The sequence below is a fragment of the Nomascus leucogenys genome, chromosome 12, assembly GCF_006542625.1.
Source record: "Nomascus leucogenys isolate Asia chromosome 12, Asia_NLE_v1, whole genome shotgun sequence".
Lineage (NCBI taxonomy): Eukaryota > Metazoa > Chordata > Mammalia > Primates > Hylobatidae > Nomascus > Nomascus leucogenys.
Genome location: NC_044392.1, coordinates 41,549,027 through 41,688,254, shown reverse-complemented (window position 1 = coordinate 41,688,254; position 139,228 = coordinate 41,549,027). Strand labels below are relative to the sequence as shown.

The window sequence follows — 139,228 nt, the reverse complement described above, 5'->3', positions numbered from 1 at the left end:
TCATTCAAACCAATACTTAGTGCTGTTAGAAAAAGCAGTAGTGGAAGCAAGACTTGCCGTTCAATAATGCGGTGAGCATCATTACTTCCAGGGTGAGGAGAGTGGGTCCTAAGGATCCAGAAGATCCAGGCAAGAGCAGGATGTGCTGGGGCTCCCTAACTGTTACTCCTCATTAGTCTCAGGCCATCAGGCCTGCTCTGAAGGCTGTCTGGGAATGGGGGTATCTGGCTTATCAAAGAGATTATACAGCCTGGGGACAGATACAGACTGGGGACAGGCTCAGCCTGCCCTGCAGGTGATGGTGGATCCCTGGGAGCTCTTCTCCTGCTCACATCAGTGCACAGAATACATTTTGGGAATAGAGACAAAAAGAACAGGTCCCCTCCATGAGAGTGGTGGAAGATGAAATGCCCTGCTGAGGGTAGAGATGGAGGCTGGGCCTGAGGAAGCCCAATGAGGAAGGCAGGAGGGAGAGAACTCAGGCTGTGGCACCTCCAACACGCCCCACCAGCTGCTTTCTGGTGGACACAGATGCTGCTATTATCTGAAGTGAAGGCTGCAGAAAGTGTCACATTAGGTAGACACAGGAGGAGAAGCCAATCTAGGCTGGAGGGAATTGAGTCAGGAGGAATGAGGCAAGACAATGAACAGAATGAATGCAATTAAGCCAAGCTTGGCAAGGCAGACAGGAAAGTGCAATATAAAAGAAGACAAGGAGGGTGGATGGGAGCAAAGCCAGAGAGAAGACACAGGGAGAGGAGAGAAGGGGAGGAGAAGGGAAAAGAATAAAGAGAAAGAGGGAAGAGGAAGGAGAGAAGAAGGAAAGGAAGGAGGAGTAAAGGAAGTCCAGGTCCTGCCCTTCTCTGGTCAGCATGAAGGACTGGAGACAGTGACACCGTACCAGTGCCACCCAAGGGCCTCCATCCCCAGCAGGAGGCCTTAGGCTGGGGGACAGAGGGAGAGAAGTGACTGATGGGACCTGCAGCTCCAGGGCTGCCCTGTTCCTCTGTCTCGCAGCCTGGCTGAACCTCCAAGCCTGGCCAAACCCTGTGTTTGAAGGAGATGCCCTGACTCTGCGATGTCAGGGACGGAAGAATACATCACTGTCTCAGGTGAGGTTCTACAGAGATGGAAAATTCCTTCATTTATCTAAGGAAAACCAGACTCTGTCCATGGGAGCAGCAACAGTACAGAGCCGTGGCCAGTACAGCTGCTCTGGGCAGGTGATGTATATTCCACAGACACCCACACAAACTTCAGAGACAGTCATGGTTCAAGTCCAAGGTGAGTCACCAGCTTGGGAGTTTGTGGGGCAGGAGGTGCTGCTTAAGGGTCCCGTCTCTAGAAGCCAGTAGCTCTCTGGGCAGGACCCCTGTCTCTGGCTGCCCCTCATGCTGGGCCAATGTGTGGGGCCCCGAGGTTTCCCAAGATGTTGTCTCAATACCCCCCTCTCCCCACCATGGGGCACATCCGGAGCCAGGGGAAGGAGTGGGGAGATTCTTGGGAGGGGGGCACTGGGAAGAGCCTGGACCAGTCCAGGCTCACTCTTCCCCTCTGTGGACTAGAGGACTTCGAAGGCCCCCTCTGCCTCTGACTTCCAAGATTCCAGAAGGGCCTGGCTATGTGGGAGTCATTTCAGAGTTTGTGGGTGAGGGTAAGAGGACAGGTCCTGGGGATGAAACTGCCTCCCATCGGGTTCCCCAGGCTGCAGCCTGGGATGAGTAGAAGCTCAGGCCTCAGCCTCCTGGGGCTTCATCATCCAGGACTCCCCTCCTGAGTCCTGGACCTGCATCTCCCCAGAGCTGTTCCCATCTCCTGTGCTGAGTGCCATCCCCTCTCCTGAGCCCCGAGTGGGTAGCCTGGTGATCCTGAGATGTCAGACAAAGCTACACCCCCTGAGGTCAGCCTCGAGGCTCCTTTTCTCCTTCCACAAGGATGGCCACACCTTGCAGGACAGGGGCCCTCACTCAGAACTCTGCATCCCAGGAGTCAAGGAGGGAGACTCTGGGCTTTACTGGTGTGAGGCGGCCCCCGAGGGTGGCCAGGTCCGGAAGCAGAGCCCCCAGCTGGAGGTCAGAGTGCAGGGTAAGTGCACGAGAGAGTGAAGATGCCCCCAGGGCCCTGGGCATCAGGTAGTGGGATCCCCTGGGGGTAAAGGATTTGGGGGAAGGGTCCCCAGGAGAGGAGGGAGCCAGGGTCCTGGGTGGTCAGGCTGAGCCTCCCACCCCATGTGTGTCCCAGCTCCTGTGTCCCCTCCTGTGCTCACTCTGCACCATGGGCCCGCTGACCCTGCTGTGGGGGACATGGTGCAGCTCCTCTGTGAGACACAGAGGGGCTCCCCTCCGATCCTGTATTCCTTCTACCTTGATGAGAAGATTGTGGGGAACCACTCAGCTCCCTATGGTGGAACCGCCTCCCTCCTCTTCCCAGTGAAGTCAGAGCAGGATGCTGGGAACTACTCCTGCGAGGCTGAGAACAGTGTCTCCAGAGAGAGGAGTGAGCCCAAGAAGCTGTCTCTGAATGGTGTGTTTTGTCCTCCAACAGAGCTTTGAGCCCCAGCAAGCTGACAGGGGTCAGATCTCACCCTCTGTGTACCTCCCATCACACCTGGCATAGTGCTGGACCCATGGCAGCCACTGCATGACCAAGCATGGACCCTAATTGGTCCATCTGTCTACTGAGCCTGGCAGAGAAATATTGAAGTCCATGGAGAGTGGGGAGCATCATGGGGGGAGCAGTCATGTGGTCACTCATGGTGTCACCATCATCCTTGCTGCCATCCCCTGAGCCATCCTTCATGCCCATCTAAGAAGCTCCCCCATGCCAGATAATTCCCCTAATATCAGTCATTCTGCCTGCTCCGTGCCAGGCTGGAATGCATTTCTGAATTTTATCCTCAATGCTCATGGCCACCTTCTTCTCCCTGCTCCCAGGTTCTCAAGTCTTGTCCACTCCCACCAGCAGCAACTGGCTGGTTCCTTGGCTGCCTGCGAGCCTGCTTGGCCTGATGGTCATTGCTGCTACACTTCTGGTTTATTTGAGACCCTGGAGAAAAGCTGGTCAGTAACTCTTCTTGGCCTTCTTAACTGCTGAATCCCTGTGCCAGGCCCTGCCCAGCCTTTGGAAAGCCAGAGTCTGACAGGACCAGCCACTCTCTTCTCCTGGGTGTGGGGAGGAAGTGGGGACTTCTCTTCCTGTGTCACACAGAGGGGCATATGGAAGGACAGTTAATGCTTCAGAAACATATACACACATGCACTTGCTCACATGCTCACAGTCATCCAGAGATGCACACAAACACACAACCGCACACTCAGGCATGAATAGAACATAAACCAAGGAATTATTACAAGGCGAACGTGATGTATGTCAGTATCCTTTACATTTGGAAGACAATCTGTGGCTAGGAATATGACAAAAAAAAAAAAAGGCCTCCACCTCTCTCTCTCATTGAGCTCAGCAGAGCTCTGATCTGCTTAGCAGCGGAGAAAGAAGACAGAACTACAGTGCGTATGCACAGGCTCACTCACACACACTCATCTTGTACAGTACTTTACTGTAGCAGAGTGTGCAAAGGATATTAACTATCAGAAAAGAAATATGATAGACAGGACTTAGCAATGGCCTGTCCCCAACGCTACCATTAGTTCCATAGCCTTGAGCCGGTTCACTGTAAGACTCACTAAATCAGCTTCCTTTCCAGGGATGTTGTAAGGGTTTAAGTTAATGAGATAACATTTATGTAATACCTCATGTATTAGACTGGCACATAGGGGGTGCTCAGTAAATTCTCATTCTAATATGAGCAGATCACCCCAGCAGGTTCCCAGGCTGCCCTTTCTCCTCTGTGCATTCTCTAATGCTTCTAATCAAAGTCACTGAAAATAAAAAGGTTGGTTAAAATTCTGATGTAGATAAATGACATTTCAGGTTATCTATTTATTTTGATATTCCAGACTCTCTTCTTCTCCCTTTCTCAGTCGCGATAATTAAGAATGAATGTTGGCTCTCAAAGCAATTAGTTTGGGGGGCCACGCATTTATTCCAACTCTAACCTTTGCTCGCCTCAGGCCACATGTAAGGAATGGCTACCAGTGCCAAAGCTGATTCCTAGGGCTTCGAATACACCTACAGAGGTTCAAATCAACCCCACTTCTTCCTCCTCTGCCGGGGCAATGTTTTTATTTTCTGCTTGTCTAGGACAAAACTGATTGCTCTCATCGACCTCCAAAGCTAGATGTACTTATTTAAGTTTGCAGCTCCCTCTGTTGAGAAATTTGGGATGAGTTTTCCAGGAGCTGGGCCAGCCTGATAATTAAGGAAGACCACCCAGTCATATGTTCAAAGCATTCCTTCCTGCATCCACCAGGGTACCTGAAAAGGTCTCTCCCCAGCCCTAGTCCCAACACCCTGCCTCACCATGTGCCTAGTTAGGATTTGGACCAGACTTCAACTTCCTCTCCCCTATTGAATTTGTAGTCTTTGTCCATACAACTTCCCATCCCCACCCTTCTCACTAGTCTTGAGTCTGGATTCAATACAGGCTAGCCTTGCTTTAAGGTATCCCTTCATAGTGGGGGAAAAGGAGAGGAGGCCCAGAGCTATTGGGGAGGCAGCTGGAGTAGGGAACCACAAACCAAAGATCTGTGAGTTATGCTGTCATTGTGTCTAATAAAGCCTCCTCCAAAGGGCCTAGCCTGGCCTCGGTAATACAAGTGTTTCTGTTTCAGTCCACTCACCTCTGAGTCAAAGCATTAAAGGCAGTGTAATGGCAGAGTAATGTAGCACAACCTCCTCCCTCCCCAGCCCCAGACAAGATGGTGAAAGAGTGGTCACTAGTGAAAGATCCTCGGCCGGGCGCAGTGACTCACGCTTGTAATCCCAGCACTTTGGGAGGCCGAGGCAGGCGGATCACGAGGTCAGGAGATCAAGACCACGGTGAAACCCCATCTCTACTAAAAATACAAAAAAAAATTAGCCGGGCATGGTGGCAGGCGCCTGTAGTCCCAGCTACTCGGAGAGGCTGAGGCAGGAGAATGGCGTGAACCCGGGAGGCGGAGCTTGCAGTGAGCCGAGATTGTGCCACTGCACTCCAGCCTGGGCGACAGAGCAAGACTCCGTCTCAAAAAAAAAAAAAGAAAGATCCTCAAGAACAAGATACCTTTCACAGGGAACGAAAGAGTATCCTCTTAATGTAGAGATTATAAACCATCACCACCACACCCACTGCCAACCTTGGAGCAGGTGGGCTTCATTTTACTAAGGAACCTGTATCTCATGCAATCAGGACTGCTGGTGGTGATCTTAATATCTCAGAATCTCAGAGGCACAAAATATTCTTTAGAATATTGCTCAGAAAGTCACTTTCAGGACCAATTCCGTAGCTACGCAGGAAAAACAACCAGATCAATAGCCTTATTCTCCACACCCAGCTCTGGGAGACTCACAACCATTTCCAAATAGCATAGCTGTTCTTCAGCAAACAGAAATATGCCACCACCAAAGACAGTCAACAGATGTAATGTCCAAAGTCAATTTTTAGAACATTTGCCGATGATGGTGTTACTGGAACAAGGATATGGTCATGCAAGGGGTCCACTTCAAAGCAGCACTCACCTGCATGTACAGGTTCTGCTATGCTTGTTTAAAAGTGTTCTTTTTACTACCAGTTTTCACACATCCCATAAAACAAAGTTCTGTCGAACTCATGGAACTCTTCATTGAATGGAGACTCAGAAACTGAGGCTCATTTCTCAGCCCTGACGAATGAGCATTGGAGAATGCTTAATCACTGGGGATCTGTCTAAGTCTCCATAAATCCCCTCTTGATTTTACAGAAGGAGCCATTTCCACACATCCTACCCGGTGATTCTGATGCTTTCTAGCTGTTAGAGTAATGAGTATTTCTTGGGCACCAGGCATGAACCAAGTGTTCTAAAATCTACATGTGACCCAATTCCTATCCCAAGAGTTACCTTTAAAGTTCTGGAAGCACCTGCCGTTCCAGAGGCAGCGTGCTAGTGGAGAAAAGGCATGCAAACCTGGATTAAGATTCTGTCTCCACCACTTACTGTGACCTTATAGAAGTCGCCTCTCCCAGCTCCAGTCACCTCATCTATGAAATGGAGATAAAAGTATCAACCCTTGCAAGACGATTGTGAAAAACATTAGACACCAAAGAATTAGGAAGAGAGGTGTTTTTGAAATCCAACTGTGTGCTGGTCACTGGTTAGGTGCTTTACTAGGAAGACTATATTTTATTTGGATTGCCTGGCCCAGTGTCTGGCATATAGTGTACGGTCAAAGTTATTAGCTTTTCTTCCTTCTGAAAAGCGACTTGACTGGTAAGCCTAGGCCCTCTCCATGCAAAAATGTGATCCATTCTTGCTGACCTTACTTCCTCGTAGTTTGTGATTCCCATGGAGCCATCTAGGGTATTTTTCAAAGGAGACATCCCATAAAAATCAACCATGTCCAGACCTGTGAATTAGCCCTCCTAACCAAACCAGCCTCAAACCTCCAGCGGCCTCCTTGTCATTCTTGCTCATGGCTTTCCTGTCCTCTGTTCCACCTGCCCTCTAAGGGACACCCAGTGAATCTTGCCTTTGTATCTCCTAGGGCCCCTTCCATCCCAGATACCACCCACATCTCCAGGTGGAGAGCAGTGCCCACTATATGCCAATGGTAAGGACTTCCAGCAGGACGGTGGTCTGCCCATGTGGGTCAAAAAGAGGTTCTTAAGGGAAGTAAGAAGGGAGCTCTCCTGAGCCCTGTGTCTCAGGAATTGGAGTCATCTGGGGAAGCAAAACAAACAGCTTCTAGAAAGGGCATGAAGAGGGAGTGCTGTGGAGCTGGTGGTTGGAGAAGGAGGTGGGAAGGGAGCCAGGGCTGCAGGAGATGGGGCAGGGAAGGTTTGGATCAAGGGTTGGCAAACTTATGGCCCATGAGCCAAACCCAGCACACTGCCTGTTTTTGTAGATAAAGTTTTACTGTAACAGAGACCTGCTCATTTGTTTATTTTGTTCGAGAGCTTTCATATTATAGAGTTGAATAGTTGTGACAGAGATTATACAGCTCACAAAGCCAAAAATATGTACTACCTTTTTTACAGAAAAAGTTTGTCAACCTCTGGTTTAAGCAGTGTCCGGGCTAGGGAAGCTGCAAAAAAAAAATGCTAAGGGGGCCTGACTCCTCTTGCCATGATGGCTATCCCCACATTAGTGACCAACCCTCATTGCCACTTGTCACCATAACAGAGCCCCTGATGGGCTTCTGAGTTCTGAGTCTCAGAACTGAGTTTGAAACCTGACTCTATGTGCTTACTCACTGTGGACTTGGCACGTCAAGTGTCCTCTCTGGGCCTAATCTATAAAGGGGAGACAATGCCTGCTTTGCAGGACTACTATAAGTTGTTAGGAATGGAACCTAGGTTCTAGAAACAAACCTTTAAAATTGTCTACATGTAATAGGTGTTCAAAACAGGGAGTTCTGTTGTTGCTGTCGTTTTAATGTCTTACCTGCCCTGCTAGTTCACTTCCTAACCTGCAAAAATGGGTTTGAATTGGCGTAGGGTTTCTGCTCCTTCCCATAAATGGCAGTAGGGGAAATGAATCAAGGAGTCTCTTAACTGAAGGGCAGTTCCCCCAGGACTTGAGGTCACACAGCTAGTGTGTAGTCCAACTGGAACTAGAACCCAGGTCTCCCAATTTCAGATTGAGGAGGAGTGAAAGGGATCTCCCCCCGCTGGCTTCCCTGGCTCTCTAGAGGAAGACAGCCAGCCAGGAGGGGTGGGAAGGAGATGTACTTGCCGTGGAGCACAGAGACCTGACCTGAGCTCATTCTTTCCCCACAGCCAGGCCTGCTGAGTTCACCGCGGGGAGAAAGGTGAGCTGGGATCCCTGCTCCTTTCTCACCCTCTGTCTTACATTTGCTTCCTCATCCTGAGCCCAACTCTTCCACAGGACAGTTCTATCATCTATGCAGAGGTGAGATGCCTGCAGCCCAGTGAGGTTTCATCCGAGGAGGTGAATATAAGAAGCAGGACTCCCCAAGAACCCCTTGGCGACTGTGAGGAGGTTCTGTGCTAGTGATGGTGTTTTCCTACCAACACACACCCACCCGCAGTCTCCAGTGCTCCTCAGGAGGACAGTGCGCTCCTCAGCTCTTTCTGTGGGTCCTTCAGTTCCCAAGCCCAGCATCACGGAGCCCCTGAGCCCTTGTCCTGGTCAGAAGCACCTGAACCCTGAGTTCTCTTCTTAGCAGAAGACCAACCAATGGAATGGGAAGGGAGATGATCCCACCAACACACACACTTAGGTTCAATCAGTGACACTGGACACATAAGCCACAGATGTTTTCTTTCCATACAAGCATGTTAGTTCCCCCAACATATATATATATATGAAATAGTCATGTGCCGCATAACAACATTTCAGTCAGCGATAGGCTGCATATACAACAGTGGTCCCATAAGACTATAATGGAGTTTAAAAATTCCTACTGTTAGTGATATCATAGCTGCTTTAACATCATAACACATTTCTCACGCGTTTGTGGTGATGCTGGTACAAACAAGCTACAGTGCTGCTAGTCATATAAAAAGACAGCACATACAATTATGTACAGTACACTATACTTGATAATGATAATAAACAACTATGTTACTGGTTTATGTATTTACTATAACTTTTTCTTTTTGAGACAGAGTTTTTCTCTGTCGCCCAGTCTGGATGCAATGGCACAATCTCGGCTCACTGTAACCTCTGTCTCCCGAGTTCAAGTGATTCTCTTGCTTCAGCGTCCTGAGTAGCTGGGACTACAGGCGTGCACCACCACACCCGGCTAATTTTTGTATTTATTAGTAGAGATGGGGTTTCACCATGTTGGCCAGACTGGTCTCAAACTCCTGACCTCAAGTGATCCACCCTCCTCGGCCTCCCAAAGTGCTGGGATTACAGGTGTAAGCCACCGCACCCAGCCCTGTATTTACTATAACTTTTTATTGTTATTTTGGAGTATATTCCTTCTACTTATTTTTTTTTAAGTTAACTATAAAACAGCCTCAAGCAGTTCCTTCAGGAAGTATCCAGAAGGAGGCCTTGTTATGATAGGAGATGACAGCTCCGTGTGTGTTATTGCCCCTGAAGACTTTCCAGTGGGACAAGATGAGGTGGTGGAAGACAGTGATATTGACGATCCTGACCCTGTGTAGACCTAGGCTAATGTGTGTGTTTATTTATGTCTTAGTTTTTAACAAAAAAGTTTAAAAAGTAAAAAAATAACAATTTTAAAAATAGAAAAAAGGTTATATAAAAATATTTTGTATAGTTGTACAATGTGTTTGTTTCAAGCTAAGGTTTATTACAGAAGTCAAAAAGTTTTAAAAACCTAAAAAGTGTATAAAGTAAAAATGTTACACTGAGCTAAGGTTCATTTATCACTGAAGAAATTTTTTTTTTTTTTTTTTTTTTTTGAGACAGAGTCTCACTCTGTCACCCAGGCTGAAGTGCAATGGTACGATCTCAGGTCACTGCAACCTTTGCCTCCCGGGTTCAAGCGATTCTCCTGCCTCAGCCTCCCAAGTAGCTGGGATTACAGGCATGCACCACCACGCCTGGCTAATTTTTGTATATTTAGTAGAGACGGGGTTTCGCCATGTTGGCCAGGCTGGTCTCGAACCCCTGACCTCAAGTAATCTGCCCGCCTCAGCCTCCCAAAGTACTGGGATTACAGCCATGAGCCACAGTGCCCGACCTGAAGAAAATACTTTCATGAATTTAGTGTAGTCTAAGCATACAGTGTTGATGAAGCCTGCAGTAGTGTACAGTAATGTCCTAGGCCTTCACATTCACTCACCACTCACTCACTGACTCACCCAGAGCAACCCCAGTCCTGCAAGCTCCATTCATAGTAAATGTCCTGTACAGGTATAATTTTTTCATCTTTATATTGTTTTTTACTGCGTTTTACCTTTTCTGCATTTAGATATGTTAACTACAAAAATACCATTGTGTCATAGCTGCCTACTATATTCAGGTTTGTAGCCTAGGAGCGATAGGCTATACCAAAAAAAGAAAATGAAAAAAAAAAAAAGAAAAGAAAAGAATAGGCTATACCATGTAACCTAGGGGTGTAATAGGCTATACCATCTGGCTTCGTGTAAGTACACACTATGATGTTTGTACAGTGATGAAATTTCCTGACAACGCATTTCTCAGAATGCGTCCCTGTCATTAAGTGACTCATGCGTGACTTTGTATGTGTGTGTGTCCACGTGTGCTTCTATTATGGTCCTCAGTCCCTTTGAATATGCTTACCTTGACCCTGAAAAGAAAGAGCATCTGCTGCCCTTTCAGAGCACTTGGCAAGTCAGAAATGCTTCCAGATGTATTTGCATGCACTTATTTTAAAAAGAAAAAAAAAAGGCCAGGCGCGCCTGTAATCCCAGCACTTTGGGAGGCCAAGGAGGGTGGATCACAAGGTCAGGAGATCGAGACCATCCTGGCTAACATGGTGAAACCCCGTCTCTACTAAAAATACAAAAATTAGCCCGGCGTGGTGATGGGCACCTGTAGTCCCAGCTACTCAGAGGCTGAGGCAGGAGAATGGCGTGAACCCAGGAGGCGGAGCTTTCAGTGAGCCGAGATCACACCACTGCACTCCAGCCTGGGCGACAGAGCAAGACTCTGTCTCAAAAAAAAAAAAAGAAAGAAAGAAAAAAAAGCCAAGTACATTTTCTCACATTGTAATTTTGCCTTACTGTCTGTTATTTCTCATTGCTGGCCCCTTTCTCAGTCCAAACGCCAATTGGTGGTGAGGGAAAAGAAATGAATGAAAGGGTCACTGTTGTCGAGTGGCTATGCCAGTAGGAACCAGGTTTATCCCGAAACATTGTTCTCTCAGAGGAATAGGAAAACATTTCGAATCTCTCTCTATTTTGTTCTTAAAGGTTGGTTCTTGGGATATTGACGACTACTGTCTGAGAGGTGCTGTGGGGAGATTTTCAGGATTGTGTGGTCTTTGAGGGGGGTGTTTTTTTAAGACAACATTGACCACTGTTCACTGTCCACATGATCATTGTAAAATTGCAATGCCGCGTGCTAGTTGGTTACATAAGACACAATTCCAGTGATTGAAGGTGGTTACACTGTATGGTGGTGTGTTCAAGATGGCACTGGCATCTTTGAGCGAAGCCTGGCTATGCAGCATCATTTGAGTTTTTTAAACACCCTAGAGGTCTGGTTGTTGCTGCTGTTGTCCTTTTCTGTGAAAGTCACAAGAGAAGTTGCAGTCCAGGTGAACCTAGAGTTTATAGGGTTGGTTTTGTTTCTGTTATATATATATACATTTTTTAACATTTACCTGTAGTGCTATAGTTGTCAATACTATCGCCTGCATGCTATTTCTAGTGAGTGCTAAATACAGTATGGTCCAATGACAATAACAGCCCATGGTACTGCCAGGACTGTCTGTGAGCTTATCAGCGAAAGCCCCCATGTGGGTGGAAGAAACCTGTCATTTCCTTCTTACATGTGTTTGAAATACTAAATGAATAATTTGTTCTTCTTAGGAAAAAATGATACCACAGTAAAATTTTTTTTTAATTAAGGGTTTTATATACTGGATATGCCTCACCTCTCAAACTAAAAGAAGAAAAGAAAGAGCATCACCCCACACCCCAGAGGGCTAAGCCCAGGGCAGCTCTGAATGCATTTCCAGCTTCCAAGCTGCTGCTGAGCCCATGAGTGACCACAGGGCTGAGGAGTCTCTCAGAGGTTCAGCAAGACCAAGGTCAGCCAGAAAAGCGCCTGGCCCAGACAATGTCATAGAATCCTTGACACCAGAGCCAGAGCCCCACAGGCACTGAGAGCTCTGCCTTTCCACACAGCCCCATTCCTGTTCAAATTTCTTCCAGTTTACCAAAGACAGAACTGAGGCTTGCCAAAGCCCTGGTTTGTGGAGTACATCAGAAAACTCAGTTACCCCTTCCTTGTTTAAACAGTTATATGATTATAGCATCTAGTTTTTAGTTAATAGAGGTCTATCAATTGGTTTCATATTGTTCATCAATATCAACGATTTGCAGTACCTGATCGTTTGATTTGGTTTGTTCAAGGAGTCCATACTCTTTGATGACTAAGGGTGGTCAATAAAGGATTGGTTATACTTGTTCCTATGAGGCCCTGGCTCCAGCTTCATAGGTCCCTGCTCCGGAAGCAGAGAAAGTAAGGTTCAGCTTACAGATGCTGGAGTGCATCAGACCCCACCCACCTGGCTGATGAAGGAGACATTAGTGTTATCGGGGATCTCCTGGCACCATGGAGCTGCAGGCATCTAGCATCTCCCCTGGACCAGCTGTGTTGACATCACCTTGGAGCTTGTTAGAAATGCAGACGCTCAAACTCAACTCCAGACCTGCTGAATCAGAACCTGCATCTCCAGGCAACGTGTATACTCATTAAAGTTTAAAGTTTAAAAAGCAGTGGTCTACCTATAAGAGACAAACTTCGTCGGAGTACATCCAACCCCTCCCCATCCTCATCTTTCTCTTACTCATCCTCCTCTTCATCTCTCTCATAGACGTCCGGTCCATGTGCAGAATACCCCAGGACCCCTCCCATTTGTCAATAATCAGAGACCCTCCTGGGAGGACTGAGAAGCACAAGCCAGGTAATCTAGAAGCTCAACGTTCTCACTGGTCACTCGGGGTGTACCAGCAGAACGCAAGGCCTTGCCACTCCCTCTATAAAATAATGCCCCCTTGTAAAAAGTGAAAACATAGACAAGACAGCTCATGAAGGAAAACTGATGATGGAGACTTGGGAGGAACCAGCCCTTCCAGATGTCCCCATAGTCCACCTCCTTCTTGAGTTTTCCTGTCTTTCCCCCTCCTGCCCCACACCAGTGATACTCAATGCGTTGTCCACAGCTTCGTGCCAGCCTGTGAATTGATTTTTACTAGTCCATGACAAGTTAAGTAGAAAAATTGAAGCAAGAATTTAGAAACTTTTAAAGCAATCTGACAAAGTAATTTTATGTTTGTTTAATATAATCATAAAAATCAGGGCTTGTATTTTGTATGTCTTCTTAATTTCATTTTTCTAGTAGTTTTATTCTATTGTCTCTACAAAAGTATAGGCCTGCAATGAATTGGAAATTAAAAAGAAAAACAGGTCCTTCAAGACAGATACGTGAGAAGTCCTGTCCTACACACAGACACACACACACACACACACACACACACACACATACACTATTGGCCTGGCCTCTCAGGCACTTTTCTCTCTGCCTAGAACACCTCTTCTCTCCACCCAGCTCTATTTGCATGGCTGAAAACATCCTTTTCCCTTTGTTTAGAAAAGAATGAGCCGGGATTTTTCCAAATGACCAATTTCTAAGAAAATTGAAGAAAAATAAAATCTCAAAAAACAACATAAAGTAGAGATTTCAAAGGAGGCCCTGCCCTTCAGCCCAGATTCACTGGTTTCCCTGATGTCAGCCCACGGAGTCCCAAAGCCCCATTTCCAGTCCTCAGTTGTCACAGCAGGAACCTGCTTCTGCTCTGCAGGACACTGGTGGGCTGGGGCCATCTCCAAGAAAGAATGGGGACTTCCACCGTTCTCTAGAGACAGACCCTGCAGACACTGAGGAGGGGTTCCCTGGGGACACCAGAGAGCTGCTTCCCTACTTCCCCTTTTCCATGGCCCTCCTGGCCTGCCACAGGCACTGGCCACGCTAGCCACAGGACTGCCTGCCAGTAGCCTCCTCACAGTCTCAAGGCTCTGCCCTGTGAAACATTGCTTCTCGCTTCAAGTCAAAGCTAAATGCAAACACTTATTCAGCCACAGTGACTTGTCTGTGCCTCCTCTTAGGGACCTGGATTCTATGGGGTCACATTACCTACAGGGTAAAGAGAGAGAAAAGAACTCTAGCTGGGTTGAAGGCGGAGAGGCAACCTGGAGCTGCTCCTTAAGGGAGAGAGCAGGAAAGAAGTCTCCATCTGGGAGGGAGCCTTGTGGCTGCCCTCTGGTGGCACTCTCAGGTATTTGAGGTCTTGCGCTCGCTTAGACTGTGATCTGACCCGTTCACTGGACAACTTCAGTGTGAGATATGATTAGACACCGGTCCTTGTTTTGTACGTGAATACACAATCTAAATACAAGCAATGACATTGAAACGTGGCCCTTCTCTAAACCTGGAAGGTTGAACACATGGGGACTTCTTTCAATTCCAGGTTTGTTCTTTTCGATTTGGCTAAGAAGTAAGGCTTTATTTAAATAAGCATCCATCCACCAAAGAGCTCTGTGTCCGTCATCTTCATATCAACCGTGATAACAGTGACTACTGACAGAGTGTACAAGATGAGAAAGACCCAGGCTTTTCCCTCCAGTACTGGGATCTTTTGTGTCCGGCCACCTGTTCACATCTCCCTCTGCACTGCTGAACAGGCTACAGTTGGCAGGACCTGCAGCCGACAGCACGTCTGCTCCTTCAGCATTCATCACTTGCTGTGCCTTTGCTCAGAGGGGCCCTTCTCTCAGGTTCTTTGGAAGAAGAACCCAGGTTGTACTTGTTCTGGAATTCTTTCCCACATGGGGCACAGATTCATATTGTGACTGAACCTCTCAGGAGTATCATGATTACTGGGACCATCAGCTTGAGTTCTTGACCCCATGAGGCTTACACATGCTCGATGCTCTTTAGTGTTTGTTGGATGCATTAGTGTGCACAAGATGGGAACCAGGTGTTCGATGAGTGAGTGGAGTGAATGCCTGCATGAGCTTCCAGTATCCCCCTCTCTACCTCAGGAGAGCGCAGTGTGGTTTTGTCTCTGTTTTATGCAGGCTTCCTTCAAATCTCTGGGAATGTGTGTCTTTGCCTCAAAAGCAGACAGACCTAAACCAAAGACCCCTTCCATCCAGACTCCTGCAGGCTGTTCCATCCCACTCCCTTTCTCTTCTCTTTTCTCTCCTCAGTTTCTCCCTCTCCAGCTGTGTGCACCATGCCTCTAGTTCATCTGAGACTCCACTCCCTCTACTTATCCCCAGCAGGGCCAGGACCAGGGTGAGACTAGAGAGGCACCTCAGGCACAAAAGTTAAGGAAGCACTCAGGCTCACAGCGGTGCCAGTGCCATCTCATGAGAAGTAAGGCCATTTCACATCCATTTCCCATCTGCACAGGCTAAGCAACAGTGGGCATTTCTAGGAAGTGACAGAGACAGGCTCCTTCCAGGGTCTCCTCCCTCTAGGCCAGTCTTCCTGCCATGTCATGGCACTGCTGCCTAAGCTGGCTAGCCAGGGAGGGGTGCACACCGGCTCCCCTGCCCCAGGCAGCCTCTTGGTCTGTGAATCCTCGTGGCATTGTGCCTGCTGACAGATTAAATGAAAGCAGACACAAAGACAGGGCTTAGGTGGGGTCCTACCTTCCCCTTTCAGTCCCCATCCCACACCCCTCAAAGCAGTGCCCAGAGGCCTCCCCACTCCCTAGTAACACCCTTCCTCTTTGGCTCCCACCTTTGGCTCCCAAAAAGCCTGCTGAATGCCTGCCCCTTCCTGCCGGCTGCTTTGCCTCTGCCTCCTTTCCTGCCTGGCTCCCCTTCTCTCCCAGCTCCTCAGGCACCCCACCTTTCTTTCCCTTCTCCCACACTTCTCCATCTCTCCTCCTGGGAGAAGTGTGGCCCCATTCTGCCCCCAGGCACAAAGCTTCACCCAAATTCCACCCCACCCTGGATCTCCACACCAAGTGGCTCAAGGTTAATGGTTGAGTTCAGGAAGCTTATGTGGCCTTGGTCAACACCTGCTCCCTCACCCCCAGCCCGAAGTGAAGGTGGGCTAATGATGGGTGCAGGCTCTTCCACATGGCAGATGGAGCTACTATGCCTGCCTGAGCGACCAATGCAGCAGATGCAGCCGAGAAAGGCCCCAGAGAGTGGAGAAAGGCCCCAGGGAGTGGAGTCGCAGCACCGGCTGCCAGCTGCTCTCTTAATTAAGGAATGTGGGGAGTGGCCCCTTTGAACTCACCAGCTAATTTACTCCTGTGCACTCCCCTCTGTGGCTGGGTAATTAATATGGTATGAACCAGTGATTAGCAAGTAGAGAGAACCTGCCTGCCGCAGACTTAACCCTTCCCTGCATCTGGGAAGAATCGCTGCCTTCTTATTTCCTCTTTCTCCAGTGGTCACATGGGCAGAGAGTTTTTCCCTTTGGGGAGGTGGGATATTTTTCAGTCTTCACTCAACCTCCTCCTACCCCCTTTCTCAGCTTCCCCAAAACTCCCCTGAAGGAAAAGGGCTTCAGGTGGGGGAAGGGCTGCAATTCATTCCTTTGCTTGGATGGACCACTATGGGTGACCAACTCTGCTGAATGGGAATATAACTGCCCATTGTCTTCTCCAAAGGAATTCAGGATCTGGCTCCACGTTGACCCCATACCTGCATCCCACAGCCCTCCCAGTCCTAGGCTTTGACATTTTAGAATCATTCAATTCAATCCAACAGACGCATGGAGGGCTTTGCCTCATTGAAAGCCTGTCCTTGGCAATATACAGGGTGCAGAAACGAAGGAGATCCCTCCCCTCATGGAGCTCCCAGTCTGGGAGCAGAGAGTCAGAACAGGGGACTGCCCAGCCTGAAACATACCTTTATCTGATTTACCCAGGTTTCCCCGCTTCCCTCTCCCTGGCCATTTAGTAGCAATAGTTAGTATTTGAGTGCTAACTGCACCCGACCCCAATTTAAACCTTCACATGTGTTCATTGGCAATACTAAGAGGTGGGCATTGTTATTGATCCCCATTTCACAGATGAGGATACTGAAGCACAGGGAAGTTACTTTGCTCAAGGTTTCACAGCCAAGATTTGAACTCAAGAAGTCTGAATCATGCTTGAGTTCTGAACTCCTACCCTCATCTGATTGTATTCTTAAGTCTCACCTCAAACACCACCCCCTCCACAGAGCTCTCCCCAGACCCCCACCTGCCCTGGCAGGGTCAAAGCTATTCTCCAGCTCTCACAGCCTCCAGGGCACACATCTGACATTGCTCTTGCTACACTGGTTATAATTATTGGCTTATATATCCCATCTTCTGTGAACTCCTTAAGGTCAGGGGCTAAGCCTTTCATCTCTGTGTCCGTAGGTCCTGGCACCTAAGTAGATGCTCAATAAATGCCTGATGAATGAATGACGAAATTGGCAATGGAGTCGTAAATGAGTTCCCTCCCTTGCCCTCTCCACCCCCATGCCAGGCAGCTTCCCAGTTCTGCCCTTTTCTCGGTACTCTAGACATTTCCCTCATATGCAGGCCCTTCTCCTTCTCACAGGACCATCGTAACAGACAACAGCTGTTGTTCAGGTTCCCTGACCCCTTTGTTCTCTCCAACCTGCCCTGCCTGCTGTCCTCCCACTCCTACTTAAAACATGCAGCAGCCCCTCTCTTCAAGCAGTGCTTCCAGTGCGGTCCCCCAGTCCACCAGCCACAGACTCACGCTGAGTGGGGTGCTTGTTACAACCACAGATTCCTGGGCCCTAGCTCACCCTGATGGCATCTCTGAGAATCCAAGTGCTGAACGCAGTTGAGAGCTACTAGTCTCCAGAGGAACTTAACCCAGTTTTCAAGGCCTCCACAATTCTGCCCCCAACCTCCTTTTCCATTCTTCCCACCCAGCCCTAAAGGACTCCTGTCTGCTGTCCCTTGTCCTCTGTGGAGCCTATTTGGTATTTTCCCACAGCCACATCCCTGCATGCTCTGCTCTCACCTCCTGTCCAGAGCCCACCCCCAACCTCTGGTTCTCTCCTTTACTCATCCTATCTAAACCATGCCCATTTTCAAGGCACAGCTCAAATTCCACCTTCTCAAGAAGCGTCCCCTGCCCAGATCCGCGAAGCCCTCTTTCCCACCCACTTCTGAGGGCTGACTACCTGTTTGCACAAAGTGGTGTCTGTCTGCAGATAAGCCTTCACTTTCCCTGGTGTACCTATCTCTAAATTTTGGTTGTGAGTACCTGGAGGGCAAAAACCTTACCCCAAAATCCTCCTGCTCACCACCCACCCCCACCCCATCCTATATGCCTACTTCCTGGCTGAGTCCAAAGCTCAGTGTCCAGTTTGATTGACAGGCGAGAGGCTGTGCAGGACCAGATACAATGAGCCACACTCCAGACTAGCAGGAATTTTCCTCAGGGGCAACACGTCCTCTAAAAACCTTCACTGACAAGAAACCATGAAACTTGAAGTGAGAAGAGAAACAGGATGAGGAGGGGGTAACTGTGGCAAAATAGACCACACTTCAAGTGTTGAGGTTCAAGTTCCAGCTCTGCCTCTCTGTGACCTCCGCAAGGGGCGTAACCTCACTCTGGTTTTCACATTTTCCCATTTCTAACCGGGTAACAAGATGATCCTCTCAGAGGAGAGTTGCAAGGCTTACATAAAGCCAGATGTGGAGCCATGTTTAGAATGTACTCACTCACTTAACAAATACTCATGAAACTTCTGTAATGTGCCAAGCACTGAGGGTGACACAGAAAGGAACAAAGGACTGTGCTGGCTAAACAGTCTGCAAAGACCAGAAAACTGTCATCAACAACACACCAAGAGTAAAGAGGGAGGTGTGGGCATGCACAGGGCACAAGGAGAGGGCCTCTCACCTGCCTGTGGTCAGGAAGCCTGAAAGGACATCCTCGCCGACTGCACAGCCATGCTCTGTTTGCAAAGATAAAGGGAGCAGCAAGCCTAGTCGGAGTGGTGGGGGGAAAGTACAACACAGGGAAGTGTGAAATCAGTAGTTCTGAGAAGGAGGCCTTCTGGCTTGGGATGGCTGGAGGGCAGAATGCCTGTGGGCGACCAGCCTGGAGAAGAAGGTCTGACTCAGGAGGGCCTGCATGCAGAGCAGAGAGTTAGTCCTCATCCTCAGGTCCACGGGAGGCCATAGAAGGATTTTAAGCTAGAATGAGGAGGACAGATAGCAGTGAGGCAGGCTGAGATGCAGGAAGGCCAGCGAGATCCAGCAAGGAGGATGTGGCTTGTGTGGGGGCTGTTGTCGCCATGTGTTAGCCAACCATGTGCATGTGAAAGAGGCTGATTTACAGGAATCTGCTCCTGAAAGCCCAGAGAGGCCCAGGGACAACTTCCACTTTATTCTGGATGTTTTCACTTTTGGGGCATCCTGTTCTGAGTCAAGATTCCTCCTTCTGAACATGGGACTTTCCAGAAGGACCACAGCTCCTCCTGTGCATCCACTCGGCCTGGGAGGTTCTGGATTTTGGTTGTCGAGGGAGTTTGCCTGCCTCTCCAGAGAAGGATGGTCTTGAGGCCCCTGTGGAGTCTGCTTCTCTGGGAAGGTAAGTGGGGCAGGCAGATAGCCTGTCCTTGGAGAGCTGAAGGCCCCTCCCCAGCTGCCTACGCCAGACGTCTGGGCAGGGCTGCCTCAATCCGGTGACAACCCAGAAGCTGAGGGTGGGTAGGAAAGACTAGAACAAGCTCTTGGGAAACATTTTAAGCTAGGCAGATACAAAGAGATGCAAGGTCCCGGGAGGGAGGAGATGGCAGCTTGAGGGGTATTCTTATTTGTGAGACATGAGCAGTTTTGTGGCCCAGGGCAGTAAAAACGGAGCCAGCGGGTGATACTGCCGGTTTGGAGAGAAAGTCGGCTGTGAGAATGGTGAGGACCCGGCAGTGTTAGCATGCAGAAATTCTACGGAGTTTGAGGAGAGAAGCAGAGGGCAGGCCAGAGCAGGGTTCCCCACAATCAGCAGAGTGTGTTTTCAGCAGCCTGCGGGGGAGCTGAGGTCCATCCCTACAGGCCTTTATAGGGGGAGGTAAGTATTAAGTAGGGATGAGAGAGGCTAAATACAGCCCATGTGGACTTGGGGGTGGCCGATGGTGGTGTGATGTTGGGATGGCTGATACATGGGGTCTTCTCCCCACTGGGCAATCCCTCTATCCATCTGATGCCTGAGTTCCCTTCCTTGGTCAACAAGCAGCCAACATGACATGGGTCAGCACTGCCGGGCCATGGATGAGGGTTTATGGGGTGCAGCAAAGATGTAGATGCCATTGTTTACATCAGAGGCTCATAGGGACTTTGGGTTGCTTTGTCTCATCTCCTTGCCTGGGTTCCTGGCCCTGAGAGCTCCAAAGCCTGCAGATTTCTTCAACATTTCTAAATATGTGCAGGAAATCACACCTTAACCTCAAAAAAGGCCTTGGTCTGTTTGGTGAGGCAAAAATAATTTGCCTTTTTTATTTTATTTTATTTTATTTTATTTTATTTTATTTTATTTTATTTTATTTTATTTTTGAGATGGAATCTTGCTCTGTCACCCAGGCTGGAATGCAATGGCACATCTCAGCTCACTGTAACCTCTGCCTCCTGGGTTCAAGCAATTCTCCTGTCTCAGCCTCCTGAGTAGCTGGGATTACAGGTCCCTGCCACTAAACCCGGCTAATGTTTGTATTTTTAGTAGAGACAGGGTTTCATCATGTTGACCAGGCTGGTCTCAAACTCTTGACCTCAAGTGATCAGCCCTCCTCAGCCTCCCAAAGTGGTGGAATTGCAGGCGTGAGCCACCACACCCAGCCCAAAAATAATTTTTCAAATGGCCCTTAATGATAAAAGATCTGTGTGACTGACCTGGTACAGACCCCTTATTTTTCAGTGGTACTGAAGCCTGGGGTAGGAGTGATGTGTGGAAGGACACACAGCTGATCTGTGGCAGCACCAGGAGGAGCAGGTAGAAGCTAGGTCTTGGCTGACATCCAGTGCAATTCTCTTTGTGTGTTACATTCCTATTCTGCATTAACACTGAAGTCATCTCCAGTGTGAGAGGAGGTTTTTGGGCCTGGAGGACAGTGAGGCGGAGGAGGGACTGGAATTATCATGGCCGACTGAGCAACCATCCAGAACGTGTCTCATTGACAAAACTTCATCACCTCTTATTCTTCCCTACACCCTGTGCCAGTGACAGGCATAGGGTCAGTCCTCAGCAGGGTAGGTCATTTATTCAATACCATTTACTAGGCTTCTCCCACAGTCTGTTCCTAAACAGTGGTGGGCACTGGAAGCAAACGATGAGGAGAAAGAGCTCACAGTCTAGTGGGAGATGCTGACTCATGAACAGGCAATAATAATAGAGAGATAAGGGTAGTCAGCATGGTGACCCCAGGCCACTGTGAGAACACAAGAGAAAATATGTAACCTCTCTTGGTTACATTACCTATGAGGGATAGGGGAGGTTGGAGGAGGCAGCGATGCTACAACAGTGGGCAGAAATTAGCAAAGGAGTCAGGGGGGCACTTCAAGGAGAAGTGTCTCCCATACACCTCTGACTCAAATATAGTCCCCCAAAACAGCATCTTGCTTTCTCGCCCCCTGTCTGTTTCTCCTCCTGTTCTGGATCACAGAGAATAACATCCAGTGGATCCCAAGGAACTGGGAGCCATCCTCGACTCCTTTTTCTTCTTCCCTCCCCAGAGCTAATCTATTACCAAATCCTACTGACTACACCATCTTCACGTTTCTCAATTCCTCCCACTTCTTCCCATCCTGGTTGCTCCCTTCCTCAATTCAAGTTGCCATCACTTCTCCATTGGACTAATGTGAACAGCCTCAGTCCTGCCGACCTCCAGTGCATTCTCCACATCTCTGCTGGAGTGATCTTTCTAACCATCCATCTAATCCTGTTAAGCTCCTGCTTAAAACCTACCTGAGGCCCCCCATTGCTCTACAGATGAAGCCCAGACTCCAGTATTGCTTTCAGGGCCCTGCATGATCTGACTCCCACTGACTCTGCGGTGTAATTTCCTACTCCTCACACAGAGCACTACTCTCAGTTCCCCTGGGCACCAACTCTCCCCCTCCAGGCCTTTGTCAGTACTGTGCCCTCTGCCGGTGACACTTCCCTATCCTGCTTCAAGCCGCCCTTGGCTTGGCCTGGCTGATTCCCATTCCTCTTCAAGGCTCAGCTTAACAATTTGTTTTCTGAGCCCATCAAGGCTGGGTGAGGTCCCCTGTCACCCTACCTGTGTTCTCCCAGGGCATCTCATTTTTCCCTTCATGGTATTTAACAGAATTCATTTTTATTGATTTCTTGAATGTCTGGCTTCCTCTGTAAGCTCCATGAATGCAGAGACTGGGGTTATCTTCCATATATTTTATCCCCGGTACCTGGCACAGTGCACCCTCAACTTGAGTGGAGGGAATGTCAGTGGAGGGGACCCAATTCACCCCATAGCAGCTCAGATGCATGCAAAAGAAGGATGAGGAGTGTGGGGCAGGCAGAGTGACCAGGGGCTCTGTTCTTTCAGCCCTACTTCCCATTGCAGTTACTGGTGCCCAAGTGCTGAGCAAAGTCGGGGACTCAGTGCTGCTGGTGGCAGCACGTCCCCCTGGCTTCCAAGTCCGTGAGGCTATCTGGCGATCTCTCTGGCCTTCGGAAGAGCTCCTGGCCACGTTTTTCCGAGGCTCCCTGGAGACTCTGTACCACTCCCGCTTCCTGGGCCGAGCCCAGCTACACAGCAACCTCAGCCTGGAGCTCGGGCCACTGGAGTCTGGAGACAGCGGCAACTTCTCCGTGTTGATGGTGGACACAAGGGGCCACCCCTGGACCCAGACCCTCCAGCTCAAGGTGTACGGTGAGTGTGTCTGACACTGGCTGCCTGGCTCTCTTCTCCCACAAAGCACCAGACGAGCATCCTGAGTCATAGCAGCCAGGGAGAGCTGGGTTCCAGAAAGCTCTGGTCTCTGACCCTGTTGCTGACTCAGGGAACAGCTGCTTCCTGGCAGTCACGTCTAAGAAAATTCCTCCTGGCTGCAGCAGTCAGGCTTTGCCATTTCACAGTGCTTGCCTGAACTCTAGCTCAGTCTTTTCTTGGCTCAGTGGCCTTGGACAAAATGCTTAACCTCCCTGGACTTCACCTTTCTCCTTTGTAAATGGGCATTGTAATATTACCATGTAGAGAACCCACAGGATGAAATGCAGTGGCATTTGCAGTGGCATCCAGGACAGAGCCTGGCCTGTGCTTCCTCAGTTCTAAAGGATCATCATAGACTATAAGATGTGCCACTAGTCTATGTGCCACAATAAAGGAAAAAAAAGATGTACCATACTAAACTATGACATAATGGGTTTGTTTAAAAATCAAATTATAATGAAACTATAATTAAAAGTATAGAATTTACACATTTCTTAAAAGGGCTTCTTAGAGAGATTTTAACTATATATGATTCATGGGTTCTCTCAGTCATTCGTCATTGCAAAACAAACCATCCCAAAACTTACTGACTGAAAACAACAACGATGTTTACTTCTCATAATTCCGTGGGTTGGCAGGCCCAGCTGGGTGCAACTTCTGCTTCACATGGGTCTGCAGAGCCATTCGCGCAGCTACATTCAGCACCTCAGTTGGCTGCATGGACTGGGGGCTGTGTGGGCTTTGTTTCCCAACAACTCCACCTCCACCTCCACCGCAGCCACCTCCACCACCTTCATCATCTGTCTTCTGGTCAAGAAAGAGTGGCTTTCAGCTCTCATTTATCTACCTAATGGGTTAGAAAAGAGGCATGGGTGACCCTAAATCACTGTTTCAATAAAACCTTAGAAATTTACATAGAGTGGAAGATGGGGGGAGTCCAGATTTAAGAATGGAAAGCAGAGGTAGCAGCTGGGAAGAGGGTAGCCATGAGGGAGATAAAGGTTGTAAGCAAATTGGGGAGATGTCTTGAATCCCCCCGAGACAGCTAACTGGCTGTCCTTGGGCGAGCCACACAGGTGCCGGTGCAATTGCAAGGTGCCTTTCTGGATGCACGCAGCCCTGAGCCTCATCTTGGCAAGCAGAGTGCTGGCTGGATTTCAGCACCCCCCACCCCCTGCCACCTGTTACCCTGTGACCCCCTTAGCCCAATGTCCTTGTGCAGTGAATAACCTACCCCACCATACAGGCAGCCCTGAAGCCCCTCCTCTGATCTGAGTCTCAGCTGCTGCACATGTGAAATGAGGACATTGAATGTGATAATACATGCAGCACCCACACCACTAAGCTCTAAAATGCCTTGTTCTCAGCAGCTGAATTACAGATTTTAAGGAAATTGCTGTTTTATTGCTTCCAAATACATAGCGTGATTAGAACTAATTGCACGAAGCTGCCAAGCAGCAGTCCTTAGGAGTTCTGCTTTGACAATAGATAAGAATGATTTGAATTAGCAGATCAGTTACTAGAAATGTCAATGGGTGTTTCTACTGTGCTTGATCGTGTTTGGAAGCAGCTTGTCCTCTTAAGTGATGTAAATATCCCCCCTGTAATCTTTGTTTATACTATTAGTGTGCCCAGCAAATCATTTCTCTTTCATATCACAAATCCCACCAGACTGAACTGGCATTAACGAGGTTTTTCTCTGCTTGACTTTGGAATGCTGTCAGAGACCGATCCCTCCCATTGTCACCAGAATGCTCTCCCACTGGCCTCATTTCCACTGAGACTCAGGATTTACTCATCAACCTGTATAGAAAGGGGAATCCGTAGCCCAGGACACCAGGATATCAGTTTGTTCAGTGACCAGGTATCGAGCACCCACTATTTGCCAGCATTAGAGAGCTAAGGTTACTGAGCTAACAAGACAGAGCCCCCACCTCTGGGCCTCTCCTTCACAGCATTTTGCACCCTCATAGTTACTTAATTATTCATAATCATTTGTCAGTATTTGTCTTTCTCACCAAACTGTAAGCTCCAGAAAGCTAGGAATGTGTTTGTTTTCTTGCCTGACTTAATAAATGCTTGTCATCTCTTGTTGACTGACATATTGTGAGAGAAATACTACAAAAAGAGATAGAGTGCTTGGAGAGCTCAGAGCCATGCCTGGGAAGGCTTCACAGTCAAGGCATTAAGCAATGTGTTCAAGCTGGGCCTTGAAGGATGGGTAGAAGTTTTCCAGGAGGACAAGAAGGGAAAGGCAACTGTGTGCACAGATGAACTGTGTGAAAGCATGAAAGATATTCAAGAGCATGACATGTTTGGGAAAACTGCAAATTAATTAGGATGAGCAGGCAGAAGCAGCAGGAGGTACAGCTGGAGAGATGGGCATGAATCATTTCCTGAAAGGTTTTGAATATCAAGCTAAGGAATTCAGCTTTTGTCCTGTGGGCAGTGGAAAGCCAGACAAGATTTTGGAACAAGAGGCCTAGTCAGAGGTGGCATCTAACCCTAGGTAGATCCCAGAGCCAGAGATGTGGGCCCTGCCCAGCATCCCTGAGACCCATACCGACTGTACTTTTCTTTCCCAGATGCAGTGCCCAGGCCCGTGGTACAAGTGTTCATTGCTGTAGGAGGGGATGCTCAGCCCTCCAAGACCTGCCAGGTTTTCTTGTCCTGTTGGGCCCCCAACATCAGCGAAATAACCTATAGCTGGCGACGAGAGACAACCATGGACTTTGGTATGGAACCACACAGCCTCTTCACAGATGGACAGGTGCTGAGCGTTTCCCTGGGACCAGGAGACAGAGATGTGGCCTATTCCTGCATTGTCTCCAACCCTGTCAGCTGGGACTTGGCCACAGTCACGCCCTGGTACAGCTGTCATTATAAGGCAGGTATGCTAAGGGCCAGCAGTCAATGGTTGAGGGCTTATGAAGCATCAAGTCCACCTCTAACCCCACCCCTCCATGTTCAGCACCAGGGAAGGCCTCCTACAAAGATGTGCTGCTGGTGGTGGTGCCTGTCTCGCTGCTCCTGATGCTGGTTACTCTCTTCTCTGCCTGGCACTGCGGCCCTTGCTCAGGTAGGAGTCCTGCAGGTGCAGGAGGTAGGTGGAGGAGGTGGAGTTCCTGGGGAGGAGGGGGTCTTGGACCTCCTCCTATTTAGGCTTCTTCTGCCCCTTCTTACCTCTCCCACCTCATCTCTTGGCCTTCTCTAGCTCGTATCTTGGTTTACAACCAGACTCAACTACTTGAAGTTTCTTATGTGGTTCTCCAAATGAACTGTTCTCTCACATCCATCTGCAGATCTTTGTACATTGTATTCCCTCTGCCTGGAACACACTTTCCATGATTTCCCACCCAGCCTCCCCCCTTCATGTGGCTATCTCATACTCAGTCTTCAAGGTGTGCTTGCTCCAGAAAGCCTTCCCTGATCGCCCCAACACTCAGGCTGATTAACATCCTTTCTTCAATCTCCATTGCTTACCCCAATCAGAGAACTACTTACATTTACTTCCCCACTGAATTCTGAGCCCTTAAAAGGAGGATGCTGGGTCACCACTGGGCATGTCAGTGGTTCCCAGAACACAACTGTTCCTGAAACATAGCTGGTATCGACAAACATTGCTGAGTGGGAGTCTAGATGACTCCCAACGCCTTCTTGCCTGAGATTTCTACAAAATGGCTCCCTAAGATAAGCTACTCCCTGGCCAGTTGCTGATAGGGCTGCCTTCTTGAGAAAAGGAAGGCAGGGGAAACTCCGAGATCAGACCAGGTTCTAAGCTCTACATCCAGCTCAGTCCCTTCCTCTGCCGCAAGATGCCCTGCCCCTGGAAGAACTACCTGACTGACCAGGGCTCCGTGATCATTTCCATGCCAGGCTCTCGGAGCTGGCTTGTCCCAAGGTGGAGAAAGGGAGTCAGCAAGGAGGAGGCACTGAGCCCTCATTATGGTGGGTGTGTCCCAGAAGGCAGGGTCTGGGTCCAGCCTCTAAGCATGGGGACAGGCAGTGCTGATTCCTGTTCATTCTCTCCAGCAGAGAGGAGGGCAAGAGGGATCAGCTGAGGCTGCACTCCACCTGAAGTCCCCATCTGCTGTGGGAGGGTATGGCCCTGGCCCCTGCCCCAAGGGTCCCCAGGATTTGTGATAAGAAAGTGGAAGCCAGGAAAAGAGCAGGGAAAAAAATAGCTTTATTGAGATAAAATTCACATAGCATACAATTCACCTATTTAAAATATACAATTCAATGCCTTTTAGTGTATTCACAGAGTTGTGCATCCATCTCCACAACCAATTTTAAAACATTTCCATTACCTCCCCCAAAACCCCATAACCCCTTAGCCATCACCTCCCAATTCCCCCATTCCTCCCACAGCACTAGTCTACTTTCTGCCTCTATGCTTTTGTCTTTCCTGGACATTTCATATAAATAGAACTATACATTATGTGGCCCTTTGGCAGACTTTTTTCACTTAGTGTCATGTCCTCAAGGCTCATAAAATAGCATCTTTGGCCACTGAGAAGGGACCCAACAACTTGGGATAGTAGGAAGCTCCATGCAGGGAGTCCAGAAGCTGGTTCTGGCTCTACCTCATGGCTTCTGTCCAGTGATTTAACTGGGTCCACCACAGCCCTAACTTTCCATACCTTCTACAATTAAATGTATGGCATAGTTGCAGGCCAAGGTTAGACACTAGGAAGAATTTCCTATTCTTGAACAGCCTCCCTTTCCAGGGTGTTGGAAGACCAGGAGAAATGTTCCTTTCCCTAAGGTGACCTTGGGCTAACAACCTGAGGATTCAGAGGCCTGCGGGCAGGCCAAGGATGCCAGGACTCCAAACACTGGAGGGGTAACTTTCTTTCTGATGTCCTTATCAGGGAAAAAGAAAAAGGATGTCCGTGCTGACAGAGTGGGTCCAGAGACAGAGAACCCCCTTGTGCAGGATCTGCCATAAAGGACAATATGAACTGCTGCCTGGACTATCAGTAACCCCACTGCACAGGCACACGATGCTGTGGGACATAACTGGTGCCTGAAATCACCATGGTCCTCATACCTCCCATGGGAATCCTGTCCTGCCTCGAAGGAGCAGCCCGGGCAGCCATCACACCACAAGGACAGGAAGCACCAGCACGTTTCACACCTCCCCCTTCTCTCTCCCATCTTCTCATATCCTGGCTCTTCTCTGGGCAAGAGGAGCCAAGCTGAACATTCCCTCCAGGACACTGGAAGTTCTCCAGGATCCAGATCCACGAGGACATTAATAGTCCAAGGTATTCCCTCCCCCACCACTACTCATAAAGTATTAACCAACTGGCACCAAAGAATTGCCTCCAGCCTGAGACCTAGGCTCTAAAAGATATTACATATTTGAACTAATAGAGGAACTCTGAGTCACCCATGCCAGCATCAGCTTCAGCCCCAGACCCTGCAGTCTGAGATCTGATGCTTCCTGAGGGCCAAGGCATTGCTATAAGAAAAGGTCTAGAAACAGGTGAAAGTGAGAGGTGGGGGACAGCGGTTTCTCTTTCTGGCCTAAGGACTTTCAGGTAATCAGAGTTCATGGCCCCTCAAAGGTAAATTGCAGTTGTAGACACCGAGGATGGTTGACAACCCATGGTTGAGATGGGCACCGTTTTGCAGGAAACACCATATTAATAGACATCCTCACCATCTCCATCTGCTCTCACGCCTCCTGCAGGATCTGGGAGTGAGGGTGGAGAGTCTTTCCTCAGGCTCCAGCACAGTGACCAGAAAAAGAAATACTGAATTTGCCCCAGCCAACAGGACGTTCTTGCACAACTTCAAGACGTTCTTGCACAACTTGCTCAGCTCAGGATGAGTCTTCCTGCCTGAAACTGAGAGAGTGAAGAGCCATAAAACGCTATGCAGAAGGAACATTATGGAGAGAAAGGATACTGAGGCACTCTAGAATCTGCCACATTCATTTTCAAATGCAAATGCAGAAGACCTACCTTAGTTCAAGGGGAGAGGACAAAGACCCCACAGCCCAACAGGAGGACTGTAGAGGTCACTGACTCCATCGAACTTTTTTATTGTGGCCATCTTAGGAAAATACATTTTGCCCCTGAGTGATTCTGTCTAGAAAAGCTCTGGAGTATTGATCACTACTGGAAAAACACTTAAGGAGCTAAACTTACCTTCGGGGATTACTAGCTGATAAGGTTCACAGTTTCTCTCACCCAGGTGTAACTGGATTTTTTCTGGGGCCTCACTCCAGTCTTGATAACAGCGAGGAAGGAGGTATTGAAGAAACAGAGGTGGGTTTGAAGTACTATTTTCCCTGGGTGGCTTCAATCTCCCCACCTAGGATGTCAGCCCTGTCCAAGGACCTTCCCTCTTCTCCCCAGTTCCTGGGCAATCACTTCACCTTGGACAAAGGATCAGCACAGCTGGCCTCCAGATCCACATCACCACTCCTCCACTCCATTGTTCCCAAATCCTCCCTGCCTGGCCTGCTCAGAGGTTCCCTGTTGGTAACGTGGCTTTATCAAATTCTCATCCCTTTCCCATACCCACTTCTCTCCTATCACCTTCCCCCAAGATTACCTGAACAGGGTCCATGGCCACTCAACCTGTCAGCTTGCACCGTCCCCACCTGCCACCTACAGTCAGGCCACATGCCTGGTCACTGAATCATGCAAAACTGGCCTCAGTCCCTAAAAATGATGTGGAAAGGAAAGCCCAGGATCTGACAATGAGCCCTGGTGGGTTTGTGGGGGAAAAATACACAGCACTCCCCACCTTTCTTCTGTTCATCTCCAGGGCCCCACCTCAGATCAAAGCAGCTCTGGATGAGATGGGACCTGCAGCTGTCCCTCCACAAGGTGACTCTTAGCAACCTCATTTTGACAGTGGTTTGTAGTGTGGTGCACCAGGGCCTTGTTGAACAGATCCACACTGCTCTAATAAAGTTCCCATCCTCAATGACTCGCTTGTCAACTAGTGGACTAATTAACCCTCCACCAAAACAACACAAAGTGCTTCCATGAGACCAATTTTGTGCTAATAAGAGTTGAGACTGATGCTTTATAAGTCACACCACAACAAATATTGATTGAGGGCACTGCATGTGCTGGGTACATTTCTTGGCACTTGGGAATCAGTAGTGAAGCAAAACCCTTGCCTTTGAGAATTTATGGTCTGGATAATATAAATAAACTAGTAAGCGTATGTCAGATGTTGTTAGTTTCTGTTAAAGATAAGGCAGAGTAAAGGGCTAGAGAACAATGTGTTGGGGAGACAGGGTCTGTCTTAGATAAAGCAATCAGATGACACCCTCAACGGGGTGACATTTGAACAGAGGCCCAGTGAAGTGGAGGAGTGAGCGTGCAGTGGCAGAGTGTTCCAGACAAAGAGACCAGAAAATGCAAAGGCCCTAAAAGTGGCAGCATGGTTGGTGTTTGCAAAGAAGAGCGTGGAGGCCAGAGGGGCTGGATCCAAACAAGGGATAGAGAGGGGAAGGGCAAGAGTCCAGAGAGATGGCCTGGGGCCGCATCATATGGGACTTTGTTGGAATGCCCCTTTGTTGGAGTTACAATGACAGAAAGAACCTCTCAAGAGTCCAGATATCAGACTCCTCCCAGAACACCCTCAACCTCATTGCTCCAGGATGCTTGTGGTCAGGTCAGAGCCCTCTCCAGATCTTCTTTTGCTTTTTCTTGTTTTCATTTTATTTTCCTTGAGCAATAGTTTTTGTGTCTGTTCTCCTGTACAAAAGACAAATACAAGAGCTGCTAGGGCAAAGGGCTCATGAGACATGATATCAGAGAGAATGGGAAAGGGGCATAGCAAAAGAAAAGGGTTAGAGAGGACATTTTTCTCATCAATGGAGACATGAACATTCAGTGCCTCATTTTTTAAAAAACTGCTGCGTGAGCTGAGATTGTGCCACTGCACTTCAGCCCGGGCAACAGAGCGAGACTCCGTCTCAATTTAAAAAAAAAAAAAAAAAAAAAAAACTGCTACCAACATTAATGACACCTGCAGCAAATTTTTCCTCCATGTGTATTAAGAACTAGCACCTGTTCAGTTAATCATTCTTGGTTACTTACTGGTCTCCAGAGGAAGCACCATCTCCTTCCAGATTTGGCTCCATGGCTACCTGCATCTGTTCTGCATACAGCCTGAAGGAAGGGTCTCTAAAATGACAAAAAATAACTATCCCTAGATCTAGGAAAGTTGTAGTGGCTGCCTCCCCTTGGGCTGTGCCTTGGTCAACATTATCTGCCAGGAGGGGCAGGCTGAGCACACGGGTAAGTAGTGGGGAGACTCCCACAGCATGACTAGTCCGGGTCCAGGTCTTGAAGCCACACTTCCAGGCAGACACTGAAAAACTGGAGTGTCTCGAAGAGAATGACCAGAATGGTGAAAAGTCTAAAAACCTTACCATATGAGAAATGATTACAGAAACTGGTTATGTTGAGCCTAGAACAAAACACTCGCAGGAGCATAGGTTCTCAAATATTTGAAGTGTTATCACATAAGCCCAGACCGTGTAACTGGGGCCAATGGAACATGTCACTAAAAGGTAGATATTGACTCATATGAATAATAGGATCTTAAAGCTGGAAGGAAATTTGTGGTTACTCAGTTCAAGTTTTTTTATTTCTCATGTGGAAACTGAAATCCAAAGAGAATGTTACTCCTCTGAAATTACATAGTTAGTGGCACAGTCAGAATTACCTTTAGATTATCTAAATCAGTCCAGTCCTTTCTACTGCACCACACTACCAAGGAAGAATGTTCTGACAAATGGAAAAATCCAAATATGAAGTAAACTGTTTCAATGAATCTGCTTAAGCAGAAACCATCTCAGAGCAATATTTTAGAAGATTTAAAAATAATAGGAAAACACTTACATCAGTCAGGGTTCTTTGGAGGCAAGCAACAGAAACCAACTCTGGTTTTAACTAAAGTAAAAGAGGAAATGTATTAGAAAGATGTGAGTAACTCAGAGAACCAAGGAAAATGTTGACCGAGCCTCAGAAAAGACAAAGCCAAGTAGCCTTGAGGATGCGGGCCTCAGGGCCTCCGAAAATAGTTCTGTTCTGTTTTCTCTTCCCCAGCTGCTCACTGAAGATTCAACTCCCCACCAACAGAGCCTGATTGGCCTATTTGAGGCCAAGGGCCCTCCTCTTTGTTGGGGTGGGGAGGAGCTGTAGGACATCTTGTCAGAAGCATTAACTGGGTTAACAAAATAAAGTACAAAACAAAGTTTGAACAGGTATCTGTAGAACAGGAAATGCACCCATCCGTTCATTCAGTAAGCACTTACTATGCACCTACTATGTGTCAGCACCAACTGGGATACAGGAATTACTAAACAGTAGCATCACAAGCCCCGCCCTCAAAGAGCTCACAGACTGGTAAGAAAGCAATGTGTCAACAAAGGATTCCAGTGAGTTCACAGACACACAGCCCCTAGCACGAGCTCAAAGGCACCTCCTGGCCTGTAAGACCTCGGTCCCCAAAGAGAGCCAGTCAGGTCCCCACGGGAAATGGTAAAAGGAGAAAGCATTGCCTAGGAATAAAACTTCAGCTGACAGGAACTGAAGACAGCACGGTGTGGTGGTGTCCTGGGGCAGGCCTTCCCACAGCAGCATCACACTTTTGTTTAACTGTGTTCCCTGAACACCAGGACATCTCATGCTGGTAGCTTGTCTTCAGATTTCCCTTGAGATAGTGCAGAAAATGGAGAGCCGCTCACAAGGGCTAGGGGCTGGTTCCATCCTCCTGGTGGTGGTTGGGGTGGTCCTGGCTGGGACGCCTGGACTGAGATGCTGATGGTGTCTTGTCTGCCAGCCCACCCTGTTGGTCTTCAAGCCTGTACCCACTGGCTGGACCTGCTTAGACTCCTCAGGAGTCTTCCAAAGTCATGTAAAGCCGTTTAAACTCTGTCTAACCAGACAGAAAATGAAGAGGTCGGAGCTCTATCTGCTGGCTGACCCACTCAACCATACGCCCACCTTCAGTTGGCTTAACTGCAGGAGCTCAGAGCTCCAGCATACTCACTGCAGTCCTGCTCCCAGGCCAGGGAGCCACTACCCCCTCTCCCACCCCTCAGCAAAGCAGACACAACCAGCTGGTAGCCTGGACCTCTCTCTTCCCTGCTCAGAAATACCCTGGGATACCTCCTGCCCCTCATTGATAACAACCTGACAGCCTAACAGTCCCAGAAAATCCCTAACAATCCACACACACCCAGGGTGCTGGATGCCTCCTGAGCACTGAGCACAGATCCCCACACGTAGGGATGCCTCCGCATGAGGACACGAGAGAGGCAGATGGCAGAAGGACTTACTGCAGGCCTGGCCACTCCCAGGAGAAGGACAAGAAGTGCAGGGGAAGGCCTGAGCCTCTTGGCTTACCTGTTGTCCTGAGGCCTAGGCAGTCAGGAGAAGGTAGAGCTCTCATCCATGCACTCACCTGAGGGAAGCCTACACCAGAGGCCAGAGTCACCAACCAGAGCCTCAGCCAGCTTCAGCCAGCTGTTAATGGAGCATTTATTCTTCTGGAGGCTGCGTCTAGAAAGGACAAGCCTAATAGTATGCCTGTCGGTCCATTCCCTACCTAATTACCCCAGGAAGCCACGAGCACAGACAATATCATGCCTACACCAAGGCAAGAAGGCTGCTGCCCTGGCCTGTACTACAGAAAGGCAGCTCTGGCTCTCCTCCATAGGCAAGGAGACAACGGTGCATTCACCTGTAGCTCCCTCTCCCCCTTTTAGATCACACTTCAGAAATACAGACGGGAATTCTGAAGATGGATTAAAATGCCTACATGTACCCTGGGTCTGAAGGTAGCTGAGGGGCAATTTATGGACAAGGTGTGGAGGAAGCCCAGGATGTGCATAGCTGTGGGCACAAGGCTCTTCACAGCATGGGCTGGAGCTGCAGGTGAGAAGAGAAAGGATCTGATTTAAGGCCTGGGCAAGGGAGCCAGTGCTTCCTATGCTGGGAGTTCTGGTATGAAACCCCAAAGAGTCCAAGATTTCTGAATCCAAACCTGGCCTTCCAGGTCATTGTGAAGGTATATTTGTCAAGCTAGGAGACTAGAACATATTTTGCGTAATAATGTGTTAGTTCAACTTATAATTACAAATGTTATGGGTGGGCCTCAATATGGGGACCCCTCCCCCTGGACTTTTTCCATCATAATTCCCTCCCACTTCCTGAAACTGATACCTCCCCCATGACTAAGAGCAAATCCCCAGCTCTCACTGCAGCTCAGAAGGAGCACAGCAGTGTGGATCTGGAGTCACACTTGGGACGGCGGACTCTGATTTCCTGGAGGACTGATTCGCGGGTCCACAGCACTCATTCTCTCAGCACATCTTTAGTAAGTACCCACTCCATGCCAGACACACTAGGACTAGAGCTGTGGGCACGACAGGCGAGTCTCTGCATTCATGAAGCTTGCAGACTAGTCAGGCAGAGACAGACACTGTACAAATGTACACAAATGTTTAATTAAAACTGTGCTAATCTCTATAGAAGAAAATAGCTGAAAACCAAGAGCCAGAATAACAAGGGATCAAAATATAGCTGGCGGGAGTACAGAGGGAAGGGCCTCCCTGAGGAAGGAGAGTGAAGCTGAGGCCAGTGGGGAGAGGAGGAGTCAGCAAAGCAAAGAGTGGAGGAGCTGCCATGCTGGGAATGAGCATCCACGAAAACCCTTCCAGAAAGATCTCTGCCCGTGTAAGCATCTGAGGGAAGGTCCCCAGGGCCAGAGGGCAATGAGCAGGAGGGACTCTGGGAGGAGAGGATGGCAGATGTCAGATCATGCAGGGTCTGATAGGACATGGAGAAATTTAAAAGTTAATTATAAATGTAAAAGCAGACCGCTGAAGAGCTTTAAGACAGGAAATGACATGATCAGACTCGCATTTTAAAAGATCACGCTGGCAGCTGCGTGGAGAATGGATTGAAGGTGCCGAGAGTGAAGGCAGGAAAATGAAGTTATTGCAGGAATCCTAGGAAGAAACCATCGTAGCTTGGAATGAAGGTGGGGAGAGAGAGGGAGAGAAGTGGGTGGCTTCAGTGCATATTTAGGAGCTAGAATAGAATAGACAAGACTTAGTATCCTTGGTTGAGGGAGGGGTCAGCGATGACACTGAGGTCTCTGACATGAGTAACCAGGCAGATGGAGGTACCACTTACCAAACCTGGAAATACAGAAAGAATTAGTTTTGGCTGGGCGTGGTGGCTTACACCTGTAATCCCAGCACTTTGGGAGGCCGAGGCAGGTGGATAACCTGAGGTCAGGAGTTTGAGACCAGCCTGACCAACCTGGAGAAACCCCATCTCTACTGAAAATACAAAATTAGCCAGGCATGGTGGCGCATGCCTGTAATCCCAGCTACTTGGGAGGTTGAGGCAGGAGAACCACTTGAACCCAGGAGGCGGAGGTTGTGTTGAGCCAAGATCACGCCATTGCACTCCAGCCTGGGCAACAAGAGTGAAACTCCATCTCAAAAAAAAAAAAGAAATAGTTTTAGGGTGAAGTCAGAAGTTAATTGGTCCTTAATTATCAGGGAAGAGGGGCTTTAAAAGGAACAAATTCTTGGAGGCTGAGCAATATATTGGGTTGAATCATATGAAAATTGTCATTTTTTAAGTTTAAAAATAGTCAAATACAGGTAATTTCATACGATTCAATCTAATAATTTAAATGTAAGATGACTTGAGGAAGAAAAGTCATCTCTTCTGCTGCCCTGATTCCACCTCCTATAAGGACAACTGGGACATGCCTGTAGCCTAGTAGATGCTGGCAGAGCTCCTTCAACATGAACCTGGGCATGGAGGGACTGCAAGACAAGAGGGCCTCCCACAGCACTCTCAGCCCACACTGGTCGGGGACCATGGTGTCCTGGTCAGCTTCTCTACCACCTGGACTGAATCCTGCCTGCCCAGCTCCAGAAAGTCCTGAAACATTCAGGAGCCAAGGTTCAGAATGGCAGGGAGTGATGGAACTGCTTCCGTAACCATGGAGAACTGTCCTTGACCCCAACCCCTCTGAATCCAACCCACCTGATGCCTAGTCCTGCAGCATTCAGAGCCCCATATAGATTGTGGAGGTGAGGCCCCTGATGCTGTCTGAGGAGCCTTTCCAAGCAACAGGGGCAGTGACTTGGCCAGGCAGGCATGGTCAGACACAGAAGGGCAGTGCATCAGCCATTCCAAAGTTGCTGGCTTTATAGATACCGTGATTGTCCCTATGCCCATCCCTGCTGGGGAGCATAGCAGCTGGAAGACTTCTTTCCCTCTCAGCCAACCTGGGCCCTCAGAGGCCTTAAGATGGAGATGACTCAGCTATTGGCAGCCCCAACTCAGCACCCTCGATTCCAGACAGACTCAGCTCTTCTCTGTCCCTTGCACCTGACATACTTATGTACTCTGCCCCTTTAACCAGGCTTTCCCCCCTGCCTCCCAGATGAGAATATCCTTCTTTATCCATCTTGGTCTCCAGCCAACACTTTCAGGCTCAGCCCCAGGCACTCCTCCTCTCAGAAGCTTTTCCCTCAAGTGGTCTCATAGCATCAACTCTCTCAGCTTTGCATGAGCCTGAATCAACAGTTGTGTGCATTGCTCTTTAATTTTTCTAAATGAGATTAATCATCTCACTTGGAAGGCTCCATGTTCCTAGAAGGATCAGGTTTAACACACAGTCCTTCTGGTGACACTCAGTAAGCACATCACCAAAACACACTCTTTAATGAAGTGGTTAACTCAGAAGGTGGGGAACATGCAGCTAGACAAAATGGGCATTCTCCAGATATCCCTTCCACTGAGGAAGGCAAAACTCTCAGGCCAAGAGATTCCACATCTGCATCTCCCCTTCCAGGCAGTATAATCAGTCGGCTGGGTTCAGACAAACTTCTGCACCTCTTAGGGACCTCTTAGCCACCCAGGAGGAGATAGGCAGCTCCTTACTAAAGTCTCACCTCCTGGAGATGGGGGTTAGCTCTTCCTGCTGCAGTTTGCCTGTCTCCTCCATCCCCTTTCTTTCTTGGAAACAATATTTATTGAGTGTGTGCCATATGCCTGGCACTTTTTAGGAGCTTAAATACATTAGTGAATAAAGCAGACAAAGACCCTTGCCTTGTGCCCCTCCTTGTGGAGCTTGCAGTGTGGGGAAAGGTGAGGACAAGTCAATTAGCAATCATCATAACAAATAAATGTTATAGCATGTTGGAAGAGGATAAGTGCTACAGATTAAAGGGAAAAAAGCAGTGTAGGAGGGGGATAAGGGCGATGAGGAGTGCAGGCAGGAGGGTGCTGCAATCTTAAACGAGGTGGCCATGGTAGACCTCACTGAGAGGGAGAAAACTGAGCAAAGATTTGAAGGACGCGAGAATTAAGCCATTGGGAAATCCAGAGGAGAGCCATTCTGGGCAAACAGAACAGCCAGAACAAGGACCCTAAGGTGTTCAAGGAACAATGAAGTGCCAGTGATGCTCAGGGGAGACAGCCAGGAAGAAGAGTGATCGATTAGGTCAGAGAGGTGACATGGATGGCCTGGAGCACTAGTGTAAGGAACTCGATCTTGGGAAGCCATTTCAGGGGTTCGAGCAGAAGAATGATTTAACTATCCCTCTGTTCTCCGCTGAGAATGAACTGAAGGTGGGAGGGAGGAAGCAGGGAAATCAGTCAGGACACTGCTGCTGTAACCCAGGCAAGAGATGAGGGTGGCTGTGAGCTGGGAGGTAACAGGAGACGAGGGTTTGCTTCTGGATTTGCACTCAAGACAAAGCCAATAGATACAATCATGGTGTCTATGAAACCAGCAACTTTGGAATGACTGGTGCACTGCCCTTCTGTGTCTGACCATGCCCGCCTGGCCAAGTCACTGCCCCTGTTGCTTGGAAAGGCTCCTCAGACAGCATCAGGGGCCTCACCTCCACAATCTATATGGGGCTCTGAATGCTGCAGGACTAGGCATCAGGTGGGTTGGATTCAGAGGGGTTGGGGTCAAGGACAGTTCTCCATGGTTACAGAAGCAGTTCCATCACTCCCTGCCATTCTGAACCTTGGCTCCTGAATGTTTCAGGACTTTCTGGAGCTGGGCAGGCAGGATTCAGTCCAGGTGGTAGAGAAGCTGACCAGGACACCATGGTCCCCGACCAGTGTGGGCTGAGAGTGCTGTGGGAGGCCCTCTTGTCTTGCAGTCCCTCCATGCCCAGGTTCATGTTGAAGGAGCTCTGCCAGCATCTACTAGGTTACAGGCATGTCCCAGTTGTCCTTATAGGAGGTGGAGTCAGGGCAGCAGAAGAGATGACTTTTCTTCCTCAAGTCATCTTACATTTAAATTATTAGATTGAATCGTATGAAATTACCTATATTTGACTATTTTTAAGCTTAAAAAATGACAATTTTCATAAGATTCAACCCAATATGTTGCTCAGCCTCGTGACCCAGTGGATGTGGTGGGGGAGTTGAGTGGTGAAAGAGAAAAGGGAGTTAAACAAGAATGGAGTCTCCATCAGCTGAGACAGGGAAGACAATAGGTGGGGTAGAGGCAGTATGTGCGACATGCTACATTTGAGACATCTGTTAAACATCTAAGCAGGTATGTGAGTGTGGAATGCAGGAGAGAGGGCTGGCCTGGCTGTATAAATTTTGGGTATTATTGGCATGCAGGTCTTAGGTGAATAGGTAGAGAGGTGGTGGGGGGCTGGGGAGGAGATTATTCCCATCCTCATTCCTCACTTTCTCAGACTGTGTGCTGCAGTCTCAGGAGGGCTAATGTTTATTGAAAAGACAGAAGCAGATTTCCCCACAAGAACAACGTTGTAATAGCAGGTTAGGCTCCTGACCGAGGATCTGTTGCTCAATGTGTTCATGGCAGTGATCACGAACATGGCCTACCTTTAAGTCCTTAGTAAACTGTGAGTGAGAAGCCTGCATGCGGGACAGGAAAGAGCTTTCAGCAGAGTCTGTTAAATCGTGACCTGTCCTGCAGAGCTGAGCCTGACATGGCCCATGCCCTACACCTGGGAGGCCCAGAGCACCTGTGAGGCTGTTCCCCAGGCCCTGGCTGACTCTGCTCACCAGGTAATGAGTGCGCTTGGGGAGGGCAATATTCACATGCACCTCTGAGAAGGATCTGGGAGAATACACATGGCATTTTCCACCTCATGTCCTGGAGGAAACCACAGGCATTAGCTATTGTCATTAGACTCCTCCCTAAGCTGAGGGAGCAGTCTCTAATACAAACTGTCTGCCACATTAATTTCAAGACAGGTCAGCGCAGAGAGGCATTCTGAGTTCTCAAGAAAGTAGTAGATGTTGAGAAGGGAAGAGACGCAGCCTCTGCCCTCAGGGGAAGCCTAGTCTGATGGAGATGGGAGGATAACAGGATACTCCCAAGACAGGGTGAGGATAACAAACACTGGCTGGGAGCAGGCAAGAGACTGGGATAAGAGGACAGGGTAAGGCCAGTCTGCCTTTCTGAAGAAAGAGGACAAGGAGAGAGAGGTAGGGGAGTTTCACAGACCAGCCTTGGCAAAGGGCTGAGGAGAGGTGGGGATGGGGCTGGGACAGGGACTTGGAGCCACAACCCCAGCGTTTGGGGAGGCACAGGAGCCAGTTCAGGTGAGTGACTGCAGGGAAGAGCCACAAGGCTGCAGATGGCATCTGGGCAGAAGAAGGGGGCAGACCAGGGGGCGTCTGAGGGGACTGACAGGAGGAGGCTTCCCAGGCCAGAGTCAAGCCAGAAGTGGGGCCTGGATTGGGCTGAAGGAGTTCACTTCCAAGGCTGAATGAATTCTCCCAAAAACGGTGAAGAAAATCTATGTGCCCTCCCACCCACACACCTGCCAGGAAGGTCCCTCCTGGGCTCTGGGAAAGCTGTGTGGCAACTTTTCAGGAGGGACCCTCCACCTGGGAGGGGTTGTCAAAGTCAGGGCTACAGACGGCACCACAGTGAGCCCTGGGCCCAGAGGGAGACCGCCAGGGGCCCGAGTGCCAGGAACTGAGGGCAGGCAGATGGGAAAGGGCACAGGAGGGCACACCCTGGCCCAGGGGGGCCACCTTGAGGGTTCTGGCAGCTTATCCCCAGACTGACTCTGGGACCCTGCCGAGCTTGTGTTTCAGGTGCTTCCTGTTATCATTAGGATTATTATTACTAATGAGGATTCTTGCCAATATTCACACCTGCATGTGGATTCCAGGACTCAGAGGCAAGTTGTGGTTCTCCTCCTTCTCTACTGGTGGCTTTCTGGACTCCTTGCCTCTTTCCCCCAGATGGTGAGCCATCTCCAAATTCAATCCCAAGGCTTCATTCTTTGTGCTCCGTCCCCCTCCCTGTGGACCTCCCACTCCCCCAGCCTCTGCCGTTGACCTCTCTGTGGTTAGATCCGTGCCTCCAGGCCTGTCCTCTTGTGGGAGATGAAATTACTTTCTAGGGATGTGGAGGGTTGAAGATCAACCATTTGCTGAGCCGTATGTTCCAGGCTCTGTAATATACCTGTCACACAAAACAGCCCTATTACTATTCCATTTTACAGACAAAGAAACTGAAGCTTTGGAAGCTTATTAAATAACTATAAATCCACATCTGTCTGGTTCCAAAACTGAAGCTTTTTTTCTTTGCAGATGGGAACATGGCTAACTCACAAACATGTATTACAAGTTTTCTTCCTCCTCCCTTCTTTAATTCCTCAAGAAACCTACACAGGAGTCTGCTATCACCTCAAACTCAGCCTCTGTGACAATGCGATCAGCAGTTTCATCCCATCCCCCTCTGCTCAATTTCCTGCCTTTGTCAAGGCTTCAGTCTCCTCCTTGGTGCTCAGTGTCCCATCCTGCCCATCCTGCTGAAATGCATCTAAGAAGACTGGGGAGGGCAATGGCCACAGAGGGGTGGCAGAAGGCCATCCTGTCCACTCCCCACCGGCAGGCACAATGACCACGCCCAGCTCCTCCAGATTCCCCAAAGCAGCCACTATCCCCACCTTGTCTGCAAGTTCCCATGTCCTCCACGCACCCCTCTGCTGCGCATTCTTCCCAACCTGACTACAAAGAACTGAATGGAATCAGTTTTGTTTCCATACACCAGGAATAAATAAAATGGTTACTCCAGATGGGCTGAATAAACATTGAGTTAACTCCAGAATGTTAACTGTTAACTCCAGAGCAGGGGTTTCCCAGGTTCCCACCAAATCAGGGAAATGAGCCATGAGGAGACTCCCTGGGCAGCTTAGTGGACAGGGCTACAGATTCAGTCCCCTGCCTCCAGGCAGGCCCCAACCTAAACCCATAGGAGTGAAGTTGTTTTTGTAACTCTGGAAGGATCATGATTGGGTAATTCCCAAAACTTCCTTGTCCCCAGTGAGGCAAAATAATAATAATTATTATTATTAACCCCTCCCCAGCGTCACCACAGTCTGACTGGGCCTAGAGTAGCTGAAATGTAATTGAGCAGCATGCATGGTAATAGTTACTCAAAAAGGAGCACATGGGCCGGCGTGGTGGCTCACGCCTGTAATCCCAGCACTTTAGGAGGCCGAGGCGGGCGGATCACGAGGTCAGGAGATCGAGACCATCCTGGCTAACACGGTGAAACCCCGTCTCTACTAAAAATACAAAAAACTAGCCGGGCGTGGTGGCAGGCGCCTGTAGTCCCAGCTACTCGGAAGGCTGAGGCAGGAGAATGGCGTGAACCTGGGAGGCGGAGCTTGCAGTGAGCCAAGATTGCGCCACTGCACTCCAGCCTGGGCGACAGAGCGAGACTCCATCTCAAAAAAAAAAGAGAGCACACAGAAGAAAATTCCTTGGGACTCCATATGACTCATGGTCTTGGGAATTAGGGGCTTAAGAGAAGATGACTAGAGGATGACTTCCTAGAGCCTGGGGAGAGAGTCAGAGAAGGAACTGAGACAATGAGGACTCACAGGCATCTCTTGAATAGATTTCCCATGGCTGGATGCCCTGGGAGACACATGTATGCAAATTCTGTGGATGCCAACGCAGGTTTCTGATGGCTACCGAAAGGGTAACCTGGAACCAAGGGGATATAAATTCTCTCAATAATTTTTCAGTGACCTGAGGAACCAGAATTCAGCTCCAGCAAGGCAGGGGAGAGATGGAAAAGGTGGAATTAGGAAGTAGGATGAAGACAATGTATGTAGTATTTAATAGAAGTAGCATAACTTTGTGCTGTTTGCATCTCTCTAGAAAAATAGAGAAAAATCAAGATGTACTTGAGATTTCCATTCTTGAGGCAACACTTGTGTGCCCAGCGTTCTGCTTGCCTGGGGTGACATGGTCCACCTAACCTTCCCAAGCCAGTTGTTAAATGCAGCCATTATTAAAAAGTAAATTACATGCATTTATAATTAAATTATATTAAAACAAAGGTGATAAGTACTCAACTTCACCACTTCCTGATGACTTTACTACAGTTCACTATTACCTAAGCTCTTAAAGTTATTTACTTCCTCCATTGTATCTGTATCATGGAAATACTATACAATTATGTGCTACTAAACATTTCTCCCAATTCCATGCCAGTCACATCATGTTGGTAGCTTGAATTCAGCCATAGTGGAAGCATTGACATCATAGAAATCACAAAGGCTACAAATCAGGGCTTCCCAGTCCCTACCCCACCCTACACCCTACTCCCAAAGCTACTGTTGAACAAATGTCACCACAAGTGTTCTCCTCCAGCACTGAACAAGGTTTCATGCAGGAGAAATGAACAAAAAACACCAAGGCATCCCTGAAACAAAACTGTTCAAACAGAAACTTCCCTCCGTCGTTCTCCTGGGGTGGTAAGTACAGTGACGACTGTGATCTCTCAGCATTGGATTTAGGAACTCTCTACCTTCCCTGTTGATTCACCTTAACAGGAAGCTGTTCTCAGAGTCTCTCTAAAATCTCTCTTGCTGCTTTTTAGTGAGCCTTTCTTGCCAGTGCCTCACTGGTCCCACCCCCCAAATGGAGGCCAAGTCTGATCATGGCTCCCTTGCTCCTGGAATGGGGAAGATTATATCATTCAACAACCTGCACAGCCAGCTGGCTGCCTCTGTCCCTCAGCACCTTTCAGGAAGCTAAGCTGGAGGCTCCTCAGACTGGGAGCACCCTCCCCAAGTCGTCCTATACCATCCCCTGCCTTAGGGCAAAAGTATGCCAGGCACAGTGCCCTGCCGAAGATCTCTTCATCTATGACAAGTCGTCTTACAGGTGCTCATAAATATGACCAAATAAATGAGGGATGGATGGCTCCTGGAGTTCTCTGCTCTCCTCCTTATTTAACATCCTTTCCCTATAACCCTTCCCATTCCCAAGAAATCCCTACCTTCCCACCCCCAAGACAGTTGTCTCTGGTTCCTTTTGCCTCATTACTATCTCTCACATCTCCCAGCAAGCTCTATAAAAGCAGAGCTGGCAATGCCATCACCCCTTTGCAAATACCCAAGGCATCTTGAGGGTTTCCTAGTTATGTGTTACTAAGAAGTGTTTAGGGGCTTCCTAAAGACACTTTGAGGCCCATGCACACCCCACACCTCCTGTGGCCCTAGAATAGGAGCAGGAAAAATGAGGAAGACTAGCTTCTCCTCAAGAGAAAAGAGTCAAAGAGAGAAGAAAGAGGCTGGGCTCTCAACAAGCAGGCAGCTGGGGAAAGGAAAGTAGAACGAAGTGACCTTGAAGTACTGTGCTCTTCTGAACACCTCCTACCAACTAGACCAGACAAGTGTCCAGTGTGTCCCTGTTGCAGCCATCCTGCATGGAGTGCAACCACTTTGTCCACTAGAGGCAGCTGAATTAGAAATACAATGCTCTGGGGTCCCTAAGAGTGGAACTTGGATCAAGGGATAAAAGCTATATGGGGACAAAAACCGGGTTCCACAGAAATGTTCTGTTGAATATTGACAGTCAGAGGCCAAGTGGCCTGCCTTGGAAGGTAGTGAGCTGCCATTGGAGGTTGTCAAGAAGAGGTTGCATACCTTTTGTCAGGAATGCTATAGAAGGAATTCAAATACCAGAGAAACAGCCTGCTGTCCTGGAATCAAACATGCCTAGATCAAATCCTGAATTATCTTTATTATCTTTGTTGTCTTGGTCAAGAAACCTAATCCCTCTGAGCCTCAGTTTATTCATCTGTATAATGGGGATAATACACAACCTCATAGGACTAAAGTAAGGAATAAATAAGACAAAAAATCGAAAAGCACCTAACACTTAATAGGTGCTCAATAAATGCCAATCCCCTTCCCACCAAAAGGGGGAGCTGGGTTAGTTGGCCTTGAAGGTCTTTCTACACCAGAGAGTATGACTCTGAAACACTTCCTGGCTATTAAGAAAGAAGGCATACATCTGAAAGAGATAAAAGAAGTCAGGATTAGGTCAATGAGGGGAAGAGAAAGAAGGATGCTAAGAATGGTCAGGGATCATTTAGAGGTCATCCATGACACAGCCATGTTTCCTCTCATCTGACCTTCTAGAATAAAATTGAAAAGTAGGATTGGGGATTTAAAGTCCAGCCTGAGGGGCCTCAGTTTCCCTATCTGTATAGTGAAGGAGTAGGATTTTTTTCGGCCAGACTTCAGAGTAATCATATTGAACTTTACTTCATAATGCTCAGTAAACACAGCTCATTATAAATTCAGCCAAGGCCTTTCCCAGCAACTCATGCAGCTATGTAAAACCACTAATACCTGCAGAGTGCACGTCCCTTCCCAAGGACAGGGGGCCTGGGAGAATGAGATGACTAGTTTTATGTGACAATGGATGTGAAACAGCAACAGTATTGACTGACACCGAATTAAGGGGAAAATATGAAGGAAAAAAATCAAAGACAGAGAGACAGACAGACACACACACACACACACACACACACACACACACACAAGCAGCAACCTGCCAAAAGAATAATATTGAGATCCTGGTTTTGGTAGAACTAAATATAACATCTTATATTTCCACAAGCAAATTGCCCAACAAATTGAAATGGAAATATTCTAATGTTACTACAGACAGATATAATGGCAACAACTTGCTATTCTCCTCAATAATTCATTATAAACCAATTTAAAGACCTAGAGTACATGGAAAACAACCACCAAAATATTCCAGAGTTAAGTGTAAACAAATAGTATGAAAGAATCAAGAAGGATGACCAAATAAAATCAAGGCAGGCCAAACAAATGAAACACAAAGTCCAAAAGGATTCTGAGGAAGGTCTAAGCTAAGTTCTAACATCCCTGAAACAAGGGACCAAAGTGGTAAGGTAACACCATCCAAGTTGTAGCATGGAAATAATAGAACCCACACTACTTTTCCTGATACATGTCTCCTAGCAGACATGAAACTGCTGATTTCAGGAACTTACCCTTTCAAATATATTTTTGCTACCAAAGCACAAATAATCTAACATAAAATGAACTCTTTAAATACAAATAAATTACATATAAAATGAGAAACAGACAGCCCAAACAATTCAGATGTACAAACACCTACCTCTCTGCATCACTATGTTGTCCTCATCAGCTCATCAAATACAAAATCATTCACATTCATCAAATACCCAGTTGAACTATGAGGTTCCTTCTTAAATCTTGGGCATTTAGGATGGACCTAACTGGTTTTTTTTTTTAAGTTTAATTTTGCTCAGCACAGGAAATTAATCCAGCCAATCTTCTCCTATTAATCATTTCTATTCCATATTAGAAATTCTTAAATTATAGGCAAGTGGGCATTGCATTAGCAAAGTAGATTCCAATGCCCAACAGAGATGACGTCGAACAAAGAAGGATTAGTAGAGCTTGTCTACTTGTCTGCATCCCCCTCCTTGCTGTGTGACCACCTGGTCCCTTTATCAACAAAGGAACATCTATAACACTGCCCACTTTACTTACTGTTTGCTTAGCAAATATATCCTTGGAACTTTATCTCAAACATTACTCTTCAATTAAGCACTCCCCATCTCACTAAACAAGAGAGGACATCTCGCGCCTATTAACAAAAACAGTGCTTATTGATTTCCACTTTTGAACCAAAAATGACTAAAACATCCCCCAAAATACATTGTAAATATCATGACAAGGTGTTTAACAAAACAAGTGCCGGTAAATACTATATAGCTCAATTAATCCCTATCCAGGAGTGGCTGACTACTTCAGGGTGTAAGAGCGTGGAGCTGGATCTCAGAAAGGCCTAGATTGTCACCACAGAATATTCCATCATAAGGCAGTAACTGTAAAATATCTAAAAACTTTTTTTCTAGCATAAAGTAATGCTGCCGCATTCATTCACTTGGTATTTCTCAAACATCTCCTGCAGAATGGGCTCTGCACAAGTTGACCAACTGCAGACAAGTGAAAAAAAAAAAAGGACCACAAAAATAATTGTTCTAAAACACCAGCAGCATCTAGGTGAAGGGATTTACCATACTCTCCGAGTTCCATAATATATGCTACATAAATATTATTCCCCCTCCTTCCTGCACTTCACCCAGCACCCTAAAACTGTGGCACTTAGTTTTTTTAATATAAGAGATGGTAGTCTTCTTTTCACATGTCCTTGTTTCTGTCTCACCGGATGCCTGTGCCTTCTGTGCTCCAAAGATTAGTTTCCTTTTAGCTTTCAACAACATACAAAGACTCCCTAGACCTTCACAGCACATTATTCTCAATAGAAAATCTTGACGTGAAAACTTTGAATATTTAGAAATGGCAAGTGTATTGCACTTTGTCAGTTCCTCAGTTTATTTTACGGTCATAGATATTCTGAGCTAATTCTTTTTGCCTTTGTTTTCCTTTTATCTGCACTTTGTGTGTTGTTCAAAGGAGTAGCCCTGGATGGCCCCTTCCAGCTCTGACTGCCAGGGATCTAAGCAGAAGGAGGGAGGAGAGGGGGCGGGGTCGAAGCGAGCGACAGAAGCAACCCTCCCGGCCCTGGGCAGGGCTCGCCACCCCGTGCCCAACCTCCGTGGAACGCGGACAGCCATTTCGGACTCACGTCTCAATGTTTCTTTATTGTGCTAACACTGCTGCCTCAGAGCTCAGACCTCACACACAGAACAATTCGTCCAGACAGACCCCCACCCACCCGGCCCCCGGGGCCCTCTGCTTAGGCTGGGGACACCAGGCCTCCGGCCTCAGCCGCTCTAGGACACCAGCCTCCTCCTCCCTCCCTCTCCCCCAAGCCTTCGGTCCCGGGGGTGCGGAGAAGGTTCAGGATCGCCTTCCTCCGCCCTCGCCCGCCCCTTCCCACTTTTGGGGAGGAGGCTCTGCCTCCCTACGCACTTCCTTAGGGAAATGCCTTCACCCCCAGCCGCCCGGCAGCCTGGGGAGAGCGAGGTCGACCCCAGCCCCGACGTGTCCCCAGCTGCGGACAGAGAGCCCCACGCCCTCCTCCCGGCTGGGGCGCAGCCCGGCCCGGCGCGCGCGCTCACACCAAGAGGCCGTTCTTGCACTGCACCGGCCCCTCGGCGCAGTCTGCCGGCTCCGCGCTCTTGACCTTGACGTAGACCGGGGAGGGGCCCGCTTCGCAGGCGGCGACGGCGGTGCAGGGCGCCAGGGCCAAGTCCTCGGGGCCACCGCAGGGCGGAGGCGCGTACTTGCGGCGCAGGGAGCGGCTGACGTTCTGCGTCGGGTACCCCAGGAGGTGAGTGACGCGGCTGCCGCGCCCGCTGGCCTTGCACCCGGGCGCCACGGCGTCCTCTCTGTGGAAAACAACAGGCGGGCGGGTGAGCGGGCTGCTCCGCGGCGCGGCGTGGGCACGGCCTGGGCAGAGCCGGGGGCTCTTGGCAACCTCTTGTCTCCCGCGCCTCCCTCCACCTGCCCTCGTCTTTCTCCCTCGGCCTCGACCTACTCTCCTTTGTGACCCTTCCTGGGCCGGCGACCCTGCAGCGGTCCCGGGGCCAGCATCCCCATCCTTCAGACAGGGCTTGTCCACGCGTATCTGGACAGCCCCGCAGACAGCCCTCTCCAGGCCCCTTCAATCCCTTTCTGATGTTTCGCAGGCCGACCGCCTCTAATAGAGATCCAGAAGGAGCTGTTTTTCCTCTTCTTCTTTCCTTAGCTAACCCTGACCTTGCACGAGCAATCTCTCTCTCTCACCTCCTGCCGCTCAGTCTTCTCCATCTTTCCCTCCATCCCCGAGGCATTGCAATCATTAGCACTACTAGACTTGTTCTATTTTTATTTCTAGTTTGCTTCTAATATAAGTTATTAGCACTATTCTTATTATTAGCTCTTCTTAAACAATCATGTCAGAGTTCTCACCGGCGCAGTACACGGGAAACGTGAAAAAACATAGGCCCTGCCCTCCAGGAGCTTACAGTCTAGACAAGACAGACAGGTGCGTAGGCAGGAGGGAAATGGAAGGCAGGGAGCAGAGGTGAAGACTGGGGTGGCAGGGGAGGGGAAAGCCATGCGTTGGGTGGCAGGTCGACATGCCGCAGTCCCAGCACTCCGTGGCGATGGCGGGCAGGGTTGGGGTGGGGGGCCCAGCCGGCCGGTGGCAGGCAGGAGTGAGGTGGGCAGGGCGCCGGTTCCCTGCCGCACAGCAGCATGCAGCATGCATCAGGTTTTACCTGATCTCACTAGCCAAGTCGCCGCAGGCCCCTCCGCCGACCCTGCCGCCGTTGCTGTAGCCGAAGGCACCGCGGGCGCCGCCAGCCCCGGAGCCCCCGCAGCAGCAGCAGACGAGCCCCCAGATGCCTACGGCCAGGCAGCCAAGCGCGAGCAGAGAGCCCAGGACGGCGCCGATGATCATGCCTATACGCCGGGAGTCTGTGGAGAGAAGTGGAGGCAGGTCAGGCTTTCTCACAGCCTGGCAGGTGCCTGAGGGACCAGCACCAGGAGGTGCCAGGTCAGGGGTTAGTGGGAAAGAGGGAGAGGGACCCAGGGGGTCTCTTAGCCCTGGAACACCCAGTGGGGAAGATATGGGGAGATGCAAGTTAACCCCTTGTGTCAGCATGCTTCTCCCAGGGCTTCCAGCTGCTCTGGGCTCTAGAGCTCAGAGTGGAAGCTGTGCTGGGCGAGGTAACACCAAGTTCAATAGGGGTAATTGTACCCACTGATCTTGGCCCACTTGTAGGAGAGGGGCTGGGAGCCCCCACTGGCAACTGGAAGACAGTGGAAAGGCAGAAGCAGCTGAAGCTCCAAACCAGAGCTCAGCCTCCTCCAGTTCAACCCTCCCAACCACCCAGCTCTCAAGACTGCTGCACCTACCTGAGACCTTCACCTCCACCACACAAACACTGTAGCCCACGTTGTTGGCCACTGTGCACTGATACAGCCCATCATCTGCTCTGGAGATATCCTTCAACACCAGGTCCCCATTGTTCAGGCCTGAAAGTGAAGTGGAGAGAGGCCTGGTCTCTGAGAGCTCCCACCCCAACCTCAGTCCCTGTGGGGTGGGGGATGGGACACCCACTCCAGAAGAAGGGAAGGCTTATGCATGTGTGTACACACACACACACACACACACACACACTCCACTCTCCAGGTGAGTCACCTTCCCCCTGCTGTGAAAGAGATGCAAGAAAGGACCTCTCTCCCAGCAGCAAGACAGAGACACCATTAATTCACTCTGTGACCTTAGGGAAATATGTACCCTCTCTGAGCCTTGGTCTCCTTTGTACAGTGAGGACAGGAGAAGCCAGGGGAAGAGGAACTCTAAGGTCCCTCCTAGCTCTATTATTCTTTGTTTGACTGAATATTTTCAGCTTCTTTATGTACTAGGAGCTTTACACACCTCCCCCATTTAATCCTTGCATGCCCATGAAAGGTATATATTAGTATTCCCTTTCCATATATGAAGAAATTAAGGCACAGGGAGGGTAAGCCACTTGCCTTAGACTTGGAGCCAGTCAGTGTCCCAGCCAGGATTCAAGCCCAGCTCTGTCTGAGACCAGGCTCCCTCCAAATTCACCATAGTACTTTTGATTGACTCTCCACATTTGCCTTATCATCTGCTCTCAATAGCAGCTGCTGGGCCAGGCACAGTGGCTCACGCCTGTAATCCTAGCGCTTTGGGAGGCCAAGGCGGGTGGATCGCCTAAGGTCAGGAGTTTGAGACCAGCCTGGCTAACATGGTGAAACCCTGTTTCTACTAAAAATACAAAAAATTAGCCGGGTGTGGCGGCGCATGCCTGTAATCCCAGCTACTCAGGAGGCTGAGGCAGGAGAATCGCTTGAACCTGGGAGGCAGAGGTTGTAGTGAGCCGAGATCATGCCATTGCCCTCCAGCTTGGGCAACAAGAGCAAAACTCTGTCTCAAAAAAAAAAAAATAGCAGCTGCTGGGGCAGGCACAGAGGGAGGGTCTCCCACAGGGGTTCCAGGTTTGATTTGATGGCACTGATAACCCAAGGAAACCCCAACAGGTCCCAGAGTCCCTGATCTTCCACTCACCCCCCACTGCCCTCGCCCAGGGCCCTGTCACCTTGGTTTATGGAGCTGTGGAAGGACTCCTGGTAGGACAGCTCTGAGTGGTAGCTGTGCTGGGAGGTGTAAGACCCAGCTCGATAGGGGTAATGGTGCCCACTGATCTTGGCCCACTTGTAGGAGAGGGGCTGGGAGCCCCCATTGGCATAGCACTTCAGCACCACATCGTTGCCATATGTCATGTGGCCCTCTGTCCAGCACATGGGCACTGCAGGTCGTGCTGCAAGGAGGCAGACAATTGTAAGCCAGGGCCCAGCCAAGAGACAGAGCCAGGCTCAAAGTGGCCAAGCTGCCCTTGGCTCTTAAGCCAGGGGGAGAGGAGCTCAGAGGAGTCTGGCCATACCTTGGACAGTGACAATGACCTTCCGGGTGGCCATGGTGGTCTTCTTCACCCGGCACTCATAAGTGGCTGTGTCAGATACCTGCAGGTTCATGAGGTTGATGGAGGCATCATACTGGCTTGGGTCTGAGGCTGCAAAGCGGACCCTCTGCTGCAGATGGGGAAGGTTGCCATGGTTGATCCTCTTGTCCTGGTAACTAAGGAACTGTGAAGAGGAGAGGAAAACAGGTGGTGAAACAGGCAGAGCCAAGGAGGGCCATGTGGGTTGGCTGCTTTGGGCAATTCACTGAACTTCTCTGAGACTCTTTTCTCAGCTGAAAAAATGAGAATAATGATGCCTGAGCCACTGACCTCTTACAGAACTGGTGAGATGAGGTGAGATCAAGCACTTGGAAAAATACATGGTCAGACTGGGAACTTTTTGAAGGCAAAGACTACACCTTATCTTCCCTTTAGAATGCGATGGGAGGAGGTAGACTGACTGGCTAGCTTAATTCACAATTGCAGAGCTCTCATCCCCATTGCCTCATTCCCTGAAAGGCCTTGGGGAAGGTTCAAAGTCAGTCTTCTCTCTTTGGGATGTCGGCTGTCCAACAGGTAGACATCATGAAGCCTAGAGGAAGGAGATCCCTGTGCCCAGCACTCACCACATTCTCTCGGTGGTGGGCGGGGTCTGAGTTGACCTGCATCCACTCGATGTCCAGCCCATTGGGACCATAGTCCTCAGGGTCCAGGACGTAGGGGCAGCCCAGCCTCACATTATCACCTTCTGCCAGGTACAGGACCTCCTGTCCATCCCCGTTGATCCGCACAGCAGACAGCAGTGCTAGGGGGAGGGCAGAGAAGATGGGGTGGTAGGAGCAGAAGCAGGGCTTCAGGAGGAGTCAGTGTCAGCCTTTCCCTTCATATTCTCTGTCCACGGCACCCAGAGGTCAGCAGTGCTTTCATAAAAAGGAGGGCTGCTCTTAGTGGGTGTGTATGTGTGTGTGCATGAATTGTTATAGGCATATAACAGCTATACATATAGCTGCTATATATGTAGCTGTTATGTATGCTTGTATGTATATATGATTATGTGTAGGCACACATGAATATGTACACATATGTACATTGTATGCTTATGAGTATTTGTGGCTGCTTATGTGTACTGTGAGGATAGTCATGTACATGACCATGTAGTGTGTCTGCTTATATATTTATATGATAATGTGGATGTGTTTGTGTGTGTGTGTGTGTGTGTGTGTGTGTGAAGGCATGTGGTACACACAGAGTTGTTAAATGCTCTGATGGAAGAGCCTGGCTGATTAAATGTCACCTATCTGGGCTCTGTCTGGGCTGAGTGAAGTCCTACTGTCCAGAGGCAGCAGGGTGGTTACAATGGCTTCTGGGACTCCTCTCCAGCCTGAGAAGCCGAAGACTAAGTGTGTCTATGTGTGTCTGTGTATGACAGTGTGTGTCTGTGGCTGTATGCCTCTGTGTGGTTTTGTACAGTGATGTGTGACCATGTGAGCTATGTAAGTGCTTAAAAGTGACAGTGTGTGCTTGTGCATGACAGTGGACAGCTGTGACCAGGAGCCTGGCTGTGTTCGTGTGTGATAGTGAGTGACGGTGTGTGCCTAGGACTATGGCCACAGGTATCTGTGGGACATTGTGAGTCTTTCTTGACTACACAGCATTGTGTACTGTGTGTGTTTCCTCTTGTGTGATTGTGTGGCTCGCATGCAGCCGCCCCCACAAGCTGGCTTCCAGTGAGGCCCCTCCTGCCACTGAGTCAGTGGGAGGCAATCCTGGGTGAGGAGCTGGGATCCCAGGACCCAGGAGCTCGGGACTGAGCTCTTGTCCCTCCCTACCCTTAAGCCCCAGGCAGGCCTATCCCCAACCGGTTGGACCTAGAGAGGGATAAGACCGGGGGGCGTAGCCAGGGCCCCACCCTGGACACTCTGCACTCCACCTCCCAGTCTCCAGCAACCCTGCCTCTGCAGGCCCCTCACCAGGCCTCACACACTCTCCGTCTGCGTTCTTTTTTGAGTCAATATGTCTTCTGGAGTCACAGCCCCAGGTCTCAGCAATCATTCTGTTCTATCATTCTGTGGCTCAGGACCACATTTACACATAGAGATCTCACACATGCACACACACAATTACACCATCACAGGCAAACAAATCGACACGTGGCCCACTCTTACAAGGCTTCAAAATGCAGATACATACCTATGTGGCCCCACCTTCCTACACACACAGACACTATTAGATTCATTCAGACACAGACACAATCTGCACACAAACACAGAACATATTAATTCAAAAGACACACCCACCGTGTGTTCATATAGTCCCTCTATGTGTTCATTCAAGACCAGACATATCCATGGAAGCCCTGCCAGGAAGGCTTAGCCTGGCTCCAGAGAGGCCAGCAAGGGCCCTTTCAACACCCTCAACAGCTCAGGGATCGCTGAACTTCCCCCCTAAGAACACTGGCTGGGCCATCAGCTCTGTCATAACCCAGCTAGACTCCAAGGTGACCCAGAGCAGGCAGGCTGACTGCTGGGGCTCTAACGGGACCTAGCGATGTCTCTTCCAGCTCCAGGCCAAGAGAACGACAGCTCATTCCTGAGATAAGGATCCTGCTGCCATCTGCCAGATCCTGAGGCTGCTCAAGGCAAGCCAGGAATGAGCCAGAACTCGGCTGAGAGCAGAGGCTCCACCCTGGAGAAGCACCGCTGGAAGCACCCACACAGGAAGGACTCTCTCCATGCCATAGGAGCCTGCCAGGCAGAAGGGTAAGCATTCAGGGAGAGGGGCTTGGGAAGGAGCCACAGGCTGCAGAAAAAGCACCTCCAGCCTGCACCAGGCTGAGAGCTTCTTCAATTGTCCCAGACCAGGGAGCCTCACCCAGCTTTTCTATCTCCTTAGAAGTCTTCTCAACCTCCTCCCAAGGGTTCCAGCCTTTCCGCATCCCTCCCTCTCCTTGGAAAGTTGTCCCTAATGTCTCGCCTTGATTCCTCTTGCTGTAGCACTAAAGAAGTACTACAGGGAATGTGAGAGGAGAGGCTGGAGAGAGGGAAGAAAGGCAAAGTGGAAGAGAGAGCTGGATGGGAGACTTGAGGAGAGACAGGAATGGAGGAATCACATGGGCTCTCCAAGGAAGAGGACAGTGGTGATTCTTTGCCCCCCAAAAGCACCAGAAGCTGGCCACGCTTTACGGGGTCTCATCTCAATAGTGGTGCCTACTCTCTGCTTGTAAATTCTTTCTGAATCTTCAAGGTGCTTCCAGAACTTCTGGCCCTCCCTCTGGAGGTAAGGGAGGGGAGAAATGGCGGCTCCAGCTGAGGGTATTGATGTGTTAATGCAGCCAGCGCTGAGTTGTCCTCACACACCCATTGACACACCACACAGGGGGAAGTCCAGGTCCCCACAGCACAGCTGGAGCCTCCCGAGTGGACTCTGCCAGCCCTGCTCTCATCAGACAGAGAGGGGCTGCAGCTATCCTGCCAGAAATGTCATCATTCCCACACAGGCGCACGCACCCACACTCTCACATACACATTCAGGCTCACACAAAGGCTGAAAATGTCACCCCACCTTCCCAAATTCCTCCCTCATGCCCCTTCATCCCAAATCCGGACTGCAAGAGGGACTCGGAGCCCTTTCCAGTGATGTCGGCATAGAATGCCCCTTGGTGGAACTTGCCCCAACCTGGGCAGGAAGCCACAATGTCCAAACTTGAGCCCTGCCCTGTGGACCTGTCCTGGTGGGGTGAGAAGTCTCTGGAGTTGCCATCCCTGCCTCCCTCAGGCCTCATCCTGGAGTGGGGCACTGCCCTCTCATAGCACAGGGGGCCCAGGGCTGAGGTCTCAGGCCTGAGCTCTCACTGGCCATGATGGAAGCAACCACTCAGACTTACACCAGCCTTAGTCTCTTGCCCTTTCAAGGCAAGTGACTTCCCTGCCCCTTGGCCCTGGCCTTGGGAGAGAAGGAGTAGCGCTGCGAATAGCACACAGTCTGATGAAAATTGATCCTTCCCAAGCTCCTCCTGAGCCCTCACCCAATGCCCGTGCTTACCTCTCTCCTACCCCATCTCCAGCTCCTGCAGAGCAATCAATCCCTCTCCTCCTAGTCATAGCACGAGCTTGCAGGGCACCTGCACACACGTGTGAGCCCGACAGGGGACACATAAAGATCCACTCAAAGACCTCCGCACCACAGACACACACCCTGAACATCAGGCACAGGGTCTCCTGGGGAAAGGTCCCCTGGCAATACCCACACCCGGCTGCAGCAGGGCAAGGGTGGGCAGCACCCTGCCAGGCAACTCAGGCAGCCCCAGGCTCCACTGTGGGCCCTCACTGCCCCTTTCTTGCCCACCTGGCCTCATGCTGGCTATCCATGCCCCCTGCCCAGCCCCGTACCTGGGCTCAGGCACACGAGTAGAAGGTGGAATGCTCCTCCAACTCCCATGTCTCTAGGCTCGGTGTTTCCTCCGCCTGGGCTGGGTATCCCGTGGGGTTGTAGTGGTGGGTGTGAGGGGGTGGGTGGAGGGAGGGGGAGCTGAGGGCCCAGACACTGCCTGGGGTGGCAGGAAGGTGCAATGAGTGCCCAGCTGGGCAGCAGCTGGAGTTATTTCTATGGGAGGGAGGGGGCCTGGTCCCCGCCTTGGGGAGGAGTCCCAGGAACCCTAATTAGCGGGGTGACAGGGTAGCCTACCCGGGCATTACCCAGCCCTTACCCAAGCTCTTCCCTGTCTTAAGAGTGGCACAGGACAGCCAGCGGGACTTGTAATTAGGCACCTGTTAAACTTCACTTCCTCCTGGCCACATCCTCAGGGTGACAACAGTCACCTCATTTACAGCTTCCAAGGGCTCCCCTCACCATTCATTTGCTGCCTCCTTCCCTGGGGGAAGTGGGGAAGAGGAAGGAGAAGCCAGGCTTGGGAGAAAGAGTGGCCAGGCCCTGAAGAGTTAATCCTGATCCCAGGGCATAGGGTTCCCCAGGAGTGTCCAGCCCACCTTTCCCCAGGCTTCAGGCCTTTCAAAGGGACTCATGCCTCCTGAGCTGAAAGAGGAGAGAAGGGGTGTGTGCAGGAACAGAGTCTCCTCCTGGCTGTCCCCTCAGGAACTGTCCTCCACACCCATACCTGACTCAAGGCCATCCCCAAGCGTAGGGGACCCCTGGGAGCAGGGGTGCTATGGGGGATCCAGGGTGTGTGGTAGGAGTAAGGTGACTGATGGGCTAGTGAGGGAGTGTTGGAGAGAACAGTGCCAAGAGGACCAGGGAAGGGGGTGCCTCTGTAAGCGTGTGCACCCCCCAGCAATGTCTGTGGGAGGGAGGCAGGATGTCTGTGTCAGGGTGTCTCTGTGAGGATGGCTAAGCCCCTCTGAGTGAACTTCTTGAGGGATCGCTTGGTGTCCTGGCTTCTCTGCCCAGGAAGAGTAGCCAGGTCTTGAGGGTTAATGCAGTCCCAGTATTAACTGGGTCCTTGAGACCAAGGACCCTCATAACCTGGACTGGTCATCAGGCTGACTAAACCAGCACAGTTCTGGGTAAGTTGGTGCTGGGGTGGGGAGGGTCCTGGTAGGCATGGGGAGCAAGTGAAGGGCCCCCCTTGTTGGCTTGTCTAAGGGGGACAGAATAGGCATGTGCCTCGCTGGACTCCATGGTGGGAGTCAGGACATGAGTGACCCCATTCAATAGCTCAACTCCCTCAAAGGAGTCAGGGACTGCCCCCATCCCTACCATGGGGCACAGAAAGGGCAGAGGAGGAAGAGTGTTGGGGAGAGTTATGGGGCTCAGGGATGCTGCCAGGGCCCACCCCTCTGGGGAAAAATAAGACAGAACATTAAGGAAACATAAGGAGTCCACGCGTCTCTGCATTCCAAGCCCTTGCACCCGAACTCCCAACAATAACAGGGCGCTCTGAGACCTACCAGATGTACACAATGAATATCTTTATTTCCTTATTTATTTTTAGGTTTATGGGATTGTCCTGCTCCCTTTGAAGAGCAGGGATCATTATCCCCATTTTACAGATGGGGAAACAGAGGCCTGGAGAAACATGGGGATTCAGCCAATGCAGCTGGTGCCTAAGCTGGGATACCCAGGTACCCAGGGTGTCAGTCCAGAGAGGTCCAAAAAATGGTCTTGGTGATCCTGTGGATTACTAGACCCACTCACGAACAAGAACCATGGAAGGTCAGGGTGAGTGGGAGGGAAAACAGGTCAGACCACGAATAGAGAGATTGAGGAGAAAGCAGTAAGGTTGTGGTTCCACTAAACTACAGTGCAGGCTTGGGATTTAATTGGGTTCTGGATGTGGGCTAATGTTAGAGCTGGGGTTAAGTTTGGGGTTAGTTGAATTATGAATGAGGTTGAGGTCAGATTTGAGGTTGGGATTAGGGTTAGAAATACAGCTAGAATTGAGGTTCGGGTTTATGGCTGGGATTTGTGTTACGATAAGGAATAGAGTTTTAGTTTCATTTACAGCTCTGCCTGGGAATACAGTTAAGGCTAAATCAAAGGCTGGGTTTAGATTGATTTAGTATTGGGGTCATAATTGGGTTAGAACTAAGTTTGAGATTCACGTTGAAATAAGCTGTGGTTAGGTCTGGAACATGGTTTAAAGACACGTAAACAGCGGGAGTTGATAGGGATCAAAGATGAGGTTTTATTTCTAATATAGAAAGACTTCAGCCTCCATCTGCTAAATCCAGGTTTGGCTAGAATTTTCAGCCCTTAGTGTGGGGAGACTACTAGTGGCACATCTTGATTGGGGTCCCAAGACTTGGAGGAGGAAGCCAAATGTACACGAGCCCATCTAAGGGGTATGAGGCAACTAAATCCCATAGAGAATGGACCCTCTGAAGTCCTGCTCCACTACTAAAGCTCACCACCTGGCCAAGCTCCAGGAAAAACATCTGGGGAGGAGACGCAGGAAGCTACTGACAATGAGTGGGGCTCTGACACCAAACCAAACTAGAAGATGGGGTCCATCAGAGGGAGTCTTACTGAGTGGGGAGGAGGGCTGGTCTGGATTTGGAGTCCTTAGGAGATGGGAGTTGGGAGAAACTGAGGGCCTACATGCTCCTAGAATAGCCGCTTTATGGGGCACCACATGGGGGGTCTTTCAAAGCCTGAAAGGGCAGAGTGCCATTGTTGTTCCCCCTTGACCCTCTGAGGCTTAATTGCTACCTCCTTGCAATTTGAGTCCTATAAAAGAAGCCGTGAGCCTTCCAGCCCTATACCCAGAGCCCTGCAGGATTTTCGGTGAGGGCAGCGGTGGAGAGGCTGTGGATGGGGTGAAGGCACTGGGGTGTCAGCATAGTTTCCAAAGCATATGTCGCAGTCCCACAGTCCCCTCCCTCTGGGACCAGCTCACAGTCCGTGTAAGTCTCTGGGCCTTATCCTCAGCAGTGGAAGAGGGCCCCACTCCTAGGAAGACCCCTACCCCAACTCCTCCCTCTCATTTTTCCCCAACCACTCTCCACCCCAAACATCTCATTTCCCCACCCACTTCCTTTTCAGGTTTTATAAAGGTCTGGTCCAGGAGACTACTGGGGTTCCCCCTGTGACCTCAGAGAGAGAGAAGAAAGAGATTGGGAGAGATAGTGATGAGTTAAGGGGCAAAGACACAGATTGGGACAGAGGCAGACAGAAAGACACATGGTCTAAATGGCCCCTCCAGAGACTCAGAGGGAGACAGAGGAGGCAGAGGGCCCAGGCCACGAGCTGGGAACCAACACAAATTTCTGAAAGGGCCCCTTGCTTTTTCCTAAGAAATCCATGACTCTCCAGGGAAGAATGGCCCTGGTTTGACTGGTATTTGCTTCTATTCTAAGACAATAACAGAAAATCAAAGACAGGCCTAGAAAGGAGTAAACAGGGAGATACAGGAGGTAGGAAGAGGCTGGACAAAAACTCAGAGAAGGCCACAGATTGCTTCCTGGATGAAGTGCAGCCCAGCCCCAGAACCTTTCTGGGAAGGACAGGCAGAGGGCTTGGGCTGCCTACTCTTCCTCCAAAGCCTATTCTTCCTCCAAAGTCCCTTTCATGGCAACTCCACCCCACTCCTCTAAGCCCTGCCCTCCCCTGCCTGGACTTGCCCACCCCAACCCCTCTCAGTGGCCGCCAGACTTCCTGGGCTCAGGCTCAATCAAGCTCTCCACAGCCCCTGCCTTGGCTGGCACTGCAATTTGACTCTTTCTAAACTCCTCCCCACACAGTCAGCAAGCTCCTCAGCTCTCTCTCCCAAGTCCCCATGTAGCCCAGGGCTCTCCCTGCAGCACCCAGGGAGGAGTTGTCCTGCAGAGGAAACCTCTGAGGTAAGACTCTGGGAGCAGAAGCTGTGACAATGGATAGGCAAAGAGTCACAGAGAAGCCAAGGAGCCTTGCAGCTGCTGTCTGTCCACCCAGCTTTCAGTGACGATTTGGAGGTGGAGGTCTGCCAGGTGAGGCCATGGTTGCATGAGAAGGGCAGGGGGCTCAGAGGTTGCATGGGTGGTGATGGGACAACATTGGGTTCTCGTTACAGAGAGGCATGAGATCGACATGTGGGGTTAAGTTTGAGGGTGTGGGTTGGGTTCGAGACTAAGGCTCAAATCAAAGCTGGCAGGGAAGAGCCGTGAACACAGGTGACATAGGGACTCCCCAAGCCCCTGCTCAGGTTTCCCAAACCTCAGTGGTTCTGACTGGTACACTTCAGAAGAAGCGGGATTCTAGGAGGAGCCTGGATATGCCCACATCTCTCCCATTAAGCAATGTCCTGAAGCTGACAGACTCAGAAGAGCAAGCAGCACACACATAGTCCCCATCAATTAAAGGAGTGGCTGGAGTTGTCACTACATCAACAAAGCACAAGAGCAAAGGGAGACAATTGAATGCCACCAACTGAACTGTTAGCAAGAGAATGAGTGGAGGCAAGAAGAAATCGCTTGTAAAGGGTATGTGATTTCCTGATGACAGATCTGAGGAAGAATGAAGAGACTTTGAAGATAAAGGTATCCTCACCTCTCCAAGATCAACCACATCCTGCAGAACCTTCATTCATTCAGCAAACAGCCGGGCTTTATGCTAGGCCCTGGGGAAATGGCAATTAAGGAGACTCAGTCTCTATCCTTACAGAGCACCCCATCTGATAGGGAAATAGCTTCTGGCCCACAATGTGATAAGCCGCAGTAATACGCGCAAGGCCCCTGAGCTAGTGGCAATGATGTTTAAGCCGAGATCTGAAGGATAACTAACAACGGCGTGCCAGAGAAAAGAGTAGGGGGTGGAGAGAGGGGGCCAGGGGAATATTTCTGGGCTTGGTAAGTAAGCCAGGTCCCTGCCAGACATGGACTGAGAAGAGCAAAGCCAGGAGTGACAGCCAATGATTATTTTTTAACTGAGGAAGGAAGATCCTTGAGAACGGAGCCCCTTGGGACCTTCTACCCAGAACACCAGAGCACCTCAGTGGGATCAGAGCCAGGCCATCGGGTGGATTAAGCAACTAAAATTGATCGTCCTGAACCATGAGTCTGTCTGTTTATGGGGAGAGAAACTTTGTGATGAATTAATCCACAGGTCCAATGGGACTTTGACCTTTTAATTTGTAGAAATAAAACTTGCCTTTGATTTTGCCATCTGGATTCCCCAAACACGTATCCACAGAGCGGAACTGTGGTCCCCCTCGACCTGCAGGGTGGCCCCAGGCCTGCTTTGTCCCACTGGCAGTTGCAGGAAGGTGTGTAGGAGCTGGCAGGCGTCAGTACGAAGCTGCAGCTGGTGTGTGTCTCGTTCAGAGCCTTTCTCACTAAGTCCATCCTGACCAATCCTTGCTCTGCCCTCTGTGTTTGTTTCCTGTTGCCTGGACACTGGGATAGAAGGAGTCAAGGGGAAGGTGGTGCCACAGGGGTGGGGCTCAGAGGCAACAGAGCCCTGCTAGGGCTGCAGCGACAGCGGAAGTATTACCTGGCAGGAGAGCAGCAGGCCCAGCCCAAGGGATAAAGTTGAAGATTCCCCACTTCTCCCAGTTTCCTCCCCTCCCTGAAATGCTCAGAAGAGCCCTGTGTTTCTAGAATGACAGGAACTTCCCCTCAAAGTCAGGCTGCACAGCAGCCAGGGTAGGAGATATCTGAAGAAATGTCATGTAAAAGGAGCCTGGCCCTGCCTTGTGTGGTCCCAAAGAGCAGAACTCGGTCCACACATTGGATACACAGGAAGACATATTGACTCAATATTAAGAAACTTCTGGGCATCAGGGCGAATCTGAGATGGTTTGGGTTGCCTTTTGAGGTAGTGAGCGCCCTGTCTCTCAGGATGTACAAGCTCAGATTGTCCAACCATTTGACTAGAGTTTACAAAGGATATTTGAGCATCAGAGGGTCTTTGGGGTCCCTTTCTGCTTTGAGATTCTAAGATTTGGTGTCCATCCCCACTACCCAGGGACAGTCTTTCCCAGGGACCATGCAGAAAACTCATTGGCTCTGGACAGGCTCTTCCAGGCCCAGCCCTTCTGCTCCCCACTTCCATTCACCCCCTTCTGACTCTTCTTTCTGGGTGTCTTCTGAGAAAGCCCTCTAAAATCTCAACGCTGCTCCTGTCCAGCCTCAAAGTCATCAAAAGGTATTGAGATGATGACTACCCCTTTCTTAAGAGGACATGGGTGAGAATGCAAAAAGAAACACGGAGCTTGCACCTCAAGGAGAATGTCCCAACTGGGAGGGATGTGAGGTTTGGGGCCAGGACAGAAGGAAGGTCTGAGCTAGTTAAAGCCAGACAAATCAAGAATAACTCAAGAATAACTCAGCAGTGTCGGAAATGAGGACGTTCCAGGTAACCTGGGCATGATTTCCCCTGACATATCTCAGAGTCTGGTAGAGGAGGCAGGTTGCCATAGGCAGCAGCCCAGGAGGGGAAGAGACCTGTGGTCTGCAGTGAGCCATCTGCTTCTTCCACAGTTCTCCGCCAGGCTCCTACTCTTTGCAGAAGCAGCAGTTAGGAGGAGAGAGAGTGAGAGATAGAGTGAGGAGCTCACTGTCCCTGAGTCTCCACAGCCCACAAATCCAGACTTCTTGTCTGAGGTTCCAGCATCTCCTTCCACAATTACCTAAATCATGGCCACCCGTCCTCACCCTGAAAGCCCTGTCTGTCTTTGAACTCTCTCAGCCCCTTTCATCCAAGCCTAATCCAAATGCTTTTACTGAGACCAAGTAATGTCCAGCTGTGACTCAAGTCACAGGTGGGGGTGCTGAGGCTTTCAGGGGTAGTAAAGGACATCCCAGCACCCCACTGAGTCAGGGACAGCATGGCTTAGCTACCAGGGCAGCTGCTGTGTCACATCCAGCTGGAGCTGCTTCTGCAGCAGATGCAAAATTACTGAGACTGCCTCCAACCCACAACAGGCACATGTGGGCAGGTAGGACACAGGGCCCAGCCAGGAGCCAGGAGGCACGTGCCTGGGAGGCAGCTGCCTGCAGATCTGACTCAGTGCCCCAGAAGGGAGCCCAACCCCTGGATTCTCTAGAGTGGACTAGTTCAGTCTGACATTATAAGGGCTGGAAGACCCCCAAGGCAGAAGACAGGGGGCTGGGAAGTCCACGGGAAGTTAATATGTACCTTTATACGTAAAATAATGTAAAAGTAGATATGAAAAGATCAGATGCCCATATAACAATGTCAATAATAGTGCTGGCAATTAAGAAAAAAGGCTTTATATTAACAAAGATGATGCAGCAAACTGCACTTCCTACTTATCTCTTACAGCCTCTCACACAGCCCTGTGTTGATTCAGTGGCTTAGAGGAGTACACAGAGCTCACCATCTCCGCCTTTGAGCATGAGAAGGGGAAAGCTTAAACCTCCTCAGCAGAAAGCACCTCCACTGAAGGTCCAACCTCTAGCAGCAAGACTGAGCCTAGGAACCCAGTAGAGTCCTCAAAAGAATGCCCATTTTCTCTTTGTCTCCAGGCCCTAGCCTTAGTCTGCAGGCTCAGCTCACACAGTGTCCTGCTGAGTCTGCCACTACTATCATGCAGCCTAACCCCACCAGCCCCCACTTAACACTGGGAGATTTCTCTGTAATTATCCCCACTGCCATTTCTGAGTGAGATTGATAGAGGGTTTATAAAAGACTGCCCAGATGTAGTTGACTGGCCTCAGATCCCAACTGCCTGCCTGGCTCTCAAGAGTGTCACACATCTTAGAACTAGATTCTTACTTGTTCAGACTAGTTCTGGAGCCCATGAAAGCCTGGGTGTGACTTCTTAGGAATCCCAAGAGAAGAAACTGAACCTCTCTTCCACTTCATGGGCCAATGCCAAGATGGAGAACTCCTGATGAGAGTGAAAGGGTCAACCCTGGTGCAAAGCCCTGAGATTCTCTCCCAAACCATCTTCACTTGCTCAGAAGTGGCTATATTCTCTCTTCTCCAAAGCCAGGCCTTTATTCATGTAACCTATAACTGCCCCTGTGTCCAGGCCCAGTCAAGGCAGTCTCACTCACTTTTAGTAAGGCTTTGGGATCTTCCCAGACCCAAAGACCTACATTTTCACCAGCAGTAGCTCTGGTCAAATGCTGGCTTTACTTTCAACCTGTGGTGCTGGCCCATTTTTGTCTAAGTGGGCTCAGAAGTTAGCAGTGGGTGTGGAACCTCCTTTCTCCTCAATCCTTTCTCCACAGTGGCCCATTTTTTCCAGCCCTGAGATGGATGACTTAGGTGTGAGCCTAGGCAAACTCTTAAGCACCCAGGCTCTTTCTAGCTTTCCTGGGAAAGAGTGTCTCCTGAACTAGGCAAAGCCTTGTTCCCTGGTCCCTGCAGGCATCAGCTAAGCAACAGGTGATACTCAGAGAGAACCTTTGCCAGTGCCCCAACTGCAGATGAGTCCCAGAATCCTCAGTGGCATTGCCATGTCTTCTCTCCCATCCGAGGCTGGGTACCACATCTTCCCAAGACCCCTAGGGAGGAAGGCATCAGCTTCCCTAGGAAGGAGGGTTGCAGTTAGGGGTGCCAAGCAGGGACGGTGAGAAAGCCTCTTTCCCAGTTGGTTGGGCGGGGCAACAATCTTTCCTGGTGGGAAAGGTGGAGAAGGCGCCTGGGGAAGCTGTGGCTGTCCTGAGGAAAAGGAAGCACAGGAAACAGCTTACTGACTCTCCCTGGGCCCTATGAAAAGAGGACTCTTGCCTGAGGCCCTCGTAACCTGGAGTTGTAAACATCCAGGACGCACCCAGCAGATTCCTCACCTCCTCTAGTGCAGGGCCCATCAAGGAAGGCAAGACTGGGCTCTGGATTTGAGAGATGAATCCATCCCCAGAGGTAGAGAGGGACCTCATTGTCACAGCAGCTGGAGGAAAGCCCTTTCCCCTAGGCATACAAAAACAGGGGACATGGCTCCATCCCTAGAAGCTAGCAGTCCAGCCCCAAAGGGGCACCTGACAACCAGGTGAGAGGCCAAAAAGGCAGAGATGATTCCAAAGGTACAAGACCAGCTCAGGGGAGAAAACAGGAGCAGACCGGCATAAATGAGCGGCTTCTGAGGGGGCAGCAAGGTCTGTTGTGCTCAGTGGGTGCCTGGAATGTACCTGGCATGTGGTAGGCACTCAGTCAGTATCTGAATAAGTGAATGAATGATTAAAGTATAGTTTGGGGCAAAGTGAGACAAGTTAAAAACAGATGAAAATGGCTTGGGAGCCCCACCTATGGGAGTGAGGTGGACTGAGGAGATCCCAGCCACAGGAGGGGCACAGCTTGGGTGAGGGGACTGGACTGGCAGGGTGGGGAGTGCAGGACTGGCAGGGTGGGGAGTGGAGGGCTCTCGGTGTGCCCTAGTGGGGGATGGGCCGGTGTCTGTGTTGCAGCATTGCCTGGAATTGAAAGGGTTCTGGCGGGAGAGAGCTGAGACAGGCAGAGTGAGCCCCGGGTTCAAACTTCACTCCCTCCACAGATGTGATCTGAGTCATGGGTGTGATCCCAGTAAGAGCCTTGCCTCACCTGGTCCTGTGCCTCCTTCATCAGCTCCGCCTGGCCAAGCCTTGCCCCAGCCCCCACTGAGAGTCATCTGTAGCTCTGCCTCAATGCCTTGAAATGCTTCTGAACTGGGCGTCAGGGTGGAGCAGAGACAAGATCGTGCTGAAGGTTCACATCCCAAGGAATCACAAAAAGGCCAGGAGACACCAGGACAAACGGACCTCCTGCCTTAGGAGAAACCATCATAAAAGAGCATCTTCCCATTCCCTTACCCTCAGCACCACACCACCCCCACTCGGGTCCCCCACAACCTATTTTACTCCACCTTCAGTACCCTGTAGCAGCCACATTCCCACAAGAAAGCCAAGCTGTTCCTTAAAGTCAAGTAGATTTAATCTGTAACTATGAAATGTCTAGGTTAGCAGCAATTATGGACACCCAGAGACTGGGCAGAATCTGTCCCTCGAAGGCAGCCTGAGGGCCACGAAGGCTCCCCTCAGTTCACAGAGGTAGCTGGCAGGATGTTAGCTTTGCGCTCAGCTTCAATGCAGTACTTCTCGGGAAGGCCAGTGGCTCTGCCGGGGAAACGCAGGCAGGTATAAGGAAAGGTACTGGCCCAGACAGGAGGCGGGAGGAAGCAGGCTCTGGGTGGGGTTTACTGAACCTGGGGGCCTGCACCCCCCAACCCTGCTCTCACAATCCACCCCCCAAACACACATTCATGCCAAGGCTCCAGCATCCTGCCAAGGAGTTCCCAGAGAGCCAGCAAGACCCCATCCCAGGACTTTCTGCTGGAGCCCCCTTCGGAGGGATGAGCCCTGGGTGGGGAGAAGGCCCTCTCCCTGAGCATCTCTGCCATGGCCCTTCACCCCCAAATCCCCATGCTTTCCAGCCTGTGGTGTCACCTCTTTAGGTGGGGGGAAGAGGATTTGGGAAAGGAGGAGGTTCCAGCGCACCTCAGCTCTTCAAGCTTTTTCCTCTTGATGTCATCGATGCGCTCACGGCGTTTCTGGGCCTCCTCTTTGAGGCGCCGGCCCTCCTCAAAGGTGGCAATCCGGTTCTGCACTTCCTTCTGCTGGTTCTCGCGCACCTGGCGCCGGAGCTCATTGGCATGCTGTAAGCGCCCTGTGGCCTTTTTCTCCTCCTCCAGCCGCTCCTTCTCAATCTGTTCTCTCTGAGCCCTGGGAGAGGGAAACAGGAATGGAATGAACTCAGCCGAGCTGGCCCAGGCCAGGAAAGGTGGTGGGGGCGCCTCCTGCATGGGCTCCTCCAGTAGACATGCCTCAGAGACCACAGCTCTCTGGGCTCCAGCCCCATTTTGTAACTCAAAGATCAGCCCCAAAAGCTGCTGCCCATGCATGCCCCCTTCTCCTACCCAGCCAGGACTAGCTCCAGGGTCGCATGACTGTATGTCATGGGCATGCTTAGAAGGGCCCCCAAGTAGGTCTGATGCTCTGCTTTCACTGTTTTGAAATTCTTAATAATTTTTGAACAAGGGAGTCCACACTCTCTTGCTCTGTCACCCAGGCTGGAATGCAGTGGTGCTATCATAGCTCACCACAGCCTCAACCACCTGGGCTCAAGTGATTCTCCCACCTCAGCCTCCCGAGTAGCTGACACCACAAGACAGTGCCACCACACCCAGCTAATTTTTTGTTTATTATTTTTAGAGATGAAGTCTCATTATGTTGCCCAAGCTACACATTCTCAATTTTCACTGGGCCCTGAAAATCATGTAGCCAGTCTTACACCCAGGGTTTCACCCACTGGGAACTATTGTTCCTACTTCTCCCAGATAACAATGTACAACTCCTTTCCAGCTTATCCTGAGATTTCTTCTCCTTCCTGCCTTCCTTCCTTACTTACTTCCTCCCTCCCTCCCTTCCTTCCTTCTTCCTTGCTTCCTTCCTTCCTTTCCTGCCTCATTCCCTCCCTCCCTCGATGCTTGGAAATGTAAAGGATGCAGTGTCATGCTAGCTCCACCCTGGTTACTGGAAGAAGGAAAGAGCTCAGCCTGATATCTCTCAGTTCTCTTCCTGATCCATCTCTCCAAATTTCCCTTAGAAACTTCTTCCACAAAAATACTTCATGGACCCTGATATCAGGGAGAAAATCACTAGTGGCAACAGGAAAGGCTCAGAAACACTCAAATGAAATGCATTCGCATCTCAGAAAAAAAAATGCATTTATAGGCCTTCTTAAGCTAACATCTAATTTTGTTCTCAACATAATTTAAAAAATGAAATGTAAAATCATCTTAGGCAGGAATTTCTCACCTGCTCTCCTCCCCTTGAGTCACTGATACCCCAACAAAAAGGTACCTACAACACTGCTTCATTTCCTCATTTCCCTCTAGCTTTCTTCCAAGATCCACCATACACGCAGCATCCTCTCCACTCCCAGAAACTCTTTCCATCATGCAAACATCCCAAAATTCTATGCCTTCTACAGAGACTTCCCAGTTTACCCGAAGAGTACTGTTGGCTTCCTCAGCCTTCTGTGTTTAGACACCAAATCCTGACTTCCCAGACACATCTCTGATAGCAGAAGGACTCTCCTCTTTGCCTTGCCATTGTTTTCCTGTATTTAGAACAGTTTTCTATTGTTTCACCCCCTTCTGAGTGAAGGGGTAAGTGTGGAAAAGGGGGACTTGTATGTGTCACTAGAGAGTCCCGGTGGTGCCAGGCAGTTGAAAATCCAAATGAGGACGAACCTGGTCATTCCATCGGGTTACGGCAGTGATCACAGAGCCTAGCTACATTTTAGAATCACCTGGGAGCTTTTGAAACATACTCACGCATGGGCCTAATCCCAGACCATTTAAATCACAATCCAGGAAGTGAAGCCTTGTCATCATATTTTTCAAAAGCTCCAAGACATTTCTAAAAACCACTTGGTAGGGAAAGTCAGCTATCTCTGCTTAGTCAACAGGCTGAGAAGTATGGACATCCCTCTGTTCAGAAACAAAAGTCCACATATAGGCCATACAGGAGGCTGTGCTTTTGAAGCAGAGAAAGTTGGATTTGGGCGGTGGCAGAGATGCTTCTGAGTAAAGATACCCATCATGGTGGTCACATGGCCCTGGAGACACTAGGCCTAGACACTAACCTACAACAACAGGTGAAGTTGAACTTCTCCACAAAGGCTGGTCTAGCTTTAATAACTGGCTAGTGCATATGCTTCAGGCAAATGATGCAAAGGAAAGACAAATGGGTCGGCAGCAAAAGTAGGACTTAAATTTTATTTCATTAATATTTATTAGTGCCTGTTAACAGCAACACATATGTCCAAGGGCATAGAGGCCAGGGAGGAGAGAGGAGACATCTGGAAGGCAGTCTGTAGCCCAAGGGCAGAATCTTGGGGGGCATTTAGGAAGCTACTTTCTTCACTAGGTGTCCAGTGACCATGGCACAACCCTGGGGGCAGAGAAAGTTACAGAGCCAAAGGGCATCACACCAGAGGTGGCATGCTGGGGCCTGGAGTCCAATAAAAGGCCAAAAATCTGGCTCTGGTAAGGACAGAGGCTCCTGAAGACCTGCTTTGCCTCTAACTAGGGGTCTGGGTAGCCTGGTCTGGCATGTAACTAACTACCCATTGCCAAGAGGAAGGACCTAGAGCATATGAACCAAGAAAGTGAAGCTATATTGTTTAATCTCTACTTATCTGAGCATAATGTCTATAATTTTGTATCTCTTCAATTCAATTTTTGCTTGGCTTGTTTCCTTTTGAAAAATTCTGATGTTGTAGGGTCTGAACCAGAGCAAAAAGAGAGTCATTTCCAGTTAGACCAGGAGAACACCCCCAGGGACCAGGTCTGGGGGTGGCAGATCTGACTGGTGGAAAATAGAGCAGAGAGGGAAACCAATGGCAGCTGTGACTGTTGACTGCTTTGAGGGAGGGAGCAGAACAGTGAGAGATGTGAACATTTAGCTTCCACTTATGTGTTGAAATTATCATTGAGCCAAAAGGGAAAACAAAAGTAAAAGGATAAAGAGCTATCAAGGAAGAAAGATGGATTGATGTAGGTGCGGTCCATCCAAACACAAATCTCTAATACCTTTCCTGTGGAATGGGCAAGAGCAGTGTTTTGTTAATTTCTAATGTCCTCCATAGCATCCAGAGCAGAGCCCTGCATTTCTGTGCTTAATATATATTTGTCAAATGAATGGCAAACAGCTCCCTTAAAGTCCTGCTCCAATGACTCACAACCCTTAGTGTCTGAAGTTCTTCTCTCTATCTTTCCTAAACCACTCCTCTTGCAGTTTCATCCCTAATTCGCAGGGGCACATGGATCAGAGGGCAGCAGAAGGGACCAGATTTTTACCTTTATTTATACTTTTACTGCTCCAGGGTAAATAATCCCAGTCATTGCCAATTCCTTAAGCAATTCCAGGTGCTATCTCCCAATTCTCTAATCACAAAATTCTTGGCTCAAGTGATTTTTAAAAGTTTCAATCGTCCATCTAGTTATAATGATCCCACCAACCCAGACAAGATGGACGAGCGTCTGTTAACATGCCAGAAAGCTTCTCTCTATCCAATACGGATCATCCCTGCTACAGTACAAGGAAAGGAATCCAAGGTTCCCAGGCCCCTCCTACCGAAGAATCCTCTCGAACTCATCCCGGTCCCGTTGCACCTGAACAGCCAGAGCGTGCTCCTTGAAAGCCACCTGTTCGAGCCGACTTTTTCGCAGCTCGGCCTCTGTTTCCATCTTCTTCTGCGCATTTTCCTTTTCCTTTCTGCGCCACTCTCTGTCTGCAACCTCCTGGTTGCGCTTGGCCCGCAAGGCATCCTGGGAAAGTTGGCAGGGGACCAGTGAGGGCACAACATACCTGGAAGTACAGACCAAGTGCCTTTAAGAAGACACCTACTTACAGACTCTGACAGTCTGCTTTGAAAAGCACCATGAATTTCTCTGGCAGCTAGTTATTCTAGGAAAGGATAAATGGAATCCTGTCATCAAACTTTTGGGTTAGAAGATAACCTGAGGGGTCATCTTGTCCTTCCAACCCACTCATCCCAGTTCTTTCCCTGTACCTCAGACATCTCCAGGCAGTCTTGAAACTGCTTCTAATTTTAAAAACTGCTAATGGTGGAGATACCACAGTTTCCCTGGTGACACATTTCATTGGTTGGTTAAGGTTGAAAGTTCTTTATGGAGCAGCGAAAAACTTTCTCTTGAACCTTAAGCACATGCTGCACTGCTCAATCCCTGCTGACACAGACCCTGGGAGCAGGCCACCCCTTCCTTCTCAGACTACTGAAGTCTAGGTAACTTGCATCCTTTCCTCCACATCTCCACCCTCAAGGCCATTCTACAGCCTGTCAAAGGGATGGGTAGGCAAGCAAGTGGGAAAAGTAGAGGGAAGTCGAGACTAAGCAGGTACCTGTTCTGCCTGGTAATCCTGGGCCTTCTCCTGCGTGGCCCTCAGGCGGGCGATCTCCTTCTCTTTCTCCCTCCGGATTCTCTCCTGCTCAGCCTCAAACTCTGCTTCTCGAGCCTGCCGGAAGGAAAGGCCTTGTAGAACAGTTGCCATTGCCCCAGCCTTGCAGAGAGAAACAAAATCCCTACAACAGACTTTCCAATATCTCCCCTACCACTTCCTGACTCCTTTTAAAATAGGACAAAATGAGGCCAGGTGCCGTGGCTTATGCCTATAATCCCAGCACTTTGGGAGGCTGAGGCAGGAGGACCGCTTGAACCCAGGAGTTCCTGACCAGACTAGACCACAGAGAAAGACTCTGTCTCTACTAGAAATCTAAAAATTAGCCAGGCATGGTGGCATGTGCCTATAGTCCCAGCTACTCAGGAAGCTGAGGTAGGAGGATTGCTTGAACCTGGGAAGTCGAGGATGCAATGAATCATGATTGCATTACTGCATCCCCCTGGGCAACAGAGTAAGACCTTGTCTCAAAATAAATAAATAAATAGGGTAAAATGAATTTGGCAATGCATGAACATAAAAACAATTAGCATTTATAAAATGCTTTATTGTTTACAAAACACTTTCCTATGTGTTATCCTGGAGAGCCCTCACAACATTTGCTGAGACAGATATTATAGATGAGGAAACTGATGGTCAGAAAGATCAAGGGTCTTGCCCAAGATTGCACAGGAAGTAACCTACCTAACAGGATTTGAACACAGGTATTCTGACCCTGGCTTTCACACTCCTTCCACTATGTCATAGACTATTTTCAAGTTGCAAGGCTACTGGGCCAAGAAACAACTGTGGTTCTTTGCCTGTCTTGTAAAGTACAGCAGGTGGAGGTTATCTCATTAGGCCCTGGGCAAAGAGCCAACCATGCTTTGGGCAGTCCCACAGTGGTTACCAGATACTTAAAGAATGAACCATCAAAATTAGCTCCCTTTCCACCTCTCTGAAAATACAGGCATATCCTTAAAAGCTTCCCAAGCCCAGCTTCCCAACTGCCATTCTTGAGCAATCATAAGCTGAATGGTGCAGGTTGGAGGGAAATGTGACATTTATAAAGAATTTTCCCAGCCAGGCATGGTGGCTCACGCCTGTAATCCCAGCACTTTGGGAGGCTGAGGCAGGCAGATCATGAGGTAAAGAGATCAAACCAATCCAGGCCAACATGGTGAAACAGCGTCTCTACTAAAAATACAAAAATTAGCTGAGCACGGTGGCGCATGCCTGTAGTCCCAGCCACTCGGGAGGCTGAGGCAGGAGAATCTCTTGAACCCGAGAGGCAGAGGTTGCTGCAGTGAGCTGAGATCATACCACTGCACTCCAGCCTAGTGACAGAGCAAGACTACATCAAAAAAAAAACAAAAAACAAAAACAAAAAAAAAAACACCTTCCTTGCCCTCATTCTACCTGCCCAGAGTTCTGTGAAACCCAGTGAGTTGTCCCCGTAAGTTGTACAGGGCTGTTGTCAAGCTGCTTCCTCTGTCCACCCTGCCCTAGATAGCAGGACAGGGAACTCTGGGTGTTTCTACAACCAATTTCTGCTTTTAGCTCTGCAGGGGCAGCCCTGTCTGCAAAAATAGATACCACCGTGAGGTCGGTAAGGGCTTGTGATATACGTAGATACTTACAGTGGACTGTGGACATGCCCAAGTGCCTGATTCCGTGGCCAGTCTCCAGCCTCTCCCAGCTATACCTTGACAATGTCCTTTCCATGATAAAGACAAGATATACTCCTCTCTTGCTTAGAAATTCATGGCAACTCCTTATCATTCCACCCTTCCAGCTCCACTCAAGGTCCAAGACACCCCAACAACTGCTCTTAGCTGTCTGTCATCTCACCACCCTCATTTCTTATTATGTCCACTACCAACTCTCTGCTGCAGCCAGAAAATATGTGCACTAACTCCTACACAGAATTAGCTCATTATCCCCACCTTCATCCACTTAGGAAAACAGTGGTTGAGTTCCAATGGTACAGCATTTTTCTGGGTATTTTCAGCCTAGTCTGACTGGACACATATTGAAACATCCAGTATATTTTGAATCATCAATGACTATTTCACAGGATTATTGTAAAGATTAAAAGAGATAACACATGTAAAACACTTAGCACAGAGCCTATGCACAGTCTAGGTGCTCACTAAATGATAGTCATGTGATTGTTATTATGTAGGAATGATCTATGTCCCCAAACCTGCATTCTCACTCTATTGCTTGCATAGAGTGTCCCCAGCATCCAATAAGAATACTAAACCCAATAAGTGAGCTTCGCTGAGCTTCATTTTCTGTGGTTTGTATTCAGAACATATAGGTGTACCAAACATGCCATTCAAATTATACTCACACCCTCCCCCTGGCCTTCTTTAAAAATAACTACTATAGAGGAGCATAGAGAAGTACAATGTGTTTTTGTCATCATGGAATTTCAAAACTAGCAGGGCAGACAGACCAACACATGAAGAATTTAATAACTTTCCTGCCACCTTGAGTACTTCCTCCTCTTTTTACATAAATCCATGTTCACTTTATCTAAACCAGTCTTAAAAGCCTTCTTCTACTCTCCAATCCCCATAGACCTCAATCATTTTATTACTCAATTTTGCCCCAGAATGAGCTGACACATTCATGAGCTACATCCATCTGCAACTGTCTTCAGGTATGGCTCGCTCCTCCACTGTGCATTTGCTCTGTCGTATAGGTTCTTTGGTGGGAGATGGGGGAAGACTATTTTCTGAGTCTAGCACCCAATACAGGATGCCCAATATAGGCATTTGCACAAGAAATTTATGTAACCGCTGACTCATGATTATCATGATTATTGTATAATTATGCAAGTCATGACAAATCCACAAAAAACTCACTTTCACCAATAGTTTCAGTTTTCTTTTCTGCCCGCACATGGCCCTCATCCCAACTTCTAATCAAAGGTGTTAATGAGGATAAAGCTAATTTGGGTATCCTTTCTAGGCTGTCTCTGTTAATGAACAAGTGGACTGGCTAAGATGAAGAGACAAAGAAGCCAGGCCCTTGAACTAAGGATGTGCATCTTTTTTCTTTTTTTTTTTGAGACAGAGTCTCGCTCTGTCGCCCAGGCTGGAGTGCAGTGGCGTGATCTCGGCTCACTGCAAGCTCCGCCTCCTGGGTTCACGCCATTCTCCTGCCTCAGCCTCCCGAGTAGCTGGGACTACAGGTGCCCGCCACCACGCCCAGCTAATTTTTTGTATTTTTAGTAGAGAGGGGGTTTCACTGTGGTCTCAATCTCCTGACCTCGTGATCCACCCGCCTCGGCCTCCCAAAGTGCTGGGATTACAGGCGTGAGCCACCGTGCCCGGCTGGATGTGCATCTTAGAATGAAGGTGCAGCTGCCTTCCGCTGGAGTTCCCTTAGTTCTCAGGCCCTCCTCTCCCTGTGACAGACATTCCATTCCTAGCCAAAGGTCCCAGAAACCAAGTCCCTACCATCTTCTTCTTGGTAAACTCCATCACCATCTGGTCTGCCAGCTTCTCCTGAGCCAGCAGCTCTGCTTTCTGTTTCTGGTTTTCATCATTGATGCGCTTAATCTCAGCTTGCATCTTCAGTTTTTGCTGCTGCCTTCGTTCCATGTCCTGCCAGCAAAAGAAAGAGAGCCTCAGAGTACAAAGAGGTAAGACAAGAAGCCACTGGCATCCAGGGATAGAGAGGTACAGACAGAGGAGGGGGACAAATGCATTGCCTGCAGTCTAGTGTCCACAACTATCCTTTGTTAAACCTTTTTTTCAAGGGTCATCAATGCCCTCTTCAACCAAATGGCCTCTTTACAGTCTTCATCCAACTTGACTTTGTGGCAGCCCCTGATGCTATTGATCTCTATATTTTCAGGAAGCAGAAGCTCTTAAAGTTCCACACAATTGCCTCTCACATGTTTTGCTAAATCCTACCCCTGCGGCTTTGCTCATGGTGCTTCTCCTCCCTTCAGTGTCCCTCTCCCATTTAAACCCAACTTTCACTCTCCAGTCAATAGTGATGACTGAAATAATACATATTGCCTTAATTGAGTACTTTCTGTTTCTTGAGCACTGTACACAGACTATCTCTAATATCTAAATATGTCCAAAAGTCCTAAAAGGTAGGTAGGCCTCGTTATCTCTCTTGCTCCAATAAACTGAGGCCCAGCATTGAAGTGACTTCCCCACCGGCCACACAGCTTATAATCTCCAGAGCTAAAATTTTGGAACCTGTTCTGTCTAAATTAAAGTATCAACCTTCTCTGGAAATCTTGCTTGATTGCCTCAACTTTCAGTTCTCTCTCCATTTCTAAATTCTCTCTGCACTTAAGGTGGCGCCACACCTCTTGCAAGGTGATCATACACTGCCTTGCAGGTCCCCACTCACTTCATATGTGTTCGCTCTGCTCCAGTTACAGGACAAGGGACCTTGTGTCACACATCCTCTCTTCCCCAACAACATGTAGCCCAATGCAAGGAAAATAGCAAATATTCGATAAACCATTGCTAAATGAGGCAGGGAAGGTAGGACCAAAGGGAGAGGCATGTGAGAAAGGAAAGAAAAAAAGTTCTTAGACACAGAGAAACATTTGACAGAGATCAGAGTACCAATGTGAACAAGGTCGTTTTTAAGGAAGGATCCTCCTGCCTTTCCCGGACCTAAGCCTTCAACAGCTCTCAATGATCAGACCACTTCTGAGCTAAGCACATTCTCAGGTGCAGAGGGGCATGGGAATTAGGGGAACAGCTGGCCCCCCAAGCACCTCCAATCAATCTCAGACTCCTTAAGTTCTTCTATTGATTAACTCACCCCACCTCCCACACTGTTTCCAGCTCCCTCCATTTCTCCAAAGACTAAATCCCTCCCTGGCCTTCCAGCTCTTCCTCAGCCCAGCTGCTGCCCTGATTCATCTAACCAAGGTAACTCTCCCTGTGTGTCTTCCTCTAGTGCTGGCTCTCTGCCAGCTTGGCTCACTGCCCCGTTCAAGGCTTCTTCCTTCAGGAAGCCTTCTGAACCACAGCGGTACGGCAACTGTCTGCCTCTGAGGTCCATGTGGTGCATGAGTCACAGACATTCTCTCTCTCTCACAATACTCGTTTCTTTGCTCACTCCACTTTTCCCTTTCTGCCCCTCCAACTCTCACACTCCTTTTCCCTCTTCTCCCTTTCTTCCTTTCCTTCCTGTTTCTCACTGATTTTAGGCCTCCATTTGTATCCCAGACATCATTTAATCTCACTGGCCCTCAAAGCTGAAGATGCTGTTGATTTCTGATATATGACATACATGTAATCATGTATTTATTTACTTCTTTCCCTATTTATTTACTTCTTTCCCTATTTATTTACTTTTTGGATTGTTTTTATTGGTTCGTTTCATTTCCAAGACACCAAAGGACTTTCCCTGTTTCTTTTGAAGCCCTTCCAAAGCAACCCCAGATAAACACCCTTCACTCTTTTCCCCTTTGCTAGCAAGGTGGGAAACGCTGCCCTTCGTACCACCATGAGATGATACAGTAGGTCTAAAGCTGGGAAGGCACAGGTTTCCTCGCTAAAATTGCCCAATACTTCCTGGAGACTCAGGGAGTGCCTATTAGAAGGACATTAAAAGGATAATGACACAACATCAACATAATGGTGCTGACTAATGGACTCCTAGAACTTCCTCAGTGAACCCACCAATTCCCACTCCCCACATCTAGTTGGATTTTCCCGCCCTCACTTCTCGCCCACTACCCTGCATATTTGCCCCATAACTTTCCTTCTTGGCCCTTTCCCACTCTCTCTCCCCTGAGCCAGGAAATGGAGTAACTTGGCCAGGTCTCTCACCGTCTTCACCCTGCTATTCTCCTTCTCAATGCAGTTCACAGAGCTGTGTGCCCTTTCAGTTGCCCCAACTACCCAGGTGATTTTCATTCCACTTTTCTAGCAGCTCCTCACACTGCAGGAGTGGTGAGAAGGCTTCATAATTACAAGTCTGCCCACCTGCAGGACTCTTCACGTCCCCCTGTCACTCACCACCATCAAATGCACTAGCTGATGACAACTTGACAATTCATAAACACAGGGGAGGGAGAGAATCGTAAAAGAATACGTGTTCCACAAGTTAAATGGCACCATGAGGAGGCAATCACACAAATTCAGAATGTGAGATATTCTTAAAGGCAACTGGCCTAGATGCTTCAAAATATCAGTGTTATAAAAATGAATGAAGAATGAATGAATGAATGGGGGAACTCTTCTAGATCAAAACAAACTAAAGACTCAACCGAATGCAATGTGCAAACCCTGATTAACGTCTAGTTTGGAAACAAGAAAGCCAGAAATACATATTTGGAACAATTGGGGAATGTGAATGTGGATTAACTATTAGATGATATTATGGAATCACTGAATTCAAGTTTTCGATGGAGGAGGTGATAATGGTATTGTTGACATGTAAGAGAGTGTCCGTGTTCTTCAGAGCTGCAGGCTGAAGCATTTAGTGGCAGAGTGTCAGGATATCTGCAACTTAAATTCAAATAGTTTGACAATAAAAAAATATATATATATTTATATATATACACACACACCTAGAAAGAAACAAGCAACTAACGTAAATGATTAACAATCATTAAATCTAGGTGAAGAGTTTATGGGTGTGATATAATTTTTTCAACTTTTCTGTACAAAATTTTTCAAAATAAAAAATTGAGGAAAAAATAAATTATCCAAGTGCCTGCCATGTCCCTCACTGTGCTAGAGGGTTTTATACATTGTTACAGCCCAGAGAAGGCACACAGAAGATGACTTTTTAAGTCTTCTTAGTTTGGGCAGGTATGTCATCATTTCTTTTGCAATAAATATGCCTACTAATTTTATTTGGACTAACAGGAAGAAAAGGTTTGGCTTCACAACACAATTAATGACAATGGGATGCTATGTACTTTGAATGAAGTAACAGCAGGGAGTCTGGAACTAAGATATTGCTACTGTTCGTCTACAAAGTATATAATATCCCTAGGTGATTGAGGGAAGACTATAAAACATCCCTATGTTTACTTGTGCAAAGCATGCAGCCATATATTTCCTTTATGTGTCTATTCACAATGATATGTCAGTCTTGGACCTCAAGTCCTTGGAAGGAAGGGACAATATCTATCCAAATCACTGCTCATCCCCCAGCGTGACACCACGGTGAAATGAATATTTAACATGGCAATAAAAAGTTGATGGTGATGATGTTGTGAAATGAGCATGTGCCTGGCAGAAAATCAGTCAACACCCTGAAACCCCAGAGTCTTGAAGGGTTTTGATGCTGCTGGTGGTGAAATGTGGCATTGTCTGTCTGGCCTGTTACCTTTAGATCTTCCTCTTGGAGCTGTTCCATATATTCCAGCATCTGCTCCTTCTCCTGCTCCCGCTGCTCAGCAAGCAGCGATCGCTCCTCCTGATTCTTTTCCATCTGTTCCACAATTTGCCGCCTTCCTCTTGAAGAGAACAGTGCCACAGTGTCTTAGAAACCCAAGGTCCACGTCTCCCAGAGTCCAACCTCCACCTAAACAACCCCCAAGATGGGTGGTGTCACCGAAACAATTTGACAAGTGCCCCCTAAACATCGATATGCTTCATGAGCCCAGACCAAAGTCCTTCCCCCAGGAAGGACCTCAAGGGTTGGCCTCCTTTCTCCTGAGCTCCTGGTTCCAGGGCTCACTCTTCCTGAGATTCTCCTTCTTTATTTGTTTGCCCAAGAGGGGTACCCCACTTGATAAAACACCTTCTACCTTCCAGGATATAAAGAGTTTCTGAAATCCTACCACCTCCCAATTCTTAATCATAGGAATCTAGCTGAATAGTAATCATAGGAAGCTAGCTGAATAGTAAAAAGCCAAAAAAAAAAAAAAAAAAAAAAAAAACACCCAGGAGCTACAAGCAATGTTGCCAGTGATTCCCTATGTGTTAGTAGGACGTCAATAAACTTGGAAGCATAGACCCCATGACATATGAGTAAAGTCTGGAAGAATGGGAGAAGACACATATTAGGATAAGAATCAAGGGGAAAGAGTATGAGAGCCACATTCAGACAGAGTGCTCAAATGGCTTCATGACTCCAGATGAAGTAAACAGGAGTAAAGAGTAAAAGGGTTACATGAAAACAAGTCTGGGCTCAATATAAGGACCAGCTCAAATCATTACAGTTGCCTAATAAAAGAGAGTTTTCCTTTGCTGGAGCTGTTTGTGCAGAAGATGGACAGCCACTTAGCCACTCAGTAACCTTTCACTGGGAACCTACTATAGTATACCAGGTACCTACCAGAAGTACAGAGGTGAATGTACCAGGTATAGTATACGAAGCACAGAGATGAATGGTTCCAGAGAACAGGATACAGTTGGGGAGATAAAACTGCCATTCAGTGTGGTACAAAGATTATTTATAAAGGTATTTCATGTATTGTATGGTTGGCATTCTAAATCTAGGACACTATTATTCTATAATTTACTTGCTCTGGGACTTGTCCTTTTCCGCACAAAATGAAGGGGAGACTGAATTTATTCATCCTAACATGAATTAAGCACCTATTACAGGCCAAACACTCTGCTAGGCTCAGAAGCTACAGAAATGGATATGAAAGGACCTGTCCCCAATGAGCGTAGCATCTAGGAGGGTCAGAGAGCCACAGCACAAGAGTGGGATGCTGGAGTATAAACACCGAGTGATGGGCACAGAGAAGGGAGCCACTAAGCCTGCCTGGTGACATGAGGGAGGTGACAGCAAAGCTATATATAAAGGGAAGGAGACAGCATTTTCCAGGAGGAAAAGGAAAGAGAAGGGTATTCAAAAAAGAGAAAATAACAAAAAATTAAGAACTTGTCACAAGGCCTGGCATGTTGGGGGCCTGGGAAAAAGCACAGAGTAGATGGCAGGTGGGGGTCAGAAACGAGACTGATTGCAGCCAGACTGTGAAGTGCCTCCTAGGACTCGGGAAATATGCTTCTAAAAGTTCTGTGATTCTGGCCGGGCTCATGCCTGTAATCCCAGCACTTTGGGAGGCTGAGGCCGGGGGATCACTTGAGGTCAGGAGTTTGAGACCAGCCTAGCCAACATGGTGAAACCCCATCTCTTCTAAATCCAAAAATTAGCCGGGTGTGGATGTGCGTGCCTGTAATCCCAGCTACTTGGGAGGCTGAAGCAGGCAAATCGCTTGAACCCAGGAGGTGGAGTTTACAGTGAGCCGAGATTATGCCACTGCACTCCAGAGCCTGGGCGACAGAGTGAGACTCCCTCTAAAAAAAAAAAAAAAAAGTTCTGTGATTCTATGTATCACTTCATAAAGTTTTGAGATAATATGTAGATGACAATAATGACCATTTCTCATCTCTTACCTCTTTGCTAGGCTACATGGACCTAAAGATACATGGAAATAGCTTAGAGAGGGAGATGCCAAAACCACATCTTTACCTAATTCTTTCCTCCCTCCTCTTCCTGTCCAGTTCCTCCTGCCTTTGAATGGATTTCTGCCGCTCCACTTCCATCATCTGATCCAACCGCTTCTCCTCTGTGTCCAATTCTTTTTGGATCTGCTGCTTCTCCAGGATTTGGGCATCCCGGATGGCATGACACTTAGCATTGAGGATAATCTGGAGAGTGGAGATTAAACTGTAGCACTAGGCCTAGGGATGTGTAAGTTTAAGGGAAAGAAATGGAAACAGAATGCTATACTGCTGAGCATGCTGGAGGTGTGCATGACTGCTCACAAGTCCGGGGAAATAAGAATGTTCTTATATTTACCTTTCCCCTTAATATAGTTTAGCTCAAAGATTTACTGGCCTCCTGCTAGGTGCCAGGGTCTGTGCAAGGAGGGGCCTGGAATAGCATCTTTCAGGGAGCTACATCTTAGGGTTTTGGTGGTAATGGGTCACCCTTTGGAAATATGATGAAAGCAACAGGCCCTCTCCTCCATAAAATTCACTTATACATGTACACACAAAATTTCTATAAAACTTCAGAGGTCCATTGTTCCACTTAGAGACCTATGAACTCCAGGTTGGACCCCTTGTTCTCCTCAGGGGAGCTATGACACTCTTGCAGAGGCCAGGCCACAAGATTTTTAAGCTGGAAGAGCCCAACATGACACAAAAGGGATGAAAAACCACAGCCCCATCAATAAGAACCCAAAAGTAAAACCTTTAGAAAATTAAAGGAGGCATACATAGAGAAGATTTACCTGAGAGACAGAAATCAGAGGTGCAGGGATTGGGGAATCAGCACTTTTCATTTGGTAAGGAAGTGAACCACATGCAAATGAGTTACAACAGAATTCAAATGAGCCTCTGGTCTTTAGGCTCTCGGCCAAAGGAAAAGCTTTGGGTGCTCCAAAAGCATCCAATTGCCTCGACCACCATACGTGGCCAGAACTGAACTAACAGGATGAAAATAAAAGTAACACTTCACATTTAATTTACCAATCCTAGCCCACAAAGCCTTTCCCGTCTACTACCTTATTTCATCCTGCCAATGATTCCACAAAATAGTTTTACCACCCTCAAGTTACAAATGAAGAAAGTGAGGCTCAGGGAGGGCAAGTGACTTGCCCAAGGTCACACAGCGAACAAGTGGCAGAGCCAGTCCTCACTGTGATCACTGCAACTACCACAGCAGGTGCAGCTCTCCCCCGCCCAGCCCCTGCCCACACCCCCACCAGTCCCTGGCCTTGTCCAGTGTGGGAATAAGGGGAGGGAGGAGGGACGGCAGTGAGTGCTCAGAGGGAAGGGAGAGACGAAGAGCCCACCTTGCTCATGTCCTTGAGCTCTTCCTCCTGCTCCATCCGCAGCTTGTTGGCTCTCTGCAGGAGGTTCTGGGCCCGTTCCTTGGCCACCTCCTCCAGGTCACTGAGCTTCTTGTTGTTGTTCCACACCATCTCCTTCTGTTTCATGATCTTCTTTCGTGACATCACTGCATCCTAAGGGAGACCAGTCTGGCTCAGTGGGAGATTATTTCATGCGCTCTGTGCCCTGGGCGCTAGCCTGGCTACCACAGGTGACCCAGTACAATTTTGCCTCAGCCAGTGATGATGTCAGAACCAAGAAGTTCCATAGCCTGGCTTCATTCTCAGCCCTCCCCTTGGCCCCGGTTGCTCCCACCTCTCATCTCAGGTATTGCTCTTTGGTCTCCTTTCTGCAATATTTCTTCATTAAGTACATAATTTGTGCCTCATTTCAGGGTCCCCTAATGAGAGTTCCCCAGTGCATTTTGATTCTGCCACCCATCTGCAGAGGTGAAGGCTTAGGGAGGTTAACTACCATGGTGGCTTCCTTCTCCTTCTTGAAGGCCTGGTCCCTGGCCTCAAGTTCTTCTCTGGTCAGGACATGGGATGCCCATTTGATTCGTTCAAACTCCTCAGGGCTGATGATTAGGGACTCCCCGGAGGGATCCTCTGTGGGAACACTGACACAAGAATGAACAGAGTTAGGGAGGGGAGAGGGAAAGCTCTCGGCACCACACTTCAGGCTTCTCTGCTCTCTTCCCCTCTCCCCATCATGCCAGTGGACTCCCCCAATGGCAGAAGAGATGGCAAGTGTGCCATGGGTCCACTGGGGAGTAGAGGTTCCAAGTGGGGGGTCAGGTAGCATTGAAAGCTAAAAAGAGACATTTTAAGTCTTTTTCTATTAGGTCCGGCTCATATGTTACCTTCTCTGTACAGCTGAGACCCCCCATCATGTCCACATGTGCCCACTCTGTCTCCCCACCAAGGCCCAATAGATCACCTCCTCCTCTGAGCCCCTACTGCACTCTGTTCTTACTGCCTGTATCACAGCCAATTGTGCAGCTCTGTTTCCTTTGTGAGCTCCTTCAGGACACAAACTCTGTCTTAACCACATTGGTAGCCTAGTCTCTGGCATAGCGCTTGGTACAGAGTGAGAATTCAAAACAAAGCTGTTGAATTAAATTTTAAAAACAGATTATTCCTCAAGGATGACATAAAAAGGGCAAGGGGACGCCAGACAAGGTTGACATAGATGCTAGTTATAAACCTAAGCTTCCCTGCCCATCCAGCCTAGAGAGAAGCTTTGAACCGTAAATATTAATTAAAATCTATGATCAACAATAGCCAGAGACATGTCTATAGACCTCTCCTTTCTAGCTATCCAACGCATTCAACAAACCAATCGCTAATTATAATGATTACAAGCAAATGACATACATTAAAGATGGGGGAGGGAGTAGTTAGGGGGGTGGGAAGAAAGCTGCTTCTGGGTGAGGCAGGTATATGCCAATAAGACACAGATGTCTGAGACAGGAAGTGCAACCTCATCGAATAAAACTAGTGTGTGTGTGTGTTGGGGGAGGGTGGTCCAGGAGATGGACAGAATGAGTGAGTAGATGTGCAGCTTAGCCAAGATCTTGTGTTTCACAAAGCAGTGTGGCCCTAAACAGCCTAGGATCTGGAGTGACCAGCAGTGATCCGAATCTAAGACAGCAGTTCATACTACTTTCAGCAGCCCTGAAAAATAACCAGCCACTTGTCCTCCAACGTGTTTTCAGGACTAGACGGCTCCAAGAAGGAATGCTTCCTCCCTTCCTTCGGCTCCAGGAGTGGCTGCAGGGCTCTAGCCACATCTGGCCCCTTGATGCCAGGGCTGACCAGACATGCTCGGTAAGGGGCCCCAGCCCGACACAGCTCCCGGGGTGTGTCCCAGATGTGCCTCTCCAGCTTGTGACACAGGTAGCATTTTCTGGGAATTAGGGTTTTTAGTGGGTGGAGCCAGGCCAGGGAGAACGGTTGTAGAGGGTGAAGCACTAACACAAGAGCTAAACCACCGGAGCACAGTGTTGGCTCAGGGCACATGGTTGAGCTAGGCCTAAGTCCCACAGGAGGGCCTCAAGCCTGAGGGCAGCTCTAGTCAGGAAGTGGGGTTGAGCTAATCCCAAAGGAACCCAGGGAGCCCCTGTGAATTTCCTCTTATGGCCTTAGAGTCTGGGAGGAAGCCAGGGGGCTAATTAGGCATCTGGTCAGTTTCCCTTTGCTTCGGATTCTTAATGCAGCCGAAAGGAAGTGACTCATCTGGATCACTTCCCTTTAGGGAGGGCACTAATGGGGACTTAGAGAGGACTCACTAAGCACCTCCTCTCTACCAGTCCCTTAGCTCACACAGCCAGCCAGAAGTAAGGAAGGACAATGAAGCTGAGAATAAAGGACAGTGGCAATAATAGATACAACAATGGGAGAAACTAGAGAGGCCAGGATGGAGAAGAAAGAACTATCAAACGAAAAGGGGAAAATGAATAGGAAAGAAGTGGGGATTGGACTGACAGAGTGAAACCAGGTGGGTTTACCCATCTCCCTGCAAAGATCCTTAGCAAAAGGATGAGGACTAGACAAAGAAGGGCAGGGGACGGGGTACTCACATGAGTTCTCGGACCATGTCCCGGGTGATGAGCTGGATGGTCTCTGGCTTGCGATCCAAGCCCAAAGCAGTGAGAGTTTTTTGAAGGGTATGCTTATCTCGGAGCAGCACAATGGGGCTGTCGCTCTGGCCCTGGGCTGGGGACTATGAGTTCAGAAAGAATAGCTTAGAAGCTTGTCGCCCCCACTTCCTGCTGGTCAGTCCTAACTTCAAGGATAGAGCAGCGTGATGCCCTGTATCTGAGCACAGCTGGATAAGTACTAACCAGCTTTTCTTTTTTTTTTCTTTTTTTTTTTTTTTGAGACAGAGTCTTGCTCTGTCACCCAGGCTGGAGTGCAGTGGCACGATCTTGGCTCACTACAACCGCCACCTCCCGGGTTCAAGCAGTTCTCCTCCCTCAGCCTCCTGAGTAGCTGGGATTACAGGCAACCACCACCATGCCTGGCTAATTTTTGTATTTTTAGTAGAGACGGGGTTTCTCCGTGTTGGCCAGGCTGGTCTCAATCTCCTGACCTCAGGTGATCCGCCCGCCTGGGCCTCCCAAAGTGCTGGATTACAGGCGTGAGCCACCATACCTGGCCCTGACCAGCTTTTCTGAGAACAAGTCTCTTGTTCTTATACAGGTATTCCTCACAGAACGGTAGGGATAGCAAGCAGTGGCGGTCACTAGTGTGTATCTATACTTAGTCTAAAATCATCAGGAATGAAAGTAAATTTCTGTTCTCTAGGTTTTCCTCTCTCCATGAAAGATTTTCCTTTATGAAAGAAGAAATAATTATCTCTCTAGGACCACACAATGGGTTTGAAGCAATATAATTTGTTACAGACTCTTACAATCTTTGATATTGGTAATTTTAAATTCTTTCTTACGATTAAATTACTTTAACCCCCGCAAAAAGCCATACTGAGGGAGTTAGAAATCGCTAAATGACCTGCAGAGGCCTACCCTTAAGATCTAAGGGTAGCTCTCTACCAGCTCATTGAGTTGGTGGTGAGGAGGTCAGTGAGTTATAATTCAGCAAGAACACAGACTAGCTGTGTGATTTTTTTCTTTTTTTCAAAATTCCCCAACCCTGAAGGAGTTAGATAACAAGAAAATGAAATCACCTGTTTCAGAAAATGTCTAAACACAGGAAAGGATGTGTCATTAATGCAGCCACTGTGATCCTGACCAGAGGCAGGGGATGGCCCCGCTTGTCCCACCTCACATTGCACCCACAGTCCCCTGTGTGCTGCTGCCACCTGGTGCCCATCTCTGCTTTCACGTGGGCACAACTCAGTCATGCCACAGGCCACTTCTGCCCTCTACTGCCCATTGAGAGACTTCCTGAACTCTTAGCCACCAATGAGGCCAAAGAAACTGGACAAGAGACAAGCATTTTTCTGATAGCCCCCTTTTGCCAGCCAGCATGACTACTCCTGGAGAACTCAGCCAATTCCAAATCTCTCTTTGCTTTGACTAGAAAACTCCACATGTACCCAAAACAACAACAACACCACAAATGTCTGTAAGTGAAATTGCATTTTGGCCAGGTGGGGTGACTCACGCCTGTAATCCCAGCACTTTGGGAGGTCAAGGTGGGCAGATTGCTTGAGCTTAGGAGTTCAAGACCAGCGTGGGAAACATGATGAAACCCTGTCTTTACAAAAAATACAAAAATTAGCCAGGTGCGGTGGTGTGCACCTGTAGTCCCAGCTACTTGGGAGGCTGAGGCAGGAGAATCACTTGAGCCTGGGAAGTGGAGGTGGCAGTGAGCCGAGATTGTACCATTGCACTCCAGCTCCAGCCTGGGTGACAGGAGTGAAACCCTGTCTTTAAAATAATAATAAAAAATAAATGCATCTGTTGATCCTTTCCCTTACCAACAGGAAAACTGCTGCAGAGTGAGAGACTTCTAAATGGATTAAGAAGCCTATCTTGATCCCTCTGGCGAGTCCTCTTCAATTCACAATGAAGAAAGATGTTGAAGAGCAGGGACAGACATCAACTCTCCTCTCCCCACCTTCCCCACTGGCAGAGGGATTCAGGTCACTACTGGTGTCTCTCTTTCTCTTTTCCCCTTCTCTTAATCTCTCACTGCCCTTCTCTCCATGTCTCATTCTCTTTTTCTCCTTCCCTCTCTTCCTTCTTACCTACTAAACTCCATGTGTACCAAAATCAGTCAAAGCTCTATTATCTAGCTCTCTTTATCTAGACTAAAGGAGTTGTCCACCTCTTGGTCTAGATAACACTTGCAAATAAAGACCTGCTCGTTTCCCAAAGCTAAGTAACTGTTTTAGTTGAGCAACTGGGAAAGGAGGATGGTTTTGTGTTGTACTCTGATACTATTATCCTTGGATGGAGCGGGGAAGATGTTGCTCTTGTCTGCAAGCCTAGCCCATCAGCCCTGCAATGTTTCCATCATGGAGCTCAACTGAGCAACTATTGCACTCTCTGCAGCTGAGCCTCCCTTTTGACATTACAACAGATTTTAAACACTGTAAAGACATGAGAGATTCTAGGGTGGAAGAAGCTAGGTGTCCCTGTTTACATAGGCCCTGCTAGATCCCAAAGTTCTGCAGCTCAGGTCTCAGAATTCCCCTTTGTCTTCAGTCTGAGAGTTACCTATGAGAGCAAGGTTACTCAGCAGAAGCTTTGCCCTGAGCTACATTTTTGGGCCTCTGCCTGCAGGTGGCATCGACTTGAAAGGACTTTTTGAAGATTACCTTGATATCTCCAAAGAGGCTCTCATCCACCTCAGAGCTCATGGCTTTGGTCCGATAGCGAGCCTTATTCCTTGACCTGTTGGAAGCGGCAGAAGAGGAGCTCAGGGTGCCAGCTGTGCTTAGTGGCTGCAGGAAGAGGCAGAAAGTTTGGGTCATCAATACTGAGTAGCATCCAGACCCTGGGAAGTCAGCAATTCACCAGCCCATACCGGGGGAGTGGGTGGGCATGTGAAAAAGAAACAGTTAGGGAAGGCGGCTGTGTAAACTCTGAACCATAGGGGACAAAGAGCAACAGATGGAGGGTATCCCCACAGAGCACGGGGGTCTCTGCAAAAAAAGAGCTCTGCACAAAGGAGCATTTCTGTAAAACAGTTCATCTCATAGAAGTAGAGAGTAGAACAGTGGTTACCAGAGGCTGAAGAGAGGAAGGGGAGGGGCATGGGGAAAGGTTGGTCAATGAGAGTGCAGTTACAGTTAAATAGGAGGAATAAGATCTGGTGCTCTATTGCACAGAAAGGCCACTATAGTTAATAATAATGTACTGTATATCTCAAAAGAGATACACAATATCTAGAAGACAGGATTTTGAGAAATATAAATGTTGTAAGATTAAATTAGATGGCAAGATCTAGTATTTGATAGCGCAATAGAATGACTAGAGTTAACAATAATGTATATTACTACATATAAATGTATATTAATATACATGTATACAATAATATATAAATATACATGTATACAATGTATATTAATTTATACTGTATATTTCAAACTAGCTAGAAGAGAGAATTTTGAGTGTTCTCACTGCAAAGAAATGACAAGTGTTTGAGGTAATGGATATGCTAATTACCCTGATTCGACCATTACACAATGTATACACATGTATCAAAACATCACACTCTACCCCATAAATATGTACAATCATTATGTGTCAATTAAAAACAAAACTGTTTTGGTTTTTGTGGGTTTTTTTTTAAAGCATTTCTGTAGTCCCTGAAGCTGAAGGCCAAGTCGGCCACATAGCATGGAAGTAAGGATAAAGGAAGCAGGAATGGCAAGAGGAGAGAAGCAACAGTCTCTCATTATCTGCCTAGTACCAGTTTCCCAAGAGGACAACCTCTCGTGGGGCAATTTGGGCTAGCCCCCCCAGACATGCACAGTGTCCCCTTTGCCTCCAATGTTTTCAGCTTGTGCTTCAAGTCTTTCTCACAAATGACACTACTGTTTGACCTCCTTCATGTCTCCACAATCTTACAAGGTTATGGTGGGACCACAGGATATAAAGGATGGAAAAGTGCCTCACCCACTGCTTGGCATGTGGTTGATGCCCAATAAACTTGAGGCAGTGGGTGAATGATACATGATTACTAGCTATAATCAAGCAAACCAGTTCATAATACCCACTATTTGGCTGTTTCCCAAGACCCTTTTAGTGTGCCTTAGTCATTTTTTAACCCCCTACTAACTTCCTATTTTGGCAAATTCCCCATCTAATGAGTTGTGGGAGATAGTGCTCTTCTCCAACTACAGAAGCTGAAACCATCAAATATTCACCTCAGCCTGGCCAAGGGACCTAGGCTTCGCCAATGAGATGGCCCTGGACTGACAATGACTAGGGAACTAGTGGACCAAAAGGCAGAACAAGGAAAACCTTTCTGACCCAAACAGAACTGGCAGCCAGACCCAGTGTCTGAGCAACACTGATAACGGTACCAGCAGCGGCACCCTACGTAAGGAGTTGGCAGTTTTGGGGGTGCAACAGTGCATCAGGGTCCTTGCCAGACCAGTTCTAGGTTTTGATTTTGGTCTTGGTTCCAGCTGCAGAACCTTCTTTTGTTTCTATTTGTGAGCTCTCCAAAACCCTCTTAACACATTCTCTTTTACTTAAATTGGAATTCTGGCTCTGTTGCTTGTAACTAAGAATCTGACTAACACAACCTCCATTCCCAAAGGACAGGCAGCTTCAGCTCAGTCCCAAGAGTAGACGTCTATCTCTAAAAGGTAGTGTCTACAAGGACTACTGGATGACTCCAGGCTTATGATAAAGCTGATTCAAACCTCACTTTGGAGGAACCCACATGCCCCACACCTCTCTAAACTGGGCTACCTTGAAGGAATGGGCCAGGCACACTGGGTCTCCCCAAGCCTGGGAATCAGCAGCTGATAAGGGAACAGGGTAGACAGGGAAATATACCATGCGTTCCAGGTCCCTAAGCCCTGGACAGTGTTCTGAAAGCTCTCTCTGATCTGCCATTACCAACCAGACACCCCAGCGCCTGTTACACCTGTATCAGGTTTTCACACTCGATTGGACAATTATTTTCCAGCTGTCTCTGTGCTGTACATTGAACACTGCTATACGTGCATTTCCCTCACTGCCTGGCACAGCCAGCAAAAGGCTTACACAGGGAGTCTCCCTCTACAGCCTCAGCCAGCCCCAATATTGTAGAGCAGAAAAGCTTGGATTTATTAAAAGGTAAATATAGCAGCCCCAAGGGTGCCTAATAACAGCCTCTGAAGGGTTATTACACGGTAGGTGGTGAGCTACGGCTCCCCTTTCCACCAAAAGCAGAATAAGAGGAAATGAACAGAAACTTCAGTAGGTGGGATTGAGGCTAAGCATTGGGAATAACTGGAAAAGGTGGATGGCTTTGGATCATGAGTTTTGTATGTAATTAAGGGAAAAGGTGCAGTGCCTGGCACATGTAGTAGGAACAATATAGCAAAGTGCATTTGATGAAGAATGAATGAATAAAACTGAACAAGATGACCTCTCAAGGACAGGACTGCAGACCAGATTGAGATGGATACTTTTCCAGAATACAACTGCGTGACTCCAAGTCACTCCACCATTCCATGTTTTCCAGATCATATATGTGGTCTCCACTGTGGATAATAACGTATGTGAAAGGGCTTTGGAATACAGATGGAAGGTATTATTGTTTTCCATTTGTTTTCCTGTCTGTTTTCAACAACTCCAACAGGTTTTCCCTTGTGCTAAAGTGTCCGCCAGACTGCAGGTTCCTCCAGGGCTGAGCCTGCATCTCCTGTTTCCTATGCCCTTGGTACCCAGGTCAAGAGGAAGTCACAGCAAGGACTGCCTGAGCCAGAACAGAGGAAGAAAAACAGATGACCACAGAAAAGTGACCACTGAGCAGGACAGAGGGAAGCTCTGAACTCTAGGGTTGGGTGGTTGAGAAAACCTCATTTGGGAAATGCTGACTTTGAAGCCGCAGCCTTACACCAGGGTTAGAATAAACAGTTTTGCCAAGAGTAACAAGGATTAGAGAGGTCACTGTGTAAACATACTAGAAAAAAATGAAGAACCAAGCACAAATGTAAAGCTGGATTCCTCTGGGCCAGAGGCAATAGCGAAGAAGTTCTTTAAGGAGGTTGGTTTTCTTCTTTGCATGACCAAATAAATATTGCCAAGAAGCTAAACAGTGCCTAAGGAGAAGCACATCCAGTCCTGCTTGCAGGGAGATAACTCTTGAAGGGAAGACAGCTGAGAAGGCAGGGGGTCTGGGGAAGATGAGGACTGGGGACAGATAAAGATGCCAGCCCTGCTTTGGTATTTTCATCTTGGTGACTCAGCTGACTCCCCCTCTCTTCATAAGCCATCCAACTCCTGGAGCACAAGAATTCAGCCACAGCTAGGAGCTCTATGAGAGACTCTGATGCAGAAAGATTTGCTGATCAAACAAATGATAATTTTGACTTGCAGTCATTGATATAGGATGATCTCCATAACGTGTTAAGTTGTAAAGAAAACAGACTGTAAGAAACACATAAGGCTGGGTGCAGTAGCTCATGCCTGTAATCTCAGCACTTTGGGAGGCCAAGGTGGGTGGATCGATAGAACTCAGGAGTTCAAGACCAGCCTGGACAACATGGCAAAACCCCATCTCTACAAAAAATATGAAAATTAGCCAGGCACGGTGGCATACACCTATAGTCCCAGCTACTTGGGAGGCTGAGGCAGAAGGATTGCTTGATCCTGGGAGGCAGAGGTTGCAGTGAGCCAAGGTTGAGCCACTGCACTCCAGCCTGGGCGACAGAGCAAGACACTGTCTCAAAAAATAATAATAATAAAGAAATACATAAGTATTCTTGGCCAGGCATGGTGGCTCATGCCTGTAATCCCAGCACTTTGGGAGGCCAAAGTGGGTGGATCACCTGAGGTCAGGAGTTCGAGACCAGCCTGTCCAACATGGTGAAACCCGTCAAAAATACAAAAATTAGCCGGGCATGGTGGCACACGCCTGTAGTCCCAGCTACTCAGGAGGCTGAGGCAGGAGAATCACTTGAACCCGGAAGGCGGAGGTTGCAGTGAGCTGAGATCGTGCCACTGCACTCCAGCCTAGGCGACAGAGCAAGACTCTATTTCAAAAAGAAAAAAGAAATGTAGAAGTACCCTTGTAAAGATGTTCGTATGGCAGGTATGTGCCCAGAATGTATTACTGAAAGCATGTTCAAAAAAATGTTTAACAGTATGTCAGGTAACCTTTACCATCTTAAGATGTTTCTTTATTGAATAATTTCCTGCAATGAGTAGATAGCTATTTTTATGGCCAGAAAAAAAAAGCAATAAAATAATTTTTATTTGAAAACAAAGCATAGCAATGGGCCTGGTGCCCGAACTCTGAAAGCAAGAGAATACAGACCTAAAAAAGAAAAAAAGCAAACAAACAAACAAAAACACCATAGCATTATATATTCTGGGATCCCGGATGTTTCACTCAAATTCAGCAAGACAAAGCTGGAATGGGGCTAGAACAGGTCAGTGTGAAGTTTCCCTGATGTAACTCCAACACCTGTCAACTAAACGAGTTGACATGTTCAGGAAAGATATGTCTTTTCCTAGATGTCTTACCCATTCTGAGATCTAGTTCTTCTTTTGCACAGTCACCGCAGGCTGGCAAATTCAGGCTTCAAACTCTTGGCCTGGTTCTACTTCCCTTTCTGTAGACTTTGGTTACCAAGAAAGGGAGATTCCCATGCACCAAACCCCTTGCCTTTTACTCTGAGTGATCCACGCAATTATCCTCTTTCTTCAAATGGGACCAAGTTGGCCATCTGTAGGATGGCACCAGAAGATAACATCCTAGTCAGTACTGAGGTCTCCATCTCTCCTTCTGGAGGATTTTAATCACTATTTTTGTAAGAGTTCTGGAAGTCTGCCTAATTGTGAGCCTCACCACCACTACTATCTCTTCTCACGCCTTTAAATATTCTCCAAACCTAGTGAGTAGCACCATATGTACACAAACACACACACCTGGCCTGCCAGAGATCACTAACTTAGACCCACTGCTTCTCAAAGGTGTCTATATGCCCAGTCCTGTCCCAGGAATTTCAGAGGGGCTCGGTCAGTGAGTCAAACCCCTGCCCTGAGTGGCTCCTGGATGGGGAATCCCTGATCTGGGTGCTCTGAAGCCCACAGGTCTTCCCCAGGTGCAACTTATGCCCTATGAGAGCTTGGAAATAGGAAATTTTTAAAAGAGGACAAAAGGGGAACCAACATTTATCATATGCCCTTAGACACCAGGCATGACAGTAGGTGCTCACATACATACATACGCCACTGTGTTTGTAAGATGCTGAGAGACGATGGGACACTGAATCAAATAGAATACATAAGTGAAAGGGGACACCCCCCCACCTCAATTACAACACTGCAGGGAGTCCTCGAAAGTCAGGAACTGCTCTTTGTTGGAGACTTATTTAATAATTAACAAAACTCCTCTGAAGTCCACTGAGCCCCAGAAAAGCAATGCAGCCCCTGGGCCTGAAGTTTGTCCACAAGTACATCCAAGTAGCAACCTTTGCCACCTGTTGTGCCCCAGACATTCTAGGTCAGTTCCAATAACCCAAGACTCCAACAGTTATCCTTTGCCCTTCCCCTCCCCTCTGGGACCAACACACTCAAGCCCAGGCATCCCCTTCGTGGTTCCTCCCAGGCCTTGCTGGCCTTCTCAACCTTCAGGACCCTGAGAGTCCTCCCCATCCCAGAAAACCCCAGGCTGCCAGGCCTGTCCCAATCTCTCTCCCGGGCCTTGCAAACCTGAGACCCTCCTCACTCACTCACTCATTTATTTATTCATTCATTCATTCATTCATTCACTGCCAAATATTTATTGACTATCTACTGAGGGATACAAAGCCCTGCTAACAGAAGAAAAACCCGAGGCTCGGGCACATTAGGTGACTTACCCACAGTCACCTTGCTAGTTAGTGGCAAAACAGGTACCACGACCCATTATCTGGCCTCCTCACCAGTGTTTTTTCCCACACCACATCCACAATCTTTGGTCCACGGAGGCCCTGCTCTGATGGCAATAGGGAGAGGGTTGGGGCATCCCATTCTCCCCAATTCCTCCGCTCAGCACGCTCCACATTTCCAATCACTGTCGATGCTATCCCTAATTCCTCTTCTGAACCCACCTCAGGATCTCCTTTGCTTCTTCTAGAGGTGTTCTCCTTACTCCTGGGCCCTCCTGACCCCTAGACCCAACTGTGCCCTCCCCTAGGCCCCCACTTTCCCCACACAGAGCCCCCACCCAATTCAGGACACAAGAGGCCCATCTGAGGTTCTCCCTCACCATCTCCTCAGCCACACGCCCTGACTTCGGACCTCTGCCGCCGCCTCGGCGCCGCCAAGGCCCTGGTGTTGACGCGTTACCTTGGCAACCACTAGCCCGCGTTCTTCGGCTCAGGCCCCGCCCCCGGCCCCGCCCCTCCCACCTCCAGTGGGCGGTTGCCTTGTGCCGGTGCCTTAGGAACCGGAGCCCGTCGCTCCAACCGTTGCAGCTCCACGCTCCAGCCCAACCGCGGCTCTGAAAGATTGACCCGCCCTGGCGTGCCCTGCTCTCCACTTTGGCTTTGGCCAAACTTTCGGGTCAGAACCAGAACCTAAAGAGCTTACTATGGGCCGAGGGGGTTTTAACTGTCAGCGGCCCCAAGAGCCTCGCCCAGGGTCACAGTTTTCCTCTGGGACTTCACCTAGGTTGCTATGATTACTCTTGCCCCACTGCCCAGGAGGCGCCAAGCCAACCCCTGATGAGTGTAGTCTGCAGAGAAGCCAGCAGGATCAGGACAAACCAGTTTCACAGCAGGAGAGAGTCTGGTCAGGTCAACAAAGAATTTCCAGCCCTGAGGATGTCTATGCAGTCTCAAGAGCAGTTTCTTAAATTGCGGGCCTCAAGTCTGCAGCTAAGAATCACCTGGGAGAGTTTATTAAAAATGGAAGCCCTACATTAGAATAAGTCAAAAGCTAAGGAACTGACTTTGGGGAACTTGTCTTTTAACACTTCCTAGCTGGTATGTACTGTTCTAGAAAGTACATAGGGGTTTTGTCATTTTTTCCAATTTGGTTTGGCCTCTCTACCTCCCAACTTGCAGGGCTGGCATTGAACTCACTTCGGTAGGCTGCATGCTCCAAGCCTCACGAAGCTGTCCCACCAGACCAAGGACATTTGTCTTCTTCCGGTGCTGATTAGCTAAGCTCTTGGTGTGACTCTGTGAGTCTCTGAGCTGCTTTCTCAAACCTCTCTCCAAACCCTCACAGCCAGTCTTTCTGAAGCTCTTACTCCAACTTGGGCACTGAAGGCTGTTCACAAGCCCCAGGGGAATGGAAGGAGGGAGACAAGGTCACTTCTTGCTGCTTTTAAAAGGACTTACTCCAACAGGCTTCACATTCCTTCCCTAGATTTCCCAGCCTTTATCTCCTTTGGGATCAAGAGTACGAAATTGTGTCCCCTGCCCAGAGTCCCACCAAGTGTTGAAGGCTTAATCAGAGGGAGAAGGGAAGGCCTGAAGAGGAGGAGCACAGTCCTTGGGAGGCTTGGGACTGAGAGAGGGGGCTGTTCTGTTCCTGGGAACCTTCCTTACTAAGCCTTGGTATTAGAACCCCCTTCCCTGCAGCTCAGAAAGAAGGGAAGACAAGTAACCGGCCCACTGTGGATAAGGTGCTTCCTGTATTCACCCCATTCTCCCAGGCACATCTGCATGACGTAGTTACTATCCCTGTAACCAAAGAGGAAACTGAGGCCAAGAAAAATAACTGTCCAAATTGAAAATCTATTCTTTTCTCAGCCCAGGGTGACTCTCTGAAGAAAAGGTGCAAAGTTGAGGCCAAAAGGGCTGGGTGCGGTGGCTCATCCCTGTAATCCCAGCACTTTGGGAGGCCGAGGCAGGCAGATCATGAGGTCAGGAGTTCGAGACCAGCCTGGCCCACATAGTGAAACCCCGTCTCTACTAAAAATACAAAAAGTAGCCGGGGGTGGTGGCAGGCACCTGTAATCCCAGCTACTCAGGAGGCTCAGGCAGGAGAATCACTTGAAGCCAGGAGGGGGAGATTGCAGTGAACCAAGATCACTCCAACCCAAGCAACAATGCAAGACTCTGTCTCAAGAAAAAAAAAAAAAAAAGTTGAGGCAGGAAGGAGGAAATGACAGAGTGCAGCGTAAGGGACTTGCCTCCCAGCAGGCAATTACATGCCTGTAATCCCAATACTTTGGGAGCCCAAGGCAGGAGGATTGCTTACATCCAGGAGTTAGAGACCAGCCTGGGCAACACAGGGAGATCCCATCTCTACAAAAAATCAAAAATTAGCCAGGCATGGTGGTACACGCTGGTGGTCCCAGCTACTTGGGAGGCTGCACTAGGAGGATCACTTGAGCCTCAGAGGTTGAGGCTGCTCTGAGCCATGATCGTGCCAATGCACCCAGCCTGGGTGACAGAGTGAGACCCTGTCTTGAAAAATAAAATAAATAAAATACAATAAAAATTTATCTCAAAGCTAATAATGCTTAAGCTTCAGGCCTCTCATTTACATAAGCACATGTCAAGGCTCAGAGAAGAACCCTTGGCAATGTGTCTACAGGCATACCTTGGAGATACTGCAGATTAGGCTTCAGAGCACTGCAGTAAAACTAATATCACAATACAGTGTGAGCAACACAAATTATTTGGTTTCCCAGTGCATATGAAAGTTACATTTGCACTATACTGTAGTCTATCAGGTGTGCAATAGCATTATGTCTAAAAAAAGTGCATCCCTTAATTTAAATATACTTTATTGCTAAAAAGTGCCAACATCTGAGTCTTCAGAGAGAGTCACCATCTTTTTGCTGGTGGAGGATCCTGCCATCTTGCCTCACTGTTAATGGCTGCTAACTGATGAGCGTAGCACTTGCTGAAGGCAGAGGTGGCTGCAGCAGTTTCTTACAATACGACAACAGTGAAGTTTGCCGCATCAGTTGACTCTTCCTTTCTTTTTTTTTTTTTCAGATGGAGTTTCACTCTTGTTGCCCAAGCTGAAGTGCAATGATGTGATCTCGGCTTACCGCAAACTCTGCCTGTCGGGTTCAAGATATTCTTCTGCCTCAGCCTCCAGAGTAGCTGGGATTACGTGCACCACCACACCGAGTTAGTTTTGTATTTGTTTGTTTGTTTGTTTTTGAGACGGAGTTTTGCTCTTGTTGCCCAGGCTGGAGTGCAATGGCGTGATCTCCGCTCACTACAGCCTCTGCCTCCCGGGTTCAAGTGATTCTCCTGCCTCAGCCTCCCAAGTAGCTGGGATTACAGGCATGCAGCACCACGCCCGGCTAATTTTGTGTTTTTAGTAGAGATGGGGTTTCTCCATGTTGGTCAGGCTGGTCTCAAACTCTCAACCTCAGGTGATCCGCCCACCTCTGCCTCCCAAAGTGCTGGGATTACAAGCGTGAGCCACCACGCCCGGCCGACTCTCTTTCATGAAAGATTTCTCTGTGGGATGTAATGCTGTTTCATAGCATTTTACCCACAGTAGAACTTCTTTCAAATTTGGCATCAGTCCTCTCAAGCCCTGCCACTACTGTATCCTCTAAGTTTATGGAATATTCTAAATTCCTTTTTGTCATTTCAATAATGATTACAGTGTCTTCACCACGAGTAAACTCTTTTCTGTTTGTTTGTTTGTTGGTTGTTTTAAGGCTCCATCATCAACGGAATAGGAGTAGATTCTACCCCCTAAGAAACAACTCCTCACCATTCCAGTTTTATCATGAGATTGCAGCAATTTGATCACATCTTCAGGTTCCATTTCTGATTCTAGCTCTCTTGCTATTTCCACCATGTCTGCAGTTACTTCTTGCACTGAAGTCCTGAACCCCTAAAAGTCATCCATGAGAGTTGGAATCACCTTCCTCCAGACTCCTGTTAATCTCAATGTTTTGATCTTTTCTCATGAATCATGAATGTTCTTAATGGCATCTGGAATAGCAAATCTTTTTCAGAAGGTTTTCAATTTACTTTGCCCAGATTCATCAGAAAAATCATTATCTATGGCAGTTATAGCCTTACAAAATGTATTTCTTAAATAATAAGACTTGAAATTGGAATTACATCTTAATCCATGGGCTACAAAATGGATATTGTGTTAGCAGAAATGAAAACAATATTGCTCTTCTACTACATCTCCGTCAGAGTCCTTGGGTGACTAGATGCATTGTCAATGAGCAGTAATTTCTGAAAGGAATCTTTTCTTCTGGGCAGTAGGTCTCAACAGTGGGCTTAAAATATTCAGTAAACCATGCTGTAAACAAATGTGCTGTCATCCCTGCTTTGTTGGTCCATTGATGGAGCACAGGCAGAACCAATTTAGTATAATTCTGAAGGGCCTTAGGATTTTTGGAATGATAAGTAAGCATTGCTTTCAACTTAAAGGAACCAGCTGGCTGGGTGCAGTGACTCACGCCTGTAATCCCAGCACTTTGGGAGGCCTAGGCGGGCAGATCATTTGAAGTCAGGAGCTTGAGACCAGCCTGGCCAACATGGTGAAACCCTGTCTCTACTAAAAATACAAAAAAAATGAGCTGGGCATGGTGACATGTGCCTGTAATCCCAGCTACTCGAGGCACGAAAATCACTTGAACCCAGGAGGCGGAAGTTGCAGTGAGCTGAGATTGTGCCGCTGCACTCCAGCCTGCGTGACAGAGTGAGACCCTATCTCAAAAAAATAAAAAATAAAAAAATAAAGGAACCAGCTGTGTTAACCCCTAACAAGAAAGCCAGCCATCCCTTTGAAGTTTTGAAGCATTGACTTCTGTCTAGCCATGAAAGTCCTAGATGGTATATTCTTCTGTAGAAGGCTGTTTCATCTACATTCAAAATCTGTTAGTGTAGCCACCTTCATCAATTGTCTTAGCTAGATCTTCTGGATAACTTGCTTCAGGTTCTGCATCAGCACTTGCTGCTTCACCTTGCACTTTTATGTTATGGAGATAACCTCTTTCCGGAACCAACCTTGGCTCAATTCAAACTTTTTTCTTCCTCACTTCTCTCACCCTTCATAGAACTGAAGAGAGTTAGGGCCTTGCTCTTGACCAGGTGGACTTTGTTTTTTGTTTTTTTTTTTGAGTCGGAGTCTCATCTGTCGCCCAGGCTGGAGTGCAGTGGCGCAATCTCAGCTCACTGCAAGCTCCGCCTCCTGGGTTCATGCCATTCTCCTGCCTCAGCCCTCCAAGTACGTGGGACTACAGGCGTCCGCCACCACACTGGCTAATTTTTTTGTATTTTTAGTAGAGACGGGGTTTCACCGTGTTAGCCAGGATGGTCTCAATCTCCTGACCTCGTGATCTGCCCGCCTCAGCCTCCCAAAGTGCTGGGATTACAGGCATGAGCCACCGCCGGCCCAACTAGGTGGACTTACGGGAATTTTGTGGCTGGTGTGGTCTTCTATCCAGAGCACTAAAACTTTCTCCATATCAGAAATAAGGCTGTTTCTTTTGCTTATCATTCATGTGTTCACTGGAATAGCACTTTTAATATCCTTCAAGAACATTTCTTTTGTATTTGCAACTTGGCTGACTGGCACGAGAGGCCTAACTTTCAGATTATCTTGGCTTTTGATGTGCCTTCCTTGCTGAGCTTAATCATTTCCAGCTTTTGATTTTTTTTTTTTTTTTTTTCAGAGAGAGACAGAGTCTTGCTGCATAGCCCAGGCTGGACTCCAACTCCTTGGCTCAAGCTATCCTCCTTCCTCAGCTCTCGAGGAGCTGGTATTATAGGCATGCCTCCTCACCTGGATCAGCCTTGGATTTAAAGTGAGAGACAGTAACTCTTCCTTTCATTTAAATGCTTAGAAGACATTGTAGGGTTATTAACTAGCCTAATTTCAATTTTGTTGGGTTGAATACACACAACATTTATTGATTCAGTTTGGCATTTTATACAGGTGCTGTTTGTGGTGCCCCAGGACAATTACAATAGTAGTATCAAAAATCACTGATCACAGATCACCGTAACAGATATAATAATAATGAAAAAATTTGGAATATTTCAAGAATTACCAAAATGTGACACAGAGACATGAAGTGAGCACATGCTGTTGGAAAAATGGTGCCGATAGACTTGCTCAAACAGTGTTGTCACAAACTTTTATTTTGTAAAAACCACAATATCTGTAAAGCGCAATAAAGTACAGTGCAATAAAATGAGATGTGCCTATCATTCAATAACAGGAATAGGCAGGCTAGGCACAGTGGCTCACGCCTGTAATCCCAGCACTTTGGGAAGCTGAGGTGGGGTAATGGCTTGAGCACAGAGGCTCAAGAACAGCCTGGGCAACATAGCGAGACTCCATCTCTATTTTTTCTTTTACTTTTTTTTCTTTATATTATTAGATGAAATTGAAGCCTATCCACCCCTATTTAAAAAAAAAAAAACAATAGAGGATGGGAGGCTGAGGCAGGAGAATGGCGTGAACCCGGGAGGCGGAGCTTGCAGTGAGCCAAGACAGCGCCAATGCACTCCAGCCTAGACAACAGAGCGAGACTCTGTCTCAAAAAAAAAAAAAAAAAGAATAGACAAATTTTTAATAGAACACATAGGCATTTGGATTGTTTGTAATCTAATAAGAAGAAGGAAATTCCATGAATACATTTGGAAAATACTAAATGTCTTGCTGATTTGACATAAAACATTGACATTGGTGGAGATTGTGTAAAATTCACATTAGCACACTAAAGTGAGGGCCTATGACAAACTGGTTAATGAGTGCCATCAATTCAAAGAACATTTAGGAGCTGGGCATGGTGGCGCATGGCTACAGACCCAGCTACTTGGGAGCTGAGGCAGGAGGATCCCTTGAACCCACGAGGTCGGGGCTGCAGTGAGCCGAGATCACGCCACTGCACTCGAGCCTGGGTGACCAAGTGTGACCCTATGTCAAAAAAAAAGAGAACATTTAGGATTAATTACTGAACAATGGTCTGAAGTCATACAACTCATATAAAAAATTTAATACAGATTTTCCCAAATTGACAGCTATCAAAAAAATTGACATGATTTACAAAGAACTGTGAAGTGAAACATTCTAATCTGTAATAGAAGTGTTGATCAATCCATGCCTGTGATATTTATCTTATCATTTATCTAATCAATAATATATATATATATATATAATTTTTTTATCCACCATTCCTGGCTCATAACTCCCATAGATAGTCTTTTGTTATAATGTTGGGGTGCTCTAGGCCTCAGAAACAGGCCTCAGGAAACAGAATCGCTCTCTGTTTGATCTTCTGCTCTCCTTTCATTTGCCCAAGGTAAGACTCTAATCTGGTTGTGGGCCACAAGACCCTCATTCCAGAGAGTCCTGCCCCATACCTAAATGAAGGAATGCTGCACAGAGAGGCCAAGAAAAATCTGAGCAGACAGGTCCTGCCAGGTTTTCCCCAGTTTGTTAGTATTAGATTATTCCCTTTTGTTCCAATCACATTTCTACACAATGTCCATGCTTCAATCATGCCTATCCAACGAAGTCTCCATAAAAGGCCCAAGAGGACAGGGTTCAGGAGCTTCCAGATAGCTGAACACCTGGTTGGAGAGGGGTGGAGAGGGCATGGAAACTCCACACTCCTTCCTCCATATCTCATCCTACACATCTCTTTATCTGTATCCTTCACAATATCCTTTATAATAAACCAGTGAACGTAAATGTCACCCTGAGTTCTCTGAGCTGCTCCAGCAAACGAATCGAACCCAAAGAGGGGGTTGTGGGAACTCCAACTTGAAGCCATTCAGTCAGAAGTTCCGGATACCCAGACTTGTGACTGCTGTCTGAAGCAAGGAGCAGTTTTGGAGGCTGAGTCCCCAACCTTTGGGATCTCACACTATCTCCAGGTAGATAGCATGAATTGCATTCGAGCTGGTGTCTGCTGCAGAATCAACTGCTTGTTTGTTGGTGGGGAGGAAACCCCCACATTTGATCACAGAAGTCTTCTGTCTGCCTTGGTTGTTCTTGTTGAGTGAGAAAATAAGGAAAAGCACTTTGAGTGTTTTTCTCACACAATGCCAGAGAAAAGACTGAATTGTCTTTCTATGCTCTCTGCAGAAAATAGTATGATAACATTGTTGTCATATGAAGAGACAAAGTATATGCAGGCAAAAATGTAAGGATAAAACTACTGTATTTTAGAGTTTCTTCAAGCAATTAATTCACATAAATCCTGTGTTACTTTTCTAAATCTTATGATGTTTATAGTATTTGCCAGGTTTTTTTAATTTGCAATTTGTTGTGAATTTATTATTTAAAACAAATGTTTACTTCTGTAATTAATCTTAATAATTTTTTGTTGTTTTTCACAAATGGAGCTTTCAAAATTGTATAAGCTTCATACCTCACAAAACCAAGGTCCACCCTGATAAGTAGGGAGGCAACCTTCCCCTTCTCAGCAAAACTTGGCTCAAAACTGCAGCCATATCTGGTGCTGCTGGGGGTGGGGAGCGGGGGTGTCCTCACTCTCACCTCCCAACCTAGGCTGAGCTCCACTTACTCTTCTCCTCACTGTTGTTTTCCAGCTTTTCTTTCTCCCTTTTCTACTTGTGCATCTTTAGAGTCCCTTTCCTTCCCCCAAGCTCTCATTTCACTCTCCTCCTTGTTCTTGATCCCATTTTCAACCCGTTCTCACTGCCCAGCAAGCCAAGGACTGAGAACAAGGGGGAATGTTTAGACTAAAGATACCTGAGAAACAAAGCAGGTCCAGATTCTCTGCCAAACCCTAACCCCACCTTGGCCTCCCTGACCCTTCCTACTCCCAGAGAAGTCTCAGAATAAAGCTTGATTGTCAGCCAGGGGCCAGGAGCTCAGATCCAAGAGAGGAGCTGGGTGTGGAGGAGCCAGGAGCAGAGCCCAGCAATCTTGGGCTGGACTTGGTCCTGGCACCTCTACCTCACAGCCACTGGACCTGGGTGCTGGTCACCCCACTGGCCCTGAGGTGCTCCCCGCACAGCAGAGGTGGGAGGGATAGGAATTTTGACCCTCTGATGAATAAGCATATTTAAATGAGAGGAGTCTGGGAGACAAGGTCCAGCACAGCCGTATAGTTACAATGAAAAGTCTAGCCTGTTACTCCAGCATGTCTCCTGTCTAAGAACAATGAGAAAGGCGACTGGTTCCCTGATTCTTGCTCTGTTCTTCCCGTCCCCTTCCCTCCCCTCCTGTCCCCTGCCTTCTCCTCCTCTCTTCCCTGTCCCCTTTCTCTGAACCGCATTTAGGAAACTGCACCTCTCAGTGCAGGGATCAGAGATGTTGAGGCTGGATGTGAAAGAAGAAGGCGAAGAAACTGGGATGCGGATAGCAGGACCATAGATTTGGAATGAGACACAGGGTTTCCACATTCCTGTGGAAAAGTCTTTGCAAGTGCATATAACTTGTGTTAATGTTGGTCTATTTCTCTCATGTTTCCTCTGAACTCCTTTGCTAACTACTGGGAATTCTCCAGGATAGGGGTCCCCCCTTCCTTTGGAACTGTCCGCAATGCCCTATATAGCCTCTGCTCCCATACTAGGGGTGCCCACCCCCCGCAATAAAGGAATTCTGCAATGCCCATTCGGTGCTCAGTACAGCATCATTTCTTCTAGGCCTGGTTCCTAGTCAATAATTCCGTCTAGGATATCCTAGAAGAAGTCTCCCTGATTTGTGTTCCCTGGGGGAGCAAAGTGAAGAAGAGAAGTGGTGACTAATTTTGGAGACAGATTAGCAGGTTTTGAACCCTGGCTCAGCCACTTAGAGCTGAGAGACTTGGGTAACTTGCTGAACCACCTGGGCCTTGTTTCTTAATCTGTGAGATAGGGTAATAGCCCCAAAGAGAGATACCATGAAGATAAGACCAGGCTGGAAAAATCAATTTACACAGTGTCTGGCTGTTTTCTTTGCACTTCTTTCCCCCAGAGCAAGGAAATATGGTGGGGCAGGGGGTGGGTGAGGGGCATTTGTTCTTAATGTAATATAAACACCATTAGGAATCAGATCATAAATCCTCCAAGTTGCATAGAGGCCTGAGAGGCTATTTCACTATTTTCATTATTCTCCTTCTTCCTGGAACACTTGAATTCTCAAAACTGCTTCAAAGTATGGCTTAGAACATAAACAAATATTTAAATGCATGAATTATTTTATTCAACTATTTCCTGCCTTCCCTCTTTCTTAAAAACTTTTTCTCTTTTCCATTCTTAAAGACTGTCAGGGCTTCCTGCTACCTTCTGAGAGACCTGTGCATGGGGCACGGAGAGGGGAGAGAGTCTGAAGAACAGGAAGAAATGTGGAACCAAGGAGAATGAGTAGGGGTGAATAAAGCTGGGGCAGAGATGTTAGGGTGAGGATGGTAGTGAGGAGTACTGAGGGGCACTTGCGGCTAGAGGCCCTAAGTCTAGAGAGCAGAGGGAGGAAGGAGGAGAAAAGGCGACACAGGCCAGGCCACAGTATTATTGGTGCCCGTACTCCCAGGGAGGGGGAATTAGGCCATGAATGAGGAGTTGAAATACCAGAGTAATGACAGACAGAGCCCCAGGCTCTGACCAAACCCCTTCCCCACATTCCCATAGTGCGATATCTCCCAGACCAAAGAGAAAGACATTAACAAATCTGCAGCCTCCCTGCCTTCTTGAAAACCACATCTCCACCCTCTTGCCCGCCCCAGGTCCTTGGGCCAGCCTTGCCCTGGTATCCTAGACACGCCTCTGCACGCCTGGCACCGGCTTCCCCTCCTACGTGACCAGCACAGGCCCTGGACTGGGTGGCGGATGCTGAGATAAGGCCAAGGAGGGGGAAACCGCCAAAGCCAGGAAGTTACACAGCCTGGTTCCCCTGGCAACCTAGCCACAGTCACCAAACAGTGCAGGGTAGGGGGTAGGGCCAACTCTTGTTCAAGGCCTCAAGGCCAGGGCCTCTCAGACCTCAATTTTCTTGCTGGCAGGAGAAACTTCTCCCCCGAATCTCCTAGGTCACGGCTGCCTAAGGATTATGGGGGAAGTGTGTTTAAATGCAAATTCAAGATACCACCTCCACTACCTCTGCCACAAATTCTCAGTCCATAGGCCTCATAGGTCTAACTGGAATCTGCATTTCTTTTTTTTTTTCTTTTTCCATTCATTTAACACATTTATCTGTGGAAAGCCTACTCTACCAGGCAGCATGGGGAGGCCCAGCAGGGTATTAAGATAGTCACAGTCTTGCCCATGCAGAGACCACATCCCTCAGTGACCACTGGGCTTTGTGTCTCTATGACCAGACCACATCATGGAATCTGCATTTCCAACCAGCACGCCAGGAGAGTCCAATGCTGTCAGTCTGAGGACTCACTTAGAGAACAGAACAAGTTTTAAGAAGTTGAGACTCCTTGTAGCAGGGTTAGGAGAAAATATAGGATAGGAACTGGGGTATCCCACCACCCTGTGTCCACTGTAGTCTACAGCCAAACTCATCTCTAGGGGTACACTTGATTTTGGGTATTTTCAACATCACGTGGGTGACCAGGAGTCCAGAGACCCGGATTCTAGTGCATACAGAACCATTTCAATACAATGAACTTGGACTGAGCTCCTTCTGGGCCTGACACTGTCTGTTCTGAGACTTGTGAGCCACACAAAGATACATAAGGCATGCTTTCTACTCCCAAGAACACTGGGACCCTGGGCAAATCACTTACAGTCTCTAGGCTTAGCTCTTCTCTTCTCTCTAAAGGGTACAAAACTACTAAAGCCCTACCAGGAGGAGACAAGCCTCTCTGGAATTAACAGATATGCTAATGCCTTGAAAGTATGACTCTCAGGTATCGTCCTGAGAGTTGTGATAGCTTTTATTGCTGGAGATAAAAGTTGGCTGTCTGAGGAGGGTCCAGAGAGATCAGGGAGACTTGGGGACGGAAACCTCAAGTTGTAGGATCCAGGGGCTGGATCTCAGGTACTCTCCATTAGTTCCCATCTAAAGCTGCCAGATCCTCGCTTGCCTCAGAGGAGTGGCAGCTGCAGAACTGAACTTCCTGCACCTCTTCCCAAACCTGACCTCTTCCTTCCTCCACTGTGGCCCTGGGCCTCCACTCACAGAGAAACCACAGCTCAAGTCCGTTGCAGGCTGAACCCTTCCCCAGGGTCAGCCACCTCACAGGGGAGCCCCATGACAGGGTGAGCAATAGGTTGGGCTTCAGTGGTCAGAAGTTTAAATCTGTTTTTCCACTACCTGGGTTCAGCAAGTTACTTTTATTCTCTTAGCTTCAGTTTCCTCATCTATAAAATGGGAGAGAGGCCACGGGTGGTGGCTCATGCCTGTAATCCCAGCACTTTGGGAGGCTGAGGCAGGTGGATCACCTGAGGTCAGGAGTTCGAGACCAGCCTGGCCAACATGGCGAAACCCCATCTCTACTAAAAATACAAAAATTAGCCAGGCGTGGTGGCAGGCACCTATACTCCCAGCTACTCAGGAGGCTGAGGCAGGGATAATTGCTTGAACCTGGGAGGCGGAGGTTGCAGTGAGCCGAGATCGTACCACTGAACTCCAGCCTGGGCAACAGAGCAAGACTCTGTCTCAAGAAAAAGAAAAAAAAATTCAGGTCCTGCCAACAGTGATGTGAAACAGTTGACAGTCCCAGTATCTGAGGAGGTGTTTATATAACCACTTCAGACCTACCCCCAGCTCCAGTGATGTTGATCTGTCCTTACCTGATCCCTGGTTCTCACCCTGACTCAGGCCTTTTTGTCTTCCACCCCCGCCTCAGGCAGGAAAGAAATAGCCCCTCACCCCACACTGAAACTTGACTTCTGACCACAAAGCCAGGGACTGCTCCTTTTTCCAGAGCAGTCCCCCCAGCCGGCTCTCCCACTCCCCTGGGTTGATCAGGGGAGATGATCCCTGAGGTATGCGGCCTCAGCTCCCCATGACATCACCACCAGTCACCATCCAGGAATTTATCCAGAGCATTGAGAGGTAGGCAGTAGTCCTCCCACAAAGCCCTATTTGCATTTCTCCAAAGGCACATGTCACAAGTTTCCTGAATTATTGTGGCTTCTGGCCTGTGTGGTGGCTCACACCTGTAATCCCAGCACTTTGACAGGCCGAGTTGGGCGGATCACCTGAGGTCAGGAGTTTGAGACCAGCCTGGCCAACACGGTGAAATCCCTCTCTACTAAAAATACAAAAATTAGCCGGGCGTGATGGCACGCGCCTGTAATCCCAGCCACTGGGGAGGCTGAAGCAGAAGAATTGCTAGAGCCCGGGAGACAGAGGTTGCAGTGAGCCGAGATCGTACCACTGTACTCCAGCCTGGCCAACAGAGAGAGACTCTGTCTCAAAAAATAAATATTATGGCTTCTGTGTTGTATCTCCCCTACAGAACTATGCACTCTTTGAGCAAAGAGATCATGTATTAATCATCCACATCCTCCATAAAGCCTGACATAAAGTAGGATCTCAATAATTGTTAAATGAATGAATATATGAATGAAAAAAATGAGTGTGTATATGACCATTCCCAGGCAGAACTGCCCATTTTCCTCTGCAAGAAGATGCATTTTGTCCTATTATTGAAGACATTCCTCCTGACCCTTAAGAGATTCCAAAGGCTAATAACCTCCAGAGTCAAGAGGATCATTTTTCCTTGTCTAATCTAAATTTCTCTAGATGCAACTTTGGTGCATTTTCTTCTAATCTACCTCCCTGGCCACTAGGACTAAAATCCATTTCTTTGCAAGAAGACAGTTATTAATTCACCCTTTTAGCCTTTTCTTCAACAAATTTAATCTCAGGCCCTTTATTGTTCCCTCTCTGGGGTCCTATCATCCAGCACTTTCCCCGTTCCACTGCTCCTTGGGCCTTCTGCCAAGCTCTCAAAGGCCTCCTTCAGCTGTGGAGGCAGGAATGAGACATATTGTTCTCCACGGAGCCATGTACAAACACACAGATGCCTACGCACGTAGGACAAACACCTCTCTGCACCCATTATCCCCAATCCTTGGTAAACACATACTCGTAGGCAGCCTCCACACACAGTCACAGATTCATCTCCTCCTACCTGCACCACACCCCACCTCCTGGCCCCCAGCCCTAGCCCTGAGAATTCTCACACACCTGGATGCACACTCACAAGCATATGAATAGGCTGCAGAGGGCTACTCTTGTTACCCACAGGTGAGCCAAACTGGGTGGAGCATCTGAAACCTTCTTCCTTCTCCCCCCTCTTCCTCCTCCTCTCCGCCTCCCTTCCCCAACTCTCCTTTCCATTGGCCACAATGGGCCAAGCCTACTTTCCCTCCGCCTCCACAGTGATTTTCCACTTCCAGACTGAAGGCAAGGAGCAAATGAACCCAAGCGGGCTCCTACCTCTTCCTCCTGCCCTCCTCCTGTTCTTTTTTCCCAAAATCCTCAAATCACCTTCCATTTTTCCAGAGCATGCAATCCACCCTCCAACCTCCTCTCCTCTGCCCATAGGAAATGCAGCTTCTTGGGTTTTTATTTTTTGGAAATGAATAATCTGGAAGCATTGGAAGCGGAGAGATGAGCTGGGCTGTATCTTAGATCTGATGACAGGCTGGTTTGCTAGGCCCTTGGGCTGGCTGGGCACTGTGTTGCCAAGCCAGGGGGCTGAGGAGCATGAGGGTGGTGTCATGCTCACTCATTCATTCAACAAATATTTATCCAGCACCTACAACATGCCAACCACTACTCTACGTGAGCAAAACCAACAAAAGCCTGCCTTTGTGTAGTGTACATTCTATGGGTGGGGACAGAAAATAAATAAGTAAAATATATTAGGTGTCAGGTGGTGATAAAAGAAAGCAGGAATGGAGCATAGGGTCCAGGCTCAGGGTGAAGTGTGCAGTTTTAAACGAGGTGATCAGGGAAGATGACGTCTGAACAAAAACCTGAAGGAGATAAAGGAGCAAGCGAGGGTGCGACCTGGAAGGAGATTGTTCCAGGCGGCAGGAGAAGCCCTGCAAGTTCAGAGTGTTAGGAGACACCTCTGTAGCGAGTTGAACAATGAGAACACATAGACAGAGAGGGGAACAACACACACCAGGGTCTGTGGTCGGGGAAGGGGTGCGGCGAGGGGAGGGAGAGCATCAAGACAAATAGTTAATGTATGCGGGGCTTAAAACCTAGGTGATGGGTTGATAGGTGGAGCAAACCACCAGGGCACACGTATACCTACGCAACAAACCTGCATGTTCAGCACCTGTATCCCAGAACTTAAAGTTAAAAAAAAAAAAAGAAAGAAAGAAAGAGTTGAACAATGAGAACACATGGACACAGGGAGGGAAACATCACATACTGGGGCCTGTTGTGGGGCTGGGAGGCTGGGGGAGAGATAGCGTTAGGAGAAATACCTAATGTAAATGACGACCTGATGGGTGCAGCAAACCAACATGGCCCATATACACCTATGTAACAAACCTGCACGTTATGCACATGCACCCTAGAACTTAAAGTATAATAATAATAATAAAGAAAAATGTAAGGAAAAAAAAGAGAGAGACACCACTGTAGTGAGCCACACAATAAGGTGTTGGGAGATGGCAAGAAAAGGCAGAACCATACACAGGCTGGTGCCTAGTCTGGGCTCCAGGGCCTGAAGTGGGGTCAGAGATGAGAGAAGCCAAGTTAAGGATGCAATTGTAACCTCAGGTGAGAAAAAATGCTAAAAAGCAGACAAACAGAAAGCTGGAAAATGTTGAGATACCAGTGGAGGCCAGCTCCAGAAGGAAGCAGCTAAGTCTGCAGTTAGATGGATTAAGGGGACATTGAGATTCCTCACAATGCTTGGGTGGTGGTGGGTGCAGCCAGAAGAAAGGTGAGCCCAATGGCTGAGCACCTCTCAAATACAGCTGGTGTCTCCCTTGAAAATAAGCTATGCCAGGTAGTGGGGATAGGGCCACTGAAAGCATCTTTGCCCGTGTTCAACAGGACAGTGGTGAAGGGCATGAAACTGCTGGGCATTAGCTCCCTCTCAGCCCAGGGTCCATACACAAATGTTCTACCTTTTATTCCCCACACTTCCATTTCCTGAGCACTATGTGCTAGCATTCCCCATGCAAAGTGCTTTCCAGGGCTCATCTCATCCTCACGGCAACTTCATGAGGAAGGAATTATCATCTTCAGCTTACAGATGAGGAGCATCGCCCTGCCACCCACCATCACCTCTGTCCCCTAGTCCCTTGACAGCTTCACTTCTTGCTGAGCCTAGAACTGCACAGGCTCAGCCGGGTTCAGAGCCAGGTTGATTGGATGCAAATCCCTGCTTCTCCCTTAATTGCTTTGTGGCCCTGGGCACATTCCTTGGACCTTCTGAGACCAGTATCCTCATCTAAAGACAAAATGGGGAACACATTACAGTAATACCCACCTCCTGGGCGTTTGTGAGAATCTTCTGGGAGAAGGCAGTGGTTCTCAGTGCTGGCACTGTGACAAATGGTATTTCTCGGAGTTGCGAGGCTTGTGGCCAATAATTTATAGCTATAAATAGTTAAACCAAGGAAGGTGGCAAATAGCTTGTTGTTTTAGTATAAATAGCGAATTCAATGTTTTCTCTGCAATGACATCACTCTCCCTCACTAGCATTCCACAAAGCCTTCCTGAATGAGAGATAAAGGATCTAATCCCCTGGGAATTTGCCCATAGGCTGCAGCCTATCTTATCTGTGCCACAGCCTGTGGGAGTGCAGCAAGCAGGCAAATACAGTCTCTCCCGAGGTGTGGTGTGGCAAGGCTAAGCGTGGTGTGGGCATAAGGCTGACTGCCATGGCTATGAAGAACTGGCATGGGGCCTGGCCCCCAGTGGGTGCTTCTTGGAAGAGGGAGCCTCAGAGAAGCAGGGCAACAAAAGGGGAGAGAACAAAAGCTCTGGTTACAAACCTGTTTCCCTCAGGCACAGTGTTGTGGCTTTCTCCTCCTAGGAGACAGAGATACCTCAAGTAGAAAAGGGGAAAGGGGCAAGGAAGGCCAGGCCCCGGGTGAAGCTGATGGGGCTGGACCCTAATGTCAGACTGGCCCAGGGTCTCTCAAATTCCCCCTGGGTAGACACAGAGTCTGATTGGGAAGCCTTGGGGTAAAGGTAATACCTAGTGGTTAGACATGGGTGGGGCTCCCAGCACTTCGGGAGGCCGAGGCTGGGGTGTTGGGAGATGGCAAGAAAAGGCAGAGCCATGAGGTCAGGCAGATCGCTTGAGCCCAGGGGTTCGAGACCAGCCTGGCCAACATGGTGAAACCCCATCTCTATTAAAAATACAAAAAATAGCCAGGCACGGTGGCTCATACCTGTAACCCCAGCACTTTGGGAGGCCGAGGCAGGCAGATCACCCGAGGTCGGGAGTTCAAGACCAGCCTGACCAACATGGAGAAACCCCGTCTCTACTAAAAATACAAAAAAATTAGCCGGGCGTGGTGGCACATGCCTGTAATCCCAGCTACTCGGGAGGCTGAGGCAGGAGAATCGCTTGAACCTGGGAGGCGAAGGTCACAGTGAGCTGAGATCGCGCCACTGCACTCCAGCCTGGAGAACAAGAGCGATCATGCTACTGCACTCCAGCCTGGGTGACAAAGCCAGACTGTCTCAAAAAAAAAAGAAAAGAAAAGAAAAAAAGAAACTGTGGGTGGAACACTCATGCCTCGCTCAAAGATAGGTGCTAGAGACAACCTGACCCAAAATTAATGATCATGGCCCAAGGCCACTCACCTAGAAAGGAAGCTCTGCCGCTAGTCTCTCCCAGGCACTTAGTTCACAGATGCTTAGGATCAATCAACATGGCTTCTTCCCTCCAGCAACCACCACCAACTCACTCCTGCTCATTCCCCAGCTTTCCACCTCTCCTCACCACTGCAACTCCCACCCTCAGCCCCTACATGGGTCTGGCCAACTCCAACACAGACCACCTCACCCCAAGCCTGCCTGAGGGACCTCTCACCTGGAAACAGCTTCACTTGCCAGGACTGATGGCTGTGCCAGCAGCCAGCCCCACCCTCCTAGTGACTGAGAAACTGTTCCGGCTGTAGAGGCAGACCCAGCCAAAGGCAGCAGGCAGGATTACCCAATTCCATTGACTAGAAAGGGCCTTACTTCCCTGTGGACACTGCCTTCGTAGTCTGTATTCAGCTGTGTGGTCCTGTCCCCTCTTAATTCCAACCTACACCACCCCCCAAAGCAAGTGAGAATGAGGATGGGGAGGAAACTGAAGACAGGGGTTAGCACTGCAACCTCTCATCTCTACCCTCCTTCCTGTATCACTCACTGCACTTTGCCCAGTATTCCTCCCTTCCCCACAGTGGTACAGTGGCCCCAGACACAGCCAGAGTCCATTGAAAAATGACAAATTCTTTATTTAAATCAACAAACTCATCTTCCTCAAGCCCCAGACCATGGTAGGCAGCCCTCCCTCTCCATCCCCTCACCCCACCCCTTAGCCACAGTGAAGGGAATGGAAAACGAGAAGCCACGAGGGCCCCTGCCAGGGAAGGCTGCCCCAGATGTGTGGTGAGCACAGTCAGTGCAGCTGTGGCTGGGGCAGCAGCTGCCACAGGCTCCTCCCTATAAATTAAGTTCCTGCAGCCACAGCTGTGGGAGAAGCATACTTGTAAAAGCAAGGCCAGTCCAGCATCAGAAGGCAGAGGCAGCATCACTGACTCCCAGCCATGGAATGAACGGAGGACACAGAGCTCAGAGACAGAACAGGCCAGGGGGAAAAAGAAGAGACAGAACAGGCCAGGGCATGGCGGTGAGGGACCGAGGCCCCTAAATTTTGGTCCCAGGAGAAAGGAAGAGGCCAGCTGGTCCAGTTTTGATGGGTATGGGGAAGGGAATGTATTAGTAAGCACGGGGGAGAGGCTGCCAACAGGCACGTCAGAGGTGACAGGACAGGCTGAACCCCCCACCCTGACAGAAGGGAGCTTGAGAGCTCTGGGGCTCTCTGGGAATGTCACTGCTAAAATATATATCTACATATATATTAACCATTCGTGGGAGGGCAGGGGCAAGGCCTGGGGTGGGATCAGAGGATCTGGCGTGGCATCCCGTAGCCAGTCATGCCTGCCTGAGATGCCCCGCGGTTGGTGCCCATCTGTAATCCGATCACGTTCTTGCCCTCTTGCAGCTGGTTATCCGAGAAGTTCCGAGGATTCTCCTTGGATTTCCTGGGTGACAAGGGAGTGGTGGTTAGAGGAGATCACAGGCTGCCCTAGTAAATCCCTTCCTTGGACAGAGCACAGGCTTTGCTGTTGGCTCAAGGGCTGGTGCCAGCTCTGCCCTTGAGAGCCATAAGCTCTCTGAAGCCACCTCCTCATCTGTCCAAAGGGACAGTCATTTGCCATCCCAGAGGGTGTTGCGAGGATTAAGTGAGATGAGGAATTTTCTGAAAGCGCTTTGTAAAGGGACAGCTGCTACTGAGATAAGTTATTTCCCAGGGACAGGACTGGGCAGAAGCAATGCACCTGCTGGACCCTGCGGCTGTCCCAGCAATACTTACTTAGGGAACCAGTTGGGATCCCCAGAGAAGAGCCCATCATCCCGGGCTACTGCCAGCCCACCCAGATTCATCAGCGTCCGCTGCACACAGGCCATGTTCTTTCCTGGGAAGGAGAATGGGAATGTGTCAGCCTCTGCAGTGTCCTAGATGCCAGGGTTCCGCCTCTATCGCTAAGTCAGCAGGCCTGGCTTCCTAATTATTTTTACTCTTCATTTCCATACCCTTCTCCGTTCCAGCCTCCAATATGACCAAGTGCTCCATGGAACACAAACACACCCCTCTTTCTCTTCAGGGAGCCAGAAAACAGCCCCTTCTCCCTGGTCAAGAGGGCCCAGCCCAATCTCTGGCCTCCTGGACGACAGGACCCAGCTCCTGGCCCTGTCCCACCTTCCCAGAGGTCCACAGTTTGGAAGATGTCAGTGGTGTTAATGCCATAGCGCTCAGCTGCTTGCAGGAACTGAGAGATCTGCTCCATCTGCTTGAAGGCCATGGCGGAGGCCTGGATCTTCTTTACTGGGGCCTGTCCCTCGGGGTACAGTGCATTAATGAGCTCACATAGCACCTGGATGAGGACAGCAGGGGTGGAAAGGTGAGAATATGCCTACCTATCGCAGCTCAGCGTGCATCACCCTTAGAACCAGAGACAATGAACCGAAGAGGCTCCTGTCTTGCCTGAAGACAGCTTGGACTCTTTCACTAGAGTAAGCCTCACAGTCCTTCTTGCCAGCTTCCTGCCTCCAGGCCCAGAGTGAAAAGCCAGTGTTTAGTCTTTCCTTGCTAATACACCCTCCCACAGTTCTTTCCTTAGAGACATTCTTCCTCAGTGCCTCAGTCTTCCACTGCCTGGGAGGCACATTCACCCTTACCCTCCACTCCACAGGAAGGGAGGAAAGCATGCGCCCTCTCACATCCTTGACAAAGACCTTCAGGCTGAGGAAGAGGCTGGGACATGTGTGCCCTCAATCTTCCCCTCTTCAGGTTAAACAATCCCCAGTCCACTGGACCCAGTCCTGCTCGCCCTGCACGTCCAAGCCAGTGGGGCCTGGCTCTCACCGTGCCATCCTTGAGCCAGTTCTGGAAGTTCTCGCGTCCAGGCTGGGGCCGGCCCACATCCTTTCGGCACTGGGTGGTGATCCACTGGATCAGGATCTGCTCCAGATCTGCATCATATTGTTTCTCAATCTTCTGCTGCACCTCCCGGCTCAGGCCATATGCAGGTCCCCTGTTGGCCATTCCAATGGGTGGCGGTGGCTGCCCGGAGCTAGGGAGAGGACACACCCGGGCTTTTGGTCAACACCTTGCAGCCTGGGGAGGGGGAAATTCAGGAATTCTGCCTGCAGGGATACACACCATTTCCCCCAGGTTGAGCCCCAAGGACGAGGACCAGAACTGTTACCAAATGCAACCCTGCTCTTTATAGCCCTGGGAAAGAGAATGATTTGGGGAGAGGAGGAGGAATGTGGAACAGCTTAGGAAACTGTTGGATCTACCCTCCCTCAAACTCTGGGTTTTCTTTGCTTTTTTTTAACCATCTAGGTTGGTGCAAACCACTGGATTTTAATTGAGCACCTACTATTTGTGCTAGAGATTGTGAAAGAAATAGAAGTCCTTGGTCCTCAAGTGCCCACAGTACCATCAGGGAGACAAAGTGAGTACATATGAACAGGTAAGGATTGCACACAAAGAATACTAAAGTGCACAGTTCAGATCACATGTTGTAGGAGTTAAAAGAAGCAGATGGGCAGAAGCAGCCTGGGAAGGCTTTCTGGAAGAGGTAGGCCTGAATGGGTCCTTGAGGGATTTCAGCAAGCAAATCGGATTTCCTACGAGAAACCAGGCAATAAAAACAAATTCGACTTTCCCTTCTAGGAACTATGACAGGCAGAATCATGCCCCCCCAAAAGGTGTCCATGTCCTAATTCCCAGAACCTGTGGATAGTTACCTTATATGACAAAAACAGACTTCATAGATGTGATTAAGATCTCGAAATGGGGAGATTATCCTGGATCATCTAAATGAGGCCAGTGTAATCACAAGGGCCTTACTAACTGAAAGTGGGAGATAGGTGAGTCAGAGTGGGAGAAGTAACAACAACAACAACAAAAAAATGGAAGTAGAAGTCAGAGTCACACAGGGCCATGAACCAAGCAATGCAGGTGGCCTCCAGAAGCCAGAAAACGGAAGGAAATAGATTCACCTCAAAACCCCCAGAAGGAACACAGCCCTGCCAACACCTGCATTTTAGCCAGTGAGACCCCTGTTGAAGTCTGTAGAACTGTAAGATGCTGTATTTGTGTTGCTTTAAATCACTAAGCTTGTAGCAATTTGTTACAGCGAAATAGGAAACTAATACAGGAGCCCTGGGTGATATTTTTGGAAAAACCTGGGGAAGAGAAGGCAAGATGGGGAATACACAGGAGGGTTTCTTTAACTTCGTTGGAGGACCTTGATTAGCAAGAACTGGGTGGTTTCCCGACCAATGGCCTGAGATGGCGGACCTCACTGTGGCGGTGTGTTCCCACCACACTCACCACCTGGGTCTGACACTCAGGGGCTGAGCAAGACCTGGGCATGCTATGGATGCCAAGGGGAGCCAAGAACCAAGAACGGGCCACAGTCCCCATTTTCTGTCCCATCCCTACCCTGGTTTGGCTTTTCTCTCTTCTCCAAAACAGAGCTAGCTGTCAGGCGGCTCAAGAAAGGGGACCCCCAGGATGGGCATCTGTGTTCAAGGGGAGGAAAGAGAGCCACCCCTTCTAACCACATCTGGCTCCAGGCCAGGCTGGCCTTCAGGGATGAAGTCACTCCAGCTCCCCTTCTCCCACACACCCAGGTTAAACAATCCCACCACCCCCTCTCAATGGACCTTGGGGCTCTGTGAAATACAAGGGAACCAGCCTGCTTCAAACCCTCAACACCTCTCGGCCACAGAGGCTGTGTCTCGGGCCAGTCCCTCCCATCCCGACTCCAACATGGCTGCTCCTTTTTACCCCCGCTTATCAAGCTGCACATTTCCGGCAGATCCTCCCCTAAATCAGTTATTTTTAAACCTCATTAAGAGCAACCCGCCCCCTCCACTTCCCCCAGCCCGAAAGTTGGGCCAGATAAATGTCAGTCTGGGCCCCGACCCACAGCGCCAGGCACACACACCATCAGCTGGGGGAAGGCGGGCGGGGTGGGGTGGCTGAGTTCTGAGGAGAAACCAAGAGAAGCATCCCTGCCCTCCCCAGCGGCCACTCTGCCATAGAAAACTCTAACCTCTGATGCACAGGGGAATGGCTGGAAGACAGGCAGGAGGAGGAAGGGGCTAAGAGCTACTACCACCAGTAAGCCCCCTTTCCGCAGCCCAGTACCAGACCTCTCTCCTCGGAGTGGCTGTGCTCAGGGCTGTTTCCAGGGACCAAGCGGCCTGAGGCTCGGGAATCACCAGGGAACAGGTAAAGAAAGGGCAGGAGAATGATTAACCTAGACACTGGGGTTAAGAGCAGAGAGAAAGGCCTGAAGCCAGACCCTTCCAGTGCCCCCCAACCCCCAAGGCAGGACAAACTTGGCCTCCCAGAGCCACCACTGGGTGGAAAGTGGATGCTGAGGAACCCCCTCCACCGCCCAACGCTGGGGCCTGGACACAGCTGGCAGGGTCGCGGCCTCCAGCTGCAGTGTATCTGCTCCACTCTGGGGCCATTGCCCTGAAGCTCTGAGGTGCCAGAGCCATAGGGTGGAGTCCTGAGAAGGGGCAGTTCCAACCAGGCCAGGCCTGGCCAGCAGCTGTTTCTCCTCCCCACCCCCACGGGCAGGCAGGAGCTGATGGGCTGCGGCTGCTGGAGCTGGGAAGGCCCACCCTAGGGACACCCAGGGGACCTGCCCCTGCCTTCCCTCAAACATCAAGAAAACAGTAAGCAAGTTGCCTACCAGGGTGAGAAGAGATATGCCAGCTGGAAGACAGGTGTGGGCGACCCCCAGAGCTGGGGACCCCAAAGGAAGGTGACAGCTGAACAACCTGGGGGATGGGCTGGCAGGGAGCAACCTAAACCCTAGCGCTACTGCAGCTGTGAGAACAACCCTCACCCTCACCCTGGAGTTACAATAGGCGGGAAACGGGGAGGGGCCACGCAAGGCACTCGGCCCCACCCAGACCCTGGGCTGGAAGCTTACCTCACCAAAGCCAAAGCCAAAGAAAAGGCGGACATGGGTGGGGGCAGGGAGGACTTCAGGGTTCTTGGCTAGGGTGTTTAATTGGGAAGACAAAGGGACTCTCCATCCACGGTGCAGATGGAACACAGGAGAACTTCCCAACTCAGATTTGGGGCAGGGACTGTTCTCAAAGAGCAGCACAGTGAGGGCACCAGCCCACAGAGCGAGGTGCCACAGCCAGCAGCAAGGATGGGGGGCGGCCCACAATTAAGGGAACCACCGTAGGGCAGCCCCTCACCACCGAGAGTCAGGAGCAGAAGAGAAAGCTGAGGCTACACAAACAGGAAGCTCCAAGGCTTGCGTGGGAGGAGGGGATGAGGTGGGGGCCGTTGCCATGGCTTCTGTGTACCAAACAGTGTTGGAGGCTGGGTGGGGGCTCCGGGCAGAAACACCCTCTCAACACAGACATTGTGGTGAGCAGGCTGTGAGCACGGGAGCAGAAGTGGGATCGTCCCAGCAGTGCTCGGGTGTAGCCAGGTGCAAGGGATTCTTCCAGGAGACAGCTATAGTGGGGATGGACAGCGTGTGGGCGAAGATAGGAAATGACCCGTGCTGGGGTGAAGAAGCGGACTCAGGAAGTAGTCGTTCAGGAGAAGAAATCCCCTGGGAAGGGAAAGTGTTCTGAGCTAGAGAACCCACAGCTGAAAATTCTGGAGGGAGAAGGAATGGAATGAAGAAAGGATTAGGGGCCAATCCCGGGGTGGGGGACAGGGGCAGAGGCCTTGGGGTGAGGGAGGGAGTTGCGGTTGGACAAAACCTATTTGTTGGTTTTGGAATGGTAGGGCCCCTACTGGGCCCGCCCTGCCTTGGCCTCCTCTGCAGTTGTAGGTCTGCCCCTTGCAGTGGGGAGGAGAAACCGGGAGGGGGCTGGAGGTAGAGAGTTATTGCTGTCTGGTGCTTTGGAGTCAAAGAGAACACTGGGGGAGCCCCGTCCCAGCCGCAGGTCTTCTACATCGGATCCCACACTCCATCCCCACTCTCACCCCGTTTCTCTCTGCCCCACAGATACCAACTGTTCACAGAACTCCCAGGACACCGGCTCCAGGTAGCCCCAGGAGGCACAGGGCGCGGGGGGAGGCGGCAGTCCACCTACGGTCCTGCAGGTCCGGCCTCCCAGCCGCCGCCCCCCACCCCCGCGACCACACCCTGGGCCGTTACAGCAGATGAGTCACCCACCGCCCTCCCGCCGCTGGGGTGACGCAGTGGTCTGGGCAGCCCGCCCGCCTGCCCGCGGCCACCACCAGCTTTCCCAGCAGCAGGGGGCACCCGGTGGGGGCAGCGGCGCTCGGGCAGGGTAAAAGCAGCCACCACCACCCCCACAACCTCACACAGGGCACCCCGGGGCGCAGTCAGGGCTGCAGCACCCAGACCCCCGAGGTCAGGGGACCGTCATAAAGATGACTGGAGCTTCACAGAAGGTCACCGTGCGACCCATGCAGAGCCCCCTAGCTCCAGCCCGTAATCTCAAGTCCCCAGAATAGCAAGCTAGCAGGAACAGGAATGAAAAGGGCGGCCTTGGGGACTCAGAGGGCACGCAGTGCCCACACGTGCTCCTGGAACCAGGAAGTGAAGGGTCGCGCGGGAAAGCCCAGGAGCACGAGCTGGCCCAGGGCCGGCGCCACGACCCGGGGTCACTCGGGGCCAGCCAGCTAAAGTCAGACGCCCTTTTTTCCCCTCGCCCCAGTGAGGACTCAGCGATGGAGCCCGCGGGTGGGGCTCAGTCCCTGAGTCCCTGCTGCGGACGGACGCCCTGTCTATGCATGGGCTAACCTCGCCTGACCTCATCGTCCAACAATGTCGGGTCAGGGCTTGGGGACAGGACCTGACAGCACGGGGCGGGGTAAAGTAGTCACCGGACCCTTGCCTGATGCCAGCCCTTGATCCACGAGCTCGCTGGAGCAAGTCCAAAGCGCTGGCTTCTTGCTTTCTACAGACCACGCACATGCCCCCGACCCCCGTCCCTCGGACCTGCTCACCGTTCAAGCGGACTGGAGAGCGGCGCACTCACTCAAGGCAAGGGCTGCAGCTGCAAGTGGTGCGCCCTGCCCAGCCGGGGGTTTTCTGGAGGGTCCCGCCTCAGACGGGGCGGACCCGGGGCGGGGCAAGGGCCAAGAAGGTTTAAAGGCGCCGCAGCGCAGGAGGCGGGAGGACTGCTTGAGAGGGAGGGACAGTAGACGAGAGCAAGGGTTAAAGGTTCGGGGAGTCTGAACCTACGAAGGCAGCTGCAGTGGTCTCCACCCGTGAGTACCTCAGCCTCCACCGGGAGCCCATAGACTTGTGCCCCAGGAGGAAACTTTCTGCCTAGAAAGTTAGCTAGACTGTGGGCGTGTTTATATGGGAAGAAGCCTCCTAGTTTAGAGGCTGGCAAGGTAAACGGAGGCACAGGAAGGCCTTCCCCCGACCCCAACTGACTAGTGTATGATAGGACTGGGACTTGCAGGCCGGGACAGCACCCCCACGTGATCTTGCTCACCTCTTACTTCAAGCCTGGGCAGGGACTAACAGTGAGGTCACTGCCTAGGGCCCTAGGGGCGTGTTCGGTGTTGGGACCCAGGGTTCAGACCTGACTTCTCCTTGCCTTTCATCTCCTTTTCTACGACCTGGTATCTCTTCCTAAATCCTGGAGGGATCAGAGCGGGAGACCTCAGCGCGAGGAGGCTGGCCGGGGTTCTTTTGTCTCTGAGGGTGGAGGACAGCACAGTTCAGGGGTGGAGAAAGAGCCCCCCATCCTTTCAGGCTTCAGTTGAACAGAGTCCCCCGGGGTGGAGTTCTGCACACATGATAGAGTCCTCCCTTGACCTGAGATTCCAGGATGTCAATATCCAGTCCTGTCCAACCTTTCTATTCTCTGTTCCCTCCCCGAGTCCTACACAGCCCTATATTCCAGTCCCACCGATTGTCAAGCATTCTCACTCCTCTGTGCCTTTACAAAGGCTATTCCTCTGCCTAGGATAGTTTCCCTTCCTTGACCGGCTCCCCACCTGCTCTACCCTTTACCTGCTGTGTGACTGTTGTGCATTCTGTGCTTGAGTTCCCTGGTCTATAGAACAGAGCTAAGAGTACTACCTAATTCATAGAATTGTAGAGAACTAAACAGTCCACCTATAGGGCTTAGAGCAGTGCCTGGCACATAGTGAGTACTATTATTATTATTACCACCATCTGTGAGGGTCCTGAGGACTCCCCCCCAATATGTGGCATTTGTCCCAGCACACAATATTAGCGTTCACTAAATGTGGCCTTGAATGCAACATCTTCCTTTGTGCTACAATAACCAACACATAGCTTTATCACAGAACTTATCACATCATATGGTAACTATTTCTTTACTTGTCTGCCTCACTGACTAGAAAGAACTCAGGGGCAAAGGCATGTCTTCAAGAGCTTTGTATTTTCTCAGTATCTACTTCAATGGCTGGCCTTTAGTAGCTGGCCTCAGTAAGCACTCAATAAATGTTTCTTGAATGAATGCTGAATGCACCTCCATTCATTCAAGAAGATTCTCCTCTTCTTTAAGGGTCCAGGGATTTTCCTGGCACTCTCTCAAAGACAGATAACACACAGAAACATTTTTCAAACTTTGTTTATTCACCTGTAAAAAACTTCACACGCACACACACACACACACACACACACAGAGAGAGAGAGGCAGACCTAAGATCCCTGTTCCAATCCCCAGACTCACCTAGGAGGTCAGCACATACATTCCATACCAAGGTGACCCAAGCCCACTATCAGGGTCTGTGTCTGGGCACCAAAGGGGCAGGCAGGGGCAGTGCCCTAGTTTGAAACTAGGTCTGTCTGGTTGGGGTCCTCCTTTGCAGGTCCATATGCCTTTTCCCAGCCTCACATTAGGGATGTTCACAGCAGAGTGGCCTGTTCGGGGTGGGGGACTGGCTGTCGATAGGCTGGTAGCCGAGCCCTAGTAGCATCTCGGCGGCGGCGGAAGGCCAGGAATTCCTCCCGAAGGGCAGCACAGCGGGCCTCAGGGCCAGTAACATGGGCAGTGTTCAGGAGGCAGCCCTCCTCTGTAGTCTTCACACCTGCAAGAGGCGGGCAGGACAATGAGAAGAAGCCCTGAGGTTCACTGAGTGAAAAGCTCAGATGTGAAGCTCACTAGGCCTTTCCAGTACAGATGGCCCAAGGGGGCAAGGCACAGTCTAGAGCAGAGGAGCCTGGGAGGCAGGGCCTGACTGGGAATAGATGGGTCCTAAGGTGGCAGGGGGGGATGTGGGACAGCATGGCCAAGATGCCTGCCTTTCCGGGGGGCTCACACACCTAGCTCTGGCTCAGCTTCAGGTCTGAGCCGGGAGCTGGCCAAGCCCAGGTGCAAAGTCTCCAGCAATTCCATGTCCCCAGGGAATTCTGAGTCCCACTCATAGTTCTCATCCACAGATGTGTTCCTCCTGTAAAAAAAAGACAAACATATGGTGTGGGTGTAGGAATAGAGGCTGTTCAGAAGAGTCTGAATTCAGTGACCGCAAACTCACGTTAGGCCATGGGTTTCCCCTGAAAAATCCCTGGACCTCAGCAAAAGCTTCTAAAAGGAGACGAGGTTTCCCGTTCCCAGGGTGGGAGTGGAGCAGAGAAGGTGCAGGGTATTGGGAGAGGGGTGAGAGGTCTGGGGTGGGACTGAGGTGGAGGTAGGGATGTGCAGGGACTGCTCTCACCTCTTGCTGACTGTCACCACATGCTCCCTTCGGGGCCATCTCTCAGGGCCACTGGCCCAGCTGCTGGTGTCTCCTGGAGCAGGGCTGAGGTAGCTGCCTCCTGCAGAGGGGGCTGTGGAGGGGGGCCGCAGGAACGAAGCACTGCCTCGCCCACTGCTCTGGCTGGTGAGGCTGCCTCGAGGGGCAGCAGGGAGAAGGCCTGGCAGCAGCCGCTCCCTCAGTGTCCAGTCAGCCAGGGCTGTGTAAGGGGGCTCTGCAGTGGCCCCAGCCCCTACCACAGCCCCAGGAAGTGATTCCCTGGGGGACACAGGAGGGGTGTCTGGAGAACGAAGGAAAGATGAGGTGGGACAGCGCCGGGTATCCATGTAATCTGGGGGTGCAGCAGGGCTGGGCTCCTCAAGAGGGGGCCAGTCCCCATCCACATTCATCTCTCGGAAGAAGGGCAGGCTCAGGTACTGGAGCAGGGGTCCGGGACCTGGCAAGGGACTAGGTGGGGCTGCTGGAGGGGGTGCCACAGGGCTGATGTCTTCAATGCAGAGGGGCTGGGGTGCCCCACTGGGGCTGCTGCTGCTACAGTCAAAGGACCGGGCCAGACGCTGGGCTGGAGTCCGAGGTTCTGCCTGCTCCGGGCCTGACCTTTCCTGGGGGGCCGCCACAGTGGGCCCCATCACAAAGCGCCCGTCTGGGCCCCGGCAAATGGGCTCCAGGGGTAAGGGTCCCCGGCTAGATGGAGGATCTGGGTGGGGGCTGGGATTTCCGGCAGGATCCCCCCAGAGCAGACTCTGGCGCAGGCTGGGGACTGGGGATCCCTGGAGCTTCAGCTTCGCCACGCTGTCAGGACTGCCTGAGCCCAGAGCAGAGCTGGGGAAGGACAGGAGATCAGGGTCTGTGGTAGGGGCAGGTCCCCCTCCCAGGAGCCAGCGTCAGGCCTTGAGAGGTTTAGTGAACAACAGAGCAGAGCTAGGGAGAACAAGCGAGGAAAGGACCAACAAGGTGGAGGGGTGGAGGGAAGGCACAGGCCATACTGGACCGGCCACAGGCTGGGGCCACTGCACACCCCTTCTTACCCTCTCCCACTTTTGTTCCTCCCCAACACCCAACATCCCCCCAGTAAAGATGCAAAAAAGGAAGCAGAAGATACTGGCATGTACAATGGAAAGGCAGAAGAAAGCCAAGGAGGTGGAGGCACTTACGGTGCAGCTGACTTCCCGGTCGGAGAGAAGATAAGAGGTGGATCTGGAAGGGCACGAGAATAGTAGGTGACACAGGCAAAAATCAAGGCCCTCTAGGTGGAGACTCTCTCACCCAACACCAGGCGCCCAACCCCGTCCGGCTGGGAAAAGCGTAGGCAGGACCAGATGCAGGACTAAGAGAATGCACCTGGATCACACAGGAGCGAGGGATTTTCCCCCAGGTAGGAGGGGCTTAAGGAGGCTAGGCCCAAGTGCGCAGTAGCAGGGCTGAGGGTGGAGGGGCTTACCTTGGCGGAGGCGCTTGCGGCGGCGGCGGGCAGCCCTGCGCCGGTTCATGAGGCAGGCGGCCAGGATGCTCACAAGGACGGCCACGCCCAGAAAGCAGACTCCGCCCACCACGCCGGCCAGCACGGGCTGGGGCAGGAGGCCCGGCAGCTGCGTGCGCGAAGGGTAGACCTCCAGACCTAGGCAGGGGGGCACGAGGGAGGGTCAGTGGACTCGGAGCAACCCTGGGGCTCCTCCCTCACGCCAGGTGCTCACCGGAAGTGGAGACGTTGGCCGTGTTGCTGGGGTCGCTGACGAAGCTGCCCGCGAAGGCTACGAGGCGCAACTCGTAGAGAACATCCTACGATGGGGATGGGGTACTAGGAGGGAGGTACGGGCCCAGCACCGCCCAACCCAGCGGTGCGCGGAAAGACTGTGCACGTGGGACGGAAGGGTGAGGTAGGATGCGGAGGTGAAGAGCTCAAATCAAGATGAGAAGATAGGGTTTGGGCAATGGAGAAGGACACAGGAGAGCCCCTAGGAGGCCGCTCTCTGTATCGCCTCTCGCACATACCTTGATGAGGCCTGGCACCAGCAGCTCTGTTTCTGTGCCTGCCACAGCCGGGTCCAGCACCTCCCAGCCCTGGGAGCCTTGCCGTCCTTCCAAGACGTAGCCATCCAGTCTCTTAGGGACCAGCTCTGGGGGATCCCAATGCAGGAGTACCCCTCGGGGTGTCCTCACTGCCACCAGACCCCGCGGAGGGGACAGGGGAGGCGGTATCTCTGTTGGGGGAAGCCTGGGTGCAGCTGGTGTGGTAGGAAGCCCTGCATGGGACAGAAAGGCAGGTCAGAGCAAGGATTCCCAGCGCCCCTCCCCTGGCCTTCCACGACCCCCAGTGCCTAACTCTTCTCCCAGAGCCCCTGAAGACAAGCTCGAATCATCTTCCACACACCCCTCTGGACCCCAAGCTGGCCAGCACCTCTGCCCCTTCCCACCCAGGGCCTCCCATATCCCAGCTCTCCTAGCAGCCCTTCCCCATCCTTGTCTCTGCTGTTCTGGGACGAGAAGCTTCTCACCTTCAGGAGCAGACAAGACGATTTCGCTGAAGGGACCACTCCCCAGCTTGTTCTGAGCTAGCACGCTGAACTGGTACTGGGTGTGGGGCTGCAGCCCTGGCACTAGGAGGTGAGCAGCCCCCACAGGCACTGCCAAGGACACCCAGTCATGGTGCATTCGGTCAGGACGCTTGGCCCTGGGAGACATGAGGACATGGGGGGCACCTCGTGAGCTAGGAAGACCAGAAGATCTGGGGTCCAGAGATCTAACCACCTCCCCTCTGCTCAACCATCCAAGGTCTCAGGACCTTGGCCCTGAATGCCTCAGAGTCTGGAAACAGGGAAGCAGAGCCAGGACTGGTGAGGGATAGAGGGACAGAAGAAAGGGCGGAATGCCAGATAGGTTCAAGGAGGAGAGGAAAGGAGGCAAGACTGGCGCAGAGAAATGGCAGGAGCAGGTCACTCACAGTGGGGTGTACCAGACACTGAATCTCTGCAGATAGCCACCATCAAAGCCAGGCTCCCAGGAGACATTGGCACCCTTGGGCAAAGGCACCACGGACACATTGGTGACAACATGAGGGCTAGTGCCTGGGCAAGGGGAAATGGAGGGATGGTGGTCAGGGCCTGAGGGAGTGTAGAGAGTAGCAGGGGCCCCAGGGCCTTCACCCATCGTCATCCCAGGGATCCCACACCCATGATCCCCTTTCTGGGCCTCCAAAAATGATTCCCACGTAGTTTCTCCCAGCTCCTGGCCCTGTCTCCAGCCACTAACCCAGCACGTAGATGTTCGTGGAGGTGGCCACTCGGGCCACAGCATTGCTGGCACTGCATTCCCAGCGGCCGTGGGCCTCCTTGGTCAGTGGTCGCAGGATGAGGCTGCTGTTGCTGTCCACCTGGGCCTGGCCTTGCAGCCCCCGGCCCACCTACAGAACCACTGGTGAGCCCTGAGGACACACGCAGCCACCCCTCACCAAGGGCGCCCCTCATCTCTCCAGGCAGCTCCAGTTCCTCCCCACCCTGCCTCTGACAGCTCTCTCCTTCCCACACCCTCCCTCCCACAAAATGGCTGGGGCACGAGAGGCAGGGGTGTAGTGGGCACGGGTACAGGCAGAGCGGGCTCAGGAGCCTTACCTTGGCCCAAGAGACAACAGGAGGAGGGTCCCCTTGGGCAGAGCAGGGGATGAGCAGCTCCCGCCCTACTTCTTGGAAATATTCTTCCTTGGGCCGCTCTATAAAAGCTGGGGGAGCCTGCAAGCCAGATCTGGCATTGGAAGGGGCCCTCTCTTACATCTAAGGCTGGCCACTCCCCCTCTCTGCGCTCCCTGTCATGCCATGTCTCACCTCACTCTCCCTCACTCCCCCTAGCTAAACACTCACCAAGCCTGTCTCCACCTCATTCTCTCTCCATTCTCAATTCCTCTCTGGCTCTGTTTCTGTTCCCCAGTGGGTAGGGGCTGGAGGAAAATGGTGGTGTAGTAAGGGCTGGCAGGCTTAGGCAGGACTCTCAGAGATGTACAAACCTCTGCAGAACATTCTTCCTCCCAGAGCTCCAGAGAGGGAGGCAGCACGGTCAAGGTTAGTGAGAGTTGGGGCAAACAGGGTATCTTACTTTTGGATGTGTGTGATTGATGTCCCACCTCCCGAGCACCATCTCTGCAGAAACCTCTGGGATGGCATCAGGCAGCTGCTGCCATGGCCACCATGGGAAACAAACTTGGAAACCCCTCCCCATGTGTCTGCCCCACCCCACCCCCATCAGCCTGGCCTTAGCACCATCTCCAGCCATCTGACCCACTGTCACCACAGGCCCCCGCCCACCCCCGGCCTAACCTTGAGCAGCACGCGGGTCACGGGAGAGGGCCCGGCAGTACCAAGACTATTGTAGGGGGTGCAGGAGTATTCTCCCAGGGCATCCTCGTTCCCCAGGGCGATGATCAGTGAGCCTTCTGTGCCCTGGGACCAGCCAGGGAACTGGAAGGAAGAGAAGATGACAGCTAGAGAGAGGAGCTCAGCAGAGACAAGCCCGGGATAGCGGTACAAGAGAGGGGGCAGGACAAGAAACCCACAGCTGTGCAGAGGACTCCAGCAGCTTCATGTCTAGGCCTGACCTCTCTCTGATTTCCAGTGCTTCCTTTCTCTCCTTCCTACAGAGGGACCCCTCCCAATGGTGTGAGGCTGTGACTGCACAACTCCAGGGGATGCCACTCACAGAAAATACACTGTGAATGGCCACCCCTGGAGTTGGGCCGCATGGGGCTTCCTGCCTGCTGGGGCTTCACCTGGCTCTCTTCCCAGCACTCCACAACTAAGTTCAGAGTCTTCCACCCCAAACCAGCTCCTATTTCTCTATTAAAGGGCCCACCATCCTTCTTGCTGAAGTCTGCCTCCTCACGTTCCCTGACTCCCGCTAGTGAAATACTCACTAAGCCAGTCACCTGGGAAGTCTCTTTCGTCAGAGCATGAGCCCATTCTTCATCATGTCCTCCTCTGTAAATCAGACTCCACAACTCTCACCTGGGCCATTTCAGCAGCTTCAGAACCCCTCTTCCTATGTCCAGTATCTCCTGCTACATTCCACTGGACAAGCTCAACCCCTGATCACAGTTCTGATGCTATCACACCAATGCTCAACAAACTCCAGCAGCTCCAACTGCCTGTAGACTTTTTTCTTAATTATTCAACAAAGATATACTGAGTACTATTGTTGTAGAAGCCCCAGATACACTATGATGAAAAGATGCAATACTAGGCCTCAAAAAATTTATACTCTCTGCAGACAAAAGATCCCAATTGCCTTGGAATGAGTCAATCGTAACTTGGCATACAGTTCTTCCTTTTGATGCTAACCTGTCTTTCCAGCTTTCTCTGCACCATTCATGTCCCTACAGGCACTCCAGCTCCCACCCAATTGGACGACCCATGATTCCATAAACATACTATACTACTTCCTGCCTCTTGATCCTGATTTCTGCAAGGGAATGACTGTGTCCTCTTGGAGGCCCATCACCAAAGTCCCAGAATCTGTTGCTGGTCTATCCTCAACCACCCTAAGAGGAAGGCACGAGCTCCATCCCTGGCCTTCCAGACAGTGTTGCTGTCCTCTGCCCAGATGGTGCCCACTTTAAGGATGGATGCCTCCTTGCCCCTGCCCTCAACCCACTACCCCACACAGCACCTGGTAAGAAGTGTGTGTTCCCCCAGGACACACAATTTCCCAGTCATCACATGAAAGAACCTTCAGTTCTGCTTCTTGACTCTTTGCCATCATTTTCCCCAGAGATCATCTCTCTTCTTTCCCCAAAGAAGACACAAAACCACCACTTTAAACCATGGAAATTTTTCCTCAGGGGTTTTAAGTAGTTTCCTATGCAACATGTCTTATAACACAAATTAAGTTCACAAAAGATGTGTGTCCCCAGTCACTGAACTGAATTAAACTGAGCTAACTCCACCCTGCTGTCCTGAGCAGAATAACACCAAGCTAAGACCCTCCTTCCCCTGCTCCAAGCCTGTACCTTGTCCAGCTGCAGGGCCTTTCCATCCTTGGTCCAGCTGACAAAGAGCAGTGGGGGGTTGGCACGAACCGGGCAGCGGATCACCCCCGGCATGCCTATGGGCAGGGGTGTCTCAGGAGGCATAGCTGTCACCTGGGCTGGGTCTGGGGGAAAGTAGTGGCAAGTTGGGGGAGAGGGGCTTGGCCTGGCCCAGGGGAAGGGAGCAGGCTGAGGGAGAAGCTGGGGTCAGGCTTACAGAGCACAGTGAGGTAGGCAGAGGCTGAAGGTGGATGCAGGAGGCCATTGCTGGGCACACAGGTGTAGCAGCCAGCATCATCAGGCTTGGTGGCCTGCAGCCGCAGGCTCCCGTCCACCAGGATCCGCACCCGGGGCTGCAGGCGCCTGCAATGTGGCACGTGTGAGGAGGGGTCCAGGCCTTGCCCAGCCAAGCGGCTCTTCAGAGACTGTGAATTCCCCACCTCCACCCTCCTAATGAGGGTGACCCCACCTAATGTGGAAGACATTGATGTTGTCCTGGAACCAGCTGTAGGTGAGATTAGCAGGGTATGCCTCAGCATGGCAGGCCAAGGAAACATCCTGGGAGGCATTGACTGTGCTGTTCTTGGGGGGCACCACGATGACTGGGGGTCCTGTGGGGTGCACAAGGGGAGGAAGGTGGCCTCAGCCCACAGTCTTCCTAGAACCCTGAGGTCACCTCTACAACTCTTCCCAGCTCTGCCCTCTGGAATCCTAGGGCTCGTTGTTACAGGGCTTTGGGGAATGGAAACAGAAGCTTCCCCCTGTACGTAACAAGAATTCTTCCTCTCCTGAGATCCATTCTTCTTTCCAAATTCTCTCTGTTCCATCAAGAGCAACTCCATTCATGCAGTTCCATTGCCTAGGAATGGTGTGTGTGTTTGGGGGAGTCAGTTTAACTCTGCTCATTTACCATTTGTATCCCTGCTTGTCACCTCTTGAATTACTTCTCTGTCTCTGGCCCTAACCCAGGTGCCCAATACCTCACCTCAAGATGCTGCAGCAGCCCCTGACTCCAGGCTCCCCTGCAGCTGCCACTCTAATGGCCATTCATACAGAAACAGCCCCTTGAGCCACAGAACACTTCTGCTCAGGAACCTGCAATAGCACCTGGCTCCCCCTACACTAAGCTCAAACCCAGCCCTGTGGACCCCTGCGATCCAAACCCTCCCTACCTGGCCAGCCATCTTTCCATATGTCAGCCCTCATGAACTCTTTCAGGTCAGTATGGGCAGCTGGCTGTCCCCCATCTCCATGCCTTTGCTCCCTGCACCCCTGGTCTGGAATGCCCCTCCCAAGGGCCTGGCCACGCCACATACCTCCTGCAAAAGCACCTCTGGCTACTACAGTTCCACTACTCCTTCCCCTCTCTGGGCCGGTACTGCATGAGCAGTCAGTAAGAAGAGGTCATGATGCGAGCTGACACAACAGAGCACTGACTGCGTGTGGGACACTGAGTGCTAAGCACTTTACCTGCACGACCTCATTTAATCCTCACCAAAAGTTTTGTGGTGGGAATTGTCTCCATTTTCTAGATGAAGAAATGAAGGCTCAGAGGCAGAGAGATTGTGAGGTGATTGCCCAAGGACAGCAGGAGAGGCAACATTCATATTAGGCTTCCTGATGCCACAGACGACACCTTTAACCATTACCCGGCACTGCCTTTCTTACAGTACCACGGACAGCAACACTTGCCTGTTTCCCCAGTTAGTCTCACTTCCCCACAAAGATAATAGGCTCTATGAAGGCACAGTCCAGGACTTCTGCTTCTCAGTTTCCCTTCTAAAGGAAGGATCTTGGCTAGGAATTACCATGTGCCAGTGACTGGGCTCAGCTGTACCTAAGTAAATTCTTGTAACAGACCTGAGAGGTAGATATGAGTCTCTTCATAAAGATGAAGAAACTGGGACTCAAGGAGTTAGCTGGCTCACAGCCTAACACAAGCACCCATGCCCTTTCCACTGTAATACACTACTGGGCACTAAGATCGCTTTGTCTGCTTACTGAGCCTTTTAAAATTAAGGTGCTGGTTTCAGAGCAACAGCCTGCATTGGGAGCCCCCTTAGCTTCCACAGGCCCTGCCCTCAGGCACAAATCTCCTTCCTATCTTGCTGTGAACCAATTCAGCCACAGGTCACAGCCCCTTTGCATAAGTAACCCTGGACCCCAGCCCTCCCGCCAGAGAGCACCTAGCACTAGTAGCTGGGTGGCGTGGGTGGTGCTGCCCTCAGTGCTGGAGGCTTGGCAGGTGTAGACCCCAGAGCTGCCTCGCTCTACCCGGCGGATCCGCAGCGTCCCGTTCTGCACCTAGGGAAGGAGTGGGTGAGGAAGAGTCCTTTCGCCTGCCAGCCTCAGATCCTGCATTTCTGAGGCTGGCCAGCAGAGGGAGGCAGCACCCCAGGCTCGGGGCAAACAATGCCAAGCCCTTCTTCTGGCCCATCCTCCAGCCTGGCCTTTGCCTCCTCTGTCCTCTGGCCCCACTGCCAGGCCCCCACCTTCCCTTCACACTCTATATGGCTCACTCTGTCCACCCCCAGGACTCACTTGCACCTGGCCCTGGCCCTGGCCAAGGTCCTTTCCTCGGAGCTTCCACGTCACATGAGGCAGGGGGCTGCCACGGGCCACACAACGCAGGGTCACAGGCTCCAGTTCCTGCACTTCCAACACAGCAGGAGGTGTCTCCTGGAATTGAGGGGGCGCTGCAAGGGAGACAGGCATCAGGGGCCCCAGTGGGGCTGTCAGCCCAAAGAGCAGTGTCCAAGGGCCAGGGAGACCACTCAGGGCTCCAGCCTGCTGCCCACCCACCAGCCCTGCCTCATAGAAATCCTCAGCCCAGGGCCACCCTGTCTGCTGCACCCAGGCCAAGTGAGGATTCTGTCAACCCACCCCCACACACTGGCCTGGGGCTGAACCCAGGTTGGATGTCCAGAGCTTGGGGGAGAGCCAAGTCCCCTCAGGAGGAGCACTGTTCTGGGAGTGAGGAGGCCTGGGTCCTAGATTCTGCTCTGCCACTAATCAGTGGCATGACCCAGCCTCACCTATGCAATGGGAATGATTATGACCTCCTTCCTACTTAGGAGTGAGAGAGAAATAATAAGGGCCTGGGTGGAAAGGTATTTTGAAAACACGAAGTGCTATATATATGTGAGCTGTGTTTCACTCAGGGCCAAAGAGCCCCCTCTCTCCCACCCACTTCCCTGGCCAGGGAAGCAGGAGGGAAGAGAAAGAGGGAGTTCCTGACACAGAAGGCTGATTGAATTTATATTTGAAGAACTGAAAAGGGCAGGAGTGTGGGGGAGGGGTGAGATGCAACTACTAAGTGAGCAAACAAGGGCTCTCAGGAAGGGTGGGGCATCGGAGCTTTGTCGGATGGAAATAGAACTCCCTCTTCCCCTTTCTCCCACCAGCCAGAGGTCACCATCCTCCTCCTCCCCATCCTTCTCCACCACCTGCCCCCCAGCTTCATACAATTGACTGTCAGATGCACCCAGGAGCCGTTAGCAAAATCGTCTTCAGGGATGTGCTGGTCCAGGAAGAACACGCGGCACTCGTACCAGCCCTGGTCTTCCACCCGGAGACCCTCAATCTGGAGAGAGGCCCCCTTCTGCAGCCGGACTCGTCCTGGGGGAGGAGCCCTGAATCAAGGGTGCTGAAGGAACCCCATGGAAGCCCCTATCCCCTGGTCACACTGGTAATTCTTAGAGGTAAGAACAGGCTCAGTCTCTCCCAGTTACTCTGAGTGTGGGGTCCAGAGAGACACAGATGAGGTTGGGGTCATTCAGGACAGGTCCCTCCATTCGGCACCTCTGACCACTCTTGCCATTCGACAGCTGGGACCCTGTCTAGACAAAGAGAAACCTAGGGGGACAGCAGGTGGACAAAACCTTCCCCTGAACTGCACTTGGCGTCCAGGACTACTGGGGAAGGAGGTGAAGAGCCAGCATGTAGTCTCCTCTGGGCTCTTACAGGATCTGTCCACCTCTGGGCTCTTTTTGTAGGGGAAGGTATGAGCTCCTGGGAGTACTCTTAATAGAGGATTCTTTCCCTGAAAACCTCAGCAGTGTTTGAGGCCCTAGCAGGGGAACCCAGACCCTGCCTGCCAAAGCCCCTAATCCCTCAGGGCTATTATCAGCAGCCTAAGCGCCTTAGGGTGGCCAGAGTCCAGCCCAGCAAGCAGCAAAGTCAGCAGCCTCTTCGCCATATCCTCTCCATGCCCCGGGGCACTCCGGTCCCAGCTGGCTGATCACATACAGTTCCACAAAGCCACACAACCACAGCACAACCAGACACCTCAATCCCACTCTTAGTCAGCATCCACACCACACTGCCAGGCTCAGACCGAAGGGGCCTACCCAAGCCCTCAGCACCCTCCCTGGATGCAACTGTGCACCCTAGACAGCTTCATGGGTCCCTGGCAGTGTAGCCTCGTGATACAGGCACACACTTGGGAGTCAGATAGACCTAGGCACGAGTCCAGCTCGACTGTGTACTCTTTTGGGCAAGTTACTTAACCTCTCTCAATTTCAGTTTCCTCATCTGTAAAAAGAAGAAAGAAACAAAATTGGGGTGGGGTGGAGGAGAGAAATAATGTAGGGAAGGCATGTAGCATGGTGCCTGGCATCAGTGGATGCTCAAATAAAAGTTGTTGAACAAATAAATGAGCTCTAGATTTGAAATCGGAAAACTGCACTCAAGTTCTGGCCCTGTCCCTAAACTGATATCTTCCTTTTCTCTCCCTGCATCAGTGAACAGCACCACCACACACAAAGTCACCTTATCAGGAACCTGGCATCTCCTAGATTCCTCGATTACCTCCCATATCTACTCGCTCATTAGGTTTCTCAAATCGTACCTCCTAAACATTTCCCCTTCTCTGCTGTCCTCACCTTTACACCTGTGGCATGTCTCACCTGGGTTTCTCCAACAGCCTACTTGCCAGTCTCCCTGTCTCCAGCCTCCTCCCCTCTACATCACATTGTTCATCCCCACCTTGACCTCTGCTATGAACAAATGGAACCTTTCTTTTTTTTTTAGAGACAGGGTCTCACTCTGTTGCCCAGGCTGGAGTACAGTGGTTTGATTGTAGCTCACTGCAGCCTCGAACTCCTGGGCTCAAGCGATCCTCCTGCCTCAGCTCTCAAGTAGCTAGTACTACAAGCACGTGTCACCATGCCTGGCTAATTGTTTAATTTTTGAAGAGAGGGGTCTTGCTATGTTGCCCAGGCTGGTTTCAAACTCGTGGCCTCAAGGGATCCTCCTGCCTCAGCCTCCCAAAGTGCTGGGATTAAGCTGTGAGTCACTGTGCCTGGCTGCATTTTCTTAATCTTATGTTGTATGCAAATGCAGCTCCAAGTCCCTTTGCATAGTGTCCACCCCAGCTCTTTCTAATACTAGAAATTCTGAAGCTGTGAATGCACTCAGCCCCTCCAATTTGCTTCCATTCTACCTCTAGAGTGATCTATTTCAGAAATAAGATAATCTATTTCAGAAAGAAGAGAAGGATCAAGTTGAGGCAGGCTTTGTGATCTTAGGCAAGAGTCTTTTTCTACTTAGAATGAGTTCCGGGGTGTGGATTCTCTAGGATGGGTGGACCTGCTTAAAGGGCTAGGTGTTGAAATCCCCACCCGGGAGATAAGATTAGGCTTAGCGGGTAAATATTTAACATAATCATACCCTTCCACCCACTGTCAGGATTCCTCAAGAAGGCTAATCTGCCTGGCCGCTGAGCCCTGCAGACCCCAGACTGCAGCCTCTTCTATGTCCCACATGATACTTTTCATTATAGTGATCTTCTAGCTCTACAAAGAAGGAAGAAGAGGGAAGGAAGATTGAGTGTGGAATACAGGCCATGTAATATTAGGCGTTGTCACCATATTTAATCCTCCCAAGAATTCCACTGTAGCTGAAGGAATTAATGTTAAGTTTCTTTCCAAAATCACATGGCTAGTAAGTGACAAAGCCAGGCTTCTTTCTCCAGACGCAGCGTGCTTTCCATGGACACGGGTGTTAGGACCAAGTGCTGCTCAGGGCACTGGGGGTAATCTATGTATTCACACTTGGGAGATGCTGGTAGCCAATGGGTAACAGTGCAGATGTTATGCAGAATATCCAAAGAAGCATACTGCATGTCCTAGCTTTTCTGTGACAGTTGGACTGCTAGACCTGTAGTGTTACAGAAGAACAGGAAGATCGCCAGCAGGGCAGCCCTGAGTCCTCCTGAGTCCTGGGCCCACCTCCTGGAGGCCTCCCTCCACCTGCAGGGCTAAAGCCTGTTGACTTCAGATCTTCCCAAATGCAGGGGCGTGTGAAGAAAAACAGGAGACACAGTCTCTGCTCTCTAAAGCTCTCGGAAGGCAGGGAACCCACAGTCACCTAAATGGGCAAGTTCATGTCCACACATCCACAAAGAAGTTCAAAAAATGATGCTAACTGAGCCCAGACATTGCACTATGAAGCAAGAGGAGTAAGGAAGGCTTCTGGGAAGCTGTGACTGGGCAGAGGGTTAAGAATAAAAGGGTGAGGGGAGGTGACTAGAGCAAGCAGGGGAGTTCTAAGTGGAGAACGAGGTCACTGATTTTTATCAAACAACTCAGGGCACAGAAAAAAAATGCACATCCCTTCTGCTGTGTGGGGCATTTTGAAAATCCCAAGAAATACAACACAAAAGCCCATTCTGCCATTTTAATGAGTTGGTCTAAGATCCACCTTAGGCAAGCTGGTGTCCACTAAGCCTAACCTTCCTTCCCTCCGGAGGCCTGGTCATGGGTTCACACCACACAGGCACTGTGCGGGCACAGGCTGGGGCGCTTTACACACGGCAGCTAACTGAATCCTACTCTTTAGTCCTAGCTTGTTTTATATTGCTTTCGCTCCATGGCATCGTTGATAAATCCAGTCTCCTCTGCTAGATGCTTCTAGAGTCCTCAAAGATGGGAAGCCTTCCCTTCTGTGTGGTCCCTAATCCAACAGTCTCTCTCAGGGTTCCGCACACATTCTAGGCCACCAGCCCCACAACAGTCCCCAACCCATCTCCCCTTCACTGCCCAGAGGGTTTATGACAGAAGAGCATTGTCCTTAGCAACCTCTACCTCCTGTTGCTTAGCAACTGCAGTTCCAAGTCCCCTACACAAAGGCTGAGAGGCCCCTGCCACACTGTGAGGCAGTAAAAGGGTTAATGGGCTCAGGGGCCTCCCTCAGGTCCCAACTCCCTCAGCCAGCTCTGGCCTGACCAAGGGCTCCAGACTGAGGTAGGGGGTGTGAACAAAGGATAGGAGTAGACAGTAAGTCCCAGAGGCTACTGCTCACAGCCCCTGTAGCTCAAGCAACAGCACAGACAGAAGACCCACAGGTAGACAAAGTTGCTAACCATCCAGTGGCGTCAGGCCTGAGGGACCTCAAGGCAGGACACAAGCTGGAGAGAAGGAAGAGCTTCAAGTCTCCCTGGTGGAGTCCCAGGAAAAGCCCCTCCCTCTTCCACCTCCCCTTGCCTTACCCTCAGTCAGGCAACATTATGAATCTGTCCAGCCTCAGCCCGGCAGCCCGAGACCCCTCCCGGGCCCGGGCAGGCGGAGGCAGGGAGGGAGGGCTGGTGGGCACAGCCGTTTTTTTCTCCACTGGTGCTAATTGGGGCCCGCTTTCATCCATTCCCACAGGGCTTGTGTAGACACATACACTCCCACCAGGCTGTTTGCCAATAACTGCCCCCAGTTTGAAAAGAAACTTCCCTTCTGCATCACCTGCCTGCACCTCCTCCCCTCTCTGCTCAGCCCACCCTGTGGCAAGGCTCAGCCAATCCCGGGGTTTCCCTCAGGATTCAAACTAAAGAGGGAAATGGTGGGGGTCTCCCCATCAACATCCTCCCAGGTGGCCTTTCCTGGGTCTCCCCTCTGAGGAGGAGGCAACAAGACTCTCTCTCGCCCCATAGCCCAGACCCGTCCTTAGGGCCTCCTGCACACTGCCCTCTGAGACCTGGCACTAAACCGCTTAGATTAAGGCTCCATCCGGGATTAGGAGGAAGCAGAGCCATTGTAGCCATTCTAGGGAGCCAGCTGGGGTGCAGCAGAAGGCGCCCAGGGAGGCTACACACGATTTGAAGTCCCAACAGGTGCGAACTAAAGCAGCAACCCAGGCCAGCCCCTTCCAGTCACTGACCTTTGGGGATCCTGGGCCTTCCCCAGCCACCCTCTCTGTACACCTGTGCTTCTCTACTCAGAAGCAGGCTGAGTGTCCCTGGAAAAGCAGAGAGGTCACAGCCGTGCCCACCCTGCTGCCCCATCAGCCCACTCCCTAGAAGACTTGAACCCCTGAACTAGCATTTAAGACGATGAGGAAGGTGGAGAGGGCAGAGGAGTTAGCAGATAGTAGAGCCAGGACCAAGGTAGGGCCAAGAGGGGAGACTACAGATCAGGATGAAGTCTGGGAGGTTTCATGATGAGATGTAGAAAAAGCAGTTACAGAATTAGAATGGATATTTGGAATAAGGGCTGTAGGGTCTCCTTTGGAACAGACCACGTGGAGTCCTAAATAGCACAGCTACAAGAGTGTGAGTGTGTATGTGTAAATGAATGAATCTTTCAATGAATTAACACTGCTTGGGAGCACAGCCATGCTTGTTAAGCAGAGTTAAGGCAGCAGAGCTGGAGATGAGATCTGGCCAGGGATAAAGCAGTTCACAGGAGCCTTGCGCGACTCTACCCAGCCCACCTTTCTTGCTGATACCTCCCTACCTCCCGCCTGAGAAGAACTCTTACCCACGTAATCAGGGTCAATTCGGGGAGAGTAGAGGCCGAACTGGATGAAGATGGGAAGCAGGAATCCAAAGCGCAGCCACTCGATGACATGCAGGGGGGGCCGGCCAGCCGGGGGCAGCAGGTCACAGCCCAGCACCACACTCTCCCCAGCCCGGCCCACCACCGATACCACCTCAGGCTTCCCTCGACCTGCATGATGGGTGGCATGAGGGCACAACGGGGGGCCAGGGTCAGTGCTGGGAGGGGAAGTGCCATCAGTATCTCTGTAGGCACCTTAGGACTTCAGGTGACTGGAGAAACCCCCAGTTCAGCTTCTCCAGAACCAGCCCTATTCCTCCCCTGCCCTCACATGCTCAAAGAGGAACCCTTGAGGAACACCCCCATACCCACCCCAAGGCTAACAGGGCATTCTTGAGCCCAAGAGCCCAGCTTACCGTCAGCCCCCTGGCTGATGACCAGGCTGAGGACAGCCAGGCCGAGGCACCACACCATAGCCCAGCTGGCCTGCTCGCCCAGCCCCTCCTATCCACAGGGGCCCAGATGGAGGGGCCAAGGGATGTCCTTCTGATCAGCTCAGGGAACAGGTTTCAACTCTCACTCTTCCGTACAGTGAGGGCTTGGCTCATGTAACACCCGAGGAAGCTGCTCTCCGGAGAACCACCAGATCTAAATGCAAAGTGCAAGGCAACATGCAGAGTTGGCCAATACTGGAGCCCAGAAGAAACCCCACCATTAGAGAAAGGCACTGGGAAGAGAAAGGAGGGAGGAGTGTAGGTAAGTGAGGGGTAGGGGGAAGGGGGGGGATCTTGAAGCCCTGGGGAGTAAGAGCAGGGGTAGGAGTACTGGGAGAATGGTGAGTGCTGAATGCAGATACCAGAAAGGTGAGGAAATGGGGGAGGCTGGGAGAATTGGGAAGGTCTTAGGAAATGTGGAAGGATTCTGGGGATGCCTGCATTCTGAGGGTCTTGAAAAACTAAGCAAAAGAGAACTGGGGTTCCTTATATGCTTGGAAAAATATTTTTGAAGGAAGTATAGTAGATCAAGACTCTCATGGCCTAGCCTGCTCTCGCTTCTTTCCTTACTCTTGATGCTCACAAGGTATAGCAGCAAGATGGAACCAGTGCTGTCGCCTTCACCCTTCTGTGACAAATAATGGCCCTGAGGATCTCTGCTCAGGGGCAGAGAGCCAGTCAAGGGCAAATCCAGGGCCCTTAAGCCTCAGAAAGTGGTCCCAGGACACCCCCATACAATCCCTTGTCCCATTTCCCCAGCCTCTATGAAAAACTCTGGAAGCTGAGGACCCGAGGCCTTTCTCCATTCGGTCTCCCTACACTGCTTTGGCAGTGAGTGAGTCAGGCACTTGGGAGAGGAGGAGCTGCCTCCCCCACCTGCCAGTGTGGGGGATCCAGGCAGCATCCTCCAGGTCTGGACAGGTCCCGGGGCTGGCAGCTGGCGCCACTTCCTCACGATACTGCCAAGCAGTCCTCCTCCTGCCAGGCACCACCACCCAAGGACCTCACCCAAATCCCTCCCACTCACTCCCCTCCAATATCTTCGGGGTGCCAGGGTTTGTCAGTCTCTTTTTTCCCCAACCCCAGAGGCATGGTCCAAAAAAAAGCCTGTGAGTCCCTGAAGTGTACAAAATTAACCCTGGGGGATGGAGGGTAGGAGCTTCTGACAGCCCCACAGATGCTAGGGTAGTCTCAGAGAGCCAGAGGGTCCATGCCAGGGCCTGGCGCTGCCAAGTGGACTCTGCTCTGAGGCCTCCAACCCACTCTTGGCCACAAAGTTCAGGATAGACTATAAAACATCCTCCACAGAGTCTGATCCTTGCCTCCACTTAATGATCCTGTACGTCTAACTTCTGGCAATTCACTAGCAACCAAGCCCCCTGTTTCCCACTCCCTCCAGGCAGCTCTCCCATACTTCCCGGAAAAACCTTTTTCCAAGTATATAGGAACCCCCTAGTTCTCTCCTGGCTGTTTTCCGAGACTCTGAGTAACTAGGCATCCCTAGAATTCCTCCGAGCCTCCTAATATCTTTCCAACTTCCCCGGCCTCCACTATTTCCTCACCCTTCTAGTCTCCCCACACACCACTCCCTCATCCTCCCGTTACTCCCTTCCCAGTTATCGCAACTACGCACAGTCCCCCCACAATTCCAGCTTCTCGCACCTGATCTCCAATTGCAGCAGGTCTCCTGCACTATAAAGAACTCCCTTCTGGTCTCCCCACCCCCCAGCCACTTCCCCCCATCCTCTCCTCCCGAGAATTCCCCTTCCTGGGATTCTCCTGCCTCAGCCCACAATACAATTCTGATACCCCACCCTCAACAATTCCGTTCAACCTCGCATTCTCTGGTCCCCTGGAACTCCTCCTTTCTCTTAGAACCCACCAAAACTCCCCCACATTGCCTCCAGAACTCCTGCAGTTCTTCGGGAACCCCCACCCACCCGCCAAGAATTCCACTCCACTCCCCAGAACTCCCCTAGTTCTGCTCCCCCAACGAATTCCACTTCTCTCTAGAACTCCCCGCTTTCTCCTGTCCCCCATAACTCCGCACTACTCTCCATGCCCCCGCCAGCACCCCCACTTCTATACCTCCAGTACGCCCCCTCCCTCACCTGCTCCGCACCGCTCGGCTCCACTCTCGCAGCTACACAATAGGGGGCGGACCCGCCTCCCCGCCTCGGATGCCCCGAGCGCCTCCCGTCGCCCTGGAGACCGCCAATCCCCCCTCCCGCGGCGGCCAATTGGAGCCGCCAGAAGCGCGGCGAGGCGGGCGGGACCCCTGAGCGGCCTGGGAGTTGTAGTTTTAGGAGGGAAGAGCTCGGCGGCACGTGGGCTCAGGTCGCCCCCTCGTGGACCTCTGCACAGCCAAGCGTGGAAAGGCCGGTGGGCCACTTCCCGCCGCCAGCAAGAGGGGCAGCCGGGTCCGGCCCGCGCTCCAGGGCTGCGGGAGCTGGCCCCTTGCCAGGCTAATGGTACGCCGTCCTTCTTTCGGAACCTACGGACGACCCTCTCCGCTCCCCGAACGGGCGCGCTGCGGAGGTGGCAGCGAGGGTTGAAATCTGAGCCTGGGGGTAGGAGCACCAGGCAGGGAGCATGACTCCCCGCCCTCCTCCCAGGGGATCCACCCAGGTCCCGGGCTCATCTGATCTCCTCCCCCATCCCCATTTCCACCTCCACCCATTGCTTCTCTAGCAGGACTGGAAATACCTGTCTGCACTGGCGAGCTCCCAAATCTTGCCCAGGCGCCTCCCACCGTGTGCAGCTGAGGAAGGCTGTGCTCTGAGCGTGGGGTTGCCAAGTCAGCTCCCAAGGCAGCTCTGGCACCAACGACCCAGAGAAACAGGCCCAGAGGGGAGAAACGACGGATATCCTGACACGGGAGATTGAAAGGGAGGAATGAAATAAAAGATCACTTACTGGACCCATGCAGGGTGCCAGACCCTGGACCAGATGCTTTATAACTCCTGTGTAACCTTCACAGAAACCCTGCGAAGTAAGTAGAGCTCCCTTTGACTAATGAGAAAACTGAGGCTCAGGGAGATGAAGTAACTTGGCCCAAGCTTTCCCATCTAGGATATGGCAGAGCTGGATCGAGACCCAACCCAAACTTCATCAAACCCGCTCCCTTGGAGACTTCACCTTCAGACACAAAGACATCTTGCATATCTTGCCCCTCAGAGATTCCACCTCCTCAGCTTGGTGATGCTGTTGGGATGCAGGGTCGGCTTAAGCAACATTGCTTGTCCAGGTCCTTCCCATTCAGTTGGCTCCCTTGGAAGCTTTCCTTGAAAGCAACGTGCTGATCTCATCCCAATCCGAAGTACTAAGACTCAAACTGAGTGCACCAGGCATCAGACTCACAGAATCACTGCTGCAGCATCATGAGAGACCCTCCGG

The 139,228-nt window shown here is 50.0% G+C and overlaps 6 protein-coding genes and 1 non-coding gene across 11 annotated transcripts in view; 2 read left to right on the top strand and 5 right to left on the bottom strand.

Annotated features, from left to right (window-relative positions):
* Positions 1–8,133, top strand: part of LOC100593057 (Fc receptor-like protein 6) — a 14,689-nt gene extending 6,556 nt beyond the window's left edge. The window contains exons 4-10 of the mRNA XM_030823242.1: positions 1,018–1,284; positions 1,801–2,085; positions 2,242–2,523; positions 2,934–3,059; positions 6,619–6,684; positions 7,853–7,884; positions 7,962–8,133. Coding sequence (XP_030679102.1) covers positions 1,018–1,284; positions 1,801–2,085; positions 2,242–2,523; positions 2,934–3,059; positions 6,619–6,684; positions 7,853–7,884; positions 7,962–8,087 — 1,184 coding nt within the window. The 3' untranslated portion in view covers positions 8,088–8,133. The remainder of the gene's footprint in view (positions 1–1,017; positions 1,285–1,800; positions 2,086–2,241; positions 2,524–2,933; positions 3,060–6,618; positions 6,685–7,852; positions 7,885–7,961) is intronic.
* An 11,011-nt stretch (positions 8,134–19,144) lies between these two features.
* Positions 19,145–29,873, top strand: SLAMF8 (SLAM family member 8). Of its 2 annotated transcripts, XM_030824145.1 has the most exons (5): positions 19,145–19,333; positions 22,299–22,625; positions 25,271–25,576; positions 25,657–25,764; positions 27,560–29,873. In XM_030824145.1, the coding sequence occupies exons 1-5, from the start codon at positions 19,294–19,296 to the stop codon at positions 27,634–27,636; spliced, it is 858 nt and encodes a 285-aa protein (XP_030680005.1). In that variant the 5' UTR covers positions 19,145–19,293; the 3' UTR covers positions 27,637–29,873. The 2 variants fall into 2 exon arrangements, with proteins under 2 accessions (XP_030680005.1, XP_030680006.1); XM_030824146.1 differs by lacking the exon at positions 22,299–22,625 and having other exon boundaries at positions 19,294–19,333; positions 27,560–29,633.
* Positions 29,874–44,253: 14,380 nt separating this feature from the next.
* On the bottom strand, positions 44,254–44,320 carry LOC115837796. Its single transcript, XR_004032846.1, has one exon. It is a non-coding gene; the product is annotated as a small nucleolar RNA SNORD64 (small nucleolar RNA).
* Positions 44,321–45,858: 1,538 nt separating this feature from the next.
* On the bottom strand, positions 45,859–60,241 carry VSIG8 (V-set and immunoglobulin domain containing 8). Its single transcript, XM_030823639.1, has 9 exons — positions 60,048–60,241; positions 56,181–56,260; positions 54,030–54,143; positions 51,095–51,273; positions 50,451–50,652; positions 50,106–50,327; positions 48,892–49,011; positions 48,252–48,450; positions 45,859–47,378 (listed from the first exon to the last, which is right to left on the bottom strand). The coding sequence occupies exons 1-9, from the start codon at positions 60,239–60,241 to the stop codon at positions 47,105–47,107; spliced, it is 1,584 nt and encodes a 527-aa protein (XP_030679499.1). The 3' UTR covers positions 45,859–47,104.
* Positions 60,242–64,753: 4,512 nt separating this feature from the next.
* On the bottom strand, positions 64,754–86,071 carry CFAP45 (cilia and flagella associated protein 45). The gene is made up of 11 exons (XM_030824144.1): positions 85,894–86,071; positions 83,189–83,331; positions 81,082–81,226; positions 80,571–80,741; positions 79,241–79,419; positions 77,141–77,270; positions 73,279–73,425; positions 69,773–69,886; positions 68,984–69,177; positions 65,339–65,563; positions 64,754–64,957 (listed from the first exon to the last, which is right to left on the bottom strand). The coding sequence occupies exons 1-11, from the start codon at positions 86,047–86,049 to the stop codon at positions 64,879–64,881; spliced, it is 1,683 nt and encodes a 560-aa protein (XP_030680004.1). The 5' UTR covers positions 86,050–86,071; the 3' UTR covers positions 64,754–64,878.
* Positions 86,072–110,495: 24,424 nt separating this feature from the next.
* Positions 110,496–117,923, bottom strand: TAGLN2 (transgelin 2). 3 transcript variants are annotated; one of them, XM_030824141.1, is made up of 5 exons: positions 117,831–117,923; positions 112,716–112,923; positions 112,050–112,224; positions 111,663–111,765; positions 110,496–111,330 (listed from the first exon to the last, which is right to left on the bottom strand). In XM_030824141.1, exons 2-5 carry the CDS (start codon positions 112,893–112,895, stop codon positions 111,189–111,191), a joined length of 600 nt encoding a protein of 199 aa, XP_030680001.1. In that variant the 5' UTR covers positions 112,896–112,923; positions 117,831–117,923; the 3' UTR covers positions 110,496–111,188. The 3 variants fall into 3 exon arrangements, with proteins under 3 accessions (XP_030680001.1, XP_030680002.1, XP_030680003.1); XM_030824142.1 differs by having other exon boundaries at positions 112,716–112,967; positions 117,831–117,883; XM_030824143.1 differs by having other exon boundaries at positions 117,823–117,850.
* A 1,498-nt stretch (positions 117,924–119,421) lies between these two features.
* IGSF9 (immunoglobulin superfamily member 9) lies at positions 119,422–137,984 on the bottom strand. 2 transcript variants are annotated; one of them, XM_030823205.1, is made up of 21 exons: positions 137,944–137,984; positions 135,755–135,986; positions 135,321–135,509; positions 130,039–130,191; positions 129,115–129,269; positions 128,760–128,877; positions 127,043–127,184; positions 126,791–126,936; positions 126,556–126,698; positions 124,871–125,011; positions 124,172–124,288; positions 123,813–123,963; positions 123,505–123,628; positions 123,059–123,234; positions 122,556–122,806; positions 122,258–122,342; positions 122,005–122,181; positions 121,718–121,760; positions 120,525–121,385; positions 120,133–120,260; positions 119,422–119,897 (listed from the first exon to the last, which is right to left on the bottom strand). In XM_030823205.1, exons 2-21 carry the CDS (start codon positions 135,810–135,812, stop codon positions 119,716–119,718), a joined length of 3,540 nt encoding a protein of 1,179 aa, XP_030679065.1. In that variant the 5' UTR covers positions 135,813–135,986; positions 137,944–137,984; the 3' UTR covers positions 119,422–119,715. The 2 variants fall into 2 exon arrangements, with proteins under 2 accessions (XP_030679065.1, XP_030679066.1); XM_030823206.1 differs by having other exon boundaries at positions 119,426–119,897; positions 126,556–126,650.
* Between the last annotated feature and the right edge of the window lie 1,244 nt (positions 137,985–139,228).

What these genes read in the sequence shown, in the direction of transcription:
- TAGLN2 (XM_030824141.1), bottom strand. Translation starts at nt 112,895, where the DNA reads ATGGCCAACAGGGGACCTGCATATGGCCTGAGCCGGGAGGTGCAGCAG. An exon ending in ACTGGCTCAAGGATGGCACG is followed by an intron (nt 112,225 to 112,715) that starts GTGAGAGCCAGG and finishes GTCCTCATCCAG; the next exon opens with GTGCTATGTGAGCTCATTAA. An exon ending in AACTGTGGACCTCTGGGAAG is followed by an intron (nt 111,766 to 112,049) that starts GTGGGACAGGGC and finishes TCTCCTTCCCAG; the next exon opens with GAAAGAACATGGCCTGTGTG.
- VSIG8 (XM_030823639.1), bottom strand. Translation starts at nt 60,241, where the DNA reads ATGGACTTAGTGAGAAAGGCTCTGAACGAGACACACACCAGCTGCAGC. An exon ending in GGTCATTGTCACTGTCCAAG is followed by an intron (nt 50,328 to 50,450) that starts GTATGGCCAGAC and finishes GCCTCCTTGCAG; the next exon opens with CACGACCTGCAGTGCCCATG. An exon ending in GACTTGGCTAGTGAGATCAG is followed by an intron (nt 47,379 to 48,251) that starts GTAAAACCTGAT and finishes TGTTTTCCACAG; the next exon opens with AGAGGACGCCGTGGCGCCCG.
- SLAMF8 (XM_030824145.1), top strand. Translation starts at nt 19,294, where the DNA reads ATGGTCTTGAGGCCCCTGTGGAGTCTGCTTCTCTGGGAAG. An exon ending in GAGTCTGCTTCTCTGGGAAG is followed by an intron (nt 19,334 to 22,298) that starts GTAAGTGGGGCA and finishes CTGTTCTTTCAG; the next exon opens with CCCTACTTCCCATTGCAGTT. An exon ending in CAGCTGTCATTATAAGGCAG is followed by an intron (nt 25,577 to 25,656) that starts GTATGCTAAGGG and finishes CTCCATGTTCAG; the next exon opens with CACCAGGGAAGGCCTCCTAC.
- CFAP45 (XM_030824144.1), bottom strand. Translation starts at nt 86,049, where the DNA reads ATGACCCAAACTTTCTGCCTCTTCCTGCAGCCACTAAGCACAGCTGGC. An exon ending in TCCAAGAGGAAGATCTAAAG is followed by an intron (nt 73,426 to 77,140) that starts GTAACAGGCCAG and finishes TTTTGCTGGCAG; the next exon opens with GACATGGAACGAAGGCAGCA. An exon ending in AAAAAGCTTGAAGAGCTGAG is followed by an intron (nt 64,958 to 65,338) that starts GTGCGCTGGAAC and finishes TTTCCCCGGCAG; the next exon opens with AGCCACTGGCCTTCCCGAGA.
- IGSF9 (XM_030823205.1), bottom strand. Translation starts at nt 135,812, where the DNA reads ATGGTGTGGTGCCTCGGCCTGGCTGTCCTCAGCCTGGTCATCAGCCAG. An exon ending in TGACCCGCGTGCTGCTCAAG is followed by an intron (nt 124,289 to 124,870) that starts GTTAGGCCGGGG and finishes TCTGGCTTGCAG; the next exon opens with GCTCCCCCAGCTTTTATAGA. An exon ending in TGGTGCCAGGCCTCATCAAG is followed by an intron (nt 122,343 to 122,555) that starts GTATGTGCGAGA and finishes TCCCCATCGTAG; the next exon opens with GATGTTCTCTACGAGTTGCG.